Source organism: Neltuma alba, unplaced genomic scaffold (assembly GCF_004799145.2).
Source record: "Neltuma alba isolate B1F8T4 unplaced genomic scaffold, ASM479914v2 tig00012036_pilon, whole genome shotgun sequence".
In the NCBI taxonomy this organism is placed as follows: domain Eukaryota; kingdom Viridiplantae; phylum Streptophyta; class Magnoliopsida; order Fabales; family Fabaceae; genus Neltuma; species Neltuma alba.
Window position 1 is genome coordinate 757227 of NW_021636601.1, and position 112183 is coordinate 869409.

The 112183-nt window shown below is 32.4% G+C and overlaps 6 protein-coding genes, 1 long non-coding RNA gene and 1 pseudogene across 7 annotated transcripts; 1 reads left to right on the plus strand and 7 right to left on the minus strand.

The window, feature by feature from the left end:
* Window positions 1–24530: 24530 nt before the first annotated feature.
* On the plus strand, window positions 24531–24931 carry LOC114721400 (uncharacterized). The gene is made up of 2 exons (XR_003738074.1): window positions 24531–24624; window positions 24788–24931. It is a non-coding gene; the product is annotated as an uncharacterized LOC114721400 (long non-coding RNA).
* Window positions 24932–36434: 11503 nt separating this feature from the next.
* LOC114721452 (inactive disease resistance protein RPS4-like) lies at window positions 36435–44179 on the minus strand. Its single transcript, XM_028907266.1, has 7 exons — window positions 43848–44179; window positions 41676–42682; window positions 41015–41468; window positions 38928–40002; window positions 38515–38787; window positions 37106–37825; window positions 36435–36995 (listed from the first exon to the last, which is right to left on the minus strand). Exons 1-7 carry the CDS (start codon window positions 44177–44179, stop codon window positions 36435–36437), a joined length of 4422 nt encoding a protein of 1473 aa, XP_028763099.1.
* Window positions 44180–65805: 21626 nt separating this feature from the next.
* LOC114721453 (RNA polymerase sigma factor sigB-like) lies at window positions 65806–69080 on the minus strand (annotated as a pseudogene).
* Window positions 69081–72618: 3538 nt separating this feature from the next.
* LOC114721454 (TMV resistance protein N-like) lies at window positions 72619–78474 on the minus strand. Its single transcript, XM_028907268.1, has 8 exons — window positions 77987–78474; window positions 76585–77683; window positions 76207–76482; window positions 74825–75541; window positions 74652–74741; window positions 74232–74507; window positions 72907–73023; window positions 72619–72834 (listed from the first exon to the last, which is right to left on the minus strand). The coding sequence occupies exons 1-8, from the start codon at window positions 78469–78471 to the stop codon at window positions 72619–72621; spliced, it is 3276 nt and encodes a 1091-aa protein (XP_028763101.1). The 5' UTR covers window positions 78472–78474.
* Window positions 78475–78604: 130 nt separating this feature from the next.
* Window positions 78605–87310, minus strand: LOC114721455 (TMV resistance protein N-like). The gene is made up of 3 exons (XM_028907269.1): window positions 86959–87310; window positions 80240–80672; window positions 78605–79694 (listed from the first exon to the last, which is right to left on the minus strand). The coding sequence occupies exons 1-3, from the start codon at window positions 87308–87310 to the stop codon at window positions 78605–78607; spliced, it is 1875 nt and encodes a 624-aa protein (XP_028763102.1).
* Window positions 87311–94401: 7091 nt separating this feature from the next.
* Window positions 94402–96371, minus strand: LOC114721456 (uncharacterized). Its single transcript, XM_028907270.1, has 6 exons — window positions 96150–96371; window positions 95989–96070; window positions 95571–95907; window positions 94904–94977; window positions 94709–94818; window positions 94402–94618 (listed from the first exon to the last, which is right to left on the minus strand). Exons 1-6 carry the CDS (start codon window positions 96212–96214, stop codon window positions 94402–94404), a joined length of 885 nt encoding a protein of 294 aa, XP_028763103.1. The 5' UTR covers window positions 96215–96371.
* A 106-nt stretch (window positions 96372–96477) lies between these two features.
* LOC114721457 (histone H3.v1-like) lies at window positions 96478–96955 on the minus strand. The gene is made up of 3 exons (XM_028907271.1): window positions 96855–96955; window positions 96542–96775; window positions 96478–96510 (listed from the first exon to the last, which is right to left on the minus strand). The coding sequence occupies exons 1-3, from the start codon at window positions 96933–96935 to the stop codon at window positions 96478–96480; spliced, it is 348 nt and encodes a 115-aa protein (XP_028763104.1). The 5' UTR covers window positions 96936–96955.
* A 10-nt stretch (window positions 96956–96965) lies between these two features.
* On the minus strand, window positions 96966–97552 carry LOC114721458 (uncharacterized). Its single transcript, XM_028907272.1, has 2 exons — window positions 97138–97552; window positions 96966–97037 (listed from the first exon to the last, which is right to left on the minus strand). The coding sequence occupies exons 1-2, from the start codon at window positions 97549–97551 to the stop codon at window positions 96966–96968; spliced, it is 486 nt and encodes a 161-aa protein (XP_028763105.1). The 5' UTR covers window position 97552.
* Window positions 97553–112183: the final 14631 nt, after the last annotated feature.

Consider the following 112183-nt stretch of genomic DNA (forward strand, 5'->3'; position numbering starts at 1 on the left):
ATCTCCTTTATCCACAATGAAATTTTCCAAAACCTGATAAGGTTGAATTTACTCCAATTGTTGATGGGGAAAAACGTTATATTATTATGACTCCAACCAATATATAAGTTAAGATAAGCTCCGCCAATGATAATACTATATACATCTATGATGCTTGAATAAAGATGAGTTCAAACCTGACGTAAATATATTTGTGCATATTAAAAATTATACGATTAAGTTGAAGTGATCCAAATCTCTTCATCTCCTTAAATGCTTTAGTGTCAAGGAATAATATTTGTTTAACTTCTTAATGAGTTTAAAGCCAGCTCCTTAACAGTTTTAGTTCCCTGCAATCACTACAAAAAAACACTGAATTATTAATGGACTTACTGACGGAATTGTTTCCGTGGCAAAAATCCGTGGCAAATTCCGTCAAAAATTCCATTACAAAATTTTCAACGGAATTTGACACGGATTTGCCACAGAATTTACCGAAAATTCCATCGGCAAATTCCGTCGCAAATTCCGTCAAAAATTCCGTCGCAAAATTTCCAACGGAATTTGCCACGGAAATTGCCGATGGAATAGTTTCCGTGGCTAATTCCGTCTGAAATTTTAGTTCCCTCAAGATGCTATGTAATTAGAAATTTTCTAACTTTGTTTTTATTAGCTGTAGTGATTCTATTTTTTGATGAGGTAAAAGGTTACTTTATATAAGAAAGAAACAAACAGAACTCTAGTAAAAGGGTGTAATAAAGTCCTGGAGGTATTGGTGAACTATACTAATTCAATATATGTTATTGATTGACTTAAATATGAAAAAAGTTATTTTTTCCTGTTATTGGTTGCCTGCAACTATCTTAAATTAAGTGAATATTATTTGTCCTGATATAGAAGAAAAAATGGGAGGGGCAAAAAATTGAATTTTACTAATCTTGAGCGCATAGACATATAAAGAATATAATGGGTGTAAGGCAAATATTTATATAGAGTGGTGTATAACAATATTGCTCAGTTGCTATTATTGAGTTTGATAGAACTGTAAAGAACAACAAAATTCTCCCACCAAATATTTAACATGATTATATTTTCAGGATTTGGATTCAACAATTTTGATTAGAAAATTACAACTCTTGTTAATTAAACAAAGTGCTTAATGATCTGATCATGCATTATAGTAATTCATAGTAATTCATGGCAATCATCATTATAATGTGAGAGATTTATGAATCCTAAGTATCAACTCTTGTAATTTATTCATGACAATATTATTCTTCTTTTTTACTCCTCATCTTCGTGTAATTTGATATTGTCAATGTAATATTATCTATACATTTCTTATCTTTTTAAAAAGATATGAACATTTTTAAACTGAAAAATACGAAATTAATTGAAATTATACTGAAAAAATTAGACTGATATTTGATAGATCATATAATAACATATTAATTTGAAAATTTAATATTAATAACTATTTGAACGTTTGACTATAACTTAAAAAAACATAAATTGAAATATATTTGATGAATTACTAATAAATAAGAATTAGAATCTTATCTAAATAAAAAATGGAAATATCAACATAGATGATTCTTTTTTTCTTGTTTTTTTTTCAATTAATCCACTATAGCTGGCATCCATATCACATTTTAAATACAAATTAATATATATTAAATCATATCAACAAAATATATCAACATTAATATGAAGTTGGTTAAATATTGATTGAAATAAAGTTGGGCAAATATTATAATATTATTGTAAATATAATATAATTAATTTTGTGTGTGAAAAATAATAAGACTTAAATTTGGACTTATAATTTATAAAATAAAATTTTGACAAATGATCTTTTTTGGTGAAAAAAATCATATTTCATTTATTTTAAGGCAAAATTTATTCTCCCTCCAAAATTTTTTACTTTCCCTCTGTTGAACTATTCAGCCTGGGTTACACAACGCTACTCTAAACCACACGCTCTACCTCTCTTCGACAGACTCCCTTGCTTCGACATTCAACAGAATAACAGATCAAACTCCCTTCCTCACCGCACGCTCTGCTCTCCCTGAAGATGGCGGTTCCATTGCTTGAGAAACTCAGCTTCTCTCTTTCATCAACCTTGGTTCAACATACTCCCTTGCTTCAATAGATTTGACAAGCTCCCTTCCTCTGCTACTCTAAACCGCACGCTCTGCTCTCCCTGAAGATGGCGACTCCATTACTATAGAAACTCAGCTTCTCTCCTTCATCAACCTCTCGAACCCATTCAATATTTGTGATTTCATCAACCTCCCCTATTTGCAAACCCTAGCTCGATGCCTCTTCCTCATTCCACTCCTCTTCTCTACTTCAATTTGTTGCTGTTGTGCTTTAATCTCCGGTGACCAACGTTTATCTTGTTGTCGCAACCTGTCTCCTTTGCAGGTAAGTTATATATACGGTTTTTGGTCCCTTAATCTTGCTTCTTCATTCAATCTATAATAACTTTGAATTTTTCTCTCTTTTGCTATACTGGATCGTTGAGAGTTGAGGAGAAATTTTATGATTTGGTTGCGAAAGTTTTCATTTGTTGTTGCGGTGTTGAGGGTGACTGAGGACCTTTTCTTTCTCCAGTGACTAGCATTTAACAATCTCTGCCACTTCAAGGTAAATTATATATGGTTTTGGGACCTTTCCTTGCTTTGTGTGTTCTGATTCTTTGGATATTTAATTTGCTTTGTTTTGCCATCAACTCCAGATTTTGCAAAATAGATTCTGCAAGATCACTAGCCTATCATAGAGACATATTCCCTGTAGTTTAGCACCATGATCTTTTGTTCTAATTACTTAATATTGTTGATTCAAAGTATTTTGGATACAATTGAGTTTCTGTTTTGTGGGATGCGACACCATGTTTATTTGTAAATTGATGTTTATTGTAATATTAAACTTAGCTGTTTGTCTCAAATATATGTAATCAAACGTGCACATTATTATATACACACGAAGTATAACTGATAATTCTGCCTTTTAATCATATGCTCCGAGAGAATTTTAGGAGAAGTCTATGTACATGTACATTCCAAGTTAACAGGAGACAGAATTTCAATGACATTTATCCCTGTATTTTCTAAATCTATGATTATCTCGTGTAGTCAATTAAATAGTTAATCACACACTTATCCCTCATTAACTGATAAAGAACATATAAGGGAATTTTGAAAGAGAACATATCAGTTGGAAAACCATTAACTGATATATGAAGGCTTATTTCTCCAGATATATGTTGGTTGGCAATTCGAGACATTTCCTTCATGTACATAATAGCACGCAGATGATAAATTGAAAAAAGAAGAAGTAGATATTACATGTTTGATGGTTCTATTTTAAATTAGTTTGCTCTTGTCTCTGCTGGCAAATGACTAAGAAAGCTGAAAATATGGTAGCCATTGTATATGTTTGTAGACTCAAAGTACAAGACTTACAAAAAGGACTTACCAGTCTACTAAAATATTTGTTATTCCTATACAAAAATAATATTAGCATAAGATATTTAGAGGGAAAGTCTGATATCTTACATCTATCAGAGATATCTTAAAAGCCACCAAGCATGTCAAAATTGCAAGTTAAATTTACATGTTTTAAATTTTAAGGAAAAAAGGAAAAGCTGCACAAAAAAGTACGCAGGAATTCAAAGGAAAGTTTAACCCCCTATGAAGTTTGAAATTAAAGCATGTGTTTATTATTGTAATATCAAAAAGTTTTGGGGGAGAAGTTTTTTTTTTTTGGGTGTGAGATTAGTCTAATTTAAGGCATAAGCTTATTGGAAGCATACTTTAGGTTTAAATTTATGATGAGTTGACAGCATCACATAAAACAAAGAATCTATTAGGCCTCGAAAAATTACCTTTTCCATTGTATAAAACTCAAAGGAATCATATAGTCTAGACCTATCTAATCGTTTAAGTCCAATGTCACTAGAAGAATGATCTTTCTTGTCAACATGTATTTCTTAGCATCAATAGGTTTTCTTTATTTTTCAAGATAAAAGGGGTTTAACTTTTAAATTTTAAGTCCAACATAGTTTCCTTCTTTCATAAATGAACAACTAGTTAATTGATATATGAATGCTAGTTAACTGATCTAGTTAACCTTGACTATCCATATTAAACTAGAGATGAACGTCCCAATTTATTTCCATACCCAACAATACAAGCAAACTCTCTTGGCTTTTCCTTGCCTTTTGTTCCTTTTACACTCATTATCCCTTACAGCAATATAATATTAGTTCCAAGGTATCATTTATTTATTTATTTTATAAGGTATATATATGGCCTTTGTGAGTTTCTGCTAGGCTAATTTGGTTCAGAAAATGGATTGCTGTTCTGGACACCTAGAGCCAGAGGATTGGAATTTTTAGCATCTTTCTTCTTCTTTTGCCAACAAAAGAAAAAAATCCAATTATTTTTCTCAAACTAAATTAACATTTTTTGTGTCCTTTTTTTCCGGTTGTGAACAACCTCCATTGTAGTTTAACAATTGAAAATAAAGTAGATATAAAAAGAACTTTTCAAAGTTGTATGGGATTTTAAATTTGATTGATGAAAAACGTACAAAATTGCACACATATATAAAGTTATTTTATTTGTGAGATAAAAAGGTGATATGACTTGTACTGGTGATCTCATTCCACTTGCCTTTTCCTAATCCTTTCTCCACAATGACCTGACACCTTTTTCTTCTCCTTGGCTTTTGATAATCTTTTTCTCTCTTTTTTTTTCTCATTTTATAGAAAAGTGTTAAAAAAAAAAAGTAGATGTCGTTCTTTCTTATAACACTTAAAAAGTCAATGTCCTTCTATTTAACGAGAAGGGTGAAATTAAGACATTTTTAAAAATTCTTTTTAAAAAAGAACTTAGGGTCCTGATCTCATATGCTCCTCTTTTATGCCCAAGATTTATTATGTTGATGATTAACATTTTTATATTTAATTAATGTTTAGTCAACTTAGTAGATTCTTTTAGTTGGAATTATGACCTTTAAATTTTATTTTTTTATCTTAGTTTTAATTGGTGTTTGATTTTAGTTTTTTTTATATAATAGTTTTCTTTGGTCATATTTATATATTGCTTGTTTCTCTAATTATTACAATGTACGTAGGATTCTTTTTTATTAGAATGGTAGTTCCAGAAAATCGAAGATGGATGTACGATAGAATCGATCCAAGTACTAAATGGGTTACAGTAGATTTTGAGCGAGGTGTTAAGGAGTTTCTTGCCTATGCATTTCAATCACCTTATTCTCAAACATCAAGAGAGCTTAGGTGTCCATGTGTGAAATGTAAATGTCAGTCATATCTAAGTTTCGATAAAGTAAAAACACACCTTTATAAAAAAAGATTTATACCAGACTACTATATCTGGACTAATCATGGTGAAAGACGAATAGAATATCCTTCACCTATTTGTCCAATACCAGGAGGTGGCCCACATGTTGAGCATCATCCACTTGGTAATCGACAAAGTCAATATGAGACCATGGTGACAAATGCAACTGGGCCGAGCTTTTGGGAAAATTATAATGAAGAAGCTGAAGAGGTACCAAATCCTAGTGCAAAAGCATTTTATGATTTGCTGCATGCTACACAACAACCCTTGTGAGAAGGGTGTGAAGAGGAATCTCAACTTTCAGCGACTTTGCAATTATTAAGTATTAAAGCCACAACTAACATGTCACAATAAAGTTATAATTTAGTCTTCCAATTCATGTGAAGGACGCAGCCAAAAGACACTCGTATGCCTACAAATTTTTACCAAACAAAGAAGTTAGTGTCGAAGCTAGGTCTTGATTATAAGAAGATTGATTGTTGTGTGAATGGATGTATGTTGTATTATAAAACTGATGATAGTGTAACTCAATGTAAGTTTTGTTGTGAGACAAGATATTTTTCTAAAAAATGTCATGGAAGAAAAAAGAATGTTGCAAGGAAGCAATTATGGTACTTACCTCTCATTCCCAGATTACAAAGGCTATTTGCTTCTGAAAAAATTGTGAAGGAAATGAGATGGCACTATGAGAATCATCAAGGTTCTAATGTCCTTTCTCATCCTTCTAACGGCCAAGCATAGAAGGTTTTGGATAGTACATATCCAGACTTTGCATATGATCCAAGAAACGTAAGGCTTGGGTTATGTGCTGATGGATTTACACCATTTGGGCAACCTGGGAGACAATATTCTTGTTGGCCTATGATTATTACTCCATATAATCTACCACCTGAGATGTGTATGACATGAGAATACTTATTCTTGACATTGATCATTCCTGGTCCTAATAATTCCCAAGGAAAAATAGATGTGTATTTGCAACTTCAATAGATGAATTAAAATTATTGTGGAATGCGGGAGCGCCAACATATGATGCCTCATTAAAACAAAACTTTTGTATGCGTGCTGCATTATTATGGACAATCAATGACTTTCTTGCTTATGGTATGTTGTTTGGTTGGACGACAATGGGGAGACTATCATGTCCAACATGTATGGAGAATTCAAGGGCATTCCAATTAAAGCAACGGCAAAAATCATTTTTCTTTGACTGTCATCGTCAATTCCTTCCCAATGATCACCAATTTAGGAGAAATAAAGCCTCTTTTTACAAGAATAGGGTTAAGAACTCAATGCCTCCACCTCGCTTAAGTGGAGAGGAAGTTTGGGAAAGAGTACAAAATTTTCCAAAGGTCATTGAATATAGAAAAACTATACCTATTGATGGTTATAAACACACTCATCATTGGACAAAACAAAGCATATTTTGGGAATTGCCATATTGGAAAAGTAATCTCATTCGACATAATCTTGATATCATGCACATTGAGAAAAATGTTTTTGACAATTTGTTTCATACTGTGATGGACCCCAAAGGACAAAACAAAAGATAATACCAAGCTCGAATGATGTGAAAGAATATTGTCAATGAAAGGATAATGAACTTGTAGAAAGAGGATGAAAAATTGTAAAACCAATTAAAAAAATATACATTGAATTTAGAACACAAACGATTGATTTGTCAGTGGGTAAAAAACTTAAAGCTCCCTGATGGATATGTATCAAATCTTGTTCGATGTGAAAGAAGCAAAGTTGTATGAAATGAAGAGTCATGATTGTCATGTATTCATGAAACACTTGCTTCCAATTGCCTTTGCTTGCCTGCCTAAAGTTGTCTTGAATCCTATAGTGGAGCTCAGTCAATTTTTTACACAACTTTGTACCACTACTTTGATGATGATCAATTAGAGGTATTAGAGCAAAATATTGTTTTAACGTTGTGCAAGTTAGAGAAAGTCTTTTCCCCAGGATTTTTTGACTCAATGAAGCATTTACCTATCCATCTTCCGTATGAAGCTAAAGTTGGGGGACCTGTTCAATATCGATGGATGTATCCATTTGAAAGGTAACTGTTCATATTTCTTTAGTTGAGGATAAATATTTAATAAGATGAATAATTAATCTTCGGTTTTACTTTTTTATATGTAGGTTTCTCTATACTTTGAAACAAAAGGTGAGGAATAAATCTCGGGTTGAAGCATCAATATGTGAAGCTTACATAATTAAGGAGACTGCAACATTTTGCTCACATGACTTTGAGCCAGGTGTTCCTCCAAGAATAACAAGGCCTATAAGAAATGATGATGGTGGAGAATCAGAGTTGCCAGCAATTTCTATATTTAACTACCGAGGAAGACCTTCTGGAGAATGTAACTCCCATTTCATGGAGGATGAAGAAGTCAAAGCCGTCACAAGATATGTTCTAATAAATTGTGATGAAGTGCAACCTTATATGAAGTAAGTGATATTAAAATAAATGAGATTTATGAAAAATATTTGCATGATTAACACAATACTTTCTGCATGTAGTTTTTTCATACAAACATTAAAGGAAGAGAACCCTCAAATTACAAACAATGAGATGGAGTTCCAAATCAATGACAAATTTCTAGCATGGTTTAAAGATTACGCAAGTATTAAATGTTTTTACAACCTATAATAAACCTTATTTAACATAGCACTAATTGTTAATGTCATGTAGGTTCAAAACCCTACTAACAATATTGTGGATTCATTTTTGCATGACATTGCTTCGGGCCCAAAGAGAAGCGTGAGAACATGGCCTATATACTTTGTTAATGGGTATAAGTTTCATATGGCTTTGTTGGCCCATCAAAAATCAATGACAAATAGTGGGGTATGTATTAAGAACAGACTATGCAGAATCAGAGTATGACTTTTATGGCATTCTTCAAGAGATTATGGAGATTGAATATGTGGGTTATCCTCTGAAGAGACTATTGTTGTTTAAATGTGAGTGGTTTGATCCAATATCAAATTGTGGTACAAGGGTTCATCGACAATATGGTACTGTTGAAGTTCATGAATCACGAAGGTACCACAAGCATGATGATCCATTTATTTTTGCCCAACAAGCAAGGCAGGTGTACTACATGCCTTATCCTTGTTGTCGTAAAAAAGCTAATTGGTTAGCTGTTATTAATACTAAAGCACATAGTATGATTGAGACTCCTGTATCTGAAACAAATATGAGAGCATTTCAAGTGGATGGACTAGAAGTCATACTACCAGTAATTGTTCTTGATGATGATGAATCAAGTAATCAAAGAGTCTATGAGATGCATTATGAAGAAGTGGATATGCCAACTGATAATATGGTTTATGAAGAAGAAGAGGATGAAGAAAAAGAGGAGGAGGAGGATGATGAGGGGTTTAAACAGCTTTTGAGCAGTTTTGTTCAAAATAATTCAGGAGAACCCGTGTTTGATCAGTAACCCCGGGTGCACCCTTTGGAGGTGGGCTGAGAAGAATGTTGAGGAAAAAAATGATCAGAATTTTAATATCATGAACCAGCGTAAGTTAGAGAACTGATTTCTTCATGTTCGAATAAATAAATGAGTACTGGGCGTAAGTTTTAGTTCTCCAAAATTACACCTCGTCTCATTTAATTTGATCTCTCACAGTTTTAACCTCTTACGCCAGTCTTCCAATTAGTACCTTCTTTTTCATCCGTACAATAAGCTTATTAGCAGATAGTAAGCAAAGATAGTTCATGAAGCATAACGTAAAGTTGATGTGCAGCTAAGTATGCACTTGACATTTGGCAAAGCCAAGGAATTTGAAATGGTGCTTGGCGCAATTTGCAATTCAATGCCAAGTAAGCACTTAAGATCACATCAGCTTCACATTAGGCGCCTTTGAGTTTTCCCCTTCTCTTTCATTCCGATATAAAACCCAGCAGCATCAACTCTCAAAAACGAGCCAAAAAAAATCTTCGAAATAAAAAAAAAAATCTGCTCATTCACCAATGAAGAGAATAGAGAGAGAATTATAAAACATAAATTATATTTTATTATTGAGAAAGTAGTAGAAAAAAGTAGAGAAGAGAGCTAAAGATCCTTCTTTGATTTTCTGAAGAGCTTCATAGAGCGGCTTCTGATCCCTCTTCTTGAGAAACTGGCCGCCAAAATGAAGAAAACGTTCCGCGGCAAGTGAAACGGCGACGATGATAATGCAAATGAGAGCAACAACTCACGTGAGAGTGTTACATCATGCAAAAATTAACCTTGGCATTGGATATAAAAAATTAAGCAAGGGCCAATACGGAAGGTAGACTGACAGACAAAACCAGACATAATATAAAATCTAGATAGGGTTCGGGCTGATATTTTTAAAATTTTCAGTCCAGAAAGGACAAAACGAAAAAGTTTTAAAAAGCCTCTAGAAAATTCCTAAAAAATTATAACAAGATAAATTAGAGGATTTGAAACTGCAATTGAGGCCCCAAAGGTGAGAATAATATGAAAATAGCTTATTATTGAATTTCCTGAAAATAAAGGTTTTTAAAAAAAATAGTAGAAATTGAGTGAAAAATAATTATTTTAATTATTTAGAGGCCTCAATAATTCTTAGAAAAATAGAATAATTATCTAAATATTTAATAAAATTTATAAAATTAATTTTAGGCCCTGAAAAAACAGAAATTAATTTTAGAAAATTTATTTCCAAAAGCCTTACTGATAAAGCTCTATTTGGAGAGAATTCAAAATAAATAATTAAAGGTGAATAAAAATTCTAAAATTTTTCAGAATACATTCTTATATTAAAATAGGATTTTTCATGAAGAAAAATGTGATTTTAGAGGCCTAGAAAAATTATAGAAAATTACAGGTGAAGAGTAACTGATAAACTTTAATATTGTTTGGAATTGATATCTAATTGTGGTCTACCTTTTTGGACCATGCAAGATCAGAAGTGGGTCCCATATTGGCCCAAGAAAGCCCAAAAATTCATGTAGGTCCATGGCCCAATATTTAAATAGGGTTTAAGAAATATTGTTGAAATTTTACACATTACATGATCTGAATTTATGGAGCATATGATGGCTGCCATTTGTCCCCTTATGTGGCACCAAATCAGGCCAATAATTAGGAGGGAAGGGGTCTGAATTTTGCCTGTAAATACCCCCTTAAATTTCAAACAATTCGGCTAAATGGAGAAGTATAAGGGGAGGTGTTGTCAAACTGGATTCTTGACTTGGAAGAAGAGGTTTTAACCTTGTAGTTTGAGGAAGAAACACAAAGTTTTGATCAAGGATTAATTGAGGTAAGTTTGAGCTTTATTTTGGTTAAGGTTAATGTAACATCCCGAATTTTATGATTTAGGATGAGCAGAAAAGAGAAAATTTATTAAAATTATTCATTTGCCAAATAAAGTGGAGAAAATTATGAAATATTCATTTTTAAGGTTTAGAGACATTTTGGAAAAGGTATTTCCCCAAAAATGGCTTAAATAATTTTAATAGATAATTTTAAGAGAAAAATGGTTCATTTTCTCTGAAAATTATGGAAAAATAGTTAGAGATTTATATTTAATCTGAAAATTTTAGGATGATCATTTGAGATAGTAAATAAGATAATTGAGGCATAAAATCCTTAAAATGGATTAAGGATTAATTTCTGAAATTAAGAGCTATTTTCTTGGAAATTTCATAAAAATAGTTAGGAGTTGACTTTTGACCCGAAATTTTTAGGAAAATTATTTTATGGGTCAAAGAAACTAATGGATGAGAAAAATACATTTATAATATTTTGGATTAATTTCTGGATATATCTTATATTTCAGAAAAATAGGAGAAGGGATAGGATCGGAGGAATAATTATTTAGAAGGGCAAAATGGTCCAGCAATTATACAATATACGTGCTGCCTTCTCCTCAAGACGTCTGAATCATTTCTCCCTTCAACAACTGGTCATCCACGCGTCTGATTCACTCCTCCATGTATCAGCTGATCACCACGTTGTCTGATTCATTTTCTACGGTGTTCAAAAGAAAAGAGAGCAGGAGAACGAGAGAGCACGAGAGAGAGCAGTGAGGAACAGAGGAGAAACGGGGAAGGAGAAGTTGATAATCAGAGGTCGGTTTCTTGCATGCAAACTTGGATTCTGAATCAGGTGAGCTTCGCGTGTCTACTGCTGTCTTTCTATTCTGGTTTTGGCCGAACACGGGTGTAGTTTTGCAAGCTTGAGTTTCATTGTTGCATGTGGATAAATCTGGTTGCATGTGGATTTCTTCCTCTGTTTTTCAAGACCGAAACAGAGGCTAAAGGTTTGGGGGGAGTGGCGTTTTGTTTGGGTACTATTGCTGGTTTAACGTGAAGTTTTGCTGTTGAATGAATGAAAAATTTCTCTGTATATGATTACCGAAACAGGGTCTGTAATTTCTTGGTTTAATGGTCTTGGCTTCTGAGGCATTAAAAGGAAAACAAAATACTGATATAAATATGTATATGTGAGACTACACGGGATATCATTAGCTTAGTGCAGTGATGATTTTGAAACTCTCAAGCTCTATTTTAATTCAACAGCATTAGGTTCTCTATTTCAGGTGATATAAGCTTCGGTCACTAGAAAGTAAAGGAGAACGAAATATTTAAACGAAGTACTACTGTAGGTATATGTTGATACGTATGTACATGTGTGTCTGTATATATATAGGATGTGTGTGTGCTTGTTGCTGTCGTGAGACCTGAATTCAGGGAGCTAAGGAAAATAATCGCTGGTTGGATGATGACCGTTTTGCAGAGGAGACCGAGCTGGTGTGTGTGTGTGTGTGTGTAGTTTCGATATATGTAACTTTTGTTTCTGTAAGATGGGAAGCGTATAATATTATATGTATACACACGGTTATTACTGCTGCTAGAATTTGGGAGATACATTTATATATATGTTGGTGTTGCTGGAAGAATTAGGATTGCATTTTCTGATTTATGAACGTGTTCAAGTTGCTGTTTTTATATTCTTTGATGTCAAGAAACTACTTTGGACTGTTAAATGACCGAGGGGTTAAGTAGAAGCATTATTCGGATTTGATGTTTAAGTTACTAAAGGAAATAAAAAGGGGAGAAAAGTCGCTGTCCAAATTTTAAGAGAGCATTGATTCATGAATATGAAATTGAAGCAATAATTATGTTAGCATTAAATCTGAAAATTTTTCTAGATTTAACTTGAGGGTTGTTTGAGGTGTACAAATGGTGGATGGAAATTTTAAAAGACTAAATTAAGACTTACAATGTTTAGAAATTATTCCAAGGTATAGAGCTACCCGAAACATTCATTCATGGGAAATTGAGGATGTATTGGCAATATAATATTTGTGTGTTGGGATGGATGAGTATAAGTAAATAAATATATTTACTACTGTTCTATAGTGATTAGATTATTCCATTAGATAACTAATTAGCTCATGCTCGAGGGTTTAAAGATGTTAGATACTCCTCCGGTCCTTATTATAAGACCCAATTTGACTTTTTATTTGGTCCTAATTATAAGACCCAATCCATTTTGTTTCTTATATTTATGCATTTTTTTCCAAGATAATCCTTCTAATAATGATAGTTTTAGCCAATATACTTAATTAGTAAGGATATTTTAAGAATGACAACACTTATTTATTATAAATAACCAACTTAACTTACTTCCTTAATATCCTCAAATAAGTCAATTGGGTCTTATAATTAGGACCGGAGGAGTATTAAGTAAATTGTGGATGAAAGCTACGGGAGCTCATGGAATTATTTTGGAAGAAGGATTAAACTATTAAATGACTTAGAAATTTTAGAAGATTAAGATACTTAGAAATAAAGTCAAATCAAAATGATGTTTTGACAATGTATAAGAAGAGTGCGGAGATGAATTGGCAAGCACATGCAATGTGCATGTGATTGAGCTATGAATAGATAGGGATTGTAGGTGGAATCATGGACATTGTAATATATATATATATATATATATCTAGTTTTTCCTTGATGACCAACCACTTGATAAAAGTGGAACCAAATGGGAAGAAAGGACATGGCAATTGTCCTTAATTATAATAGACAAAAAAATTTTTTTTTGACCAAGATGACCAGTTACTCAATAAAGTGACTGTTTGGAGTTACAAAAGAAAGGAAAACCTTTCAAAAGTTATATTAAAGATATAGAAAATTATTCAGGGTGACCAAGAGATTGAAAGAGATTGGGATCTAAAGAGAGTTATATAATTTATAAATTATGTTGGATCAAGTATTAACTTACCCTTACTAATATAATAGGTTTTGATATCTGTACAAGCCCACCGAAGAAGCTAACAAAAAGGAAGCAAGTAAGGTTTGATTGTGAAGCGGAAGGTTCAGGTAGTAGTTCTTTCCTACCTTACACTTGTGTATGATTGCTACATGTCTGTTTGTGCCATATTGCTATTCAAAAAGCATATGAACATGTAATCCTTAATTCCTTACATGAGTTAATAGCCATGATCTCGTGCAGCTGAAAGATATGGGCCTTATGAGCCATTATTTGTGCGGCCTTATGTGCCATTACAAGCGCGGCCTTATGAGCCATTATTTATGCAGCCTTATGAGCCAATGTATGTCCGGCCTTATGTGCCGTTGATTGCTCATTCAGCTAATTAATCTGACTATGGGTCATTGCACTTAAATGCTTTTTATTAGGGGTGTTTACGGGACGGATCGGGACCGGGACAGGCCCGTCCCTGTTCCGTCCCGATGAACAGTAACGGGACAGATTTTCTGTCCCGTGTCCCGGCCCGTCCCAGGGTTGTCCCGGTCCCGGTCGGGACGGGACAGGACGGATCCGGGACGGGACCGGGACGTCCCGAAATTATTATTTTTTTAATTTTTTTTAAAATTTTTTTTAAAAAATCTGATTTTTAATTATATTTTTTTGAGCTTAAATCTTATAAAAACATATTTTTTATTTGTTTGGGCACTCTTAAACAAAAGCTCAAAATATTACATATAATAGTTATTAAAAACTCTAAACAAAAGCTTTTAACACAATAAAAACTTGTTAAAAATTTTAATCATCAATAATCTCAAATCATTAACAAATATAAAAACTCTAAATAAATATATCTATAGTTCCATACAATAGTCTCAAATCTTAAAAAAATATGAAAAAAATGATATTATATAAAAAATTAAAAAAATTAAAAAAATTAAAAAAAAAAGAATCGGGACGGGACCGGGACGGGATGACCCCATCCCGTCCCGGTCCCTTTTTTTTCCCTTCCCGTTTTGTCTCGTCCCGGTTTGTCCCATCGGTCCCGTCCCAATAAGATCGGGATCGGAACGGGCCGACCGGGACGGGCCGGCCTTGAACACCCCTACTATGCATATCTACAAGGTTATATTCCATATGGCTTATTTTGCATGCTTTATGTAATCTGCATCTGTGTTTGATGGAAATTACTATTATGGGGATTTGTTTGAATCTCACCCTCCCTTCCTATATTATACAACCAGGGCAAGCAGTTCCAAGGGTAAAGAAGTTGTAAGAGCTGAAGGTGGGATTGTATGAAGAGCAGGAATGCCTACTACTTTTGTACATATATTATAATTATTTTGATAGTTAGTTATCTGACTTATTAGATATTTAAGAGTGAGTAACCTTTACTTGCTAGTATTTATACTATTTTGTATCCTCCATAAGGAGGTATGCACTGCCGGTGCTCAAGTAAAGGTCATTGTACTGAATGGCCAGTATAACTACTTATATATAAATGTAGTGTTATTTATATTTGTGAGTCTGTCGTATGAGCTGCAAGAGCAGGGTTCAGGTGTGTGAATCACTCGTCAGTATATTCATTTAAAAAAAAATTTCTGTAAATTTTATAATAGAATACTGGCGTCTAGTGATTTATAGATGTTAAATGGACCCTGTTAGTATGTATAGAGGTAAGGTGTTGCATGTTAAAACTTGTTTTGGTTAAAAATTGAAGGGCTATGGTGCTGTCCAATTTGGTCAAATGAAGCATGATTTAGGGAAGGATAGAAGTCTTAAAAATGAGTTAGAATTATCATATTTAAGTGATATTTGGATGAATTTTTGGAAGAAAACCAAGTTGAGGGTTTTATGTATACAATTCGGCCACCTCTTGGCATAGGAGTTGGTTTTGATGTGTTTTAATGATTCTTATGAGTTCAAAAGATATTTTTGTGTAGGAGAACATCAAGGAAAAGTGTTTAAAATTATTGAAATCAAAAATAGAATTTTTGAAAGTTATATTATCCCTATTCGGCCAATGTAAGTTGAAGAGGAAGGAATGTGACTTTATTACATCTGAATTGATATTTGGATTCTACATGAAAAATTATGTAGGAATAAGTCAAGAGATTGAGGGAATCAAAGGAAGAATAATAATGTCAAAAATCAAAGAAAAAGGTGATTCAAATAGGTTTAAGATTAACTGTTTGTATTCAAAGTTGAATGGTTGTTAATGTAGCTTGTAATTATATGTAGATTTATCGGTTTTGTAGAGAAGAACCAAAAAGAACACTAAACCTTCAAGAAACCGAATTGGTTCAAGTATAAGAGGTAGCATTAAATCTATAATTTAATTGTTTTCTTGCTTGCTTAATGTGTTTATTTTGCTTACTTTATATTGATTGAATTATGTTATGGTAAATTGTTGATTTTATGATATTTGATATGCTTTGGCCAAATACATAATAATATGCTAATGTCCATATGCGCTTGTTTTTGTTTTTTCACTGCATAATGCATGACCTAATGATTTGATAATGCTTTGAAGTGTTGTAACATAATACATTATGCAAAGCTTGATTACTATAATAATTATGATTTATTGCTATTGAGATTTCTATGAAATCTCATTCTTTTATATTCCAATATTCAAAAACTAGGAATTGGATCAATCAAGGAGAAAGGAAAGGAATTCAGTAGGGAAGATGATTGAGCTTAATGCCATTAAAGTTATGTTTTGTAATCTATTATGTATGTATTGTTATGTATATTTGTGTAGTTTGTTTGAATATTGTATAAATAATTAAGGATGCTTTATACATGAGAAATTGATTAAGAAATCATGTTTAAGTACGTTTTATGCCATTGCCATTAGAATGGTTATGTGTGAAAGGAAAAGAAAAGAAAAAGGCAAGAATTGCAAAAAGAGGATAAAAATGGATTTTTAGTGATCAAGTTTGACGAACGAAATCTTATGCAATTGTATGAGTCTTGATCTAAAATTTGGCAGGCTCATAGATTATATTTTTAGCTTTAAAACAAGTAGTATTTTATCAAATTTAGAATCTTCTACAAAAAGTTATACTCTTCTAAAATTAGGTATAAATCTGAAAAAATTGAAAAATGACCAAATTGGCAGTATCACTTTGAATGAAATCTGGGATTGATGGACGAGTTCCGGATACCAATAAATCTCTAAACACTACTTTGATCCACTTTGATCCAGCGTATTCTCTAGAGAAGATGATGATTGCGATTTTTGAATTTCCAATTGCTTGCAGTGGTTCTATTTTCATATACTTTTTTTTTGGGAAGCTTAACATCATATTTGAAAACATTAATGCTAGCATTACATAGAGCTGTATAGAGATATGAAGTAAAATTTTTTCGAATGTCACCTCTAAAGCTCAAGAACACCTCATACTTACAAGCTGAATAATATATTCCAAAAAAAACATAATATTATTAAAATTCTATTTAGATTAATATAATTAAAATATTATTGCGATATAAACATTTTTGTAATATTAGGTTATAAAATGTCAGAAATACTATGGACAACAGTATTATCAATATTGCTACGTGCATGTTTGATAATACATGAAGCACATGATGCATCCTTACAAAACCATAATACACCTCGATTGACTTGCCTTCCCATGAGCCGCAACAAATCAAGCATTCTAAGTTTGTTGTCGTCAATGGTTACAATACCTCGATCTTCTATGACTCCTATCCTAATGTGAGCATGGCATCCACAGGCATCCAGCTTTTGGATCACATCATCCATGTCCTCCCCAGTATAAAATAAAATTATATTTAGAAATATTTCTTTTTCTTCAGGATTTAAAGAGTCAAAGATAAGCTTTAGGATGATGTATATATCATGTGGGAGAACTCTGTTCATTTTCCACAATGCCAATTCCCATTCATCCAGTGACCTACAACTTAAAAAAGAACCCATGGTTGCAAGAGCTAGTGGCAGTCCCTCAGTTTTGGCTCTGAGGAAAGCTGTTTTACTATTGGATAAGTTAGAAATTAAGCAGACTGAGACTGATGAAGTATAACTCAATGCTGCTTAAGAATGCAGAGCTGCTACTGAAGATTCTGAATAAGGATTTTTGCAGAAACAAGTAGCGTTAGTGAAAGCTTCTGACTAATGATGCAAGATTATTACCACAATTACTCCTTAATATAAGAGTTATTTCTTAAGGAGAACCCTTACAATTAATAGGAATATTTTGGATAAAAAATAGAAGACAAAATAAATTGAGAACTTATATTCAGAATCAAATCATACCCCCACTAGCTCTTATACTAGTAGTAACTTGTATATTTTTGGCTATATTGATTTTGTAGGTTGTATGCTTAGGGTTGGTTTGTCTTTGCGTGAGGTTTCGTATGTTAGGTGGATAGGATTTACGAGTGTTTGTATTCTTTCAAGCTCCACCAGTGGTGATTATAATATATTTTTTTAGTATTATTAAAAATGATGTTTTCCTCCCGGGGGTCTAAGGTCCCCGTAGAATTATTTTTAATGTTCATGGAACAATAATGAAGAGTAGTAGTGGGGTCCATCAACTCTTCCCCCCCCCCCCCAAAAAAAAATACATTGCTTTTTTATGTCAATCCGCGTACAGGGCTTCACGGCAACTTCCAAGTTCAATTTTTGACCCGCGTATAGGGCCGAATCACTCACGGGGTAAAGACGTAGTAACTAAAGCAATAAAGCAAACAATACAAAATAGTGAAAACACACCAAAACAAATGCAAAATAGCGGGAAAAAAGGTATTTGGAAGGGTTTTGAGAAAACAAAAGCTCTAATGCCCAATGATATATGTTTAGGATAAAATGAGAGAGGAAAAAAAAATCAGAGAAAGGGGCAAGGAATAGATGAAGAAAGGGCATAAATTTAAGGGGAAGAAAATTCAATATACAACTCTATTTTATCCAAAGGCATGCAAAGCAAGTATATTAAAATGTTAGTTATAGGCCTTAAATTAGCCCCAAGAATTAAATAATAGAATTTAAAAATCAAATGCAAATATTGTAAAAGATACAATAAATGATAAAATCTAAAACAAAATATTTTTAAACCTTCTCTAATAAAAGTAAATACTACCTCTGGTCCTATTTATAAGATCTCGCTTATAAACTACAAAGAATATCTTACAAATAAAACTACAAACAACGTCTCATAAATAGAATTTTTGCAAGTTAAAAAATTAAGGAGACCGAGACTGATGAAGCATAACTCAATGCTGCTTAAAAATGCGGAGCTGCTACTGAAGATTCTGAAGTATTTTTGCAGAAACAAGCGGCGTTAGTTAAAGCTTTTGACTGATGGTACAAGATTATTACTACATTTGCTCCTTAACATAAGAGTTATTTTTTAATAAGAACTTTTACAATTAATAAAAATATTTTGAAAAAAATAAATTAAAAACTTATATTTAAGATCAAATCGCACTCCCAATTAACTTTTATATCAAGAATCAGAGATAGTGATTTTTATCTTTTTTGCTATATTAATTTTGTAGGTTGTATGTTTAGGATTTGTTTGTCTTTGCATGAGGTTTGGCATGTTGGGTGCATAGGATTTACGTGTCTTTGCATTCTTTCAAGTTCCACTATTGGTGATTGTAATATTTTTTTTAAGTATTGTTAAAAATGATTTTGGGGGGGGGGGTGGAGGAAGCCACGGCACCTGGAGAATGGTTTTTACTGTTCATGGAAACAATAATGACGAGTAGTAGTGGGGTCCGTCAATTCTTCCCCACCCCCCAAAAAATACATTGTTTTTTTCGTCCGCGTATAGGGCTTCACGTTGACTTCCAAGTGCAATTTTTGACTCGCGTATGGGGCATAATTATTTGTGAGGTAAAGACATACTAACTAAAGCAATAAACCAGAAAACACACCAAAACAATGCAAAGTAGTGGGGGAAAAAGGGTATTTGGAAGGGATATGATAGAACAAAAGCTCTAATGCCCATGGTAAGAATAAAAGGAGAAAAAAAAATCAGTATACAATTCTATTTTATTCAAATTCAATATGCAATCTTAAATTAGCCCCAAGAATTAAATAATAGAATATTCTAGAATTTTAAAATCAAATGCAAATATTGCAAAAGATAAAATAGATAATAAAATCTAGAAAAATAAAAATAAAAACGAAAGCAAAATATTTTTAAACCTTCTCTATTTATCACCTCTAAAAATTCTAATTAACCATTATGACAGATTCCATCGATATGGGGCTTGACCTTTTTTTTGTCATAAATTGTGAGTGTGGCAAGACCAACTGCTTGTTAGCTCAAGATTTGATCTGTTAAAATCTAACGTCCAAGATACGTTAAGTTTACGGGAGGCGATTGGATTAGAGTATAACTATTAATCGTAAGTCAGTTGGGTGGTTTAATATTTAGTTAATTAAGGCAAGTTGTTAGAGTTGTATGCCCCCAGCGTATACTGTGCATATCACACAATTCATAAAATGTTCAGTTCCCTAATCTCTCACTCTTATCTGAATCTGAAATCCAAACTCTGCATATACTATAATTAATGGGATACTTTTATGTCTAAGAGTTGAACAGCTCTGACAATTTAGACATGAAAGAGAAGGAATAAGAAAGAAATTGGTAGGTTGAAGGAATTCTTGCCATGGGAGATTCAAAGAGGAGGATCGTTCACTGATCTACGAGTCTTTCTCACTAAGATGACTAATTAACTTATTAAAAAAGGAAAAAGACAGACAAATGCTAACTGAATTTCAGAATGACCAGAACATCCGTCCAATTTGCAAAATGCCATTTTGGTCTCCAGAGGCCAAATTGGCATTATTCTATCGAATGAAAAGACCGAATTGCCGTTCCTTTTAAATATTGCTTTTAAAGTATCACAGCTCCTACTGGCCAGCCGGTCACTGGAGCTCCAGCGGCGGCAGTCACCAAAGCTCCGGCGACTGGCCGACAATTGGTCACCGGAGCTCCGTCGGTCGGAAAATTTTTTTTTGAACATTTTTACAACTTCAGTATAAAGGTTAACAACTTTTGTAAAGCTATTAACAACTTCAGTATAGCAATTAACAACAGGTTTTTTGGAAAATTCAACAAGCTCTGGTGACCGGAAACAATTTTTTTGAAAATTTTTACAACTTCAATATAACGGTTAACAACTTTTGTAATGCTATTAACAACTTCAGTATAGCAATTAACAACAGGTTTTTTGGAAAATTCAACAAGCTCTGGTGACCGGAAACAATTTTTTTGAAAATTTTTACAACTTCAATATAATAGTTAACAACTTTTATAATGCTATTAACAACTTCAGTATAGCAATTAACAACATGTTTTCTGAAAAATTCAACAAGCTCTGGTAACCGGAAACAATTTTTTTGAAATTTTTTACAACTTCAGTATAACGGCTAACAACTTTTCTAATGCTATTAACAACTTCAGTATAGCAATTAACAACAGGTTTGCTAGAAAATTCAACAAGTTCCGATGACCTGAAATAATTTTTTTGAAAATTTTTACAACTTTAATATAACAGTGAACAGCTTTTATAATGCTATTAACAACTTCTGTATAGCAATTAACAACATGTTTTCTGGAAAATTAAACAAGCTCTGGTGACCGGAAACAATTTTTTTCAAAATTTTTACAACTTCAGTATAACGGTTAACAACTTTTGTAACTCTATTAACAACTTCAGTATAATCAGGTTTTTGAGTTTGTTAACGGCATTACTGAAGTTATAAAGATGTCACTTTTTAAATTTTTTGAAAAACTTGTTGTTAACTGCTATATCGAAGTTGTTAACTATTATACTGAAGTTGTAAAATTTTTTTTTGAAAAACATAATCGTTAACGTTATACTGAAGTTGAAAATTTTTACAACTTCAATATAATAGTTAACAACTTTTATAATACTATTAACAACTTTAGTATAGCAATTAACAACAGGTTTTCTGAAAAATTCAACAAGCTCCGGTGACCGGAAATAATTTTTTTGAAAATTTTTACAACTTCAGTATAACGGTTAATAACTTTTATAACGCTATTAAAAACTTCAGTATAGTAGTTAACAATAGGTTTTTCAAAAAATTCAAAAAGTAGCATTTTTATAATTTCAGTAATGCCTTTAACAAACTCAAAAACCTGTTGTTAACCGCTATACTGAAGTTATTAATACGGTTATAAAAGTTGTTAACCGTTATACTGAAGTTATAAAAATTTTCAAAAAAATTGTTTTCGGTCACCGGAGCTTGTTGAATTTTTCAAAAAACATGTTGTTAATTGCTATACTGAAGTTGTTAATAGCATTATAAAAGTTGTTAACTGTTATATTAAAGTTGTAAAAATTTTCAAAAAAATTGTTTCCGGTCACCGGAACTTGTTGAATTTCCCAAAAAACTTATTGTTAATTGTTATACTGAAGTTTGTTAATAGTATTACAAAAGTTGTTAACCGTTATACTGAAATTGTAAAAATTTCAAAAAAAATTGTTTCCGGTCACCGGAGCTTATTGAATTTTCCAGAAAACATGTTGTTAATTGCTATACTGAAGTTGTTAATAGCATTATAAAAGTTATTAAATGTTATATTGAAGTTGTAAAAATTTTCAAAAAGATTGTTTCCGGTCAACGGAGCTTGTTGAATTTTCTAAAAAACCTGTTGTTAATACTGAAGTTGTTACTAGCATTACAAAAGTTGTTAACTGTTATATTGAAGTTGTAAAAATTTTCAAAAAAATTGTTTCCGGTCACCCGAGCTTGTTGAATTTTCCAAAAAACTTGTTGTTAATTACTATACTAAAGTTGTTAATAGCATTACAAAAGTTGTTAATCGTTATACTGAAGTTGTAAAAAATTTCAAAAAAATTATTTCCGGTCACCGGAGCTTGTTGAATTTTCCAAAAAACCTGTTGTTAATTGCTATACTGAAGTTGTTAATAGCTTTACAAAAGTTGTTAACTGTTATACTGAAGTTGTAAAAATGTTCAAAAAAAAAATTTTCCGACCGATGGAGCTCCAGTGACTAATTGTCGGCTGGTCGCTGGAACTCCGGTGACCAGCAGCCCAGTAGGAGCTGTGATACTTTAAAAACAATATTTAAAAGGAAGGGTAATTTGGTCTTTTCATTTGATATAATAATGCCAATTTGGTCTCTTGAGACCAAAATGGCATTTTAAAAATTGGACGGACGTTTTGGTCATTCTGAAATTCAGTTAGCATTTCTCTGTCTTTTTCCCTATTAAAAAAATGAAACTCGAGACAGTGGACAGCTAAACTTCTCCATTGCAATTTAAATATGGCAAGTGGCCGGCTTGAGATTGGTAGGTAGATTTCCTCTTACTAAATAACAAATTTTGAAAATAAAAACACACACGCATACTGGTCGATGGTCATCTCTCTCTCTCTCTCTCTCTCTCTCACACACACACACACACACATATATTATATGGCTATCTAGACAAACAAATGGGACCGCAAGATCATCATAAGATTTACAAAAAGCACTTGTATGAAAAAAAGAAAGAAATTGATCGTTAAACAACTTCGACCAATCAATACACACTCATAAGTAATAGGAAAAACGGTTAATCTATCTGTATTCAGAGGAAAATAGATTAGTCTATCCGTCAATTGCTCAACGATACTTGTATGAAAGTTTGAATATCTTAAATGAAATCTAATAATAAATAACGTATAATCAGATCCTTTGATAACAATGAAATAAATGCCACTACAAAATGGAAAACCGTTTCTTTTTTTTCCACCTAGCATGGTCACAACAGAAGGCTCTGATCCTACGCCTCAGAATCTACGTCTCAGAATACTAAGTACAAAAATAAGCTTTATCCTAGCTTACTAATATGATGTGATTGTACTCTATCGACAGCAAACTCTTCACAGACACAATAAGGTGCATATACAAAATGCTGATCCTTTGAGTTTAACTGAGAAGGTGTTTTACCCAATGCTCTAGAACAGCAGGGGAGCCATAAGAAGGTTTCAACTCATCATCTGAACCAACGGGTGAGTGGTGTACCCCATCCACGTTATAATATTGAAGATGGATTGATACCTCTGGCACCACACCATCACCCCATACCTCTGCTGCAGGCAAACCTGACAAAATCTCATTGCTTCAGTCACCCATAATTGATCAGGAAGAACATGACAGTGAAGTATCCATGACTTCTGTTAGTGACAGTTAAAGCCTCAAAAGTTAGAAGTTCCGGGTAAACAGCGTAAAATTGGATTACCATTGGTACTCCTAAAATCACAACTTGATCAACCAAATACTGTCAGGGTGTTTTAATCCAAAGATAGGAACAGAAGCTTAAAACAGGACATTATTGCAATTTTGAAAGTAGTCATGTTGTAACTTTGAGTAACAACATCACTGGTAATTTTATGAGAATAAATATCGTAACTTATTCTATGATCCTTAGAGGAGTTTTAGGTTTTAAAGTCTGTAACCGTCATGAACACAAGTTATGGGTCCTTCACTGTAATTTTTCCTTTCTGATTTATCAGTTGAGCTGGAGGATAGCAATTTCAATACTCATAACCACAGGTGAACAAATAGAATGAATAAAACTCAATTTTGGTAAACCACAAAAGACCTCAATATCAACTGACTCTTCCAAAAGATACTATTATATCACTTCAATACTCAAAACCTGGGTTCGGTTCTGATCTCGTCCTTTTCAGGAAGTAGTAAATGAATGAAAACATTTAAATCATCCACAATTGTTAAAGCATCCAGCACTTGAGGGACTAAGAAGAGAAAGTAATGAGACACTTGCCCAACAAATAAATAATCCAATTAGCGAAGCATGAAGGATGAGTTTGCCTTCCAGCAATACAGACATACTTCATTTGAGGGGTGTAAAGTGTAAACAGCTTTTAAGCGGTTTTGTTCAACATAATTCAGGAAACCCCATGTTTGATCAATGACACCAGGTGTGCCCTTTGGAGGTGGGCTTAGAAGAATGTTGAAGAAAACATGATCAGAATTTTGTCATTATGAGACGGAGTAAGTTAAGAGACTGTTTCCTTCATGTTTGAATACTTAAAGGAATGGGCGAAAATTTTAGTCCTCAAAAAGTACACCTTCTCTCATTTGATCTCCCATAACTTTCATATCAGTCCTCCAATCAGTATCTTCTGTTACATACTTACAGTAAGCTCATTAGCAGATAGTAGACAAAGATGGTTCACGCAGTCTAAAGTGAAGTTGATGCTGCAGTTAAGTTCTCACGTGACGCTCAGCATGGGCCAAGGAATTCCAAATGATGCTTTGTACACATTGTAATTCAATGCGAAGTACGCACTTAAAATCACATTAGCTTCACATTAAGTTGCATCACCATCTCTATTAATTATCTAATTGGCTTAAATTGAGGAATATTGAACGCAAAATTTGCTTTAAAGGCTAAAATAAAATGATAAAATTTTATATGATTCTTAGAACCAAAAGATCACTTCGCTTTAATTAAAATCAGAAACGCACTCTGTAAAGAAACTACACCGTAAGTATTAGCCATTGATCAACTCCAAACCATTTTAGAGGATTTAATAACTATAAGGAGAGTAAATTAAGAGACCTGTTTCCTTCATCTTTGAATAATTAAAGGAGTGAGCATAAATTTTAGTCCTCCTAAAATACACGCCTCATTTGATATCTTACAATTGTAATACCCTTTATCAGTTCTCCAATCAGTATCTTCTTTTTTATGATCACAATAAGCTCATTAACAAATAGTGAACAAAGATGGTTTCTGTGGCCTAAAGTGAAGTTGATGCTGCATTAAGTTTTCACTTGACACTTAGCATAAGCCAAGGAATTCGAAATGGGGCTTGGTGCTCTATGTAATTCAATGTGAAGTAAGCACTTAAAATCACATTAGCTTCACATTAAGTTGCAGCACCATCTCTGTTAATTATCTATTAATGGGCTTAAAATTGACAACAATATTGAATGCGAAATTTGCTTTAAAGGATAAAATAAAATGATAAACTTTATATGCTTCTTATAACTAAAAGATCACTTCACTTTAATTAAAACTAGTAATGCATTCTGTAGAGAAACTATGCCGTTAGTATTAGACGAACTCCAAACCATTTTAGAGGACATCTATAAGCAAGAAAGTTACAGGTGAGGGGTTACGGGAGTCAATAACAAGGAAATATGAGACATCCCGAATTTTTCCATGTAGACACGTGCAAGCCATCCTCCTGCTGAGTGTCCAATAAAGGATAAAGTCGCGCCTAAAACAAGGTTATTTGTGAGGCATAGGATTTGTAAATTTGTGATGCACAAAGAAGACATGATGGGGATTCAAATGTTCTACGATGATGAAAAATGGCAGGGGAGGAAGAGAATGAATAATTGCCATAATTTTCATGGTCACTAGGACTTGTGTTGGCAGAAAAATTAATGTTTTGCGGGATAGATTTAAATGGTTGACTGAATTGTTAATCGTTCCATTCTTGCTCTATCTGCCCTCTTCTTTCCTCCCCAGTTCTATGACATGCTTGAGAGTTGTGTCATATGAAAGATCACAAAAGGTAAATCATTTTAAAATGTTGTTGTACTTTTTTTTTTTTTTTTAATAATTGTAGTTCAGTACATTTTATTTTTTTTATATGTGTCACTCGAGGAGTGAAGTTTATGAGTGGATGGTACCACCCACTGGCAGGTACACTTATGTGGATCTGAAAATAAAATTAAGCATGAATAAATGCAGTAATAGAAAGTATCAAGTGTGTGTGTAGATGTGTATGTGTGTAATGTGCATAAGGCATTCACCATCTAACAGACAAAAGCACCACCCATCTTGCCGAATCGACCAAAGCATAAAGAGGGAACTGTCTCAGAGGCGCTAAAGCTCAGAAGATAATTTTGAATGCAATGTTCAAAATTGCCAAGCAGAAGTTAAAGACACACAGGGTTGCGAGACGAGTTTGGTTCCACGTCCAAGGCATCTGGTTCACTGAGAGAAATAACTTCCATGTTGAATCCTCCTAGTGTATCCACTGACATGACTATTCGACAACAGATGAATTATTAACAAAAAAAAATCCTGATGAACAGAAAGATGCTCAAGTTGAATTAATCCTCAGAAGAAAATGGTCATAACACAATATGTTACATGGAGATGGAGTACAGTATAAAGATAAGGAGGTGGTAAATATGGATTCGAGAGATCATGGTATAAATAATCGGTAAGGTTGGATCCTAAATGCGACAACCTCAAATGTGACAATCATAGTACACTGCTCTGAATATATATGTCCTTTTATTTTTGAAAGTTCCCTTTATCTTCCCAAAATTATGAGACTCAGCAGAATGCATACACATCTTGTTTGGAGCATATATTGACAACCAACAAGGAGATCGCAGAGCTTAATTTTAAATAAAGGTTTTTTAAGCAGAAAGGAGACCCAAAATAAAAATAGAGGAGTAAAATTCATCCTTGGCAGTGACAGTGACAGATTGATGAACTTTGTCTCCTGGAAATGACTACTTCAATTCTTGTACCCAATTGCTGTTCTCTTTATTCATCTCATTTTCATCCAAAAATTAAAAGCCGTCAAATTCTATACACTTATAAGTTGGCTCCAACCAATCATGACCTAAGTAAAATTAGCAACTCATGAAAAGAGATAGGATAAAATGAAACTATGCCAAGCATACTAGCAACTGATGAACATGTAATGTTACCTTACCAGAATAGCTACTCGACTGTAATGAAAGGGCTGAAAATAAAATGGGCTTATGACTGTGAAACTGAGACTAATGGACCACAAGATTCAATAATTGGGCTTACGAGGAGTGGACTAACATGGAACAAGCCGTTAGGGTATTTAGATGGAGAAAGATGGGAGCTCACAGCAGTGTGGATTGTGATGAAGATTCCTCTCTGCCATTCTTTTTTCCCCCCTTCTGGCCATTATTGTCCCTGTGACTATGGAGTTCTCCTTGTTCCCTTCCTGTAGCCTATACTTTTTCATCTTAGCTGTTAATGCTTCCGGTTTCTTAGTATTCTAATTCTCAAACTTGCTACAAACATACGGACCGAGTACAGCAGACTTTACTTTCGATTTATCTTGTAATTATATCTGTTAAGCTCTCATTATATATAAAAAGTGATCATAACACAGATGATGAACCCTCAGCATGAAGAGGACGAGAAATTCCAGACATGTTTCTTGCTTTTGCTTTAAACTATCTCAAAACACTGCTTTCTGTGTTTGTAATATCATAAACAATGTGGCCCCGCCTATACTTTTGGCCACAATTCCACAAGGTTTTTTCCCATTTGTAACAAGTCCAAGAAAAACTAGCATATGATCAATATGGAAAAAAAAAAAAGGGCGTAAATGGAGCAGAAAGTTACTTGGAAATTGCTAGGTTAGCGAAAGAGAGACGATGAATCTAGTGTATGTTAAATAAGTGAGAGAGAGAGAGAGAGAGAGAGAGAGAGATTTAAGAGGCTTTCGTTGCTTCTGATCTTTGATCTGCAGGAAACCGTGAATGGATAAAGAGTGAGGTGAATGAAAAAAAAGGATGCAGAAGCAGAAGGCGAATTAGCTTATGGGAGGAAGAAACAAGGAAGCTGCACTAAGATGAGTGCTTCTCATGATCAATGATGCAATCGTGGAGAAATCCATGCCTTGTTTCACCCATCAAAATTGATTGCCAGCTACATGAAGAGAGAGAGAGAGTCCTGGCCTGTTTTAAGCATTAGATGTTTGGTACGAGGAAATAGAGGAGAGGGGAGGGGAAGAAAAATTTTAATCAACTCTACTTAAAAAATTGAAGAAGTAGAATTTTGAAATTTTAATAAAGAAAAGAAATAATATAAAATAGTAATAAAAATTACTTAAAAGATGTTAGCTCCATCTTTTCAATTTTTTAAACAAAGCTCATTAAAAGTTTTCCTCTCCTCCCCACATTTTTTCTCATACCAAACGAACCCCTAGCTCTCTTTTTCTTGTCTTTCTGTAACTTTTAGTTTTGAAGGTGAAGATTCAGTGTGAACAATGAATATAATAAAATAACTCCGGGCACAACACAAGCCTTTAAGCCATACTTCTAGATGATGCCGCGATGCATGGGGTATTATCTAGTTAGTTAATTTTTAGAACACAATGCGTTTTGCTTTTTTATATGCATATGCATAGTGGGTGGGGGAAATTATTCGGAAGGGTCAGGCTTCGTGGTTTTGCTCCAAAGCATTTTGTTTCTCAGAAGTTTGGAACACGACAAAGTGGAGAGAAGTTATTTAATCAAAAGTAACCTTTTTTGTCGAAAAAAATGTAAGTTTTTTTTTGTTATTTTAATTTTAATCACTTTCATCCAATCTCCTTCCAAGTTTGTCATTTTGTGCGACATTATTGACCTGATGCTACTTAAATCATTAAAAAGATGAAACTAGAATAAAGTAAAAATTGTCCCTCCACTGAATTATATATCAGGGATTAAACTATATCAGACTCTTTACCTAAATAAACCTAAATAAACCATATGTAAAACCCAGTTAACTAATTTGTAAAGTACAAAAAATAGTTAAATTAATTTTATAATATATATATCATATAATATCATATAATAACGTACAAAGCATATATGATGTAGGGATGAGGGAGGGAAAAAGAGAGAATAAAGAAACGAGAGAGAAAGCAGAAAAATGAAAGAAGAAAAAGAAAAACTTATTAAAAAAGAAATTCTATTTCATTTAATAACATGAAAATTAAATGAATTAAGATGTTATTTATAAGTATCAACCTAACCCCAAGAATTAAATAGTAAAATGTTCTAGAATTTTAAAATTAGAAGCAAATATTCTGAAAGTTCTATCTTTATTGACTTTTTTTTTTATACAACTATCTTTATTGACTTGTTTATTTAGGATGATTCAAAGTAATCATTAATCCTTATTAATATATGTGTGAAATAGAATATAAAATTTGTACGAACCACATACACTAAACTATTAAACTTACGCTCCAAACTATAATTAAGCAACTACCTAAAGTTATGTGAAAGACCCCCAATGCTTTCGGCTCAGTGAAATTGAGCATCATGCATGATGCTTTTGACTTTTTGAGTTTTGACGATCAAGCGGTCATAAAGTTGAAAGCAAAGTTGTTTCCTTTCTTAAAAATACTGCCATGACAAATTTAAAGAGAAGAAAAGAAAAATTATAAACACCTTAACCATAATATGAATTTAGGAGTCGTTCATTGTCGTCTTACATGTCCAAGGCATTGGGGAAAAAAAAACATACAATGAAAGATTGATACACCACTACTAGAAAATGATGTGTGACTAGGGGTGAAAACAAGCCAAGTTTTCTTCTTGATAAGCTAGACCTCTCTCGTAACAAGCCAGCCTGAGCCTGACGTGTGGCTTGTTAGATGCTTTCTCTTCAGCTTAATTAAGCCTGGCCTATACAAAGGCAGGCCTAGCTTAAAGCCTATTGAAATGCCTGTATTTTTTTAAAAAAATTATAAACAGACTAACAAGCTTAGGCCTTCACATAAGATAGATCCAAACCTTTAAACAAGCTGAAAACAGGCCTTATATACATAACTAAATTCAAAATTATAAGGGAGGCACGCCAAAAAGCACAAGAAAAAGAATAACAACTAGAACAAGAAGATTATGATGATCCTGAGAAGGCAAAAGAAGAACTGTGGCTCATTTACTTATAAAATTATAAAATACGACGACTTCGGATTTCCGCCATGAATATATATATATATATATATATATATATATATGGGACCTTAATTACTCTCCACACATGGGATGATTGAACACTTGAGAATCAAATGTATTTAAAATACTAATAAATATATCATTATTGCTTGTCATGTTTTATCCTAAAGAAACAAAGAGACGTACATTGAATGATTAAACCAATTAAGGTTTAAGGGAAAAAAGATACATTGAGCATCACCGGCCAATTTTAGCAATGTACAGTCATACACATATATGTCTGTGATTAAACAGTAGCTGTGGGTGGAATGGGACAGGAAATTGGTGCGTACGTCAATCGACGTCGGCAGTGAGGGCCAATAATGAAATCATGTTCAACAATAGACCGTTTTGTTATTGGAATACAATGGATGAGAAAAAGTAGTGTTCTAGTTACCAAAGGTTTAGTTTGTAACAAAAAGCTTAGCTATTGACGATGCACGAGCTAAATGAGGACGGAAGAGGAGAGATTAGATCTAGAGAGTGGGATGTTGTGCGACTGGTTGAGTGTGCGAGCTCAGAGCTGGAGAGTGAATGACAGCGATGCTGTCGCTTGTGAGACTTGGAGAACAGAGTTGAGACTGGAGATGGAGAGCTCGAGTGGCAGTTAGATTGAACCAAGGAGTTAAAAGACGGAGGAAAAAACCCAAGGGAATGAGGGTGGAGTAAATATTTTTTTTCCAACTCACTAATTGGGTTTAAAATGATAAATCTTGCATGATGAATAACAAAAAGACACATTGGTGTAGTGCTAAAGTTACATAATGAAACTTAAATACATTTTTACTCAAAAAAAAGTCGCCGCTGAAGGTCCACTTTCAGCGGCGATACTTTTATCGCTACTGAAAGAACTTTTGGCGGTGACAAAAAAGTTGCCGCTAAAAGTCTTAGTTTCAGCAGGGAACTTTCAGCGACGACTAAAAAAGTCGCCGCTGAAATTTTCGTCGCCGCTAAAAGTCTTAGTTTCAGCGACGACTTTTTGGTGTCACCATTGAAAGTTGACTTTCAGCGGCGACTTTTTTTGTCGCTGCCGAAAGTCGTCGCCTAAAGTCTGTTTTTTTGTAGTGTAAGATGGTTTTATATAAGCTAAGACAAAACTCCTCTCACATACTTATTTGAAACTCTATAAAATCACTGTAAAAAACTAATCGTCCAAACATCTCAACTCTCAAATTGATGACATAATGATTAAAATTAAAAAAAATACTTTCATAATTTTTTAATCAATAATTCCAACATATCAATTTTTATCAGTTGAATATGTTCAACGGGGTATATTACTGCCAAAAAAACACTAACGTCTGATTTAGAAATGAGGAAAAGATCTTCCCCGTAACAAATATTTAAAAAAAAAAAAATCCGCGGAAAAAAATTGCTTTTACCTTTATCTGTAGCATTTTATATCACTCAATGGAAGGACCTCATTGCCCGATTGATAAGTTGGGGAGCAGCTTCTCTACGCTGCGACTTTAGGTTCTCCGCCATGCTTTACTTAAATGGTGCCGTTTCTAGTGTAAAGTTGTGGGTATTGAATTTTTTTTTTTTCAAATAACATCAAACGTATTGAAGTTTTTTTAATAATATTAAATATCCTAAAATAATTTTTTGAACAGTCAGTACTTCCAAATATTTTTTTAGGAGCATCTAGTATTCTAAAATAATTTTTAGTACACTTCACATCCTAAAATATTTTTCAGTAATATCCAGTATCATAAAATAATTTTTTATATGATCTGCATTTTAAAATGATAAATATCTTGAAGTATTTCTTTTAGCAACGCTAAGTATCCTAAAATAATTTTTGATACATTCAATACCTTCAAAATATTTTTTTCATAAACACCACCTAATATTTTAAAATAATTTTTAGTATACTTAGTATCCTAAGATATTTTTCCAGCAGAGCATCTAATATCCTAACATAATTTTTCTTTTATATATTATCATCTGACTAATCTAATTCGAGGTTTGTGGTTTTTCCTCCCTACAGAGGATTCTCCTCTCACCGCTAGACTAACTCTTTGTTGGTAACTGAAGCTTACCTTAAAGCATTTTCATAATAGCACTTAATGTTCTAAGTTTTGGGTGCTCATTGCTATGGAGAAAAATACTTTAGAATATTAGGTGTTATTAGAAAAATATTTTAAAGTGTGTATAAAAAATTATTTTAAGATAATGAGCGCTAAAGTATTGAGTGCACCAAAAATTATTTTAGGATATTTTGTGCTACTGAAAAAATACTTTGAGAAACTGGATGTTATTTTTCCAAAAAAAATTGAATACCCATGATTTTACCATCAAAACGGCACCGTTCTGAGTGTATCCTTAAATTCCTATAGCTCCCTACACTCGGTTTACTTGCAATTTAGTCCTGGTCACTACATTTCATTTGTTCATTGGACATTATGACCCCTCTTCCGGGACCAACAGAGAAAAATAAATAAAGGATATGGCCCCTCTTATTTGACCTCTGACACGACAAACGAAGCGCGTCTATCTCACACAAGATCCCTGAATGTGGTTTATTGAATGACCAGTCTATCCATCAAACGCCAACAAATCAACACATACGATATTTATAAGCTGACAAGAGAGCAGTTATCATTTCTCACACTGAAAATTATCATTACAAGTTGTCTGTGGTCACTATGGAGCTTTTAAGTAATTATGTTTCTTCATTGAGATCACTTCATAGCAATTCTCCATTCTTTCTTTTCTTCTAGCAAGGTCAGAATAAGAAAGGCTCTGATCCTGACTGCATGACTTTACACTGGATTACACTCACTGTGGTCTATGTCGCATAATACCAAGTATAACAACAATAATAAGTTTTATTCTATTAAAGTAATCTATATAAATTGCATGATACCATTGTAGCCTATTAGCAACAAATTCTCCATACACACACACACACACATATATATGTAAGGTGCATATGCATATATGCAAAATGCGGACTGGTGTCTTGAATTTAGTTGAGAAGGCCATACCAAGCTAATGTTGAGTGCACCCTGAAGATGGGCTGATACTCCTGGCACACCATCACCCCATACCTCTGCCTGACCAGAAACCTGGCAAAATCCCATGGCTTCAGTCACCCATAATTGATCGGGAAGAACATGACAGTGAAGTATCCATGACTTATTTTAGTGGAAATTAAAGACTCAAAAAATAAAAGTTCCTGATAAAGACCGTAAGAGCGGATTACGGTTGGTACTTCTAAAATTACAACTCGTTCAACCAGATATTGTCAAGGTGTTTTAATCCAAAGATACGAACAAAACTTGAAACAAAACATTCTTGTAATTTTGAAAGTAGTCGTAAGTAACATCATTGGTAATTTTGTGAGGATCAATGGTAAATTATATCCATGATCCTTAGAGGAAGTCTAAGTTTTAGAGTCTGCAACTATCATTAGCACAAATCCTTCATTGTAATTTTTCCTTACGGATTTATCGGTTGAACTGGAGGATAGCAATTTAAATACTCATAACCACAAGTGAACAAATAGAACAATGAATAAAACTCAATTTTGGTAAACCACAAAGGACCTCAACGTCAACTCGATCTTCCAAAGATATTAGTATACCACTTCAACACTCAAAAGTTGGATTCGGTTCTAATCTCGTCCTTCAAGAAGTAGTAAATCAATGAAAACATCTAAATCATCCACAATTGTTAGAGCATTTAGCACATGAGGGACTATGAAGAGAAAGTAATGATTCACTCATCCAACGAATAAAGAATCCAATCAGCAAAGCATGAAGGATGAGTTTACTTTCCAGCAATAAAAACCTACTTCATTTGAGGGGTGTAAACAGCTTTTGAGCAGCTTTGTTCAACATAATTCAGGAGACCTCGTGTTTGACCAATGACCCCAGGTGTGCCCTTTGGAGGTGGGCTGAGGAGAACGTTGAAGAAAAACATTATCAGAGTTTCACCATCGTGAAGCAGAGTAAGGTCAGGGAACTGTTTCCTTCATGTTTGAATAATTAAAGGAGTGGGCATAAATTTTAGTCCTCCAAGTGTACACCTCGTCTCATTTGACCTCTCACAACTTTAATATCTTACATCAGTCCTCCAATCAGTATCTTCTTTTCCATCCTTTTAGTAAGCTCATTAGCAGATAGTAGACAAAGATGGTTCATGTGGCCTAAAGTGAAGCTGATATTGCAGTTAAGTTTTCACTTGACACCGCACATAAGCCAAGGAATTCGAAATGGTGCTTGGCACACTATGTAATTCAATGCCAAGAAAGCACTTAAAATCACATTAGCTTCACATTACGTTTCATCACATTGTGCATTGCCGTACGAAAGAGGCCGCGACACCCTCCTTCACCTTCTACATTGATTCCATTTGACATTTCTGTTCTGCGCATTGTTGAGGTTACCATGAATTTCCTCCGCAAATTCAAAGACTCTCCTCTTGAGCTTCTCCTTGCTGCTACTTTTGTCTTCAAAAATTCTCTTTTTTCTCTCCTTCCAAAGGTACCAGCAAGTCAGTTCAGGAATAGTATCCCAATTGGTATGCCTTCCTGAAGCGTTCTCCTTTAAGTTCCGAATAAGCCAGCTCTCTCTTCTTATCAAGCTGAAAGAAATTCTGCACATACTTTCCAGACTTCTTTCGCACATCCTCCTCAATGCCAGTACAGAGACCACACATAGCAGTATAGCCCAGGAAAAAAAAAAAGGGATAATTAATCTCTGGGTCCTTATAGTTTCACTTGATTTTTAATTAGATCCTTATAAAATTTTTTCTTTTTATCAGGTCCTTTTAATTTTACATGTTTTTACTTAGGTCCCTCCATTTTTTTTTCTTTTTATTAGGTTCTTATAGTTTCACTTATTTTTTAATTAGGTCATTTGTCATTTTTAAAAAATTATTTATTAACTTTATTCTTTAAAATTAATTTCATTTTAAATTAATATTATATAATTGGACAAAATAATTAATGTAATCATTTAGGAATTAATAATTAATCAGAATAATTAATTATACTTAAATATAAATTATTTATAATTATATTCTAATTTTAGAAAATTTTATTATTATAATTTGAATTTTATAATTATAAAAATCAGAATTGAAAAATAAATAATATATCTGTTTAACTAAAAATTTAAAAGAATATTAACATAAGATTTTTATGATAATTTATTATTTTTAGAATATTATTATTTATAGAATAAAAAATAAAAACTACAAGGACTTAATTAAAAATAAAATAAAACAATAAGGACCTGATAAAAAGAAAAAAAATTATAAGAACTTAATTAAAAACATGTGAAAGTATAAGAACCTGATAAAAAGAAAAAAAATTACAAGGACCTGATTAAAAACCAACTAAGACTATGAGGACTTGCCTATTAATTATCCCAAAAAAAAAAATCTATTCCTTTCAATTCTCCGAGCGCTTTTCCGGTGCCAAATCTGATGCAGACCTTATTTACAGGTCCCTCGGGTTCAGCTTGAAGATTCGTATACCCAAGGGGGCAGCACAAAATTCTTCGCCTGATTCAACTAGCAACCGAAATTATATTTTTTATCCAAAAAGAACGGGAAAAAAAAAAAGTAGAGAATAGAGTTACAGAACCGTCTTTGATTTTTGGAAGAGCTTCAAAGAAAGGCTTCTGGCCTCTCTTCTTGAGGAACCGACTGCCGTAATGAAGAAAAAGTTCAGCAGCAAATGAAACCGCGACGATGCATGAACATACGCATGTATGTGATACCCTGTTAATAGCTATATGGAATATGCCGATAGATAAATTAGAATTATAAAGATTAGCGGGGAAAAATCATCGTTGTTAGATCTATAGAAAAAAGTTCCACATCTCATTGTCGGATGGTAGATTAAGGATGCATAAACATGTGATGAGTCTACATGTTCATCAATATGTTTGGTTATTTTTATATTCTTGCCACAATTTTATTTTCATTTTTTATTCAAACAGTGATTAATGGTAGAAAAAGGAAGAAGTAAATAAAGAAAAACAACACCACATTATATGGAAAAGAGAGCCATAAATGGCAGTACAATGCTATCTGCATATCTGATCGGAAATGAAATATTGACTTTATGAGAAGTTTCGTGACCAGAAAAGAAAGATCACAAAAAATGTTGCAGCCAATAAGGGAAGAAAGTTTCCCAATTTCAAATGCTTCTCCTCCTCACATTTGTGCTTGGCGCCGGATAAATTTGTAGCTTCAGATGGTGAAGACTTCATCTCTTTGTCAAATGACTCATGATATATCAAGTAGACTGCTGTTTTCTCCACAGTGAATTCATTCCCAAAGATTGCTTTCACCTCTACTTGGTCATCACATTCTATATTTGATATTATTTCCTTCCTCCCTGCTTCTTCCATTGAATTTAGTTTGTCTTTAGTGTACACCAAAGTGGTTCTCTTGGTATAATTTCTTATCATTAAGCTGATTATACATGATTCACATGTCTTCTTATCCAAATCACCTGGGGGAAAATATGCACAACAAATAGTTATCCCTTTTAAATGATCATGACCATTAACTGAAGGAACTTTATATTTTACAGAATCTCCTTCACCCTTGAAAGTTAGCCAATAGGGATATTTGTGGCCAGGGAGATAATCATCACTATACTTTTTCAGATTCAACCCCTGCAAAACGAAAGAAATGCAAACTCTAATTTAACTATATAATATGCATGTAGGAATCTTTTTAAAAAAAAAAAAGAAAATTAAAAAAAATGAATCTAGGGAGAGAAAACCTCTGAAACCCTCTCTGAAAGTGCATGAGAGACTTGACAATTCTTTCCAATTCGAATTAAAAGACAACCCAAAGAACTTTCAAGCCTTGAGATGTCCATGCAACTGGTGAGACGCAATGAATTAGAAATCTCCAACCCATCTTCCAACAAAAAATTTTGTTGCTTTGGATCACTATTAGGAATTGTTGAAGGACGTCCACGGAAACTGTTTAGCATCTTTGACAAAATTGATGATGGCATGCCCGTATGTGTTAGAACAAGAGGTAATGGATTATTTGTTGGGCGTATCCAAGACCGGTAGAGAGAAGGAATCACATGACGTGACAATCCTTTAAGACCGCAAATAGATAGATAAAAAATGCTTTTTGATCTCAGTAAAGAAACCGGCACTTGTTTTACTGCAGGAGCAAGTAGAGTTCTCAAAGATTTCATTTGCTCTATGTCCTCCTCAAGCTTTTCAATATTCTCACAACCAGAAAGAATGAGAGTTTTTAAGCATTTTAATCTATAAACGCTTCTTGGGAGACTATCAAGCCTAATACAGTCCTCCAGATCTAGTAGAAGAAGTTTATGAAGAAGCTCAATAGAATGATGTATCTTGGACAAACGTAGACAGCCTTTGAGGATCAACTTTTCAAGGTTTGGTAGTTTTGAAAAATCAGGAGTTTGCACCAAGTAAGGAGAGTGGCTGAGATTGAGGATTTTCAAACTTTCCAATGACTACAATGAAAACATTTAATTTCAAAGGAGAATTAGATGGACATCTTTAAAAAAATAAATAATAAAATATGTGGAATCGATTATATGTAAAATCCTTCATCTAAACCAAAAATTCTAAGTGACAACATTGTTTTCAATCAATTGAAAATTAACTCTTGAAGGGAAAAATAGACTATCAAATACTTAATCTGGAAAAGCTAACACATATAATACAATAAAATGGTGTAATGTCTGTCTATATCTATAGCAAGACGTGTAAAGCAATGAGAATTAAAGAAAATCTAGCTGCTTTGTTTTTGAACACTGGATAGGAAAGATTATTCATTCAGAAGATATGAAAAAAAAAAATCTAAAACAAAGAACTATCAAGAAGGCCGCAAGATATAAAATCCAATGAATTACACGTCCCTAATCTCGCCTTTATTCCATGTACAACTTTGAAGCTAATACCACCAAATTAACTTAGCCTTTTGAGCCATATACCGCCAAAAAACTAAGAAGTAAAAAAAATTAGGACAAGTGACATATCACAAAAACTATTTACCATCATGCTACACGTCCAAAGTATTTTGGTAATTTTTCAGAGAAATTAGGCTTTCCATCATATAATAATTTGGCAATTTTTTCATTGTTCAATTTTTTTTTCTATTTATCTCAAAAGGCCAACAAAATAGCTATAATTTACATACCTGGGGTTTCTTCCACACTCGTCTCAAGTTGCTGTGCTTTAAGTCAATAACAACCAAATCCTCTTGATAAAAGTCGCTTGGAATGTGTTTTTCAGGACAATGATGCCAGCAAAGCCATTTTAGATCTTTACTGATGAATTTGTAGTCTCCTCTAAGCTGTACATTACCAAGCCGAAGTAATCTGAGTGTTTTCATCTTCTCAAATGCTTCTGTCTGAAAATGCATTGTTTCACTTTCTGACATCAAAGACAGTCCTTGAATAGCCTCAGTTCCCTGCAAAAGTAAAGGCACATTGAAAGTAAAGTATGCACTTGTGTTTTTTGTTTGCCAAAAAGCAAAATAAAACATGTGTCATGATCAAGCTTTATAGAGCTTGTGACAACAAGAGTTCCTACCGTGTGTTTTAATAATACATCTCGTGCATGCTCATTAAGCCATAACCTACTTCTCTTCCCAAGTGCATGGGATTGTTCACGAATTATTTCTCTTCCCATGTCCCGCAACAAATCATGCATACCAAGCTTGTTCTCATCAATAGTTAAAAGGCCTCGCTCCGCAAGGGTATTGATTCCACTGTCACCAAAAAGTTGACAACCATCTAATATTTGTGTCACTTCATTTTTGTCCATCCCAATAAAGAAGCAACATATATCAAGGAATATATCTTTCTCCAGGCCATTTAAATTGTCAAAGCTTATTTTTAACTTCTCTTGTACCTTGTCATTTGGAATTTCTTTAAGTTTCTTCAGTACTTTCTTCCATTCCTCCAAGTCATCAATTTTCAGTAAATAAGAGCCAAGGACTGTGAGAGCTAATGGAAGTCCCCCACAGTATGCAACTATTTTTTCTGAAACTTCAATGAAACCTTTTTGAGGACTTTTTTCTTTGAATGCATGCCAACTAAAAAGCTCATTAGATTCCCCATCACCCAAATTCTTCATTACATAAACAACATAGCCCTTTTTAAGTAGATGTCTATTTCTAGTTGTAATTATTATTCTACTTCCTTGAGCAAACCAATCATGACTTCCAACTAAAGCACTCAACTGATCTGACTCATCCACATCATCAAGTACAACCAGTGCCTTTATATGGCGAAGTCTATCTCCCAATGTGATTTTTCCTGATTCAATGTTTTTTATCTTCATTTGTGTTGTCTTGCATATTTCTGAAAGAAGTTGGTTCTGTAAGCGCACTTTCCCCTTTTCTTGACCCCATGCTTCTCTTATGTTTAAAAGGCAACTTCTACTCTCAAAAGTGGGACCCATTTGATTATAAATGGCTTTGGCAATAGTTGTTTTGCCTACACCACCCATTCCCCATATCCCCACCATAACAACATCTTCAGACGGATGGTTTTTCAACATTGTGATCACTTCTTCCACGCGATTATCCACTCCTACTGGGTGTTCAGTGACAAACAAGTCTTTCTTGTGCAATATATCACAAACTTGCCGAACAACATCTTTAACATATTCACTTTCGTCCCTGCAAATCACATAAGCATAATAGGAATTGTGCGTTGGACATAAAAACACGTATGGTTATGAAAAAATAAATTCAATATTTTAAAAGCTATATGTTTTGTTTGGAGAAAAGGAGATATTATTAGTGAACACTCATTATTTTACTGCAAAACAAAATTCAGTTCACTGTAAGCACATTAATTTATTATGAGAATCAATATCACACTTGTCTGCATGATTTAGAGAATTAGGGAGAAGTTGGGAGAAACGAGAGAAAGCAATTTAAACCTGTGATTTCATTCAATAATAAGGCATCCACACAAGAACTTATAGGGCCCTAAACCTTCCTTAAGTAATTAAAACAAATCTCAATAAAGTTGACTTTAGCATAACATAATTTGAAAATATCACATATATTAAAATAAATCAAAGATAACAAAATCATTTCTGGTTCTCCAAATATTTGTCAAATGATCAAGTATTCTTTAAATAATTTCTCTTTCTTCTTGACTAATAAGGTCCTCGTATATGGAAAATTGGAAACGGTGATTGGCTTAAGGCTTCATGTAATACCTAAACCCACTTATAATTTTGCTTAAAGAAGGCTTCATTTGCAAAAAGAATCCGTTCACGCAGATGGTTAATTAGTTACAATATAAATAATTCAGAAGTCAAAAAACAAAAACTAATTGGAATGAAGCACAATTAATGATACCGCATATATCTTGTGCTTAGTTGGTTCTATAATAATGAGCCATGCATGATTGTGAGAGCAGTATGCTAGACCTAATTATTTTCTAGCCCTACTATTATAGGTTTGACAAAATATTCAAGGAAATTGCAACTAGAACAATGCATTTGCAAAATTATACCAGAGAATTTTACAATATATGCAACTTTTAAAACTGTGCCACGCGGGGAAGAAATTAGTGAGTCGTGTTCCAATTAAAAGTAGATGGTGAAATTCCTGCAAATAATATAAACACATATAAAGTGTCTCATTCAAAAGTAAATAAAGAGTGAAAAAGAATTACCTGGAACAATGTAAGACGGTCCCTTTAAGAGACCCAGCTCTAAAAAGGGCTTCCCTCCACTCCGAAACTTGATATTCTGATGGTGAATTCTTTTGTTCAAGATCGTTAAATGCTCCACCAAAATTGGAAGGTTGACGACGAATTTGTTTTGGACTAACATGGTAAAACACAGGTAGAACCGCCCTTTTATTTGTTTTATGAAGCTCCATGATCATTGACAATTCCTCCAAACACCATTTAGATCCAGCATATTTCTCAGAGAAGATGATGATTGCAATTTTTGAACTTCCAATTGCTTGCAAAAGTTCTGTTTTTATATACTTTCCTTCAGAAAGCTCAACATCATCTTTGAAAACATAAACACCAGCATTACATAGAGCCGCATAGAGATGTGAAGTAAAATTTGTTCGAGTGTCTTCACCTCTAAAACTCAAGAACACATCATACCTGTAAGCTGAAATTATATAGATTTTAAAATACAGAATATTAGTAAATTAAATTGCTGTTCAAATTAATACAATCAAAATATTACTATGACATAAACAAGTTTATAATATAAGATTATAAAATATCAGAAATGTTATGGAAAATAATATTAATTATCATTGCGACATGCGTGTACGTGAAACACATAATGCGTCCTCACAAAACCATAACGTACCTTCATTGCCAAGCTCGAATTGTGGAGTTTCATATATTATTTGTCTTCCTATGAGCTGCAACAGATTATGCATTCTAAGTTTGTTGTCGTCGTCAATGGTTACAAGGCTTTGATCCACCAGGGCTATTATTCCGATGCTAGCTTTACATCCACGGCCATCCAACTTACGCACCACATCATGCATGGGCTCTCCAATGTAAAATAAAACTATATTAAGAAATATTTCTCTCTCTTCACCATTCAAGGAGTAGTCAATGCTATGGCTTAGTTCCTCGTCTATGCCATTAGGTAGATCTCTATTCATCTTCCACAATATGGATTTCCATTCATTCGGTTGCTTCCCGTACAGTGAAGCATAGACAATGACTTCAAGAGCCAGTGGTAGTCCCTCAACAAAAGCAACCACTTCTTCGCAAACATTGATGAAGTCTTCTTTAGGGGATGCTTGTTGAAATGCGTGCCAACTGAGAAGTTCAAGAGACTCTTCGTTACTCAAAAGTTTCATGCGATATGTGTCATCCACTTTAAAGTCATTAAATAGACGTGAATCTCTAGTTGTAATGATAATTGTACTCCCTTCACCAAATTGCTCACGACTTTCACATAAAGTATTCAGTTGCTCCAGCTTATCCACATCGTCAAGCACAACAAGTACCTTCTTACGGCAAGGTCTTTCATTCAAGTCGAGGCTTCCTGATTCAGTTGCTTTACATATTGCTGAAACAAGGTCGAGTTTTCTCCCCCATTGCTTCCTGACATTTGGAAGAAAACATGTGCCCTCGAATTCATACTGAATGTGGTTAAAGATAGCTTTGGCAATAGTTGTTTTGCCTATACCCGCCATTCCCCATATCCCTATGGAGACAACATCTTTTGTTTTATGGTTATGAAGCATTGTAATCACATCCTGAGCACGAGAATCCACTCCAACAGGGAACATCTTATCATCAAATAATAAATGATCAACAAGACCGACAATAGGCTCAATATCCTTATCATGTAGAGAGCTGTAAATTATGAAAAAAGAATAGCAGACAAGAGAGCACTGATTAATTAGCATGACTACAAATAATAAAGAAGGATAATGCGGTATTAGGAGTGACACATATTTCCATCAGGAAATTCAGCACAGAATAGCGTTGTTACTTTTATCATATTCTCGCCTTCGCCGAATTAAAATAATACAAGTCAATTCCTAAAATCATAGTTCTATATATGTTAATCGGGTTACATAAATTATAAGACTCCACTGCATAGCATGAATAGCAGGGAATTATGCGTCTCCTGCATCCTAAATTTGTTGTCTGTTAAAGTTTTGTCGCATTTATTGTGATACTAGACTATGTGCTATAGGTTTTAACTTCAAAACATTTATAGGAAAAAAATATTTTTATATGAGTAGGGAGTATATATGTTAAAGCCTAACATAAGCCCGCTTTATATAATAATAAATATTATCAATAATTAATATCAAGCTTATCTTTCAATAACTAACTAGAAATTTTTTGCCCCATGCACGGAGTACTATATTACTATATTTGTTTAGATTTGATATTCTTATATATTGCATTATTTTAAGTAGCTGAATATTCACTTAATTATTTATTTCTCTAATTAAGCCTTCAACTGAATTATTATTTAATTATGATTCTTTCCATTTAATCCAATATATTTAAATACCAATTAAGATATTATTAAAATTCAAAATTAATTACTAATTTTTTCATTTGAGCCTCCAATTAAAATCCTAATTAATAATGATGCTCCCTATTTAATTCAATATATTCAAATGTCAATTAAGATATTATTCAAATATGAAATTAATTATTGCTTTTTCCATTTAAGCCTCCAATTGAAGCCTCATTTGATTATAATCTTCCCTATTTAAAACAACATATTCAAATCCCAATCAATATATTATTCAAATTCCATATATTCGGATCTATAATGTTATACCCAACCCAGTTTCTTTTTTTTTGTCATATACCCAACCCATTTTCAAACGAATCAGATATTATAAGATTTCAAGAATATAGTTAATAGTTAATAGTTGATGATTGATTGATTGTTATGGATTGCCAAAAAAGCCGTACTACTCTCTCACACACGCACACAATATATTAGCAAAATTGAAAATAAATAGAATACAAAACAAAAGGAAAAATAAATTACCCAGACTTGAGGTGAGCAGAAACATCAATCCCAGCGGACTTGAGGTTGAAGTGAGCAAGCGCATCAATGCTAGCAACGTACCTTCTAAATTCACAGTGAGCTCTCTGCCACCGTGAAACTTGCTCTTCAGTGGATGAAACTTTTTGAAAGAGACCTTGAAATGCTTCTTTGAAACTAGATTCTTGATTACAAACTTTAGACAGACCCACGTCACAGAATATGGGAAAAACTACATGATCATATGGCATGCTGCGAAACTTCATGATTTTTGTGAGTTCCTCGAGGCACATTCCAGAACTAACATAGTCTTCAGATAAGATGATGAAGAACATTTTACGACATCGGACACTCTGCAATAATTCAATTGATATATCCTCTTTGAAAACAGAATATCCCTTTTCCCTCAGAGATGAATAGAGACGGGAAGAGAAAGATTCTGGAGTTTCTTCGCCTCTACTAAAACTCAAGAACACTTCATATCTATTGCCTACAATATTTTAAATTACAAAAACACTGGTTAATATTTATCATGAATGACCATAAAAATGTTAAATATATTCAAGAAGAAAAAGATAATTCATTGACCCCCGTACCCCTAAAAAAATAATAAATGTAATTTTTCCTTTTCTCATTTCCCCCCTCTATTTTCCCTTTCTTCTTCCGCTAAATTCTTCTAGGCAAGCAATTGTGAAGTTCATTGGGGCGTTTGGCTTCTATTGGGGAAAAAAAAAAGGGCTTTTAGCTCTACTATCCAAACTCATGAATTTTTGACAAAATCAATTTTGATTGGAGACCATGGTTGTGGGGTGAAAAACCAGGACTTTTCAAAAGTGAAACTATTATACTTTTTGAAATAGAAAACCCGTGATCTTGGCATGGAAAATCTTTAGGATGGAATTATAGTTTTTTGAAATTATATTTAATCTTATATTTTATAAACATATATACACACACTTATTAATCATTAATCAATTAAGTATATAAATATTAAATTGTCTTACATATCTTAATTCAATTTTTCTAAAAATATTATGGCACTTTTATATATATATCATATTAATTGTTAATTAATTATACTTTTTATATACTACTATGTTGGAAAAATATATTATTTATTAAATTATTGCTTTAAACAATAATATTTTATGTAATTATCACATTAACTTATATCATTTTTTTAGTAATTTGCACATGAAAAAAAAGTGATTTTAATAATAACCATCCACACATTTTCATTTGATTAAAATAACTTTTTCATAATATCTATACTTCTATCTCTTCTCAAAATAAATTTTTATTACTTTTTTCTAAAATCTATTCTCTAAAGCTAATCCAAACATCTCCTAAAAATCATTTTCACATAGAATTTTGTGTTGGTGTTTGTATAAATCTCAAAACCATGGTTTTGAGAAAACTATCCAAACATCATAGTTTTTTGTAAAATCACTTTTGTATTGAAAAATATGATTTTTCATAGGTGAATTTCTTTTTGCTTTTGGAAATATAAAACCATGGTTTGGGATATACAGATATATTTAATCTTATGTTTTATAAATAGATACACACATATATTAATTAATTATATAGATAATAAATTGGTTTTACATATATTTATTCAATTTTTCAAAAATATTATGACACATGGTGTTTAAAATTTTTGAGATGAAATTATCATTTTTCTAAAAATATGTTTAAATCTTATATTTCATAAACATATATACATATACATAGATTAATTATTAATTAATTATATTCATCACATATCATTTGTTAAAACAAAAATATATTATTTACTAATGTTTTACTTTAAATAAAATTATTAATTAAAATTTGTCTTTTATGTGATTATCACCTTAATTTATGTCTTTTTGAATAATTTGCACTTGGAAAAAAAGTAATTATGACAATAACCATTTAAACATTCTTATTTTATCAAAATCATATTTTTCACAAAATCTATTTTTTAAAAATATATTCTTAAAATAATTTTTTATCAACGTTTTTTTAAGAAGTTATTCTTTAAAAGCTACTCCAAGCAACCCTAAATACAAAATCAAAGTTTTAGCACTTTTATTTTAGCAAAACCATGAAATATCTTCCTTTTCCTACCATACCGTTGGTGCATTTTGCTTGATATGAATAAAGAAAAATTGCATTAAGATCCCTGCTAAGAGAAATTAACACAATTTTTTTTTTAAAAATCATCAAATTAATGTAAATTTGAAGTCACAAAATATCTCTCGATTTCACTTATTTAATTACTAAACTGCCCTCATATTCTTTTCAACTTATTAGGTTTTTTTATCCATATTTATTAACAACTGTAAAGACAGTCATTAATAATCTAAAATGTTAAACATTTTATTAGCGCTTAGCAGTAAGCACTGACAACTGAAAGAACAGTCATAAATAACTTAAAATGCAACAATTAACAATTATCGTGGTAAGTATTAACAACACATATTTTTAGCACATCACAAGGATTTAAAGTTAAATATGCTAATGTGATATGCAAATAAAATATGTTGTTAATACCTATTATGATAGTGATTAGTTATCACATCTTAATTTGTTAACGATTATTTTTTAAGTTTTCAACACCTATTTAAAAAAAAAAATGAAGATAGCCTCATAATTGAACAAGTGAAATCTCTTCCAAAAAAAAATTCCTTAAAATTTCATATTAATTTAATTAATAATTTTAAAAAGCTTTTTTATATTTATTTATTTTTTTGGATGGGAGTTTAATGTAGTTTTCCCAAAGAAGAATCCCACGTACACCACCGCGCCCTATAACGGACCCCCTGTGTCTTTTTTGGGGCCGAGGGATGCACACATATTAACCATAAGGTCAACACAATAATTCAAAGCATCGATGAATCAAATAAGGTCAACTCAATATCACGTTGGTTATGATTAAAATGATCTAATTTAAATAATATGCACAAAAATATTTATATAGAGAAAAATTCTTATATGCTTTGAGACATTCAAATAAAAATGCATTAACGGAATGTTTGTGCATAAATTAACTCACTCATGATCCAGCAAACATGTTCGCATCTAATAGACTGCTATTTCTTAAAAGGTTAAGATGCATCCAATGCATCCAACATCCTTTTTAATTTTTATGATACATCTAACACTTTGATCTTTTTTTTTTTTTAATGCATTGATGTTATTTTTTTAGTTGCATCCTCAATCCTAACCCTTTCTTAAAATTCAAAATGACATTATATATATTTCAGATTTGTGGTGTTTGGAAACCAAAAAGCACCTTTAAAAAGTGCTTTCATATAAAATGAAATAAAACTTTACTCACATGCCTACTTTTTATATCATAAAATTATTTTTAAAATTTCCACTAAATCAGGGGAGGGACACAATCAATCTGGTTTATAAAAATAAAGGAATATAAATTATTGATAAAAACCTAAAGCTTTTGCATTTAATAACAAAAATCTAAGTTTGCAGCGGGGGTAGCTGGAAGGGTCGATTCTGGCTTCTTGCCAGGGAAGAATTAAAAAAAAAAAAAAGGAGAAAATAAAATAGGGACAATTCTAAAAAAAGGTCCTTGGAATATAAAAAAATTTCAAATTGGGTCCTGAAATTTCAAAAATGACAAAAAGGGTCAATGACCCAATCTGTCATTTGTGAAATTAAGACGAATTGACAATTTTACCCCTGGCTAAGCAAAACTGAGTAGTTATTCTCTAAACAAATCTAGGTAACGCTTACACTGTTCTAGTGATTATAAGATTAGTTGTAGTTAATAATAAGGTACCTGACTATGAAAAAGTGAGTAGTTATTCTCTACATGAATCTAGGTAATGCTTACATTGTTTTAGTGATTACAAAATTAGTTATAGTTAATAATAAGACACCTAACTATGAAAAAGTGAGTAGTTATTCGCTACACGAATCTAGGTAACGCCTGAATCCTTATAGTGATTCCTTAAATCATTGTAGTGAATGAATACAAATAAGAGCAAAGTTGTCAATTCTTCTTGATTTTACAAAGGACAGATCGGGTCACTGACCCTTTCTGTCATTTTCGAAATTCCAGGACCCAATCTGAAATTTCCTATATTCCAATGACTTTTTTTGGCATTTTCCCAATAAAATATGGATTATTTTTGGGTGGGGATTAATTTCTTTTGTGTCGATCAAGATGTCCCTCTTTGATTTCTTTTTGATACCCATCTCTCTGTTTTGTTTTTTTTTGAGCATAAGAAATCAAATATCTTCCCACGGAAAGTGAAAGGATAAATGGGTTACCAAGCTGATTCGTCAGATCCATGAAATCCTCTGTCGTTTATCCGCTTCCAAGATATTGGACTCTTGAAACGATCGATCAATCGTGTCTTTCTGAAAAGGAAGAAGAAGAAACCGTTAATTAGGGGGAAAAAAGTGTAGGTAGAGCAGAAAGTTACCAGTGCAATCGCTAATTGATGATAAAGACCTGAGAAGAGAGAGAGATTTATGAGGCTTACACTGCTTGTGCAAGAGAGCGAATGAAATGAAACAAAGGGTTGCAAAAAGATTTATGTATGGGAAGAAGAAACGAGGAAGCTTCATTATGCGCCATTGACTTGACTCCGTTCATATAATTACTCGCTCTCGTCCCCAGCATAAGTTCCTCTAAACAAAAACGAAAATGAAATTAAATTCCATGGTCCAAGTTGTTTGATACAATTATGTTTTTCTGGCCAGTCGTTTCCTGCCACAAAATACTAAATGTAAAATCTATTTTATTATAAAAAATAATTTTACATTTTTATATTATACTGATTTAAAATGTAAAATAAATTTTATTTATCTATATTTATCAAGAAATTAATTAAAATCAGTTTAAAATAATAAATATAAAAAAATATTTTTTCTAAATATGTTCTTATTAATGAAGAAAATAAGTAAATGATATAATAAATAAATAAAAAAATAATATATAGAAATAAAATTAAGAAAAATTATTAAATATTTAGATAAAAATAAATATTATCTTATAAAAAAAAATTAAATCCTTCAACAAAATTTAGTTTATATTTTAAACCGGATAAAATAAAACGATTTAAGACATGTAATTACTCTGGGTTCATGGAATAGCCGAATAGGCTTTAACATAACACAGACTTCCAGAGAGTTCCATGAAATTCTGCTTTTACCCTTCTCGTTTTTTGCTTTTTCAACGCAGACACACCGACGCCATCTCCAGAGCATCATAACTGACCTCATTCTGAACGACGAGCTCCAGCATCGGAGACGGCGAGCGCATCATACGGTTCTCCCCCTCCTCGACCGGCAATCTTCTCCCACGCCGCAAGTGATCTTTGAACCCACCGTTGGTGAGCACTGAGATGGGAGGGTGACTCATCCTCTCCGCGGATCTCCCGCTTCGCCTTCTTCCCCACTTCATCTTTGCCTTCTCCATTTTATTCTTTTTTTCCGGCGACGACTTCATTGCCTTATGAGCTTTGTGGCTCATCATCGATTTCTAGCTCTGCTAGTGAAGATCGCATCTTTGCAATTTGGAGCTAGATTGACGATGATGAACATTGATTTTTGGTTTTCCTTGTTTACTTCCATGGAGGATTTGAGTGGAACATCGATTTCTGGTTCTGCCTGGTTCGCGTTTGGATAATAGATTTTTGGGTACGGGTTTTTCTTCATCGATTTATTTTTCTGTTCTCCCCGGGACTTTTTTGCAAGATTTCTTGGTTGAATCTGGTGCTAATAGATGCCATTGAAAAGTTAGATGACAAGCAAGGGTACGATAAAATTGTGGCTGTTAGATTGTGATTTCCAGCAAAGGAAGATGGCGGCTATAATCTTTGGAGGTGGTGGACGGTGGTTCTGTATCTGGAGACCGGTTTCGGCGCCCTCACCGGCGATCACTTGACGTCAGATCTGATACAAACCGTTCAGATTTAATATATTTTCCTTTTTCGCTTTACATTCTCAATATTACTTGCCATTTCAACTATTTTTGACATTTTAATATCTTTAATTTTTAACTAATTATTTTTTAAATAAAAATTATTTTTTTAAAAAAATATAATTTACATAATCTTTATTTTTAATTTTTACCCATTAAAAAAAATTATTTAAAAAATAATTATACGTACTGAAATACTATTTCAATTGATTAGACCAGACAGACCCAAAATCTCTATTTTTTTAATATTTATATGACAAATAAAAGATGTGGGCAAAAGGTACAGGTATTACTGGCATAATATCTACAATTAGATTCAAAAAAGCATAGGCTTCAGGTAATTTCACGAAGAAAAACTATTTGAATAAACCCATTTTGTATGGGTTTTAGTTTAATGTTTCTATTCAGCGGCGTGGTTATTGGCAAGAATTGCCACACCCCCAGGATTAGGCCCACTTTTTACAGGTCAGTGGAATCTTTATGCTCAAAACCCCGATTCCACTAGTCTTATGCGAATAAGAAGGACTCATATATTTATGGATATAGCTCGTCATTCCAAGCAAATAATAACCAAGCGATTTCTTATAATTCCAACACGCGTAAAAAAAAAAAAATTGGACATGACGGACAATCAAAATATGGTTTTTTTGGATGGAATTTATGGCGTCAACCTATAGGTTTTATCATTTTTCTAATTTCTTCCCTAGCGGAATGTGAAAGATTTGCACTCGAGGGCCAATCTCCGTCTGGCCCGAGGATCTTAGAGTGTCTAGGGTTGGGCCAGGAGGGTCTCTTAACGCCTTCTTTTATGCGGTGCTAACAATTTAATAACTATCTTTGTAGCTCCAGAATGTTTCAGTTTATGCTCCTATCTATTATCTGGATATACCAAGAAAGATGTACGGTCTAATGAGGCTACTACGAAATATTTACTCATGGGTGGGGCAAGCTCTTTGGGCATGGACTTGGAAACCCCCTATTTGCCAATAGAAATGTTGGCCTACTTCCACAGCCGATATATCGTATAATCTTTTTAATGTGTTGATGGAACATAATAGAACATTCATATTGCCCTCTGAAAGAAATACAACTTTAAAAGGAATATTTTGATTCAACCATCTCTTTTTCGGCTTTTTTTTTTATTTTCTAGTTAAATTCAAATTTCATTATTTATTCATTTTTTTTAGAAGTGAATTATTTTATTTGTTAATTCTCAATTTCATTTTTTTTATTTATTTCCTCAATATACTATTTAGGGAGAACACCGCTGCCTATTTTTATTAAAAATAAAAAAATATCATAAATTCAAGAAAGAGGTGAAATAATAAACCAACGCAACGAGTCGCACACTAAGCATAGCAATTATATCAATATCAAATGATTAATCGAATTTTTATTCAATCTTCTTCTTTCTTTTTTGATTACCTTCCTCGCGTATGTATAAGACCGAATCCATTCGATTTTTCATTTTAAAAAGGATTACTAATCCGGAACGAATGGTTATCTTGATTCATTAGAAATTGGACAGGTAAGGAAATTTCTTGTTGAGTTACGTGCTGATAAGGAGAAAAAAAAGATCGGGTCAAAAGAAAATGCCATTTTGGAGTTTTATCAACAATTTGCTTGTGTGGGCGGACCTCCATATTCCGCTTAGTGGGGTTCGGTTCGACAATGGGTTTGAGTCAATGATTGGAAAACTTCCTTTGAGAATAATCAAAAAGGAAAGTGTTCAATTGGAACATGAAAACGTGACTGAATTGGTCCTAGTTACTTCGGGACGGAGTGGAAGAAGGGGGGAGACCCAGAAAGCACTATCTACTTTGTAAGCCTACTTGGGTATTGAGCATTTACTTAACTTATAAGAAATGGAATGAGCTATTTTTTTTTCCATTGAAATTTTGACAATTAACGTTTAAATATCCTTCAAAAACAAGTAAATAGATCTGAAACATATAAAATGCAGTTAATCCTGCTGTGGAACAAGCTACCGAATAATCAACCCGTTTGCCAAGCAGAGTCTCGCGAAATCTTCCCTCTTTGCCCTCAATTACATCTGAAAACGACTTGTAAACCTTATTATGACCGTCCCTCATTGAAGTTTGGTTTCAAACCCCGGTTCGAACAGGAGAAGTACGCCATGCTAATGTGCCTTGGATGATCCACATCTCAGGGTCAGGTGCCGATGAGCACATTGAACTATCCATGTGGCTGACAAAAACCCGTGCTCAAAATGGAAAATCTTTTCCATTTTGAGCACGGGATTAAATTGGGTGTCCATCAAAACTAATTTTTAGAGTGTGAATATTTGGGATAGGAGTGTATTGGTATTTTCACGATATAAATATAATATTATAAAAAATATATAAAAAATGTGACAATAGAATATATTAAAAAAATAAATGGTTAAAACTAAAATCAGAAAAAGTATATTAAATATTAACATAAATATTAAATTAAAATTTATAAAATAAATCTTGTATCTTTTTAAATTTAAAGTTTATAAATAATAGAGGAGGATATGTATTTAGTAGAATTTATTAAGATTTTTTATCTTTCATATAAATATAGTATATATTGATTTGTGAGAAGTTGATGAATCCACTAACACTACCTCTGATTTTTAATATAAAGAAAACTAATATTCCTGAAATACATTTTTGGTTTTCTAGCTCTCTTCCTCTGTTAGTCATTTCATCGTTATCTTCCCTCCAAATTTTCTATACATAGAGCAACAAAAAAACATTCATATCCTTCCCTCTTCATCTTTCTCCATGTTTATGTGTCATCTAGAGGGAAACAATAACAAAATAGACATTTATTTTCTGGTGTGGATCTCAGCTATCGTATGTATGATGATGACAAATAGATGCGGGGGCTGGCAAGTGAGCAGCGTCGTGGCTCTGAGCCTAGCTTCGAGTGCTGGCTTGGGCCTCTCTTTCTTCTCCACCAGTTTCAACTGGGTGGGGGAGAGGGAGTGACAAGTTGGGGAAGGAGATGGTAGAGTTGAGAGAAGATATGCTAGCACTTATCACCCTGAAAGTAACGGTGTTATAATGGAAGGAGATTAAAACTGTGCAACAAGGATGGGATAACAAGGGGGAAAAAATGAAGACTCATTTCAAAAGTTGGCAAAATCATAAGGATTAACATATTAGTTTTTTTTTAATACAAGATACAATTGACTAATTTAAAAAAATAAGAAAACTAAAGCATCACTTAATTATAGCATATATTAGTGATCTCTCTAAAAAGAATTTATATATATATCATTAGATTATATATCAATTTATAAGTTGGGTAAATTCGTTTGGAAAAAAATAATAAATATAATATGTCAAAGTAATTTATCTAATTTCATTAATTTTTTTAAATTAATTAAATAGGTATTATATTAAGCACTGGAAGTAGTAATTCAATATATCTTTCCTTTCTTTTGGCTTAGCGCTCACGGTTGTCTGAAAAAAACACGTGATTTAATTCCCGTGTTTTTACTGTGAACTAGAATTAACAAAATATTAGAGGGAATGTTGCGTGGGAACTCCACTTTGTTGGATTGCAATATATAATGCCCCTTGCATGTATTTTGATGTTCGAGTACTGAATATATGGACGCATACGCTTATTTATTTCAGAAGCAGACTTTTCAATTTGTAATATTTTATATTTTTACTTGTATGCACCTTTTATTTGGATTTTCTGTTCATATGCAAGATGAATGTTTATTATTCTCTTGTACTGTATATATGTTTGTCCGAGTAGAACTAGTCTTGCAGATTTTTCTCCATGCGTCAATCCCTTTGTCAAAATGCAAATGGAAATGGATATTTAAAACAGATTTAATGATTAACTACTAGTTCTGATCAATTAATTAAAACTGGTGCCTTTGTTGAGTATAAGGAAGTTGATAAAGTGGAGATGGATATGAAAATAGAAAGATGGAAATAAATATAGGGTTTAAAAGTGTGTTTGGTATTTTCATGAAATCTTACATCTACACCGTCAGATTTAATGACCATTTTAATGGTAAAAGGTTAAATGTCAAACTATAGAAGTTAGGGATGTGGTTTTTAAACTTTTAAAAATGAAGTTATATGCAATAGAGCTAAAATTAAAAGGGATTATATGTATTTTGGCCTTCTTTGTATAAGAAATATTTTCTCTTATAATGGTATTTCTAAATATAAAAAACAAATTTTTTTATTTGAAATTTTAAACTTGTCTTTCTATTTTTATCCTCCTTAAATATATCTCACTTATTATCTCACTATAATAAATTTTCACTTGTTATTTCTCTACAGTAATTTTTCACTTTTTTTAATCTCTCATGTATTTTCTTTAGTCTTTATAAACAAAAGTATAATTAAAAATATATATTTTTATTTTTAATTAAATTTAACAAATATTTTAAACTATATGATTTTAATAATTGTTTCTTAAAAAAAGGGAGTAGCAATTGAATTTTCTTGGCTAAAGTTCTTTGGCATGTAACTTAAGGGGGAAAAAGTTATTTGATTTGATATTGTGATTCGCAGCCTATAAAAGGATCATGAAGCCAAAGTTCAGAGAACACACCAAGCTATGAGCTTTTGGGCAATTCTCTTTTCTTTTTAAGTGTTTTGTTTAGATGAGTTCTTCTATCTTTTGCTGTTCAGCTCATTCTACTCTTGTAAGAAGAATCCGTTTAATCCTAGAGAGTGTCATATCTTACTTTGTCAATAGTTACGGAATAGCTTTTAAAGATAGTGTCTGTAGAACATGACTAGGATTTATCATTTTTCTGCAATTGCTGCCATTAACAGGATTTACATAGCATTATAAAAGAGTTGGAAGATTAGCTGAATTTTCAAAGAATTTGGGTGGTGCCACCAACAACTAAGACAAGTTTGGTATGCTGTTCCGGTGGGAAAATATTTTCCATGGAGATGACATTTTTCCTTGTACATTGGAACAATTTGGTGGAACCAGTTTTCCATTGCCCGCCCAAAAGTGTGAGACAAATTTATCCCTAAAAAATATAAATGCGACGACACAGCCTCCTTCTGAACTTTTCAAGAGCCCTCCAAAACTTCCACGGCTTCCATTGTTGCATTTTTCACTTTTTCCAGGTCCATTAGATATTCCTGTGTTCTTCTGTTCAGCTTCGCTTACTGTTTCTATAACATGTTTTGCTTCAAATGCATCAAATTGGACGAGGGCTCTTCTCCAACACATGAATTGTTTGGATTTGTACATTACTCTGTTTCACCACTTGAAAAATAGAGGTGAACAGAATGGGCTGATGAACAAGACGCAAATTCGAATTTATTTAGCAAATTCGAATTTTGTTAACCTAGCAGAGTAAATTCGAATTTCATTAATAAATTTTAATTCCAACCTTCATAATGTTGTTGATCTGAACTGATACAATCTCTAGGAGTCATAAGGAAGTAGTTGCGCGACGTGGGCTTTTGAATTTGAAAGAGGGAGTTTGCGCAATATGCTATACGGGAATAAATTCATTGAGGTTGAATTCATTGAATATTTTTATTTACTTATTTAAATAATAATGTATTTTTATTCATTTTTGAATTATTGTATTAATTATTGAATTCGAAAATTCAAATATGAATTTAATCAATAAATACTCATTAACGGTAATACAGTTATTTGCATGTTTTTCCTACCTACCTTGCTATCATTTCCATCCTACCAAATACAATATTTTCGATCAAACTATTTTCCATTTCAGTGTGGCAGTGTCTACCAAACATGTATTGGGTTAGAATTTTTCTATTCCCTTTCTTTTTATTTCCATTCAAATCAATTTTTTATACCAAACGGGCCCAAATTCCCCGCAAAATAGTGAATAAATGATATTGAACTATTAAATTTTAAACAAAAGACTTGTGGCGTTTTTGGATTGGGAGAATAATGGAAAAGAAGAAATTAATTAAATCTAAATTTCTCCTTACAATTTTTTATTGACAAGAACAAATAGAAGGTATGATAAAAGGTAAATGAATTTTTTTAAAACCCTCCCTTTTCTTTATTCGTCTTAATACAAATGCAATTACTTGATTTGGTGCATTCGCAATCACTTGATTTGGGTCCTCTCTGGTTTGTCAAAATGTGACTTCACAAAATTTTGAGGAAATCGCTCATGCAGCAACAAATTAATTATTAATACGTATAAACACATCTCCACAATGCCACACTTCAATACTTAATAAAGTTAGTCGTAACATAATTTTACATATTAAAAAATAAATTAAATTAATAAAATTTTCTAATTTTATTCTTATTAAAAAAAATTTTCTACAATTACAAATCATTTTCATATATCTTTTTTCTTTCTCTCTTTTTTTAAAAAGAATTAAATAAAGATATAATTAAAAAATAAATGTTAAATATAGTACAAGTGACTTACAGGACTAAAACGCCTCCTACTCTCCTAGAGGTGACTTACTTTTAGTACTAGAGTGGTATACACAAATAGATTACCCAAAAAAATTACAACTATAAATATAAATAAATAAAATATGCAATTGCAATTTATTCATGAGTTGGGTTGATTGAGTAGTAGGAAACTTAAAATCCCGTAAAAAAAAATTGAAAACTCAAACATTGTAAATAAAGAAAATTGCTCTGAAATGGAAGTGTTTATAAATAAATAAAAGTTGAGTGTGCGTGTGTGTCTACATAAGAAAAAAAGAAAGGTATATCCCAAAACCTGACGTTTTGTGATAACTGAATTGAGAAAATTTGATGGGAAAGATAAATATATCACAGTGTATAGCATTTTGGTATTAGTTTACCTAGTGTAACGATAAAAAAAGTGTACTTATCATGATACTATATCAGAAGTCGATTATTTGAAAAGTGAGTTTGGATCGTCAAGAAGGGCATTCACTCTCAGAATATTTAAAATAAAAAAAATGAAAATCGTTCAAACCTAAACTCATCAGGTATTATACAACACCATGATTAGGAGAATGAATTTGCTAGTTGATGAAAATTGGAAAAGACAAGAGAAGAGCGAGACAGAGGTTTATAAGGTTTTTGACACTTGTGCAGGAGGGTGAATGGAGACAGTGAAATGAATAGAAGCGATTTAGGAGGTGTTTAGCTTTTGAGAAAAGTGCTTTAAAAAATATTTTACTCATCTACATATTTACTTCGTATATTATTAAATTATTTTTGAAATCATGATTTGAGTTATACCTAAATACTTTTTTTTATGCGGGCGGAAGAACTAAGAAGGCTACGTTAATCGCCATTGACTTGACCTCCTTTTGTGACCATGTGAAATGGAAACGACCCTGCAGGAATGGTATCCAAAAAAAAAAAAAGCACAACTTTTAATTTAGAAAAAATTGCATTAAGGTCCTACTAAGAAAATTAAATAAAAAATTTTCTGAAAATGATCGAATTAATTTGAAGTCCTAATATAATAAACTTTATTATAAGAGATTTTACTTGTTCAATTATTAAAGTGGCTTCATATCTTAAAACAAAAAAAAAAACATAATATAGTGATTTCAGTAAATTTACAAATTTCAATTTGATCACCTACATCCAAACTAGAATTTTGCTTATTTAGATGATCATTGTAGGATTTTATTATTTAAATATCATTTTTCTGTTTTTTTTCCCCGAGAAATAATGACTGCTTAGTACGCTGAAAATCTCTGAAAAGGAAAGTGTTGATTTATCATTTGCAGTAGATGCTTGGTTGCAGCATTTCAAATTGAGTTTATAGATAAATTTACAAATGTACATATACATTTTAATTATTAGCAAAATAATAAATGTTATGTAAAAATTTACAAGTATTTATATGGTGAATTTACAAATGCATATATGCATTTCAATAACGATTGAAAATTTTGGTCTAATAAATAGGAATATGACCTATATATACTGCTTCAATTAATAAATTCGCTTTTCAACATTTTATTTCTAAAAAGAAAGTTGGGAACACGAGAAAGTAGAGATATGATAGGGTTGATATGAATTTTGATTCCTCAAATTCGTTTTTATTTTGGTATTGATGTCTCAAATTTCAAATTGTTTATAGTTTTTCAAGTTTCTTTCTGTCCAAAACAATGGTCCTAATAATTTAATAAAAAATTAGATTATTTTGCCTATTGAGAGGCTAAAACTTATGGTTTAAAACTTGAAAACCAAAAACCAAAATAAGTGCCAACTTGAAGGATAAAAAATTATATGAACTAGATAAGTTATTTAATTAAAAGATTGGAAAAATTCTTTAAAAAGAATCCTGAAATTAGTATTTTTCAATTCAAACACTTAATATTTGAAAATAACATAAAACAAAGTAAATTCAAATTGAAAATTTGAAATTCAAGGGAAACGACAAAAATGGCCCATTGTGAATAATAATTTATCTGACAATAACAAGTTCTTATTGTAAACTAACAAGTCTTAATTTGAGATTAATAACACATTTTTTTTAGATATATAACATGCAAAATAACTTGTGAATTATCTAAAAATGAAAATAATTTATCTAACAACAACTAGTTCTAATTGTGAAATTACAAATCTGAATTCGAAATTAATAGCATGTTTTTCAATAGGATTAACAAAGGTGCACTTTTATCATTTTACTTGAATTTTAAAATTTTAATTTTGGTATACTTTCTTTCTTATTATTTTAAAGTGGGTTTTTTTTTGAAATTTTCCCAATAAAGAAAATACCAAGGAGTATCGAATCATGACAGTGCAAAAGCAACAACCCATGTGGGAGCGTACGATGAGGTCATCTCTCCTGGTCCCACCTGGCCACCTCCACCCACTCCTCTCTCTCAATCAATCAATCTGTCCGTGGATTCTGTGGCGGACACGTCCCTCTAGCATTTTCATCAAAACATTACAAACATTCTCCCAATTAAGGGTGTTCAAGGCCGGCCCATCCTGGTCGACCCGTTCCGATCCTAGTCTTATTAAGACGGAACGGGGCAAAAAAGGAATCGGGACGAGACCGGACACGGGACGGGGTCGTCCCATCCCTGTTCTTTTTTTATTTTTTTTATCCTATGTATATATATATTATTTTTTTCATATTTTTTTAACACTTGAGAATATTCTATGAAATTATAGATATATTCATTTAGAGTTTTTATGTTTGTTAATGATTTGAGATTATTGATGATTAGAATTTTTAGTAAGTTTTTATTGTGTTAAAAAATTTTGTTTAGAGTTTTTAATTACTATTATATGTAATATTTTGGGCTTTTGTTTAAGAGTGTCCAAACAAATAAAAAATAAAAAGATGTTTTTATAAGTTTTAAGCCCAAAAAAATATAATTAAAAAAATCAGATTTTATTAAAAAATTTAAAAAATTAAAAAAAAACTTCAGGACGTCCCGGTCTCGTTTCAGATCCATCCCGTCTTGGCCGAGACCGAGGCAATCCTGGGACGGGCCGGGATACAGACAGATTTTTTATCCTGTTACTATTCATCGGGATGAAACCGGGACGGACTTGTCCCGGTCCCGATCTATCCTGTAAACAGTCCTACTCCCAATCGGTCTCCTGGCTCCACATTCTCTTTTTCCACTTGGATCAGAGGTTTTATCTTTTGCGTGGGGGTCAAGCGTGCTTTATTTATGTGTAAAGCTTGCAAATCATAAACATGTCACCCATAAAAAATAAAAAAATTATAAGCCAAAACTGGGGCGGGGATGAGCCCAAAATTTTTTTTTTTTTAATATTTAGAATCGGAGGAATATCATTGTATTTAAAAAATTTTAAACAGTAATCTGAATAAGAGAAATTTCTTTTTACCACAACACAAGCTTTTTGCTTTTGCATCAGTCTGGAAGGATCGGCCAACGATTCAGTTTGGTGGCGGAAACCAACTACGGACTATTCAAATTAAAAGTACGTGGTTGAAATTTTATATAATTTTATTTTTATATTTTTAATAATTTTAATATTTTAACTTACATGAAATTTAAAATAAATATTATTTTTTAATCATCGGTGTTTATAAAAAAATTGTTTAAACATTATTAATTAAAAATTTTAAATTTGAACTGCTGAAAATTAAAACTATATTCAGATCATATGCATTTCATTGTAGCAATAAGCACTAAAATCAGTTTTGATTTGCAAATTAAATAGGCATGGGTTATAGAAGGAAAAATTTAATAAATATCTAAAACAGCGTAAAACAAAAGGTATTTACTTTTTGATAAATAAAACCAAGATAAAATTTTTTAGCAAAAATTAATTTTTTGATTTTTCAAATTTTAACTCACTTATAATTCAATTCTCCAATTGTGATCCGGCGCAACTCAGTCTCTGGACTACTTTTGATTATTTTATAATTTAGTCTCTAATCTTTTCATATTTAATAATTTGATTTTTTTTGTTGATTTAATATTTAATTCTTATTACATCATGGGGAGGAAGAATGTTTCTTCGAAAGGGATGATTGATGTGGAGAGGATAACACACAGAGAGGTATTATTTTTCTCTCTGCATCCCGATTCATTCATCCTCTGTTTCTTCTTCACCTTTCTTTCATCCAATGAGTGTTTCTTTCTTTCTTTATCATTCATCAGGATGACGAGGAATCGATTTTCTTCCTTTCAACTCTAATTTTTGACGCTCAACTGATTCTGCTTTTCATGAGTTACACAATCTTCTATAGTAAGGATGATTTCTTTGACATAGCTATCTTGCAATTCGCTTGACCATGATCCGCAGAATGGAAGGACTAGATATTCTGAACAAAGTAAGATTGATAATGGGGTAAAGTGTGTCTTAAGATTCATTTTATAGAGTTTTACATGTCGGAAACATTTGAACATCAGCAACTAATAGATATCCCTAAATCTTTTTGCTTCATATGCCATAATAGAAGGCTGAAATTTAACATGCTGGAAATATTTGAACATCAGCAACTACTAAACGAAGGACGAATTTAAACAATTTTAATCCTTGACACAAGTAAAGATTCATTTTATAACGTTTTACGTTTTCCTTTTGTTTCATTATGTATGACAGCAAATGTTCTTGGCTTAGTAACAAAAGGGAAGTTGAAAAAAGATGCGTGTAGATAGAACACTCTCACTGCTTCAAGGCGTGCTTAATTACTCTGATGTCCCGTTTGGTAGGGAGCATTGAAAACGAGGGATTGCAATTGGGATTGCAATTGAAAAAAATCATTAAAATAATACTTAGCATGAGTAATTGTTTGTTATATGGGATTAGACAAACTCATAAAGGTGGGATTGGAGAATACCACTTCCCCCCATGGTATTCTCCAATCCCACATACATGGCTTTGGCTAATCCCATATATCAAACAATTTCTTATACTAAACACTCTCTTAATAGATTTTTTCAATTGTAATCTCAATCCCAATCCCTCATTTTCAATGCTCCCTACCAAACGTAACCTGAATTTAAAGATGTGGATATTGTCATTAAGGTGGATTGCTTAATTATTATCTTTTCAATTTAATATGGATACTGTGTGATAAGGAAAGCCCTTCGTTTCAATAGGAAAGTAGTTGAGTTTGTCGGGTTTGGATGCTTTAAACAAGTTTAACAAATGCCCTTGTATTTTATATTCACCCAATGTTCATTTCTCTAGCTCTTGTGCTTTTAGTATGATGAAGAATATCTTATATAAGTTGTGAACTGACTAATGAAAATGCTGTTGGAAATCAATTAATGTTGTTTTCTTTCTTTCCAGGCTGTGATTGAAAATGTTAGTCTCAAACGCTATATTTAAAGATCTTGAGAATACCTGCCCTCCCCACTGCTGTTTAGCAACAAACACATCAACTATTGATGCTAACACCATTGGTGAAAAAACCAGCTCTCAAGATCATTAAACCTTAAGTGACTAAGGAGCTGTTTATGTGAGAGATAGGTTCTACAAAACCATCTCTCTTCTTCTCAGAGAGCTTTAATTTTCTCTCCTATCTCTTCTATTTTCTTCTGCCTCCGACATGCCTTCTCTAACTCCAATTGCAAATCTACCCACCTTGACCTCCATGTTGCTTGATGAGGAAGGGGGTGGGGATGTGGAGATGGGGTTAAAGTAGGGTGGGGAGAGATGGGGCTGGGGATGAGGAACGGGGTTAGGAGAGAAGTAGAAGGAAGAGGAAGGAGAGGAGAAGGAGGAAGAGAGAGAAAGAGAAGGAGAGGACGGAAGAAAGATAAGAAAATGGGTGGGAGCATTTTTGTCTTTTTTTTTTTTCAATATTTCATGATTCATATTCAAGACCCAGTGTCTAACAATAATTTTGTTAATTTAAATACTTATTAACAATTTTATAATTTTGGGGTCTCTTTTTGCAATTTTCCCAACCTTCTTTTGCTTCTCAATTTAGTCTAAATTTTCAATAATATGTTTGGTCATTTTTATATTCTTGCCACAATTTTATTTTGGGAAAATTAGGAAAAAGGCCCCATTTGGAAGACCTGACAATTTGTCAGCTTTTAAGGTCCTTCACTGTAAATAAATGTCACAATGAAAAGGCCAAAAAATCCTTAATTGCATAGACTGGAAGTTTAGTTGTACATAAAAAATATATATATCACACATTACTAAAGTTTGATTGTACCTAACCTAAGTTGTACATGATGAAAAATAAATTGCACATAACAAAAATTCATTTGCATATAGGGAAGATATATTGCATGTAAGAAAAAGTAAATTACATTTAACCTGTAAGTTGCACATAATAGAAGATAAAATGCATATACGGGGAGTTTAGTTGTGCAAAAGAAAGATATATTAGATGTAAGGCAAGTTAAATTGCACACAACATGCTTTGAATATAAGTGCAATATGTGCAAATGCTTTGAATATGAGTGTAATATGTGCAAATTACATGAGGTGCAACTAAACTTTCTGTAATATAATTTCTTGTGCGCAACTAAACTCCTCATATGTGTAATTTGTCGTCTATTATGTGCAATTCAAGTTAAGTGTAACTAAATTTTTCTTACATGCAATATATTATTTTTATGTGCAACTGAATTCTTGGTTTGTGCATTTATTTTTCATTATGTACAACTTAAGTTATGTGCAACCAAACTTCAATACCGTGCAATAAATCTTTTCTACATGCAGCTAAATTCTCAATCTGTGTAGTTTATTTTCCATTATGTGCAATTTAGGTTAGGTATAATCACACTTCAATAAGGTGCAATATATCTTTCCTATTTGCAATTAAACTTCCTGTATATGCAACTTATCTTTTATTGTATTTAAAACATGTCCTGTGTAATCTAACTTTCTAATAAGCCTTTATTTTATTATGATTTTTTTATATGTAATTTGATGATTTTATCACATTTATTGTGCTTAAATACATTTATTATGATTAATTGGATTATTGTGATTGGCTGAAAATATTGTTAAAAAAGCCAAAAATATCATATTTTTATGATTTATTTTAACTGACTGATTTTTTGAAAAATATGATGTCACAATATCTTGGATTTTATTATAGAAAATTTGGGAGAAATTGAAGATGAAAGCTGAAAGAGAAGGACTTAATGAATTATAGGTAAGGACCAGCAGATTTCAATAATTACAAAAGAGGACCAGCACATGCAACTCCCCGCTTTGGGAGACAGGCTTACGGCACCTGATTCAATTCTTCTCCTATTCAGATGGACAAGAGAAAGACCGTGCAATAGGGAAGCGACGGACTCCATCACTACCATCACCCTTCACCTTCCATTCGTTCTATCCCTTCTTCCCTTCACCTTCATCATCATCGTCAATCCTCTTCTTCCAGTCCGTCTTCTCTTTCTTTCTCCTACACTCCATTTTCAGATTCACGATCTCTGTCTCTATTCCTCTTCAAAACCCAACGGCCTTCGTCTATCTCTCCTCTCCCACTCTTGCTTTCCTCTCCAGTCCGTTAACACCGTCCCTTTCCCACATTCTTTATCTTCATCATCACTTGCATCTAACAGGGGAGTTAAATCTATTCAATTCATTTTCTCTTATTTATCTTTGGATTCGTGGTTGTGGAATGGTATTTTGTAATGTCGGAGGCTGAGATTTCGGTTAATTATCTCTGCTGAATTAAGCATTTGTCATTGTGATTGGATTTTGTAGCTTGAATGTTATATATTCATGTATTCCTTTTTGTGAGTTTATTGATATTGTACTGGTTGACATGTTAGCAGGGATGATCTTGTTTTTGAGTGTCTTGGTTGAGCACTTTGTTAATGTCTAGGTTCAGCATTATTCTTTAAGAGGAACAAGCTGTTTGATTTAATCACAGTTGCACATTAAGTAGTTTTCAATAGTGAGTCAAGAGGTGTTTATTAGCTATGGTAGTAGAAATAATTACCAATTAAGATTGCTAGACTCGAACGGTGTTTTAGATTTTCCATTAAGACTTAGGATATTGTTTTTAACTCCCAAAATATTTTGAATAAGGAAAGTCATTGATCCACTTCCAAGAAGCATTTATATCATACATTTTATCATATTCATTCTCATACCACTTTTATAACAAAAAAATATTAAAAAATGGTAGTTTAGATTTATTTTGTTACATTTTTAATAGTTAGTACAGTAAGACTAATTTTCAAAATCCAAAACCTTTCTCCCTTGTCAATCTATTGTTTTTAATGCTTAGTTAGCTTAGGATTTCGAATAAAGGTTCCTTACAATGAAATGACTCGAGTTTTGTATTATATTGTATTGCTTAGATTTATTTTTTAGTAGGAACCCCACGGCAGACGATAAAGACTCTCATTACTTCCCTTACATGCAATAAATGTTTATTGTGTGCAACTAAACTTTATATATATGCAGTTTATCTTCTATTATGTTCAAAGCATATTATGTGCAATCTAACCTACCTTGCGTGTGATATATCTTTCTTATATATAACTAAACACTCCATATGCATTTTATCTTTCATTATGTGCAACTTATAAGTTAAATACAATTGATTTTTCCTTACTTGTGATATATCTTTCTCGTGTGCAATTGAATTTTTGCTATGTGCAATTTATCTTTTATTATTTGCAACTTAGGTTAGGTACAATCAAATTTCAATAATATGCAACTAAATTTCCAGTCTGTGCAATTAAGGTATTTGGTCTTTTCATTATAACTTTAATTTACATTGAAAGGCCTCAAAAGATGACGAGTTATCAGGTCCATTTACCTATATAGCTTTCAAATGGGGACTTTCCCCCCATATTCCCTTTTATGTTCAACTTTTTTTCAAATAGAGACCAATGGAGGAAAAAGGAAGAATAAATAAAGGAAAATCACACCACATTTTATGTCAAAAGAGAGCCACAAATGGGAGGATATAATGCTCTATGTACAACCATGCATATCTGAAACGAAATATTGACTTCATGAAAAGTGTCGTGACCAGAAAACAAAAACAATAAAAAGTGTCGTAGCCAAAAACGGAAGAAAGTAGCCAAATTTCGAATGCTCCTCGTCCTCACATTTGTGTTTGGTGCCAATTAAATTTGCAGCTTTAGATGGTGAAGGCTCCATCCGTTCATCAAATCACTCATTATATATCAAGTAGACAGCCCTTTGTTCATAGTGAATTCATTCCCAAAAATTGCTTTCACCTCCACTTGGTCATCAAATTCTAGATTTGATATTGTTTCCTTCCCTTCTGCTTCTTCTGACGAATTTAGTTTGTCGTCAGTATACACCAAAGTGGTTCTCTTGGTATAATTTATTATCATTAAGTTGATTATATAAGATTCACATGTCTTCTTATCCAAATCACTTGAGCGGAAATATACACAATAAATAATCACCCCTTTTAAATCATCGCGACCATTAGCTGAAGGCACTTTAAATTCTATAGAATCTCCTTCTCTATTGATAGTTAGCGAATAGGGAAAATTATCATTAGGGAGATAATCATCACTATACTTTTTCAGATTCAACCCCTGCACAAGAAAAGAAACATAACCTCTTTTTTTTTGGTACAGAAATTTTAGAAAAAGGGTTGGGTTCACTCACGATTTGAGGACAGTGCAACTCCTACCTTCACTACGCTATGGTGATGCCCCCCAGTGCTGTAACTAGAGCCACAACAAAGTGACACTCTCCAAGATCAAATCCCCTCCTTTTGGTGAAAGAGTTTAACCCCTTCGCCAGCTGAACCCACGAATGAGGGGTAAAAACATAAGCTCTAATTTAACTATGTAATAGCATGTAGAAATCTTCTTTTTTTTTCTTTTTTAAATGAATCTAGAAAGAGAGGACCTGTGAAACCCCCTCTGAAAGTGCATGAAAGATTTGAGAATTCTTTCCAATTTGAATTAAAAGACATCCCAAAGAGCTTTCACACCTCAAGACATCCATGCAACTGGTGGCATACAATGAATCAGGAATCTCCAACCCATCTTCCAACAAAAGATTTTGTTGCTTTGATTCACCATTAGGAATTGTTGAAGGACGACCACGGAAATTGCTTAACATATTCCACAAAATTGATGATGGCCTGCGCTCGTGTTGGAATACGAGGTGGTGGATTATTTGTTGGGGACATCCAAGAGATACAGATGAGGAATCACATAACGTGATAATCTTTCATGACCATAAACAGATAGATATAAAATGCTTTTTAATCTCACTAAAGAATAAGGAACTTGTTTTAATGTAGAAGCAACTAGAGGCACCTAAGATTCCATTTGCTCTACATCCTCCTCAAGCTTTTCAATATTTTTACAACCATATCAACAAGACCGAAGAGTATTGATACTTGAATGGGAAAAGTTTGAATAAGATGAGGATAGACCGAAGGTTTAAGATTCTGGTTGATCCCAATCTTTTGTTCCAGTGATCAAAGAGATTTTGGGGTCATAAGAACAGCATTTAGCCCCTTCATGGACGGTCCAGCTGCCTCAGCGATTTCTTCATCATCAGGCTGTCCTCCGTTTTCACTATACAATTATTTTCTTGCTTCCTTCACCCTGTAAGATGCCTCCACCATGTGGAGCTGTTGAGCCAAGAACAACACAAATCAATTCATTTGGAACAACAAATTATATGTAGCATAGGAACTACTTTGATACATGGTTAAGGAGAAAGTAATCATCATTCAACAATCACAGATTACTCACAGGTAGGCACATTGTCCTTGACTGATCGGAAAGTGATTTCCGAACAGCTTGTTTAATCCCCCAGTGAGCATAGGTGGAGAACTTAAGACCCTTTGAAGCATCAAACTTCTCAGCACCTCTCCCAAGGCCTCGACATGCTTCCTGTGAGTCAATAAGGAAAAGCATAAAGTACTCATTACTAGAAGCATCAAGGTCATCATCACCATGCTTAACGTGATACTTTAATTACTTCCTATTTTAGTCCCCTAAAGATGACCCAACCATTCAATTCGCTCCCTCAAAGAATTTGAGTCTTCTTATAGTACTTGAAGGTATGGCGGTACTACAATACAATCTCTTAGAGTTAGATGTTCCATGGAATTGAAATAAAAGCAATCTTTCTAACAACAAAGCGGTACAAAATGTTATAGGGAGCGAACTGATATTTGAGTAATTCTTGGAGGACTAAAATGGGATTTACCTCTGACAATATTTATTTACCATAAGAGTAATACTGGTGAGACAAAAACCTGGACAAGATCTTGGAGATTCATTCCAGCTCCCTGATAAATTTTTCGCAATTGATATGACAAGACTTATATTACTCTTAATCATTTTGTCCTTGCTAAAGGTGCCATAATTTAAGCGCTTTCTCAAGGTTTTCTGATCCACTCCTGCTGCTGTAGCCCATTGAGCGAATGTTGGCGGACTGCCACATCTTTCTGCTAGATCATCTTGGAGTTTTTCCAACTTTAGTAGGTCCTGAAACATAGAAAAGGAAAATAAGATAGGCTATAAAATGAATAGAGAAATTAAATCCACAATGAAAAAGATACTTTAGTTCTCTAGTGATTCTTGGACTTCAAATCTTGAAAGCTCTACAAAGTCACGAGATCTTATGATGGAGATATATATTTACACGAGTAGCTCTATTATTATTAAATTAATAATATTATTATTTTTATTTTTTTAAACCCCCCCCCTTTTTCTGCTCCCAGTTACAGAACAGATGACCAAAGAGAGAGCTTGAAAAGCTTCCCTGTATCATCGATTCTTAATAACACAGGAAGTAATGCACAGCTCTACCTGTGACTACAATTAAGCAAAAAATTTGAGGGAACATTACATAGCTATGAGAACTTTAAGAAAATTCTAGCAGCAAACAAAATCTTCTTTATTTTGAGGTAGCAATTTCTAAATTCCATTAAATGCCAGCAAAACAAAAATTAAAAGAACCAGGAAGAAATTTAACCAGCTTTAGGGCATAGCTACTCATCCAAAATAAATCATTTGAAGCAACTAATAAGAATGGTGCTAAACACAATATCTCAAAAAGGCTGCTGCCAATTGGAGAAAATTTTAGAATGACAACTAACATAGATGCCCAAGATACATTAAAAAAAGGAAAAAAGGAAACAGCTCAATGAAGATTATCTGGTAAATATTAAGTGATTAGCATCATAGACATGAACATCACTATATGCAAATCATACCTGTATTCCTTCAGATAGCTCAAGTTCTTCAGTTGGACTAAGAAGTTTAGTACTGCTAGTTGTTGCTCTTAAATATCGTAATGGATCAGTATAGTCTACTTCTTGCATAGCAGCACGTTTTTTACGGCTAGAAGATCCAGACTTGAAGATAGAATATTTGTGGAAGCCCTCTCAGCTGCCCTGGCTCTTCTAGCTTTTTGTTCAGTTTGGCGCTTTGACCTAACAGCTATGGTGCCAAAAAGCTGTTCCTCCAAATGCTCAAGTTCCTCATTTGTTGGTTCCACATCATCAGACTCCTCTTCATTATTATTTATGCTACTGTCTCGCATTGTCTCTGCTTCAGTGCGCATGGACCCTCCCACTAGACCATCTTCAGCTTCCATACGTTGAACCCATTTAAGAAGTAAGTTATCAGGTTTGGAAGAAATGGACGGTTTATACTCCGATTCTGCTGGGGACCTATTTTTGGCTAGCACAGCTGCATCCTTTGCAACCTTCAAAGCTGCTTTAGCAAGGGCAACAGCTTCAGAAGCAGCAGCAGCTATTACAGCCTCTTCACTAGTAATAAGAGATTCTGTAGCTAAAGTTGCTTTAAAGCTTGCCTGATTAATAGCACAAGCCTAATTAGCCACTGGAAAGTTATATATATAAAATTAAACATTTTGGAAACACTCCAAAATTAAGAGCTTGGTCAAAACCCTCAAATTAAATATCAACTCACCTGCATATAAGAAAACTAGAAAAGTTCACATTTCATAACGACACTGGTCAACACAAACTAAAGTGGAGCAATTGATAAAGCGAGAGAAATTTTATTTACCAAAAAATCAGCAAATAGTGAAACTTAATTGCATATGGCCCAAAAAAATTAATAAAAATTGGTATTTAATGTTTCTCAACATTATTAGATTATAGTTCTAACACAACATCATTAGGTGTGCATGCACAGATGACCTAGTTTGTCCATTAAACACTTCAAATGCACACTGTTAGGAATAAATCCCTTTCAGCGCATGTAACATTATGTCTTGATCAGGCAATCATGGAATTGATATAATTATTATGTCAAAATATAATTGTGAAATCTAATCTCTGTGGGTGGAGCAGTTGTACCAATATATGTCCAAGGTCTGGTTGCAGTGACTGAGTCAGAATTACCATCTATAGGAGTTAATGCCAACTTTTACAAACTGAGAATTGCTGCTGATCCAGTTGATGATGAGGTAGAAGGAGACGTGGCAGATAAAAGACAATGTGCCTGGAAACACAGAGTTTCTGCTTTTTTTGCTGCATGTTTCAAATTCCAACAAAACATAATGTTAAAATCTAATTGCGTTAACTGTTACGACAAACAGAACAAAATAGAGGACCTTTCTGGCTCGCTAATTAAACTATATATGTAATCACTCTTCACGCTAGCAGTTTTTGAGTAGTTTTGAAGAAAAGCATGAATATTGTTAATAAGATGTTCAAATGAAAATATCGCTTTAATTATAGAAGACCAGGTTTCTTCAAGGAAAGTATTATCTGGATACAAAAAAATGGAACTGAACAAATGCTCAAGTGAACCAATTTGATCAGATCAATTCAATCAGTCAAAGAACAATAGGGGTAAGAAAGTGTCCACCTAATCTAGCCATAAAATAACAGAATCAATGGCAATTCAGCACATCACTACAGCTAGAGAGGTAACTCTGCAGTTTTCATCAAACTTAGTAAAATGAGTTACGTATGACTCTCCCTAATTAGCATATATCAACTATGTGAGATTTAAATTATGATGCAAATAACTTTAGTTTGTGCTTTCCTCATATTTTCTCTACAAGTAACTTGAATCAAGCCCACAATAGCAATTTCATTATAGTAGTGTCCAGCACAAGTAGATTCAGAATTAGGGGATGAAATTCTAAAACAAGACAAACGTTAATGTGCCAAAGACTATACATAATTTCCAATTCCTTGGATGGTTTCTTATATCAGTAGAAATAAAAAGACTTTGCTTTCCTTTTTCAAGTTTCAACCCCTTCAATTTTTTTCATTTTTCTTCAGAAATATAATTAGATTATTGAATTATTGATGATCCTTGAGAAAATATAGACAATAGAAATAAACAAACTTCACTTTTTTCTTTCAAACTCTTCATCAATTTTCAATTTTTTCTTCAGAAATTTAACTAAATTATTGATGATTCTTGAAGATGACTCTTGCCTAACAAGATTAAGTTTCTTAGAAATATGATTAAGGCAATCCATCACAACAAATCTGTTTAGCATTGAAGAAGCACAGATAAATTAAGAAGGAAAAATGGCTTCTGCAGCCAAATTGAAACGGCAGTTGATGTCAAAATGGGAAAAGACTAAACACAAATGCATAATCGTCACAACACCCAACGGTAACTCAAAAATGATAATTTGTTCCATATGTCGCATATCAACTTCACGATTCAGTGAATAACACTGACAGGGACTAAGAATAATATACATCTAAGTCCCAAAGATTCGAAAAGGAACAAACTGTGTTCTTTTGAATAAATTTTTGTAGCACATATCGACAACAAAGGCAATGCAGACTACTGAAAACTAAGTCCTCACAAAATAACCAAAACTACGATAAACCCAGTTCAGCATACATCGCAATGAAATCAAAAGCATAGTCAAATGGGAAAGACAAGGGAAAACTTACGGAGATGGGAGTGCGAGTGAGAATGAGTGGAGAGAAGAGAAACATGAGGATGAGCTCCGAAGTGGATAGAGAAAGTGTCGGGCTGACACTTGAACTGCGGCAATAAACAAGACATTCTACGGCCCTCGTATGTGGTTGTGCTCCACCACTACTCGGAGGAGAAAAGCGTAGCCCGCTTGTGAATAAAGGGCAATCGAGAGAGTGTCATAGGAAGAGGAAGAAGAAGGAGGAGAGGGATAAAAGAGAAGACTTTGTGCAGGGAATCGATGGTAGAGAGGCCAAAAAGCGGATAGGGGCGTCTGAGCCGGTGTTTAGATGATGAGGATGAGAGAGAAAAGGGACACAGCCCAATTCATTTTATTTTCAGTTTTTACCCTTTTCAAGAATAACAACGAAAACCGTTGTTTTTGAATAAATTTTTAAAATTTCTAATAATGGAGACACTTCTTTATAACTATATATATTTCTTTCCGCAATATATTAAAAATAAATTATAACAAATATTTTATGGATTGAAATACAATGAAAGTCCATTACCATATGGTCTTGAATATGAGCTTTTTTCGATACAAAGAGGAAAATTTATTTTATAGATTATTATCGCATGGGCACATTAAATGTAACTTGTGGTTTTTTAATCCAGGGCTCTTCAATTCAGATTTGAATATTAACCATTAAACTTGTATATAATGATGTTGCGGGAGAGTTACAAATTAAGAAACAAATTTATTCTGAAAGTTTTTATTTAGAAATACTGGACAGCTGAAAATTTTTTTAAATACAAATTTGCCTTGTTTGTTTAAAATCATAGGAATATTATTCCTTACTATTAAAAAATTAACATCTATTGTTGAACATTTTTAACAGTATAAAATAATATTGTCATGATTTTAAACTTCTAAGCAAATTCACAACAAAAAAAAATTCAAGTGCCTAATATTCCTGAGTGAAAATTTTTTTAAAAAAATTTACATATTAACCCTCCAAATTCATTCTTTGAAAACAAAAATCAGGAAAATTGGAAAAAAACTTCCGCTGAAAATTTTATTGGTAAAGAGCAGGTAATAGGTTGTTGTGCGCAAAAAGTACAAATGCTTTGTGGATTTTATACACACAATGATTTTGGTTATTTTCACCATAAAAATTTTTAATGGGGGATTTCCCCCCAATTTTCCTGAAAAATTTTCACTCCACTATTACTTTGAGTTTATTTTTTCTTGACTTTTATTTTATGAGATGAAAATCTCAACCAAAATAATTATTTTTGTCAGATTCGGTCCTTTTCTTTGTCTTTTTGACAAATTTTCCAGTCTTTACTTGTATTATTTTACATGGCTGAATAGAAAAACTTTATAGTCTGATTGACCTCATAGTTGTTTCATGATAATGTAATTGTTTTAGTTTGATTGTACGTTTTGTCCTTATAATTTTCTCTTTCAATTCAAACAGTCCCTACACTCAATATCCTTGCAAGTTATACTCATTGTAGACTATATCTCATAGTACTAAGTACAGCAACAATAATAAACTTTATCCTAAAAAGTGAGAAAAACTAGTTAAAACTATATATATCACACACCATATCATCGTCCTCTATCAACAAGAAGTCCCAACAGGGAAGCGATAGAGTCCGTCCTGGCTCTTGACTTCACCCTCAAGATGGGCTCATACTGAACCAAAAGGGGAGTGGTCCCATCGCGCCTATGCCTATCCATGGATGACTGTTTTGAAGATTTGAGCCTATGATCTCCAGGAATACATGCCTGCAACCTTATTATTGCTCCGAGGCTCATCCTCAGCTGAATTATTAATAAAGAAAGAAAGTGATGAGCACGAACATGTAGTTACAGAGGTTTCAAAAAGATACTCACTTTCAATCCTCCGAAGAAAACAGTCAGAACCCAATAGTTTATATGGACTACATCGAGAACAAATACAAAGATGCAGGTGGTGAACATGGCTTCCACGGATAATAACGAAACCTTGTGCTGGAAAGAAAAGAAAGGAGGTCATATAACCATAGTTCAATCATGTCATAAATAATTGGCAAGGTTAGATTCTAAATGCCAGAACCTCAGTAACTAATGTGATAACTATAGCGTAGTGCTCTGATGAATAGGTATGTTTTTGAGAGTTTCCTTGCCTTCCCAAATTATAAGACTCGGAATAGAATGCATACAATTTGTCACATCTTCCCAAAGTAAGTAAAAAGAGATAGGATAAAACGACACTGCGCCAAGCACATTAGCAACTAATAAATGTGTAATGTTACCCTAGGAGAATAGCTGCCAGATTGTAATGAATGGGCTGAACATAAAATAAGCTTATAACTGTGAACCTGAGACTAATAAACCACAAGATGCAATAATTGGGCTTATGAAGAGTGGACTAACATGGAACAATCCACTGGGGTATCTAGATGGGGAAATATGGGGGCCTGTAGCAGTGAAGCTAATTATGAGATTTCTCTCTGCTGTTTTTCTCTTCTCCCTCTGGCCATTGTCCCTATGACTCTGGAGTTTCCCCTACTCCCTTCCTATAGCCCGTATTTTTCCATCTTATTTGTTAATGCTTCTGGTCTTCTTCATCTCTTAGTATTATAATTCTGAGACTTGTCACAGAGATATATATATATACACAGTATTGTCTGTTTTTGATTTATCTTGCAATTATGTTTGTTAAGCTCTCATTATATAAAAGAGTGATTATAGCACAGATGATGACCCCTTAGCAAGAAGACGTCAGCAATTCCAGACATGTCTCTTGCTTTTGCTCCAAACTATATCTCAAAACACTCTGCTTTCTCCATTTTTAATGTCATATCCAATATGGCCCCGCCACTGCTTCTAGCCACTATTCTAGGAGGTTTTTTAACATTGTAGAGTAATAGTCTTCAATAACAAGTTAAACAAAGACTAGTTGATTTCATTTCTTATATTTTTAATACAATTCTATCTTCATTTTTACCAGGAATAGGAAGGAAAGAGGAAAAAGGGATATCACCCCACATTACCTGTAAAAAGAGAGCTGCAAATGGGAGAATATAATCATTTATGTACAACCATATGTATAGATCAGTTTTAATTCTGAAATGACATATTGACTAGATAAAAGGTGTTATGGCTAGAAAAACACTCAAGAGAAAGTGTTGCAAAAAGAAATGGAAGAAAGTTTCCAAATTTCAAATCTTCATTGCCTTTCTAGGTCTGGTAGATTGATGTGCCTCATACTCCTCCTCACAATTGCGTTTGGTGCTAGTTAAATTTACAGCTTCAGATGTTGAAGGCTCCATCTGTTTATCAATTGATTCATTGTACATCAAGTAGACCACTGTTTTCTTCACAGTGAATCCATTCCCAAAAACTGCTATCACTTCCACTTGGTCATGAGGTTCCAGATTTGATATTATTTCTTTCATCTCTGCTTCTTTCAAGGATTTCAGTTTGTCTTCTGTGTAGCGCAAAGTGGTTGCCTTTGTATAATTTATGATCATTAAGTAAATTATACAAGATTCACGTGCCTTGTTATCCACATCTCTTAAGGGGATATATACACAGCAAATAGTCATCCCTTTTAGATGATCATGACTATTAACTGGAGGCACTTTAAATTTTACAGAAGTTCCTTCACCTTTGAATGTTAGCCAATAGGGGTAATTATCACCAGAAAGAATACAGTCATCACTATCCTTTGTAAGATTCAATTCCTGCATAGTAACAAAAACAACCTCTAATTTAACTATATAATTATGCATGTAGAAATCTTTTTTAAAAAATCCAGAGAGAGAACCTGTGAAATCTTCTCTGAAAGTGTACAAAAGGCTTGAGAATTCTTTCCAATGTTAATTAAAAGATGTTCCAAGCAATTCTTAAGTATCGAGATGTCCATACAATTTGTGGCACACAACGAATCAGAAATCTCCAATCCATCTTCCAACAAAGGACTTTGTTGCTTTGGCACAGTACTTGGGATTGTTGAAGGACTATGGATACTGTTTAGTATATCCCACAAAATTGATGATGGCTTGCCCTCATGTGATGGAATAAGACGTAGTGGATTATTTGTTGGGGACATCCAGGACCGGTAGAGAGAAGGAATCACATGATTTGATAATCCTTCATGACCACAAACAGATAGATATAAAATGCTTCTCAATCTCACCAAAGAATAGGGCACTTGTTTTACTGTAGGAGCAATTAGAGTTGTCAAAGATTCCATTTGTTCTATGTCCTCCTCAAGCTTTTTAATATTCCCACAACCAGAAAGAATGAGAGCTTTTAAGCATTTTAATCCATAAATGTTTCTTGGAAGACTATGAAGGCCAATACAATTCTCCAAATCTAGCCGAAGAAGTTTAGGATGAAGCCCAATAGAATGATGTATCGTTTCCAAACTTGGACAATCTTTGAGGATTAACTCTTCAAGATTTGGTAGTTTCAAAAAATCAGGTGTTTGCACCAAGTGAGGAGAGTGGCTGAGATTGAGGATTTTCAAACTCTCCAATAACTATAACAAAAACATTTAATTTCAAAGGGAAATTAGCTAAACACATCTTAAAAAAATAAATAATAAAATATGAGGGAACAATTATATGTAAAATCCTTCATCTAGATTGAAAACCCTAAGTGAAAACATTGTTTTCAATCAAGTGAAAATTAACTCTGAAAGAGATAAACATACTATCGAATACGTGATCTAGAAAAGCCAAGGTAACACAAAATTCAATAAAATGGGGTAATATCTAGATCTATAGCAAGACATGTAAAGCAATGCGAAATAAACAAAATCTAATAGCTTTATTCTTCAATAGTGGGCAGGGAAGATTTAGTCAGAAGTTATGGAAAAAAAATCTATCAAGAAGGTTGTAAAATATAAAATCCAATAAAAAATAAAGTAATTTATTTACACATCTCAAATCCCACTTTAATATAAATCCATAAACTTTGAAACTAACGCCACAAATTAACTCAGCCTTTTGAGTCATATACTGGGAAAAAAAATTTTAAAAAAACACTATATCACAGAAACTAGGTTTGAAGTATTTTGGTTTTTTTTTCCCAGAGAAATTAGGCTTTCTATCATATAGCAGTTTGACAATATTTTTCATTTTTCAATTTTATTTGGGCAGTTATTGCTCAAAAAGCCAACAAACTAGCTATTAATTTACATACCCGGGATTCCTTCCACACTCGTCTGAGATTACTGTACTTTAAGTCAATGACAACTAAATCCTCTTGATAAAGGTCGCTAGGAATGTATTCCTTGGGAAAATGATGCCAGCAAAGCCATTTGAGATCTTTACTGATGTATTCGTAATCTCCACTAAGTTGTACATTGTCAAGACGAAGTAATCTGAGTCTCTTCATCTTCTCAAATGCTTTTATCTGAAGTAAATGCTTTGATCCAACCTTTGACATCAAAGACACTCCTTCAATAGCCTTTGTTCCCTGCAAAAATTAACGCATATTGAAATCGAAATGTGCACTTATTTTATTTGTTTGCGAAAAGCAAAATAGAAACCCGTGTTATGATACAAAATGAGTTCCTACCTTGTGTTTTGATAACACTGCTAGTGCATCCTCATGAAACCACAACCTACTCATCTTTCCAAGCTCATTTTGAGATTGTTCACGAATTATTGCTCTTCCCATGTCACGCAGCAAATCATGCATACCAAGCTTGTTCTTCTCATCAATGGTTACAAGGCTTCGCTCCACAAGAGTTTTGATTCCAGTATCAGCAAAGAATTTGCAGCCATTTAATATTTGTGCCACTTCATTTCTATCCATCCCAATAAAGAAGCAACATATATCAAGGAATATTTTTTTCTCCAAACTATCTAAACCATCAAAGCTTATTTTTAGCTTCTTTTGTATCTCCTGCTTGGGAATTTTTTCAAGTTTCTGCAATACTTCATTCCATTCCTTTGTGTCGTCACTAGTAGATAGATAAGAGCCAAGGACCTCAAGAGCTAATGGAAGTCCCCTAGAGTATGCAACTATTTTTTTTGAAAGTTCAATGAAATCTTTTTTAGGACTTTTGTGTTTGAATGCATGCCAACTAAAAAGTTCAATAGATTCCTTATCATCCAAATTCTCTATTGGGTAAACAGGACAACCCATAGGGAGTAGACGTTTATCTCTAGTTGTAATAATTATTCTACTTCCTTGACCAAACCAGTCATAGCTCCCAGCTAATGCATTTAGTTGGGATAACTCATCCACATCATCAAGTACAACTAGTGCCTTTTTATGGCGAAGTCTATCCTTTAATGTGATTATTCCTGCTTCAATACTATTTATCTTCATTTGCGTTGTCTTGCATATTTCTGAAAGAAGTTGGTTTTGTAAGCACACTTTTTCCTTTTCTTGACCCCATACTTCTCTGATGTTTGAAAGGCAACTTCTACTCTCAAAAGTGGGACCCATTTGATTATAAATGGTTTTGGCAATAGTTGTTTTGCCTGCGCCACCCATTCCCCATATCCCTACCACGGCAACATCTTTAGACGGATAGTTTTTCAACATTGTGATCACTTTTTCCACGCGATTATCCACTCCTACTGGGTGTTCAGCGACAAACAAATCTTTCTTGTCCAATACATCACAAACTTGCCTAACAACATCTTTAACATATTCACTCTCGTCCCTGCAAATCACATAAGCATAATAGCAATTGTGCGTTGGATATAAAAACCAGTATGGTTACAAGTAAATAGATTCAATATTTTAAAAGCTACATGTTTTGTTTGGAGAAAAGGAAATATTATGAATAAACACTCATTATTTCACTGCCAAACAATGCATATGCCATATCAGACTTGAGAATTTTACAATATATGTAACTTGTAAGACTGTGCCTAGGAGGGAATAAACAGAAGTGAGTCATATTTCGAATAACAAACACATATCAAGTGTTTCAATTAAAAGTAAATAAAGAGTAAAAAATTACCTGGAACTAAGTACAACTGTCCCAGCAAGACTCCCAGCCTTAGTAAGGGCTTTCCTCCACTCTAAAACTTGATCTTTAAATCGTGAAATTTGATTGTTTAATCGTGAAATTTTTTGTATAAGATATTCAAATGCTTTTCCAAAATTGGAAGTTTGATGACGAATTTCTGATGGATCAACATGGTAAAACACAGGTAGAACCACCCTATTATTTAAGTCATGAAGCTCCATGATCATTGACAATTCCTCCAAACACCATTTAGATCCAGAATATTCATCAGAGAAGATGATGATTGCAATTTTTGAACTTCCAATTGCTTGCAAGAGTTCCGTTTTGATATAGTTTCCTTTGGCAAGCTCAACATCATCTTTGAAAACAGTTATGCCAGCATTACATAGAGCCGCATAGAGGTGTGAAGTAAAATTATTCCGAGTATCACCTCTAAAACTCAAAAACACCTCATACCTATAAGCTGAATAATACATTTCAAAAAATCAGAATATTAATAAATTAAAATGCTATTTAAATTAATATAATTAAAATATTATTACAATATAAACATTTTTATAATATAAGATTATAAAATGTCAGAAATATTATGGATAATAATATTAACTATCATTGATACAGGCACGTTGATATAATACATGAAGCACATAAAGCATCCCTACAAAACCATAACCTACCTTCAAGCTCACTTTGTGAAGTCTCACGGACTATTTGCCTTCCCATGACCTGCAATAGATTATGCATTCTAAATTTGTTGTTATCAATGGTTACAAGTCCTCGATCCTCCAGGACTCGTATCCTAATATGAGCATTGCTTCCATGGGCATTCAGCTTTTGGATCACATCATCCATGTCCCTCCCAATATGGAATAAAACTATATTTAGAAATATTTCTTTCTCTTCAGCATTTAAATAGTCAAAGCTAAGCCTTAGTTTGTTGTATATAACAGGATGGAGAGCTCTATTCATATTCCACAATATGGATTCCCGTTGGTCCAATTCCTCCTCATTCAAAATAGAGTCAATGTCTGTAGTGAGAGCCAGTGGTAGTCCCTCAGCATAAACAACCACTTCTTTGCAAGCATCGATGAATTCTCCTTTAGGGTATGCTTGTTGAAATGCATGCCAACTGAGAAGTTGAAGAGACTCTTCGTCGCTTAAAAGTTTCATGCAATATATATCATCCACTTGAAAGGCATTAAGTAGATATAAATCGCTCGTTGTAATGATGATTATACTCCCTTCACCAAACTGTTCACGACTTCCACATAAAGTATTTAGTTGCTCCAACTGATTCACATCGTCAAGCCCAAGAAGTACCTTCTTTTGGCAAGGTCTTTCATTCAAGTCAAGGGTTCTTGATTCAGTGCTCTTTATTCTCATATCTGTTGCTTTACATATTACTGAAACAAGGTCGACTTTCCTCTCTGATTGTTCCCCAACATTTGGAAGAAAACATGTACTCTCAAATGCGCACTGAATGTGGTTAAAGACAGCTTTGGCAATAGTTGTTTTGCCTATACCCCTCATTCCCCATATGCCTATGAAGACAACACGTTTTGATTTATGGTTATGAAGCATTGAAATCACATCCTGAGCACGAGAATCCACTCCAACAGGGAACACCTTATCCAATGTCTTCAAAAAATCATCAGCATAATAGATAATATCCTCCATAACATACTCATCATGTAGATAGCTGTGAATTATGAAAAAAGAATAGCAGAAAAGGAAGCACTGATTAATTAACCTGACTGCAAATAATAAACACATAATAGCGTTGTTAATTTTATCACATTCTCGCCTTCGCCGAATTAAAATAATACAAGTCAATTCTTAAAATCATAGTTCTATATATGTTAATCGAGTTACATAAATTATAAGGCTCCACTGCATATAGCATGAATAGAAGGGAATTATGCGTGTCCTGCATCCTAAATTTGTTGTCCGTTAAAAGTTTGTCACACTTATTGTGATACTAGACTATGTGTTATAGGTTTTAACTTCAAAATATTTATAGGGAAAAAGCATTTTTATATGAGTAGGGAGTACATATATTAAAGCCTAATATAAACCTGCTTTATATAATAATTATTATTATTAAGAATTAATATCAACCTTATCTTTTAATAACTAATTGTTATGGATTGCCAAAAAAGTTGTACTACTCTCTCACACACGCACGCAATATATTAGAAACATTGAAAATAAATAGAACATAAAACAAAAGGAAAAATAAATTACCCAAACTTGATGTAATCAGATATATGAATCCCAGGAACGTTCCTCGCAGCTTCACGAAGAGCTCTCCTCCACCTTGAAACCTCCTCTTCAGTGGGTGAAACTTTTTGTATGCGACCTTTAATTGATTCTTGATTACAAATTTCAGACTGACTCACGTCATAGAATATGGGAAGAACTACATGATCATATGGCATGCTGCGAAACTTCATGATTTTTGTGAGTTCCTCGAGGCACATTCGAGAACTAGCATAGTCTTTAGAGAAGATGATGATGAAAATTTTAGGACATCGAACACTTTGCAAGAGTTCAATTGATATATCATCTTTGAAAACAGAATATCCTTTTTTGCTCAGAGATGAATAGAGACAGGAAGGGAAAGATTCTGGAGTCTCTTCGCCTCTACAAAAACTCAAGAACACTTCATATCCATTGCCTACAATATTTTAAATAACAAAAACACTGGTTAATATTTATCATGAATGACCATAAAATTTAGTTCACTGGGGTGTTAGGCTTCTATTAAAAAAAAAATCAATTTTGACAAAATCAATTTTGATTGGAGATCATGGTTTTGGGATGAAAAACCAGGACTTTTCAAAAGTGAAATTTTTATACGTTTTGAAATAGAAAAATCGTGGCCTAGGCATAGAAAATCTTTAAGATGGAATTGTAGTTTTTTGAAAATATATTTAATCTAATATTTTATAAACATATATAAACACACTTATTAATCATTAATCAATTAATTATATAAACATTAAATTTGTCTTACCTATGCTGATTCAATTTTCCTAAAAATATTATGGCACTTATATATATATATGCATATTAATTATTAATTAATTATATTTTTTATATATTACTATGTTGGAAAAATATATTATTTACTGAATTATTGCTTTAAGCAACAATATTCTATGTAATTATCACATTAACTTATATCATTTTTTAGCAATTTGCACATGAAAAAAAAGTGATTTTAATAATAACCATCCAAACATTTTCATTTGATTAAAATCACTTTTTCATAATATCCATACTTCTATCTCTACTCAAAATAAATTTTTATAACTTTTCTCTAGAATCTATTCTCTAAAAGCTAATCCAAACATCTCCTACTAATCATTTTCACATAGAATTTTGTGTTGGTGTTTAGATAAATCTCAAAACCATGGTTTTGAGAAAACCATCCAAACACCATAGTTTTTTTTTGTAAAATCACTTTTGTATTGAAAAATATGGTTTTTCATAGGTGCATTTCTTTTTGCTTTTGGAAATATAAAACCATGATTTGGGATATTCAGATATATTTAATCTTATGTTTTATAGATAGATGCACACATATATTAATTATATAAATAATAAATTGGACTTACATATATTTATTCAATTTTTCAAAAATATTATGACAAATGGTGTTTAAAATTTTTTAGATGAAATTATCATTTTTCTAAAAATATGTTTAATCTTATATTTCATATATATATATACACAGATTAATTATTAATTAATTATATTCATCACATATCATTTGTTAAAACAAAAATATATTATTTACTAATGTTGTACTTTAAATAAGATTATTAATTAAAAAAATTTTTATGTTATTATCACCTTAATTTATGTCTTATTTAATAATTTGCACTTGAAAAAAAAAAAGTAATGGTGATAATAACCATCTAAACATTCTCATTTTATCAAAATCATATTTTTCACAAAATCTATTCTTTTAAAATATATTCTTAAAATAACTTTTTATCAATGTTTTTTTTAGAGGTTATTCTTTAACAGCTAATCCAAACAACCCTAAATACAAAAATCAAAGTTTTAGCACTTTTATTTTAGCAAAATCACGAAATATCTTCCTTTTCCTACCATATCATTCGCGCATTTTGCTTGAAAAAAGAAGAAAGAAAAATTGTATTAAAATCCCTGTTAAGAGAAATTAATACAATTTTTTTAAAAAAAACATCAAATTAATATAAATTTGAAGTCACAAAATATCTCACGATTCTACCTATTTAATTACTAAACTATCCTTATATTCTTTTCAACTTAATAGGTTTTTTTATCCGTATTTATTAACAACTGTAAAGACAGTCACTAATAATTTAAGATGTGACAATTAACAATCATCATGATAAGTATTAACTACACATTTTCTCAGCGCTTAACAGTAAGCATTGACAACTGAAGAGGCAGTTATAAATAACTTAAAATGCAACAATTAACAATTATCGCGACAAGTATTAATAATATATGTTTTCAGTGCATAACATGGATTTGAAGTTAAATATGCTTATGTGATGTACAAAGAAAATATATTATTAATGCCTATCATGATAGTGATTAGTTGTTACATCTTAATTTGTTAACGATTTAGTCAAGACATATTTAAAAAAGAAAAGATGAAGACAGTTTCATAATTGAATAAATGAAATCTCTTCCAAACAAATTCCTTAAAATTTTATATTAATTTAATAACTTTAAGAAACTTTTTTATATTTATTTTTTTTGGATGGAAGTGTAATACAGTTTTCCCAAAGGAGAATCCCACATACATCACCATGCCCTATAACGGACCCACAATGTTTTATTTGGGGCCGAGGACGCGCACATATCAGTAGTTTTCCTTCAATATTTTGTAAGTTTGAAAAGTAATTTCGTTTGGCCAAAAAAAAAAGTGATTTTGTAATTTAAGAAATTCAAAATATCGCGCTAGTGAAAAAAATCCAAAATATTGAAAATTGGATTGATTATTAACCAACAACAAGTCAAAACAATAATTCAGTGCCTGTTTGGGAGGGCTTAATTTAGCCCATAAGTAGCTTTTTTTCAACAAAAGCCCGATTGGAAAACTACCCAATGTTTGGGGGGGCTTATAATACACTGAGCTTCTCTCTTATAAGCTGAATGACCGGGCTTTTAAAATTAAGCTAAGAAGAGGAGCTTATCTGAGCCATGAAGAGCTTATGGGTGTGTCAGATTTATTTTTCTCTCACTTCTTGCGTTATTCCGTCTTTCACTTTGGTTTTTTTTACCAGAGCTCTCACCCAGGACCGACACAGGACCTCTATTTTTCTTCCCTTTTCCTCTCATTTTTTCTGTTAAAAATTTAACAGCTGGATTTAACGTTTTACATTTGATAAAATTATTATTCTTATTGTGTAAAATTATAAATAAATTTAAACTATTTAATATAAAATTTTAATAATCAAATTTATTTTTTATTTCCCATGTATAATTGTAATAGTTTTATAAAACATTAAAAACAAATCATTAAAAGTATAATTAAAAAGGAATAAAATTTTTTTAATATTTTATAAAATTATTATTTTATATAAAATTTTAACTATTAATATTTAACTTGAATAATTCAAAATTATTGTGAAACACCTCACCGAAAAAAATTATTGTGAAACAAAGTAAAGTATCAAATGTAAAATCATTTTTTTTAATCATGTTTCATTATTTATTAAAACTCATATCCATTTTGGTCATTTTACAACCAAACTTACTTTTACTCAACCACCATCCAAACAACTTTTTACCAATCTCATTTTTGCAAACTAACTTTTCTGAACTCCAATCCAAACACAATTCAGCTTATCCAATTTAGCTTTTTTTAATTTTACTTCTCTATAAGCTACTTTTTCAATAAGCTACTTTTCCAATCGTTGATCCAAACGGACCCTCAAAGTGTCAGTCAATCAAATAACGTCAACTCAATATCACGTTGGTTATGATTAAAATGATATAATTTAAATAATATGTACAAAAATATTTATATAGAGAAAAATTCTAATATGCTTTGAGAGTGCCACCTCATCTAGGGTAACATTCAAACAAAAATCCATTGACGGAATGTTTGCGCATAAATTAAATCACTCATGATACAACAGACATGCTCGCATGTAATAGACTGCTATATCTTAAAAGGTTAAGATATATCCTACACCAAATCTTATTTTTTAACTGCATCTAACATCCTAATTTTTTTATGGTGAATCTAACACTTTGATCTTATTTTTTGATACATTGATCTTATTTTTTTAGTTACATACCCAATCCTAACCGTTTCTTAAAATTCAAAATGACATTATATATATATTTCAAATTTGTGGTGTCTGGAAACCAAAAAGCACTTAAAAAAAGTGTTTTTTTTATAAATTTCATAAATTAAAATAAAATTTTACTCGTATACTTATCTTTTATATCATAAAATATTTTTAAAATCATAAGGTTTCACCGAATCAGGAAAAAAAATTAACACAATCAATCTGGTTTATAAAAAAAAAGTTTAATAACAAAAATCTAAGTTTGCAGCAAGGGGTAGCTGGAGGGGTCGATTCTGGCTTCGAAATCGGCTTTTGAATGCCAGGTAAGAATTAAAAAAGAAAAAGAGAAAATAAAATATGGATTATTTTTGGGTAGGGACTAATTTCTTTCGTGTCCATCAAGATGTCCATCTTTGATTTCTTTTTGATACCCATCTTTTATTTTTTTGAGCACAAGATATCAAATATCTTCCCGCAGAAAGTGAAAGGATAAATGGGTTACCTTGCTGGCTCAGAGGCTGATTCATCAGATCCACAGAATCTTCTGTCATTTATCCGCTTCCAAGATATTGGACTCTTGAAACGATGGATTAATCGTGTCTTTCCGAGGAAGAAGAAGAAACCGTTAATTAAGGGGGGAAAAGTGTAGGTAAAGCAAAAAGTTACCAGTGCATTTGCTAATTGACGATAAAGACCAGAGGAGAGAGAGAGATTTAAGGCTTATACAGCTTGTGCAAAGGAGTGAATGAAATGAAACAAAAGGTTCCAGAAAGACTTGTGTATGGGAAGAAGAAACGAGGAAGCTTCATTGTGCGCCGTTGAGTTGGCTCCCTTCAAATAATTATTCCCTCTGGTCCACTGTATAAGTTCCTCCAAACAAAAACGAAAATTAAATTAAATTCCGTGCTCAAAGTTGTTCGGTACAATTATTTTTTCTGACGAGGTGCTTGGTACAAGTACAGTGGGCCTGTGGAATAGGCTTTCATATCACACGGTATTCGAGAGAGTTTCATGAAATTCTATTTTTACCCTTCTCATTTTTTAATTTTTCGACCCACCGACGCCATCTCCATAGCATCATCACTGACCTCATCCTGAACGGCGACCTCCAGCACTGGCGACGGCAAGCGATTCATACGGTTCTCCCCCCCCCCCCAACCGGCAATCTTCTCCCACACCGCAAGTGATCTTTGAACCCACCGTTGGTGAGCACTGAGATGGGAGGGCGACTCATCCTCTCCACGGATGTCCCCCTTCGTCTTCTTCCCCACTTCATCTTCGCCTTCTCCATTTTGTTCTTTTTTTCCGGCGACGAATTCATTGTCTTATGAGCTTTCTGTTTCATCATCGATTTCTGGCTCTGCTAGTGAAGATCGCATCTTTGCAAGTTGGAGCTAGATTGATGATGAGGAACATTGATTTTTGGTTTTCCTTGTCTGCTTCCATGGAGGATTTGAGTGGAACATCGATTTCTGGCTCTGCCTCGTTCGCGTTTGGATATTAGATTTTTGGGTACCGGTTTTTCTTCATCGATTTATTTTTCTGTTCTCGCTGGGACTCGTTGCAAGATTTCTTGGTTGAATCTGGTGCTAATAGATGCCATTGAAAAGTTAGATGACAAGCAAGGGTACGATAAAATTGTGGCTGTTAGATTGTGATTTCCAGCAATGGAAGATGGCGGCTATAACCTTTGGAGCTGGTGGACGGTGGTTCTGTATCTGGAGACCCGGTTTTGGCGTTCCTCACCGGCGGTCACTTAACGTCAGACATGATATAAACCGTTCAAATTTTTTTTTTCCCCGTTTGACTTTAGGTGTTCAAAATTTGAACTTACATTCTTTCATTAATTATCATCTCAATTAACATTTTGTTAGTAATTTAATATTTTTAATTAACTGTTTTGAAATAAAAATTATTTTTAAAAAACATAATAGTTTACAGATTTTTTTTATTTTTCATTTTGTACCCATTAAAAATTATTTTAGATAATAGAAATTAAATTTGTTAATAAATTTGGGTGTTCATCAAAAGTAACGAGTATCTAAACTAATTTCTACGACGTGAATATTTGGGATAGGAGCATATTAGTATTTTTATGATATAAATATAATGTTATAAAAAAAATATATAAAAAGTGATAAGAAAGTATATAAAAAAAGAAAGAGAATAAATAGTTAAAACTAAAATCAGAAAAAATATATTAAATATTAAAATAAATATTAAATTAAAATTTATAAATAAACCACATGTCTTTTCAAATTTAAATTTAAAGTTTATAAGTAAGGGAGGATGTGTATTAAGTAGAATTCATCAAGATTTTCTACCTTTCACATTTATACAGTATATATTGATTTGTGAGAAGTTGATGAATCCATTAATATTACCTTCGATTTTTAATACAAAGAAAACTAATATACCTGAAATATCCTTTCGATTCCTGAAATACATTTTTGGTTTTCTTGTTCTGTTTTTCTGCTAGTCATTTTATGATTATCCTCTCTCCAAATTTTATATACATGAAGAGTAACAAAAAAACATTCATATCCTTCCCTCTTCATCTCTCTCCATGTTTATGTGTCATCTAGAAGGAACCAATAACAAAACAGACATGTATTTTCTGGTGTAGATCTCAGCTATCATATGTATGATGACGACAAATACATGCGGGGGATGGCAAGAGCGAAACCGAATCAGCTGGTGAAGGCTCTGAAGTCACAATCGTCAAGTGAATCAAAAGGGTTCGTGGTCGAGCAGCAAGTGTCCGAGGCAGCAGAGTAACTCGGTCAGGGATGTCAAGTCGACGGTTGACGGCGACAACACCAGGGAGAAGTGAAGGAGGAAAGAACATGCACATAAGGGAGTCGAGGAATGCCCAGCTGAAGTTTGAGCTGGACAAGTGAGTAGTGTCGTGGCTCTGAGCCGAGCTCCGAGTGCTAGCTAGCTTGGGCCTCTCTTTCTTCTGCACCAGTTCCAACTGAGGGGGGAAGGAGATGGCCGTGTCGAGAGAAGACATGCTAGCGCTTATCACCCTGAAAGTAACGGTGTTATAATGGAAGGAGATTAAAACTGTGCAAACAACAAGCATAGGATAACAAGGGGGAAAAAAATATAAGGCCTCATTTCAAAATTTGATGAAACCATGGAGACTGGCATATTAATTTTTCTTTTAATATAAGACACAATTGATTAATTTAAAAAAATTTAAGAAAACTAAAACATCACTTATTTATAACATATGTTAGTGATCTTTGTAAAAAAAAATTATATATATCATTAAATTATATATCAATTTATAAGTTGAACAAATTAATTTGAAGAAAAATAATAAATATAATATGTTAAAATAATTTATTTAATTTTATTAATTTTTTAAAATTAGTTAAATATGTCTTATATTAAACACTAGAGGTAGTAATTCAATAGACATTTTCTTTCTTCTAGCTCAGTGCTCATGTTTGTCTTTAAAAAACACGTGATCTAATTGACATGTTTTTACTGTGAACCAGCATTAACAAAATATTAGAGGGAATGTTGCGTGTGAACTCCACTTTGCTTTTGACCCAAAAAAAAAAAAAAAGAACTCCACTTTGTTAGATTGCAATGTACAATTAGAGTAGGGAAAACGGGTCGGGCCCGTCAGGCCGGCCCGTTTAAGCTCTTTTAAGTCGAAGACCGGGCTTGTATTTTAAAGTTTCAAAGAAAAGTCGGGCTTAAAAGGACCGGCCCTACGTTTAAGCTCGCTAACAATTTTTTTAAAATTTTTGTATTTTTTTCTTAACTTAAAAAATAAAATTCAAACATTTTACACATAGCACACTTTTAGTTTCACTTACCCCAATAACTCACACAGATAGCATTTATAAAAAAAGAAAAAAGAATCACTATAGTTGTTGGAAAAATAACTAAAAAAATATGAAAATTACAAGATTTAAAACTATGTATATTCATAAAAATAGATTGTTATTTATAAGTTGTCAAAACTTGTTAAAATATTGTATATGTAATTTTTAGGGGTCTTTATTTGTCATTCTCCCATATTGTTTATGCTTGAAATAGAATTAATTAAAGAATCTTTTGAATTAAAATAAAGATCTATATCATTTTTATAGTTAGAAACAAATTTTAGAACTATAGATGATGGATTCTTTTCTTTTTTGTTGGTAGGATGAATGATTATTCTTTATGTATACTATGTTTGTTAGTTAAAATTTTTTATTAATTATTTATAATTAAACTAGATTATCCACATTATAATTATTTACTGAACTTAATACTTATTTATTTGTTTATGTCTGTTCTCTATTTAGTTTATTTATTTAATAGACTTTATTGCACTATGATAAATGTTTATACATGATAATATTTATGTTTGTGGCTTAATTTTATTTATATTTATACATTTTATTAGTAATTTTATTGTTTTATTTTTACTATTTCAATAAAATATGTAAAAAATAAAAAAAAATTACATTTTAGTTAAACGGACCAAAAGCCCGCGGGCTAGCCCAAACCCTTCATCTCACGGGCCGGGCTTGAAAAAAACACTTATTTTTTAAACTCAGACTTAAACGGGCTGGCCCTACAGGGCCGGGCCGGCCCGTTTTCCCAGTGCTAGTACAATGCCCCTTGCATGTATTTTGATGTTTGAGTAGTAAATATATGGACGCAGACGCTTATTTATTTCAGAAGCAAACTTGTCAATTTGTAATATTTTATATTTGTACTTGCATGCGCCTTTTATTTGGATTTTCTATTTATATGCAAGATGAATATTTGTTATTCTCTTGCACTGTATATATGTTTCTCCGAGTGGAACTAGTCTTGAAGATTATTTCTCCATGCGTCAATCCCTTTGACAAAATGCAAATGGAAATGGATATTTAAAACAGATTTAATGATTAACTACTAGTTCTGAAAAATTAATTAAAAGTGGTGCCTTTGTTGTGTATAAGGAAGTTGATAAAATGGAGATGGGCATGAAAATATATAGATGGAAATAAATATAGGGTTTAAAAGCGTATTTGGCCTTTTCATGAAATCTCGCATCTATACCGTTAGATTTAATGACCGTTTTAATGGTAAAAGGTTAAATGTCAAACTATATAAGTTAAGGATGTGGTTTTTAAACTTTTAAAAATGGAGTTATATGCAACAGAGCTAAAATTAAAGGGAATTATATGTATTTTGGCCTTCTTTGTATAAGAAATATTTTCTCTTATAATGGTATTTCTAAATATAAAAAACAAATTTTTTATTTGAATTTTTAAACTTGTCTTTCTATTTTTATCCTCTTTAAATATATCTCACTTATTATCTCACTATAATAAATTTTTACTTATCATTTCTCTACAGTAATTTGTCACTTTTTTATCTCTCATGTATTTTCTTTAGTCGTTATAAACAAAAATATAATTAAATATATATTTTTTATTTTTAATTAAATATAACAAACATGTTAAACTGTATGGTTTTAATAGTTGTTTTTTTTAAAACAAAAAGGGGCAGTAGCAATTGAATTATCCTGGCTAAGGTTCTTTGGCATGTAACTTAAGAGAGAAAAAGGTTCTTTGGTATTGTGATCCGCAGTCTATAAAAAGAGTATGAAACCAAAGTTTAGAGGACACACCGAGCTATAAGCTTTCGAGCAATTCTCTTTTCTTCTTTAGTATTTTGTTTAGATAAGTTCTTCTATCTTTTGTGGTTCAGCTCATTCTGTTCTTGTAAAAAAACAATCTGTTTAATCTTAGAGAATATCATATTTTATTTTGTCGGTAGTTACAGAATAGCTTTTAAGAATAATGTTTGTGAAACATGACTAGGATATATTGTTTTTTTGCAAATGCTGCCATTAACAAGATTTACATAGTATTATAAAAGAGTTGAAAGATCAGCTGAATTTTCAAAGAATTTGGGTGGTGCAGCCAACAACTAAGACAAGTTTGGTATGCTGTTCCGGTGGGAAAATATTTTCCATGGAGATGACATTTTTCATTGGAACAATTTGGCGGAGCCACTTTTCCTTTGCCCGCTTAAATGTGTGAAAGACAAATTTATCCCTAAAAAATATAAATGCGGCGACACAGCCTCCCTCCTTCTGGACATTTCAAGAGCCCTCCAAAACTCACGACTGTCATTGTCGCATTTTTTACTATTCCCAGGTCCATTAGATATTCCTAGGAAAAATCCAAAAAAAAAAACTCTTGAAATATAAAGAATTTCAAATTAGGTCCTAAAATTATATAAATGACAGAAAGGATTAATGACTCATTCTGTTATTTGTAAAATTAAGAAGAATTAATAACTTTACCCTTATTTGTATTCATTTACTATAATGATTTAAAGAATTACTATAAGAATTTAGGCGTTACATAGATTCATGTAGAAAATAACTATTCACTTTTTCGTAGTTAGGTACCTTATTATTAACTACAACTAATCATGTAATCACTAGAATAGTGTAAGCATTATCTATATTTATTTAGAGAATAACTATTCGTTTTTGCTTAGCGAGAATAAAGTTGTTAATTCTTCTTGATTTTACAAATGACAAGTTGGATTATTAACCCTTCCTGTCATTTGTATAATTCTAAAACCCAATCAAAAATTTTCTATATTACAAGAGTTTTTTTTTTTGGATTTTCCCATATTCCTATGTGTTCTTCTGTTCAGCTTCGCTTACTATCTGTATAAAGTGTTTTGCTTCAAATGCATCAAATTTGGCGAGGGTTTTTCTCCAACACATGAATTGTTTGGATTTGCACATTACTCGGTTTCACCACTTGAAAAATAGAGGTGAACAGAATGGGCTGATGAACAGGACGCAAATTCGAATTAATTTAATAAATTTTAATTCCAACCTTCATAATGCTGCTGATCTGAACTGATACAACCTCTAGGAGTCATAAGGAAGTAGTTGCGCGGCGTGGGTTTTTGAACTTCAAAGAGGGAGTTTGTGCAATATGCGATATGGGAATAAATTCATTGAGGTTGAATTCGCAAGATTTCCGACACGTTGCTGTTTAATACTCTTTCAATCTTAAATATAAGATTTTTTTTTAGTGTAAATTATAGATTTTTAGTTCTTCAAGTTTTTTGTAAAAATATTAATCCCTATAATTTAATAAAAATTTGAATTATTAAATTTATGATTTGAAACTTGAGAGTCTAAAATCAAAATAAATATAAACTTGAAGAACCAAAAATTATATAAACTAGATAAGTTATTTAATTAAAAGGTTGGGAAAATTCTTTTAAAAAAATCCTGAAATTACTATTTTTCAATTCAAGGAAAATGACAAAAATACTCTATTGTGAATAACAATTCATCTGAAACAATAAATTCTGATTGTGAAATAAAAAATCTCAATTTAAGATTAATGACACATTTTTTCTAATACATAACATGCAAAATAACACAACAATTCATTTGGATATAACAAATTTTGATTGTGAAATTATAAATATCAATTTAAAATTAACAATATATTTTTTAAGAGAATTAATAAAGGTGCATTTTTATCATTTTACTTGAATTTTAAAATTTTGATTTTGATTTGCTTTCTTCCCCATCATTTTAAAGCATCATGTGGCTAATTTTTTTTTTTTAAAAAAAACTAATTTCAGGTTTTCCTTGGGGAATTTTCCAAGTAAAAAGAAATACTGGGATTACTGAATTATGCAGTGCAAAAGAAAGCAGCAACCCATGTGAGAGCGTGCCATGAGGTCGTCTCTCCTGGTCCCACTTGGCCACCTCCCCTCATTCCTCTCTCTCAATCAATCAATCCGTCTAGGGATTCTTAGCGGACACGTCCACTCTGACACTTTGATCAAAACACTACAAGCATTTCTTCCCTCACTTCTCTCTCCAAATTTTAAAAAGGAAGAATGACATTGAGGTCCCACAGAAGCCAAAATACAGCAAAAAGGTCCCCTGAAATGTCATAATGTTTCTGAAGTCCCAAAGGGACTTAGATGCAATTTTCAGAATCTGGAAATTACCCTCTTGCCCTACCCTAAGCCATCAGAAACGAAGAAGCAGAAATTCATTTGGGTGAGAGTTCCCGCGCAATATGCTTGAGAAAGAAGACATTGGGAAAGAGGGAATGAGCCATTGATGATGAAATATCCTCTCTATTACCATTAGTGAACTCCAAAGAGCTTCCATGTGAATCTCCACAAACTTTCAGGTGTGAAACTTTCTTTCCTCTTCTCTTCTACCTTTCTTGACAGATTGTGGTTTTATTTGGAAATGGGAAATCAAAAAATCGTTTTTGTGTTTTTGGGTTGTTTGTGGGTGGTTTTGGAAATGGGATTCACAAGTTAATCAATAGAAAAGCTGTGTTTTTGGTTGGTGTGTGTTGGTGATTTAAGTTGGGTGTGTAGGATAATCATGGGTGCTCTGTTTTTGAGTTGCTTGTGGGTGGTTTTGCTATGTTCTGATGCTAGTTCAGTGGCAAAGGAAGAAAAAGATGAAGGTTACTGTGGGTGGAAACCCTTAGTACGAAATGGGATATTGTGTTGTCAATCAAGCCGCGATAGTTGTCAATGCGTGCCGCGACAGTTGTTAATATAGCTCCTTGACTTGTCAATGACAGTTGCGTGATTCTTGATGCAGGTTTATCACTGTGGAAGATGCAAAGAGCTTGGACACACTGCCAAGACATGCAAGAACCTAAATCCCATCTGAGAACATAATGAAATCAGCTATTTTTTGTATATGAATGTGAAGGGAATATTTTGTAAATGGTGTGAAGGGAATTTTTTGTAAATGGATACACACCAATAGTTAGTTTCTCGTAATTACATGCAACCCCTGTGTTTTTTTGGGATGGGTTGTGAATTAAGTGTAGTTTCATGTATATGAAGGTGTAAATGAAAGTTGACTATGAATTGGCATGTTAGATTTTGCTGTCATTTAAGTTGTCATTACCTGCACCTTGTATTGTTATTAGACCTGTTATGACTTGTCAACGGAGCACTGTCACTTGTCAATTAATTTGCTGATGTAAGTTGTCAACAATATGAATTCAAGTTACATAACTTGTTTTAGTAACATATGATATTCTCAATCACTGTGTCATATTATATTTTTGGTTATATTGTCATATATAATCATTATTAATAAAGTGTCAATGGTAGCACTGTGACTTGTCAATGGTAGCATAGTGACTTGTCAATCATGACACTTAGACCTGTCAATGGTGGCACTAAGACTTGTCAATGGTGGCCCTGTGACTTGTCAATGGTGGCACTATGACTTGTCGTTGGTGGCACACGGACTTGTCATTGGTGGCAATGTGACTTGTCAATGGTGGCATTGTGACTTGTCAATGGTAGCACACTGACTTGTCGTTGGTGGCACTATGGCTTGTCAATGGTGGCACACGGACTTGTCATTGGTGGCAATGTAACTTGTCAATGGTGGCGTTATGACTTGTCAATGGTAGCACACTGACTTGTCATTGGTGGCACCATGGCTTGTCAATGGTGTCACACGAACTTGTCATTGGTGCCAATGTGGCTTATCAATAGTGGAATTATGACTTGTCAATGGTGGCACACTGACTTGTCGTTGGTGGCACACTGACTTGTCAATTGGTGGCACACTGACTTGTCAATGGTAGCACACTGACTTGTCATTGGTGGCACCATGGCTTGTCAATGGTGTCACACGAACTTGTCATTGGTGCCAATGTGGCTTATCAATAGTGGCACTATGACTTGTCGTTGGTGGCACACTGACTTGTCGTTGGTGGCACCATGGCTTGTCAATAGTAGCACACTGACTTGTCGTTGGTGGCACCATGGCTTGTCAATGGTGTCACACGGACTTGTCATTGGTGGCAATGTGACTTGTCAATGGTTACATAACTTGTTATATCACTTGTCATTAACTCATGTTATATTACTTATTAATATTACATAAATTTATCGATATCAATAAAGATATAAAATAACAAAAAATATTATAAACATAATTTGATCAGTTTGTTACAAAAGGACCTATTGACCATTAAGCTATTGCCACTCATGGCTCACACCCTTAGGTGCCAATCATCTCACAACACATCCTGGCATAACATAACAAAAAATTAATTGACTCCTCTATCTCCTCCTCTTGCTCTTGTTATAGTCCGATAGCAGTGACATCACTTCATCCCTATGTTCATTATGGGGATGGGTAACCAACCACCACAAACAGCCAACCTTCAACTCTTGCAATTCATCATTGGAGTATCGTGGCATGGTATATCCTGCAGCATCACGAGCAGTGCCATCCCACTCTTGTAGCCAAGAGAGGACATGAACTCCACATGAATCACTGCCAAGCAAATTCAATATGTAAGCAGCATGCAATTTTTATTGTGAACAAACACAACATAACACAATCACACAGAACAACTACACTCACGTCTCATTCTGCACATAAACTTTAGCCCATGTCACTTCGTTGCCAATGTTGTCCTCATTGGCAAACAATTCTGGCTTAACAGCACGCAACATCGTATGGAAATAGTTCATCTGCAAAAAAAAACACATAATCAAAAGGTTTTACTAACAACACAGCATCCAGTGACAAGGGACAGAGCATATTGTGACAAGTAACACAGCATCCAGTGACAAGGGACAAAGCATCCAGTAACAAAAAACAGCATCCACTAACAACTAACAGAGCATCCACTGAGAAATGACAGAGCATCCAATGACAAGTAACAGCATCCAGTGACAAGTAACAGAGCATGCAGTGACAACTAACAGAGCATACAGTGACAACTAACACAACATCTAGTCAATTGAGCATCCAGTGACAACTAACACAGCATGTGATGACAACTAACACAGCATCCAGTGACAACTAACACAGCATGTGATGACAACTAACATAGCATCCAGTGACAACTAACAGGGCACGTGATAACAACTAACACAGCATCCAGTGACAACTAACAGGGCACGTGATAACAACTAACACAGCATCCAGTGACAACTAACAGGGCACGTGATAACAACTAACACAGCATCCAGTGACAACTAACAGGGCACGTGATAACAACTAACACAGCATCCAATGACAACTAACACAGCATCCAGTGACAACTAACACAGCATGCAGTGACAACTACGCAGACTGCTAGTGACAACTATAAGACTAGTCATTGACAAGTATGACAGCAGCAAATAAATACACACAGCCTGTGTTGCCATAAAGTGTTTGGGATTGAAGTGCCCTTTAGTCGTCCTCTTTTTCTTCTTCGCATCATGTTACTGCTCACTCCCCTTCTTCTTTGCTGCTTCTTCCTCTACTTGTAATCTTAAGAATGTGATGCTATCAACCAAGGAGTCAAGGGCATAGAAGGTCATGGTCTTTGTCTCCAACACATAACAAAACCAATGATTTTCAAATAACGTAGGACCGAAAAGGAAATCGCAATCCCCTATATTGTACCCAATATATTTAGGTAATATTTCCCTTTCATGGTCCTCCCATTTCCATCTTAAAGGATTGGCTACCATCTTTTGCATGAAATCTGCAGAAAATATATGCCGGTTCACTCTCCCCTCTTTATCCTTTTGATCTCCAACAAATGTCCTTGCCACCATAGTCATAAACTGAAATGACAATATAAAGAAATTACAACTCTTTACCATCAAATAATTCATTCTAATGTTAACTATATACATGTGACTTACCCTATCGTTTATCCATCTTCTACGTTGGAGACATTGCAGCTCACCACGGGTTAGAAAGTATCTATACATCGATACAAAGTATCTAATGTAAATAAAACAATTATGAAGTCAGTAAATTCTGTAACATAATATAAATTTGGACACCAAAACATAATACTTACTGCTTTTGGTCCTCTTCAGCACACCTTGCTGTACACATGTCAAATAAAGCTTGCCTATCATCCATTGTTCTCTTTTTCCCAGGCTTAGTTTTGATTTCCAGAAATGGAGACCTAAGAGCCTTGCCCTTGCTTATGACCCTTTTTGATTTCCTCACATATATTTTCCCTTCCCCTTGCTTGTCCTCTTCATCCTCTTCATTCTCTTCTTCTCCTGCATTTCCTTCTTCATCTTCTTCATCTTCTTTGTCTTCTTCTTCTCCTTTGTCCTCTTCATCCTCTTCTTCTCTTCTTTTTTGTTCTTCCTCTTCTTTGTCCTCTTGTAGCTCTTTCACCTCTTCATTCTCTTCTTCTCTTTCACTTTCTTCTCCACCCATCTTCTTTTTTGATTGAGCTTTTTGTTCTTCTTCTTCATTTCTATCCTCTTCCGATTCAGTTCCTTCCTCCTCAATTTCCTCTTCCTCCGATTCACTTCCTTTGACCCCTTTTTCCTCTTCTGATTTAGATTCTTCATCATCATCTTTCTCCTCTTCACTTGCACTGCCACTATCCTTCATTAGTCTTGACTGAAGGGCCATCATCTCCTCTCCCAGCATTGACACTAATCGGGCATATGTTTTCTTGATCTCCTATACAAGTAAAATTCAGAACTTTAATATGTAAGCAACAGAAAAAAAAAATGTACATTAAGCCTCCAAGTCCACATACCGGGTGAGTTAAATTTTCTGGATCAAAACTGGTGGCTTGACTAGCCGGATGCAATATTCCTTGATCGCTCTCCTTCTCCATATTAACTCTTTGCTGCACTTTCTTTTCATCTCAAAATGCAAGAGCATGCTCAACATGTGAAGCTTTTGTTTCCCCAAGTGGAAACTTTTGTAGACAATACATCTGCATGTCACATGAATGATAAGTTAACAGCAGCCATTGACAACATTCAGACCATAAAATGAAATGATAACAGAAATATACAAATTATAATAGCACTTACTTGTAGGAAGTATAGACAACCTGGCACATTCTTCTTCTTTTCAGTCAGCTTGCCTTTTTCTAATTGTTTTTTGTACACTCCAATGCCCTTGTATAGTTCATTCAGCACATAAGATGACCAATCAAACCGACCCAATCTATCCTTGGTTGATAGTATGACCTTCAACAAATAATCAGTGACACAAATACTGGCATTAGGACACAACAATGTTCCCAATGCATACATGACAAACAGCATCTCAAAATTTTCATCTTGTTTGTCCTCAGTCAACAATGACGCTATCTTCTTGTATGGAACATTACCATACACAACCCTCCATTGCTTGAACACTTCATCTTCACCACTCACAGCTACTTTAATCTCTTCTCCCTTTATTGGCAGCCCCATAAAGTCATGCACATCATTTGCCCTCATTTTCCTTCTCTTCCCTCTTATGGAAATACTTTTTGTTGGAAGGTCGAATGCACACATAAACTCTCCACACAATTCTCTTTGAATTGTGTGGCAACATACTTCAATCAACTTATCAAAACCTATCTTTTTTAGCCTGTCCATTAGTTCCTTCCTCTCTTTGATATGCTTGCAAACTTGGATGAACTGTTTAGGTGCACATCTTGTGTAGAAAGGAACTATATACTTTTTGGACTTTGTGGGAGCTCTTTGTTCCTTGGCCCTTTTACAATATTCCTCTTTTGTTGCTCAGATAATTTGTCCCAAGCATTTCTCACATGCTGATTCCTGGATTCAAGTGATTCATACTTCCTCGAGCTTTTCTTATGGAATTCCTCTGTAAACAAGGCATAACCAGAAAAATTACAGCTTCTTTGTCCACTTTTGTTGGTTCTATCCTTCCCCATCTTCTTAACCTGCAAAAGAAAATTGATTTAAAAGCACTACCAAACAGAGAAAAAAAAATCTAACACTTAAAAAGGTTCTTAAGCCAAAACAAAATAATGAAGTACCAGAAACTTACGCAAGAGTCATCTAATATGGAAACAAATTAAATCAAATGTGAGGGTCCAACACCGTATAAATAGAGTTGTTACAGTTCGGGGCAAAAAAATAGTATATTTTGTTTACAATCACAGAAGGTTTTAGGGCAAGCCTCAACTGGGAAAAAATCAAAATAAATCAAGTAACTCTCCTAAGTCGTAGCACCCTTCAAATCAATATATCCATCAACATATGCTGCTTTTGTGGTTTGTCTAATGCACATTAATAATAATCTGCCATTTGTTTTTATCTGATGCAGCAGTTCTGTATGTTAAGTATTATAGCACAAAGTGTGTTTTCATTTGGCACCAAAGAACAACAATAGAAAATTAAGATTTATTAAAAAGAAAAAAAAAAGGAGAATCATGGACAACAAAATTCTATGACATGAAACTTCATTAGATGTCTCGTATTCCCCAGCCAAATCAATAAGTCAACAATCTTATATGAAAGCTGAAATAGTTATGCATGACTCGTTTCCAGTTAAAATAGGTGGACAAGAAAATGTTAAAGAAGATTACACTACCAAAATGGGACTTGCGTCCATGACATTGTGTAAGGAAAAAAAAATGTATTGGCATTTTCAGTGCCTCTGCCACAAGTAGAATTGCCTTTCATACCTTCCCAATCATAAACGGGGATTTGAATAAAAATAAAAACCAATGGGGCTAACAGTCAATGTAGAATATCTGGTCAGTTTTCATACACTTTAAAGAAGGAATTGCGTGCGAAAAACTTGGATTGGTATTTGAAGATCATGATGACATTTGATTCTTTGAAGAAACTCACCCTATATGGATCCAGCTGGTTGCTCTCCACGGGACAGAGGATGTGGAAATTCACTAGTAGGTCTCAAGGAAGAAGACTGATGCAGATTCAAATTTACCGCAAAACAATACTAATAAACAACTTTTTCTTTAAAAAAAAACAAGGATAAAATTTTGTAGACTAGAAAATGTTAAAGAAGTAAGATTGCATTGCCAAGATGAGACTTGCGTCCATGACATTGTCAAAGGAAAGGCATCGATATGACCTAAAATTGAATGTTGCATTGTTCATCATTGAAGTACTCTATATGATAAACAGATGTATACCTGACTAGCACAATTGCAAGAAGTATAAGATATCATATCATTACATTACAGAAAGACCAAATTTATTAGTGAAGTATTTTTCTCTGAAAAGTTTGAAAACAAGTAAAATTGCCCTTCATACCTTCTCAATATCAAAAGGGATAGTGCATAAAAATGAAAATCCATGGGGCTAAGGGTCAATGTAGAATATCTAGTCAGTTGTCATATACTTTGTAGAAGGAATAGTGCGTGAAAAACTTGGATTGGTATTTGAAGATCATGGTGACTTCTTGATTCTTTGAAGAAAGCATTTTTAGATCTTTTCCCAGTTCATAATTACATTTTTCTGTCAACCATTGAGGATATTTACACTGTCTTCCTGTAACCCAGGAGAGATAGTTGCACCGGCTTGTATCTAGTTTAAACTAGAATTACAGTGTAACATAGAATATGAAAAAGTTGCTGGTAAGTCGTAGCGCCCTTCAAATCAATATATCCATCAACATATGGTAGTTAACACCAGGTCATATTATTTACCACTCATCATAAATAATATCATTCAGCTCATATTCTAATTTTGCAATGTACTTACAAGTGTGATATAAATTAGCCAAACGAAATATCGCTGTTGCTTCGCTGTTCTCCTCAATATCAACGACGAGCATTCAATGACTTTGGGTCACTATTTCCGGCGGGTTGTGAGTCGATTTTCAGCACCACGGTGGGTTTTCACCGATTTTTCAGCACCGCAAAGCCACCGAGACCATTCAAATTTCTTCGGTCGAACAAAAGAGCCACCACGACGAGCATTCAACCACTTCGGCTTCCGATTTTCGGCGGGTTATGAGGGGAATTTGAGCACTGCGGTGGGTTTTCACTGGATTTCTAGCAGCACAAAGGTGCAACACAATTTCAGGTTTCTTCCGGTCGAACGAAAAACAGAGGCTCTAATCTCCCTTCAGCATTTTCGAATCTCATAAGCCAGGACAAGAGGGTAATTTCCAGATTCTGAAAATTGCATCTAAGTCCCTTTGGGACTTCAGAAACATTATGACATTTCAGGGGACCTTTTTGCTGTATTTTGGCTTCTGTGGGACCTCAATGTCATTCTCCCTTTTAAAAAAGAGCTGAGATTTAAACTTTTTTTTAGTTTCAGTTAATAGTACCCCCTCTGTTTCCTATTTTGAGTTTTAATTTATGAATAATAAATAATTAGTTAAAAATATATTTTATTTTAAAATATTTTTTTATAATAAATGAGAAAAATAATAAAATAAAATGTGTGAAAAATATGATAAGAAATAAATATATGAAGGCAACATTAAAAAAATATATTAAATATTAAAATAAATTTAAATTAAAGCTTATAAAATAGATTAAATCTCTTATAAATTTTAAACTTATAAGTTGGACCAAAGAGAGTAATAAATACTCCCTCCATCCCATATTATAAGTAATAATTACCGTCTTTTTCTTGTTTCTAAATATAAGTAACATTTATAAGTTGTCTTAAATTTTTATAGTAAATTCTCTATTTTACCCTCATTAATTATTTATTTTAATACTCAATATATTTATTATTTCATTTCTCAAACAATCATCTCTCCATCACACATTCTTTCCCTTTCATAATCCTTTTTATTATAATAATTTTATTATTCTCTCTTTTCCCTCATAAATAAAGGTATTTTAGTGAAAGAACTTCTAATTTTTACACATTTATTATCTTTAACTAATTTTAACTAACATTTTAATTTACATGATAAGCTCTAATATTACTTATAATATGGGACTGAGAGAGTAAAAGATAAACAGGGCCAAAGAAATAGTTAGACATAGTGAGCTGTGGGTGTTTAAATTAGCCTTCTAGAAATGATTTTATGAAATTTAAAATAAACATGTGAGATAAATTTTGTCCTCCTATGCTTGAGAGCATTTTCTAAATGCTTTTACGGGTGTCCAAACACTAACGAGTAATAAGTTATGACAAAATATCCAATGAGTCTCCTTTAACCACAATGCGATTCACCAATGATAGCTTGTGTTAAAAAAATACTCCTTTAATTTTTAATATAAGACCTAATTATTGAGTTAATTTTAATTCTAAATATAAGGTATATTTGTCATATTCATCAATTTTTTTAAATTATTCCTATTAACACTCCCTCAACTATAACCAAATAAGAGATTGGGGGGATATTAAAAAAAATAATTATAGTGTTTTAAGAAAAATGTATCATAATTTTTATAATTAACTAATATATCTCATTGTTTAATATAATCTAATTAGTTAAATAAATTTATATTAAAAATTGGAGGAGTATTTTGTTTTTTCTTATGTCTTTTATGAAATTGCTGATAGATTAAAGTTTTAATAAAAAGAAATCTGTAAAGAGGGGGGGCGGGGGAGGTAAAACCTCGATTCTCTTTATCAAGACGGTATAATTTTCGCATGGGAAGGTAAAATCGAGCGAGATGTTTTCAAATAGTGTATTGTGGGGAAGAGAGATGAAAAGCTGAACTGGTTCGCGCCATAAGCCAGTTCACTTTTCTCTCAGTAAAAAATAAACATGTTAGATGATTGGGATGACGTAAGGAGAGAAGAATCCAAACTCGTTCGCCGCGTGTACGAAAGGTTAGAATGTATTTTTAATCTTTTAATTCTTCCTTACGTTCAACTTTAAAAAATAGACTTTTAATTTTTTAATCTTAAAATTATTAAAAAAAAGATAATATTGAGTTTTTAAATATTAATAAAATATTACTAAATATTATAATATTAAATTTAATATTCAAAGTAACTATGATTATTATAAAAAAAATCATTTAAGACTAATAATTTTAAAATTAAAAAAATTAAAAATATACTTCTTAAAGTTAAGGAACCAAACCAAAATTTTACATAAAATTAAAGGACTAAATATACATTTTAGCTTATCTTTAAACTTATTCCTGGTTTGAAGGATTTTAGGTATAGTATTTTAGTAAATATTATTAACCATGTAAAATTTTAATTTTTTTTTTTCCTGTTTGGAGTATCCAAGTAAAAAAGCCTCCCTGCTCGTGTTTATATTCTGAACCGAGAGAGTATTAACTGCCAAGGTCTCAATAGATGCTCGCATTCAATGCTACTACCTCCGATACTAATTATAAAACCTAATTGATTAATTTGAGGAGATTAAAGAAGTAAGTTAAATTAGTTATTTGTAATAAATAAGTGTTGTCATTCCTAAAATATCCTTGCTAATTAAGTGTATTGGCTAAAACTATCATTATTAGAAAGACTATCTTAGAAAAAAATACATAAATATGAGAGACAAAATGGATTGGGGTCTTATAATTAGAACTAAATAAAAAGACAAACGGAGTCTTGTATTAAGGACCGGAGGTAGTATTCCTCAAATAAGAACTACTATGATTCTTATTATCTGTCATGTTTGTTACATACCAATTCACTTTTACCTAGTGTTTCAAAAATCAGACTGCATGTTGAATAAGAAAAACAAGCGAGTCATCGTTTTCTGGGTCGGATTAGTTGAACTGATGGTAATATATACTTAGATATTTATATGATAATTGTTCTTGCTTGAACATGTACTTACATAATAATATATGCGTGAAAATTACAATAATATGTTATCAAGTAAATAAACATGTTAAAAAGATGCCCTTACCATTTGTCATTCAAATTATTTCTCACTCCATGAAGGTTAAAAATTTCAACGCCTTGCTGAATGTGTGTAGCTATCGTGAGTAGTGATAAATTGATTTGCATTGCAAGTAGTGAACGAGTCCCAGTTGGCCGAATGGAAAAGAAACGAGAGTGATTACTATTTTCAGGCTCCTCATTCCATTTTCCCCTCTCCGTGTTCTTCCATTCCTTCACCTTCTTCGTCACGTGGGGGAATTGGTTCGGGTTTCAACTTTCACCTTTAGAAAATGTTTAAAAATACCTAAAAATACTTATCAAAAACATTTTTTTCATAAAATGAGATAAACATATTTAATTCATATATCATAAAAATATTTTTAAAATCATGATGTAGTTTCTACTCAAATAACCCAAACTGCATTCACATTTTTTCATTATTTCAGGGAAAATATCATAAATGTATGCACTATATGACAAATAATAAAAATAAAAGGACAGACTAATAAAATTCGTAAGAACAGTAATAATCTTTTGAAAAAATAAAAAAAATACTGGGGTTACTGAACTATGATGACAGTGTAAAAGGCCGCGACAACCCATGCGGGAGTGTACGATGAGGTCGTCTCTCCTGGTCCCACCTGGCCACCTCCCCTCATTCCCCTCTCTCAGTCAATCAATCCGTCCAGGGACTCTTGGTTGACGCGTCCGCTTTGGCTTTTTTTTGGGGGGGGGACAAAGTCTTGAATTTACACCAAAACGGACATTTAGGGTCCTAGATCTACATCAAATCTAAGGTCAGGGGTGGAACACAGCCCATTGGTGGTTGCGTCCGCTTCGGCATTTTGATCAAAAGTGAAACGCCACAAATATTTCTTCCCTTACTCCTCTCTCCAAATCAATCTCCTGGCTCCACATTCTTCTTTTTCCCCTTGGAGCAGGGGTTTTATGACTTTGCCTTTTGCGTGGGGTTAAGCGTGCCTTATTCATGTGTAAAGCCAGCAAATACATATATAAATTATAAACAAAAAGTTTGGGCCGGGATGATTTTTAAAAAAAAAATTCTCCCTTCAATTTTAAATATAATATAAATTATATTATAAAATAAATTTTATATTTGGAATTGAAGGAGTATTATTATATTTAAAAATATTTAAACAGTAATCTGAATAAGACAAATTTCTTTTTATCACAACAAGCTCTTTGCTTTGCATCAGTATGGAAGGATTGGCCGAAGATTCAGTTTGGCGACGGAAACCAAATACGGACCATTCAGATTAAAAGTGCGTGGTTGAAATTTAATATAATTTTAGTTTTATATTTTCAATAATTTTAATATTGTAACATTTTTAATATTTTAACTTACACGAAATTTAAAATAAATATTATTTTTTTTAACCGTCAGTTTTTATAAAGAAAATTGTTTAAAGATTATTAATTAAAAATTTTAAATCTGAACAGTTGAAAATTAAAACTATATTCAGATCACATGCATTTCATTGTAGTAATGAGCAAAATAGTTAATAAATGATACCGAACTTTTAAAGTTTAAACAAAAGACTTGTGCCGTTTTTGGATTGGGAGAATAATGGAAAAGAAGAATGAATTAAATCTAAATTTCTCCTTGCAATCTTTTATTGACCAGAACAAATAGAAGGTACAATAAAAGGTAAATGCATTTTTTTTTTGGCTTTCCTTTTTCCTTATTCGTCTTAATACAAATACACTTACTTGATTTGGTGCATTCTTAATCACTTTATTTGGGTCCTCCCTAGTTTGTCAAAATGTGAGTTCACACAATTTTGAGGAAATCGCGCGTGCAGCAACAAATTAATTATTAATACGTATAAGCACATCTCCAGAATACCACACTTCAATAATTAATATAAGTTATTCGTAACATATTTTTACATATTAAGAAATATATTAAATTAATAAAATTTTCTACTTTTATTCTTATTAAAAATGTTTTGTTAATCTACAATTACAAATCATTTTCATATATCTGTTTCTTTCTCTTTTTTAAAAAAGAATTAAATAAGGATATAATTAAAAAATAAATGTTAAATATAATACAAGGGACTTGTATTCAAGGACTAAAACTCCTCCTACTCCCCTAGAGGTGACTTACATTTTGTGCTGAAGTGGTACACACTAATGATCACCAAAAAAATTAAAAATATAAATATAAATAAATAAAATTGTGCCATTTTCAAATATGTCTGCATAAGTTGAAGAAAAAATATCCAAAAAATATAAAAATAAAGAAACTAATTGCAATTTTATCTTATTTATGAATCATAATATTTTTTTAAAAAAATTAAAATACATAATTCATTGTTATTGTCTATATGCCAATCTTTGTGGATAAGTAGAGTGATTATGACCAATTTGTCTACATAATCCTCATTTGCTAGGTGCATCAAGTGTGGTCCAATCCATCTCATTATATATGCGACTTGAACTAGGACGACCTTTTTCTCGAATCATTGATGGGTGAGGTATTAGTATAGGACAATCAATTTGTGGCCAGTAAGTATCATCTCCTATGAGTTGGAACTCATTATTATATGCCATTTGGATCGACTCTGATTAGACTCAAATATAATACCGGTTGGGCTGTTTAAAATTCATCCATTTGCAAACACACACACGAACTCCTTCCTATGATTCATTCTACTCTCTAAATATTACATTATAATTATTAATCAATCAAAATTAAATTGTGAAAATAAATTAACTCCACCACGATTGTATCATAGAAATACACAAAATGGTTTCACCACAATGTTAATATCATAGAAAAATGATTCCTAATTAAATTTAATTATTTATTTATCTTTGTTTACAAATTTTTTGTGCCAGGATACTCCCTACAATGAATATATTTCATTTTTCAACCTATGTTATATTATTTATAAGATAATAAAAATAATTATTAAAAATAATAAAAATATATAATTTTTAAAATTGATCTTTTCAAAATATCTACACACACCTATATTCTAAATATTATACCATATATATTCTAAAATCTCAATCTATACCTATTTTCTAAATATGATACTATATATATACACATATGCTACATATACTACTACATATCAATTTATTTTTATTAATAAAAAAATTTATAGCCTCCAATGAAATGTAATACAAGAAATTACATGTATAATATATTAAATATCCTAAAATTAATGATATAATAACAAGAAGAAAAAAATACTGAACAAAGTTCTCAAGTCCACATAAATATAAGGTCAAAAAAATTCTACATAATTAAATATATTCAAAGCCTTTCAAAAAAAAAAATGAAACATGCATTCTTTTATCAAAAAAAATTAATATTTAATATTTTTAGTTAAAGAAATTTAACTAATATAAGTTAGCATTATTTTTTAAAATAAATAAAGTCCAAGGAAATATTTATTTCTTTTTAATAACTATTACATATTTAATATTATTGCCTTTTTGGATTTCAACATTGTCAAAACATAAATAAAATTTAATTTTAATATCATGGTTTTTTTATTTAATGAATTTTTAATCTGGAAATTTGCTCTAAAAGAATTGAGTCTTAAAAGATTTATATTTTAGTCACTTTTTTCTTCCAAATCATCTATACCCGTCCCCTTTTAATCCTTTATTAGGAAAACCAATTATTAACTACGTAGTTAGTCAAAAAAAAAAAAATACATCTACGACATTTGAATTTTCATACTTTCATCCATAATGTTAATGGATGTATATATATATTTTTTGGTTAAAGGTATGCCTTCTCTGCATTTTCATAAAAATTATTGCAGATCTATTGAACACATTGGAGTCAATTTCTTTTTAGGTTGTTATATCTCCTATGAATACAATTGCATAATATGACATGCTTACTAATACTACTTCCGGTCCTAATTATAAGACCCAGTTAACTTATTTGGGGAGATTAAGAAAGTAAGTTAAGCTAGTTATTTGTAATAAATAAGTGTTGTCATTCCCAAAATATCCTTGCTAATTAAGTGTATTGGCTAGAACTATCATTATTAGAAGGACTATCTTGGAAAAAAATGCATAAATATAAGAGACAAAATGGATTGAGGTCTTATAATTAGGACCAAATAAAAAGTCAAACAGGGTTTTATATTAAGGACCGGAGGTAGTATTACTCTATTCTTTATTATAAGAAAATTAGCAACCACAGGGGAAAAAAAATCAGAGCATGCAACAATTATATGAATCATGCACTTATTACTCTCATGGACTCTTTTCTTCTTCTATCACTTGAAGTTTCAGCTTTACACTATGTCTTTACAAGCTGAGAGAATCAGACTACGCATGGCGAATCTTACAGGTTGATTTGAGCAAGTCAGAGTATGAAAATATTAGAGGAAGGCATGCTGGTGCAGGTTGATTTGACCAATCGTTCTCATCATGAATAACTTCTTCAGAAATTTAAAATTATTCTCGCCATGAGTGACTTTCAGTGAAATATTTCAGAAAATACTTTCTACTGTGTAGCATTTCTATAATATTTTGTATTGTTTACAGTACCCGGGTAAAAAAGCGTCGCAATCTCGCATGGGGTCTTTTTTTTTTTTTTGGTAAATCGCATGGGGTCTTTTTAACACGGGGAAAGAAACACGAGAGGCCCAGGTTCGATGTGGAAATTAAAGAGATATTAAAGCAATGGGTTTGTCTTTTGCGGAAGGGGAAGGAAGAGACCAGCCGCGTCGTCCCGACACTGACATTACAGGACATCACGCCACAAAATTAAAAACTGTGTCGCGTCGTAAAACTTGAAATTGTTGTTCCCACGAACCAGTTGAGTACAGTTAACAACATTTTGATAAATACTACCTCCGGTCCTAATTATAAGACTCAGTTGACTAATTTGAGGAGATTAAGGAAGTAAGTTAAGTTAGTTATTTGTAATAAATAAGTGTTGTCATTCCTAAAATATCATTGCTAATTAAGTGTATTGGTTAGAACTATCATTATTAGAAGAATTATCTTGAAAAAAGATGTATAAATATGAGAGATAAAATAGATTGGGGTCTTATAATTAGGACCAAACTAAAAGTCAAACGGGGTCTTATATTAAGGACCGGAGGTAGTATATCCCAATATATAGCATTTTTGGTATAAAAAAATCATAAAAAAATTATTGAAATGAAAAAATTACACACAGAGACATGTTTATAAAAATTGTTATCAAAACTCATACTATTATTATCAAAACGCATACTAATATTGTCATAGGTCTCAATTTATAATTTTTTATTTCAGCGGTTTTTTTATATCTTTTTTTTTTGGTAATAGCATAACGATAAAAAGGTGTATTTATCACAACACTATATTAGAACTTGGCCATCAGGAGAGTGAGTTTGGATTGTCAAGAAAGTCATTCACTCTCGGAATATTTAAAATCAAAAAAATGAAAATCGTTCAAACCTAAATTCATGAGGTGTTACCTCCGATCCTTAATATAAAATATTATTTGATTTTTATTTTGATCTTAAATATAAAACTCTAATTCACTTTATCTTTCATATTTATATTTTTTTTTTAAGATAGTTTTTCTAACAATGATAGTTATAGCTAGTACACTTAACTAGCAAAGATATTTTTAAAAAGATAATATATATTTATTATAAATAATTAACTTAACTTTTTTTCTTAATCTCCTTAAATTAGTCAATTAGTTTTTATAATTAAAACTGAAAGTAGTATTATGCAACACAGTGATTAGGAGAATGAATTTGCTAGTTGATGGAAATTGAAAAAGACAAGAGAAGAGCGAGATAGAGGTTTATGAGGCCTTTTGGCTCTTGTGTGAATGGAGAAAGTAAAATGAATGAAAAGGGTCCAGAGAGTGTTTGAATAAAAATCAAATCATAATTTTATAAATAATTTTATAACATATAAATTAAATATATTAATAGATTTATCTTAATTTATAAAAAATATTTTTAAAAAGTATTTTTCATAATTCTTGTACACCCCTATACGGGCAAACGAGGCGAGGAGGCTACGCTAAACGCCATTGACTTGACGTCCTTTCGTGGGGAAAGCAGAAATGACCATGTGAAATGTGAATAACAACTGCATTAAGGTTCACGTAAGAGAATTAAATAAAAAGTTTTCTCAAAATTATTATTATAAAAGATTTTATTTGTTCAATTACTAAAATACTCTCATATCTTTAAAAAAAAATACTATAATCATTTCAGTAAATTTACAAATTTTAATTTAGTCACCTATACTCAAAATAAAATTTTGCTTATTTAAATGACTATTTTAGAATTTTATTATTTAACTATCATTTTTTTGTTTTTTTCCAAGAAATAATAATTACTTAGTACGCTGAAAATCTCTGAAAAAAGAAAGTATTGATTTATCATTTGCAGTGGATGCTTGGTTGCAACATTTTCAAATTGAGTTTATCGGTTAATTTGCAAATGTATATATACATTTTAATTATTAATAACAACAAAATAATAAATATTTATGTAAAAATTTATGAGTATTTATATGGTAAATTTACAAATACATATATGCATTTCAATAATGATTGCAAATTTTGGTCTGATAAATAGGAGTATGACCTCTAAATAATTTTTTTTTACATACTTATATTAAATATCATAAAATTATTTTTAAAAGGCTAATACAAATACTCCTAGATGAAGCTTTGTGGACGGCTTCAATCAACAAATTCATTTTTCAAAGTGCCGAAGCATTTTATTTCTAAAAGTAAAGTTAGGAACCCGAGAAAGTAGAGCTAGTTCATACAAATTAAATTTATTCTTATTTTTATTTTGATTTCTCAAATTTTAAATAATAAATTTTTAGTTTTTCAAGGCTTTTTTGTCCAAAAAATTAGTTCCTACAATTTAATAATAACATATTTTTTAATATATGGCATGTGAAATAACATGAGAATTATTTAAAAATGAGAATAATTTATTTGGGAATAACAAGTCCTAAGTGTGAAATTACAATTCTCAATTTGAGACTAACAATACATTTTTTTTCGTTGAAATTAACAAAGATGCACTTTTATCATTTTACTTAAATTTTAAAATTTTTATTTTTTTTTATTTTTTTGTCATTTAAAAATTTTAGATGGCTAAATTAAAAATATTAATTTTGGGGGTTTTTTTTGGAATTTTCGCAATAAAGAAATTTACTGGGATCACTGAATTATGACGGGGCAAAAGGAAGCAACGGCCCATGTGGGAGCGTACGACGAGGTCGTCTCTCTTGGTCTCACCTGGCCACCTCCCCTCATTCCTCTTTCTCAGTCAATCAATCCTTCCAGGAATTCTTGGTGGACGCGTCCGCTCTGGCATTTAGATCAGAACATCACAAACATTTCTTCCCTCACTTCTCTCTCCCAATCAATCTCCTGCCTCCACATTCTTCTTTTTCCCCTTTTGGATCAGAAGTTTTATCAAGAGAAATTTCTTTTTATCACAACACAAGCCTTTTGTTCTTGCATCAAGTCGGGAAGCATTGGCCAAGGATTCAGTTTGGTGATGGAAATCAGACTATCCAAATTAAAAGTACCTGGTTGAAATTTAATATAATTTTATTTTTATATTTTTAATAATTTTAATAATTTAATTTGTTTAACTATCAGTTTTTTAAAAAATTATTTGAATATTATTAATTAAAATTTTAAATCTGAACTATTAAAAATTAAACTAAATTCAGATCACATGCATTTCATTGCAATGACCACTGCAATAAGCGCAAAAATCAGTTTTGATTTGCAAATTAAATAGGCATGAGGTATAGAAGAAAAATTTTAATAAATATATAAAACAATATAAAACAAAAGGTATTACTTTTTGATGAATAAAACCAAAATAAAATTTTTTAATGAAAATTAATATTTTGATCGTTCAGGTTTTAACTCACTTATAATTCAATCTTCCAGGATTACTTTTGATTCTTTTACAATTTAATCCCTAATCTTTTCAGATTTAATAATTTAATCCTTATTATATATAACTTATTTTTAATCACCAAATAATTATTCTACATGACAAAAAATATTAGGAAAAATGACAAATAAAGACCTCCAAATTACCAAAATTATGCAAAGGTCACCTGAATAAGTAAAATTACCATGAAGGACTTAGTCCCATACTATAAATATAAAATCTTGACGAAATATCTAAAATGCTCATCAGCCAAGTTATAATTTAATTTGATTAAATTGTTATTCGCTAAAGTATACTTGTTATTTCGCATAATCAACTTGTCATTTGTCATACCTTTAACTAATTTGTGATTTGATCTACTAAAATTATTATTTGCTAAAGCGAACTTGTCATTTCTTATAGTCAACTTGTCATTTGGCTGAGAAGCATTTTAGACATTTCACCAAAATTTCATATTTACAATATGAGACTAGTTCCCTCATGGTAATTTTACATATTCGGGTGACCTCTGCATAATTTTGATAATTCAGGAGTCTTTATTTGTGATTTTTCCAAAATATTACTACTTCCGGTTCTAATTGTAAGAGCTGTTGACTAATTTGAGAAGATTAAGAAAGTAAGTTAAGTTAGTTATTTGAAATAAATACGTGTTATCTTCCCTAAAATGTCCTTGCTAATCAAATGTATTTGTTAGAACTACCATTGTTAGAAAGATTATTTTGAAAAAACCACGTAAATATGAGAGCAAAGTGAATTACGATCTTATATTTATGATCAAAATAAAAGATAAATAAAGTCTTATATTAAGACTAAGAAGTACATATATAATACCAATTGAAAGTTGCAAATGTGTCTTCCAAGTCAGCTGTGCATGAAAAAATATGCAATCGGATTCCTCCGCCGTCTCCTCCGACCCTCGTCGTTGGCAACTTTAGTGAACTTCTCATTGATGCTTTTAAGCCTTTTAATATATACAGAAGATCAGGCTTTGTGGCTGTTGCTTGAGATTGCTTTCGTTAACAAATTTAATTTTCGAAGCGCTGAAGCATTTTTTGTTTCTAAAAGCCGTGAAGTTTGGAGCACGAGAGAGTGCAGATAAGTTATTTAATTAAAAGTCAGTTTTTTTATATTTTGATTTTAATCACTTGATTCTATTTAAATTATTAAGAAAAACTATTTGTCCCTCCACTGAATTATCAAGGATTAAACTCCCCAAACTTCTTGAGCTAAATGAACCATACACAAAGTATTTATACTTTCTTCAATTTTAAATATAACACCAAATTAGCTAATTTGCAAAACCCAAAAAGGTAGCTAAGTTAGTTTTATATAAAATTAATATATACACGGCATCACACAAAGCATATCTGATGTACTCACGGGGGAGA

Coding starts and splice junctions, on each gene's coding strand:
- LOC114721452 (XM_028907266.1), bottom strand. CDS start 44,179: ATGTTCTTCATCATCTTATCTGAAGACTATGTTAGTTCTGGAATGTGC. Junction 42,683..43,847: donor TCTGCTCACCTCAAGTCTGG/GTAATTTATTTT, acceptor CATAATTTACAG/CTCTCTACATGATAAGGATA. Junction 36,996..37,105: donor TTTCAGAGAGGGTTTCAGAG/GTTTTCTCTCCC, acceptor TTCGTTTTGCAG/GGGTTGAATCTGAAAAAGTA.
- LOC114721454 (XM_028907268.1), bottom strand. CDS start 78,471: ATGTATTATTCAGCTTATAGGTATGAGGTGTTTTTGAGTTTTAGAGGT. Junction 74,742..74,824: donor TTTCAGAGAAGATTTCACAG/GTTCTCTCTCTG, acceptor GTTACTATGCAG/GAATTGAATCTTACAAAGGA. Junction 73,024..74,231: donor AATCTACCAGACCTAGAAAG/GCAATGAAGATT, acceptor TTTTCTTTCCAG/CACAAGGTTTCGTTATTATC.
- LOC114721455 (XM_028907269.1), bottom strand. CDS start 87,310: ATGTCTTCTCTCGACACGGCCATCTCCTTCCCCCCTCAGTTGGAACTG. Junction 80,673..86,958: donor GCTCTTGCCATCCCCCGCAT/GTATTTGTCGTC, acceptor AAAATATTGTAG/GCAATGGATATGAAGTGTTC. Junction 79,695..80,239: donor TCTGATTACATCAAGTTTGG/GTAATTTATTTT, acceptor CATAATTCACAG/CTATCTACATGATGAGTATG.
- LOC114721456 (XM_028907270.1), bottom strand. CDS start 96,214: ATGGATGATAGGCAAGCTTTATTTGACATGTGTACAGCAAGGTGTGCT. Junction 95,908..95,988: donor GAAGATGGATAAACGATAGG/GTAAGTCACATG, acceptor TTGTCATTTCAG/TTTATGACTATGGTGGCAAG. Junction 94,819..94,903: donor CCCTTGTCACTGGATGCTGT/GTTACTTGTCAC, acceptor TTTTTTTTGCAG/ATGAACTATTTCCATACGAT.
- LOC114721457 (XM_028907271.1), bottom strand. CDS start 96,935: ATGGAGAAGGAGAGCGATCAAGGAATATTGCATCCGGCTAGTCAAGCC. Junction 96,776..96,854: donor CAGAAAATTTAACTCACCCG/GTATGTGGACTT, acceptor TTACTTGTATAG/GAGATCAAGAAAACATATGC. Junction 96,511..96,541: donor ATGAAGAAGAAGAACAAAAA/GCTCAATCAAAA, acceptor TGGGTGGAGAAG/AAAGTGAAAGAGAAGAAGAG.
- LOC114721458 (XM_028907272.1), bottom strand. CDS start 97,551: ATGAGGGCAAATGATGTGCATGACTTTATGGGGCTGCCAATAAAGGGA. Junction 97,038..97,137: donor GTTGTCTATACTTCCTACAA/GTAAGTGCTATT, acceptor TGTGACATGCAG/ATGTATTGTCTACAAAAGTT.